The 121,896-nt window shown below is 49.7% G+C and overlaps 2 protein-coding genes and 1 pseudogene across 5 annotated transcripts; 1 reads left to right on the top strand and 2 right to left on the bottom strand.

The window, feature by feature from the left end:
- Positions 1–2,964: 2,964 nt before the first annotated feature.
- On the top strand, positions 2,965–17,301 carry BNIP3 (BCL2 interacting protein 3). Its single transcript, XM_014346627.4, has 6 exons — positions 2,965–3,251; positions 11,052–11,202; positions 11,871–11,955; positions 14,021–14,127; positions 14,205–14,354; positions 16,421–17,301. Exons 1-6 carry the CDS (start codon positions 3,011–3,013, stop codon positions 16,464–16,466), a joined length of 780 nt encoding a protein of 259 aa, XP_014202113.3. The 5' UTR covers positions 2,965–3,010; the 3' UTR covers positions 16,467–17,301.
- Positions 17,302–25,256: 7,955 nt separating this feature from the next.
- Positions 25,257–87,925, bottom strand: PPP2R2D (protein phosphatase 2 regulatory subunit Bdelta). Of its 4 annotated transcripts, XM_034931731.3 has the most exons (9): positions 87,474–87,925; positions 87,299–87,391; positions 56,495–56,592; positions 50,842–51,007; positions 50,344–50,456; positions 46,874–47,051; positions 45,551–45,715; positions 43,219–43,480; positions 25,257–28,706 (listed from the first exon to the last, which is right to left on the bottom strand). In XM_034931731.3, the coding sequence occupies exons 1-9, from the start codon at positions 87,478–87,480 to the stop codon at positions 28,427–28,429; spliced, it is 1,362 nt and encodes a 453-aa protein (XP_034787622.1). In that variant the 5' UTR covers positions 87,481–87,925; the 3' UTR covers positions 25,257–28,426. The 4 variants fall into 4 exon arrangements, with proteins under 4 accessions (XP_034787622.1, XP_063463667.1, XP_063463668.1 ...); XM_063607597.1 differs by lacking the exons at positions 87,299–87,391; positions 87,474–87,925 and adding an exon at positions 56,044–56,156; XM_063607598.1 differs by lacking the exons at positions 56,495–56,592; positions 87,474–87,925.
- Positions 87,926–92,970: 5,045 nt separating this feature from the next.
- Positions 92,971–94,216, bottom strand: LOC100969162 (large ribosomal subunit protein eL19-like; annotated as a pseudogene).
- Between the last annotated feature and the right edge of the window lie 27,680 nt (positions 94,217–121,896).

Raw genomic sequence — 121,896 nt, 5'->3', positions numbered from 1 at the left:
GCTGTTTGCTTCTACTGTAAAAAGCCTGGCCATTTCAAAAAAGATTGTAGAAAATTTAACAGCAGGACCAGTGAAAAAACAGGATCCCACATGATGAACAGGATTGCTCTGAGGATCGAAGGGAGGTGTTCCTATTTCTACTAATGCCTTAGGAGAAATGGACATTGCCATAAATGAAGAACAGACACATGCCCTCAAAGACACTGGTACCACTCTTTTCGTCCACTTTAAGTTGTCTCCTTCCTTGGAGTAATGGAACTGTACAAACGGTAGGGTTATCTCATCAGCCTATCACTGGATACAAGTCCAAGCCCGTAGAATCCCAGGGCCCTCATTCTTTTCTTCATTCCCCCACCTCCCAGACATCTCTTAGGCAGACATTTTGTGTTGGAACGTCACAATGCATGCTTTCCTTCTCCCAAAAGGAAGAAATGGATTTAGGTTTAGAATGGAAGGAGCAAATGGAAAAACTACAGAATGAGAAATTACTGAAATTATAAAAATACAGATCAAACAACTTTCTTCTCAACTGGCACTAATGACACGGATGGCTTAGGGCAAGCTTTGTCAGACTACTTATGGTCAGAGTCTTCCACCGACATTAGTAAAATATATTCAGCCACTTTCATTAAAGTGGAAGTAAACCCGATTAATCCTTTACCCAATATCAGACAATATCCTCTAAGGCCTGAAGCAAATGAAAGAATAAGATCCGTAACAAAAGACTATATTAAAAGGGGTCTAATTGTTCCTTGCGCCAGCATGTAAATACTCCAATCCTTCTTGTAAGGAAGCCAATTGGGAAGAGCTGGTATTCTGTACAAGATTTGAGAATCGTCATCAACACTGTGATCCCCAGACATCTGGTAGTACCAAAGCCCCATCCTCTTTCGGCAGCTGGAAGTGAGACACTGTGACTCATTTATGTAGTGCTTTCTTTAGTATTCCAGTGGACCTAGAGTCAGTATTTGTTTGCTTTTACTTGGGATGACTGCGAGCATATCTGGCCTATCAGGAAATATTGCTGATGAAACTGCTGCCTCCATCACAGCCCAACAAAAAGCTACTGACTCACTGGCTAAGGCTGCACTGGACGACTGCATTGCTTTCGATTATTAGCTGAGCAAGCAAGTCTATGTATGGTGGCAAATACCTCTTGATGTGCATAAACCCTTTCCACGAAGTAGAAACTCATATGGGGAAAATTACAAGCCACTAGGCTACACTATTCTGAACAATTCTCCATTTGATTTTCTTCGTAATACTTTTAGTTGACTCCCTAGAATAGTTTCCGTTTTTCATTCTGGCATACACATTCTCTTTTTCATTGTAATCCTTATGTGCACCGTACTTGGTAACATTTTTGTTTTAATAGAGATGGAGTCTTTGTGTGTTGCCAGGTTGGTCTTGAACTATCAGGCTCAAGTGACCCTCCTGCCTTGGGCTCCCCAAATGCTGGGATTACACACAAGAGCCACTGCCTGGCCAGCACTACAGTTCTACTATCGAAATTATTAATGCTATGCTATGTATCTCTGGCTGTTTTTTTTTTTTTTTTTTTTTTTGAGACAGGGTCTCACACTGTTGCCCAGGCTGGAGGGTAGTGGCCTGATCATGGCTCACTGTAGCCCCTACCTCCTGGGCTCAAGGAATCCTCCCACAGCAGGTGCCACCATACCCAGCTAAGTTTTTTGTATTTTTTTAGGGGAGAGAAAGCGTTTCGCCATATTGCCCAGACTGGTCTCCAACTCCTGGGCTCCAGCGATCCTCCTGCCTCGGCCTCCCAAAGTGCTGAGATGAAAGGCATGCGCCCCACACTGGCCTCTGGATGTTTGTTACTCCTGAGAAAACTAAAATCGTGGCACTCCAAAGACTAGAGACGATTCAACAGGCAAGAGCAGTGATGAAATGCACGCAGCGACTGAGGTCTGGCTTCGCGGCTCCGTGACCCCGGTTCAGCTTCTGAGCGCCTGGTTCCTTGGCGGGACGCCTCCTCCTTTCCCGCAAGACCAGACACGACTGTCTGGGAAGCAGCGTTTCTGGGGCGCACCTTGACACTTGGATTTGGATCAACAACGCTTTCAAGAAGAAAGACTTTTGATCAAAAGCGGCAAATGAGAAAGCGACTTTCCTCTGAAAAGTGCCTCCCAGTCCCGAGGCTGCGAGGCCCCCACGCCAGGCTGGCTCCCACGGAAGCCGGGCACCCACCCGGCCCGACCAAGCGCCACTCCGCCCCGTGACCCGCGGAGGCCCCGGCCCACCCCGGGGACGCCCGCCCCACACCGCGTTTGCACCGCGGAGGCCCCTTGCCGCAGAGGCGGACGGCGCGCCTCTCCCGGGCCCCTGGGGTCCGCGCCTCCCTCGGGCAGACTCTTTCGACTCTGCTCGAGCCTCCGCTTCTTCCTGCGGGCGGACGCCCCGGACACAACGGGCCCCGCTGTTCACGCAGGGGCGCCCCGGCGGGGCGGGCAGAGACCCGGGGACGCGGTCCCGTCCCGAGACGCTCAGCTCCGGCCCACCGCTCGCAGCTCCCGCCCCGGGCGCAGGTCCCGACCCCACGGGCCGTCTCGGAGCCGCAGCGGCCGCTTCCCTGCACGTCCTCACGCCCCCCGCACGGACGCCGCCAGCCCCGCGCCTCAGTTTCCCCACTAGCAGGATGGAAAGACGGGCCCCGCCCCGAAGCGTAGCGGCGTCTCCGTGGTAGCGAGTGCCCAGAGCGTCCGCCGGTCCCACCGCCCCTTTAAAAGAGAACCCGGCCCACCGCCTGCCGCGGCGGCGACCGCGCAGCCCACTCGTCACGCGGGCGGCGTCCAGCCCGGGCCGGCTCACCTCAGGCGGTCGCTGCCGCCCTCGCGCCTGCGCGCCCCTCGCCCCGCCCCTCTCCCCGCCCGCGTCCCGCGCACCGCAGGCCTCTGCCCCTCGCCCACCGCAGGACCCGCCCCGCGCACGCGCCGCACGTGCCACACGCACCCCACGCCCCTGCGCACGCGCAGGCCCCAAGTCGCGGCCAATGGGCGACGCGGCCGCAGATCCGCCCGGCCCCGCCCTGCCCTGTGAGTTCCTCCGGCCGGGCTGCGGGGCTCCGCTCAGTCCGGGAGCGCAGCTGGGCCGCGGCGCTCCTACCTCCGCCTTCCCACCGCCCGCAGCTGAAGCACATCCCGCAGCCCGGCGCGGACTCCGATCGCCGCAGTTGCCCTCCGGCGCCATGTCGCAGAACGGAGCGCCCGGGATGCAGGAGGAGAGTCTGCAGGGTGAGGCGGAGGAGGCGGCGCGGGAGCCGAGCGGGCGCGGGGGGGAAGCCTGGGGAAGGCCAGAGGGAGGCCAAGAGGGCGCCAAGGGGAGGTTGCCGGGGAGGCCTAGGGGGCATCGCGGGCCGGGCGAGGCTGTGCCATCCTCCCCTTCCGTACCCACCCCTCCTGCGGGCATGCGGAGCCCGGGGCGTGGGGACCCCGCGTACTGCCCGGGGTTCGCGGCCTCGCCACTCGGGCGGGGGTTGGCTTGGACCCGGGTCGGACCGCACGGGAAAGCCCCGATTCTCCAGCTCCGGCGCGAGCTAGAATTCCACCTGGAGGTGAATCTGCGTCTCGCAGTTGGACCGAACAGCCGCAAAGTCCACGTTGCCCTCCGCGGTCTGTAGTTCAGACCAGTATTGGTTTTAATGACCAAACACCAAGGCGTGGCAAGTGGCCTGTTATGTGCTTTAATTTTGTTATTAATGTTTATATCCATGGTGACTGTTAGGATTTCCTCAAGGGTGAACGCGGAGATGGGAGGGGGTTACAGCGTTTTTAAAATATGGCATTAAATGGGCATGTTCCAATTTCACTAGAGGGTCGTTCAAAACAAAGCTTTAAATGACTTACGGGTTAAGAAAACACAAGCAAAAGGACGCTGCCGGTGCAGCACTCAGTCGTTACAGCCTGCCTAATGCCCGAGTAGAGGCTCGCTGTGTGCCCTTGGCTAGATTCGCAAGACCATCCGTTCACGCAGCGGGAAACGCAGGCCCGGGGTGCAGGACTTGCCCCACGCACAGCCGGGTGGCGTGGAGACCCACCCCACCCGGTGGGTCCGCGTCAGAGTCCAGACGAGCCTTTGCTCAGGGAAGCGGGCACTGAAGCCGCCTTCCCAGGGTCCCTAGGGCCAAAGCCTCGGAGGAGGGACCTGGTGGCAGCTGACCTTTGTGTTCTTTGAAGCCAGAGTTTACTAAGCAAAATTAGCATGTAAATAAGCTTGGGAAAGGACTGCTGAAACCTCTGACAGTGAACTTTTAATCTTCATTGAGAGTTTTTAAATAAAACCATATATTCACATAAATTTAGTGAGTTGCTAATTTTATTACAAAAAAAAAGATTTTACTAGGCAGGACTTAGTTACCGTAATATATTGAATAATATATATATATACATATGAACACTACCTTTTTTTTTTTACCTTTTTTTTTTTTTTTTTTTAAGAGACGGGGTCTCACTGTGTTGCCCAGGTTGGTCTGAACTGGGCTCAAGCGATCCTCCCGCCTCGGCCTCCCAAAGTGCTGGGATTATAGGCCTGAGCCACCAGGCGCGCCTGGCCTAAAACCATATTCTTTAAAATCCTGTAATTCGGATTTTTCCTCTTGAAATTTAAACATTGGCTAATTACTATTTTGAAATAGATTAAGAGGTGTTTTCCTATCTTTTGTCATAAAATAAAGTCCAAGGGATGTTTTTATAAACTCTTTGCCATAAAATCACCCATTTTCCGGTTGTGAAGCCGCGTTACTCCTGACATTGTGCGTTTCACTGTCCGGCTGGGATCTGGGCGCTGGGAGGTGGAGGGGGCTCCGGGGGGCTCGGTCCTCTCTCCAATATGTAACTTACACAGGCTGCTGAGTCATTGGCAGTGCAAGACGGCCAGCGCCGGAGTTACGAGATTTTTGTTTTTCTGTTTTGTTTATTCTATAAAAAGATAGTTACCCGCGGGGTGGATCCCATGTAGGCGATTCCTTGGGCCGCCCTGAGTGTCCGCGCGGCAGGACGGGGCCACTGTGGGCTCGGCGTGGGCGGGGTTGGCCGGTCCCGCGGGCTCCAGCTGCCTGCAAATCCGGGACGGAGCGGTGGCTCAGGCAGCGCTCACCTCTGCCTGTCCGATTTCACTGCCTCTTGTTTACCTCGGAACAGAGAACTCTGGGAGCCTTGCAGCCAGACCCACGGATGGAAGCAGCAAGCACTCTCTCCTCTGAGTGTACCCTCTGGGGCCAACTGCTTTTCCTAAAGAGTTAATGGCAAAATGGGCTGATTCTGTTCCTTTCTATCTCTTGATCATTCTAGCTAAAGTTGTTGACTCGCAGGATGCTCATATTTGTCCTTTTCCTTTTTTTTACGAGCCCAGTCTTACTCCCCCAGGCTGGAGTGCAGTGGCACAATCGTTATAGCTCACTGCAGCCATGAACGTGGCCCTTTTCTCCTAGACATGTCACTGCTAACATGCAGGAGAGGTAGGATTCTGTGACGAGACCGTGTCACGGTGGCGGGGGCATCACTTCCTTGAAGGACCCACTGTCTTCACCAGGAGGGCATCAGTTCAGTAAAGTGCATGCCCATTTCCTCTGGAGGGCCGTGTCTAATAATCCAAGCCCTCACCTCTTCACCCACTGCTGTGTCTGCAACTGGCAGATGGTTCTCTCTCGTCAGAGGCAACTCACCATGGGCAAAGTTGTATGAGGGGAAAAGATGTTTTCTACTTATTTTGGAGTGGAGTTGTAGCATTGTGTGCTTTGAGACCTGAAGGGGTTGCAGACATCGAGATTCTCCTCCGAGACCTGCATTTCGTAGATGGTCACAATGAGGTTCTAGAGGTGGAGTGAAAGATAAGGCTGGCAACAACACTTAAGGAGAAGCCAAGGTCTCTGCATGAAGCAGCCGTGGGATACCTGGAGCCCAGATGCCTGAGGCTGCGTGCAATAGGCCCTGGAGGGTCCTGGAGGAGAGGAGGCCAGAGGTCCTGGAGGCAACAGGAAGGTGGAGGGAAACGAGCCCCGTTGGAAGCCAGGGACCTGATTTACCTACCCAGCTGACTTGATACTTGAAATCTTTTGTCAGGCGGGTCTCTTTTGTTCTCTCCCCACTAACCTGAGAAGCTTTTAAAGGTAAAACAGCAATTTCTTAGAGCCCACCTCCCCTGGGGAAGAAGCCCTTTGTATGGTTTTGGGGTGCTAGTTCCCTCGGGGGTTCACAGCTCCTCTGCTTCAGGCTTTTTTTCTGGGATGCTGCCTCCCTCTGTTCTGACATTTATCCCAGAGCTTTTTCAATCTATTTGCCTGGATTCCACCCCAGCATCCCAAATAGTCACTTTCAGAGTGGCTGAGGCTAGGCTTTTGGAGAACAATGAAAAAAACACCACAGGTGATTCTCCCTTCATAGCCAGAGTTAAGGTTGTCACCCCAGGTTAGGGCATAGGGTGGCCTTGAGAACTTGGCCCTATGTTTACTCCACGTGGGGCTCGTGGCTGTGGCCCGTGAATCCATGTTGAGGAATGGGACCCAGGGAGTTGCCCTGGGACACACAGAGGGCAGTGAATCGAAGGGATTCCCTGGAGTCTGTCACTGGAGGGAGAACTGCTTTGGGCACCTAGAAAAGCTGGATGTCAGATGATTTTTTTTTTTTTTTACACAAAGTGAGAATAAGAAATGGATTAAGAACTCTTGTTGGACTGTATTTTGTCTCTGAGGCAGACCTATCAGTTTTCTTTTTGTACTGTGATATAAATATTTAGTCTAGGCTTTTCAAAATCTCATCTGCCTTGATATAGGAGGGAGGTAAGATTTACTGGCTGTGTGTCTTGTTAGCAATGTAAATTATGAGTGAGTGAGGATGGGGAGGAACATGAGAGGGACGCGAAATGAGATTAGGAAGGAGGGCTTTTCTTGCAGCAGCAACAGCAGCACCTTTCCGTCTGGGGCCTAATTATACTACAGTGATTTGAAGTGTAAACTGCTTGTGATTATGAGCAAGTTTTCTAAGGTTATTAAGCAACCTTACTGTAAGCCCATCTTTCTTTGAAAAGGTGAACGATCCGAGTGGAGAACTGTAACACGTGAGTAGATACACAGCACGCTCCATTCTCCAGGAAGTGCCTTCCTTTCCTACCTGGTTGCTGTGGGTTAATAATAAAACTCCTGTCCCTTAGTAAATCATTCCTGGGAATACAGCTTTTGGGCCCAAAGTCATTAGCCATGGACAATCTGGAATGAGTTTTTTTTCCTTGTTTCCTGGATTTTTAGGTCCTTTCTGGGGTGATGTTTAAAAAGCACTGCTTTGGTTCGAATGTGTGCCTCCATGTTGCCAGTGGGATGGTAGTAAAAGGTGGGCCTTTAAGAGGTGGCTTGGCCATGGGGGCTCCTCTCTAGTGAATGGGATTAGTGCTCTAAGGGGCTGGATGGAGGGAGGTGGGTCCCTCTGAAGCCTCATTGAAGGGTTGAGGCAGGAAGGCCCTCACCCGACACCAGATGTTGGTGCCTGGATCTTGGACTTCCCAGCCTCCAGAACGGAGATCAGTTTCTGTTCGTAAATCACTAAGTCTGTGGGATTCTGTTACAGTAGCGCAGAGGATGACAGAGATACACTTGTGTCTACTTCATCTTCCTCTCCCTGTCATCTTCAGCCTGCCCCTTGTGTGACAGATTACAGTATGTGTTTGGTCTTGACCCTACCTACTTCCTGGTGCAGAGCACCTAAACCCCTGGGGTTTCCTGAGCAGTGTCTTTTTTTTTTTTGAGACACAGAGTTTCGCTCTTGTTGCCCAGGCTGGAGTGCAGTGGCATGATCTCGGCTCACTGCAACCTCCCCCTCTCAGGTTCAAGGGATTCTTCTGCCTCAGCTTCCCGAGTAGCTGGGATTACAGGCGCCCACCATGCCCAGCTAATTTTGTATTTTTAGTAGAGACGGGGTTTCACCATGTTGGTCAGGCTGGTCTCTGACTCCTGACCTCAGATGATCTGCCCGCCTCGGCCTCCCAAAGTGCTGGGATTACAGGCATGAACCGCTGTGCCAATAAGTGTCTTAAGCATGTTTATTAAAGAAAGTAAAACAGTAAAAAGATGGTGACTCCATAGGCAGAACAACCTGACCAGTGTGTGCATTATTCATAAAGTCACCCTATTAGCAGTGTACTCCAAAAGTGCTCCTTGGTTAACCATTTTTGGTGTAAGTTGTAAGGAGCCCCTTCAGAATACACTGCTAATACAGTGGCTCAAGGGTGGCCCCAGGATAGTTACTTGAGGTAGAAATTCCCAGGGCAGCCCCTCCTAGGAGGGGAGGGGACTGGAGATGGAGATGGGGGAGCCATGAGGTGCGGGTAGCATGGTTGGGGTTAGGGTTGGGACGTGTGGGGTAGGTGGGGGTCTGGTTGCAGTGTGTGTGGTTGGGGTTAGGGTTGGGACGTGTGGGGTAGGTGGGGATCTGGGCTGTATGTCATTTCCATTTGTCTGCTCTGGAATTGTTTCTGGTAAACTGATAAATGTAAGTAAAGAGTTTTTCTGAGTTCTGTGAATTGTAGTATATTACTGAACCTGAGGCAGGTGTGTGGGATCCCCTGAGTAGGTAGAGGCACTGGCAGAAATACGGGTAACCTGGACACCCCATTCTCTGCTTGCATCTGTGGGAACAGTCTTGTGGGCTCGACACTAAGTCTAGGTAGATAGAATGGAATTGAATCGTTGGACACCCCGGTGGTGGTGACTTGGTGTCCCACATTTGATGTTAAGAGTGGCATCAGAGAAGAGACACCACACCTTCAAGTTCCATATCGTTAGATATCTGAACAACACTTTAGTCAAGTAAATTGAAGCAGGCCCAGAATCTGAATACTGTAGATTCAGCGGAGAAAGACAGCTGGCCAAAACAGAGGCTGTGGTGCCGTTCTCTCAGGGGCAGGCCATGGCTAGCCGGCCGCATGGCATCTTGAACCGCAGAGAGGGAAGGAGGGCTAGTGAACATCAGAGTACTTGGCAATACTGTCTGGTCAGATGAGCGGCTTCAGGAATGGTGTGGTCTGTACATCCCAGAAGGCACCATGTAGCCTCTGCCAGAGTGTGGGGCAGACTGGCCTGGGCCTTTCTCCTCCATTGAGCTCCAGGCTCCGAGACAGACCCTGGCTTGCCTTTGTATTAGGGATGTGCTTCGTGTGGGCCAGGACATGAGGCAACGTGAGAGGCCAAAGAGAACAATCATGCATTCATTTGAAAATTTGTGTGATCATTTCATTAGCAGCTTACTGGGAGACTGTTGATGGCGTAAGTTGCAAATCCACTTTTCCTTCCTGGGCCTTCGGTTTGCTTTTTTCTGGTTAATATGAAATAGACTCTGCAACAAGTGGCATATGGAGCCTAGGCCAGCCCTCTTTCAGGAGAGATGCCTCGTGTGTGTGGAAAGCTGTGCACCTGCCTTTGCTTCCAGCGAACATGACGGATGAAGAGGCTGCTCCTTTCCCCCTAATTGCATGGTGTTATTAGTGCTGTGTTGGTTTAAGGACAGTCAGCAGCTCAGGGTGATTATTCTGCTTACTAAAATTATAGTGACTGCAAAAATGAGATAATTCCGTTGTTCTCGTCCATAAGTTTCTCTGTGTTTTGTGGCCTGCACTTTCCTCCCCCTGCACTCCATCCTCCATACGCTACCAGAGGAAGCTTTAAATAAATAAACCTGTGACACAAAGTAGAGAGATTATCTGGGGCCCAGAAATAGACGTGTGCCTATACGCACGCTTGATTTCTGACACAGGAAGCAGCCAGCGCAGAGTGAGGCGGGAGCTGTCTGCAGTAAATGGGGCATCCGTCTCACATCAATGGGAAAATTAATCCATGTAGATTTTGGATCTAAATGTGACTGTCATAACAGTAGAGCTGTGTGAAAATAATAGAATAGAATATCTCAGCTCAGGAAGGGATTGCTGCATTTGACTGAATTAAAATCAAGAACTTCTGTACATCAGAAAACATCAGAAGTGAAAAGAACAAGCTACCGAGGGAAAGTTACTTGCAACGTATTTAAATGCAGAAAAACATATATCTAGAATACAGAATTATCCCAGAATTGCACTTTTAGAAGTAAGGGAACGGGAGCAGCGTTCCAGCCTCAGTTTCTATTTATAATGGTGACATGGAAAAAATACTGCTGGATGCCCACAAATAAGAGAAAGACAGATAATAGAAAAGAATAAGAGATTCGAAGAACCAGTTCAAAAAAGATGCTATCCAGATGGCTAGCAAACTTGTAAAACCATCTTCAACCTCGTTAGAAATTATATAAATGCAAAGTAAGCCACACGATGCAAGTCATAGAGGCTGGGCATGGTGGCTCACGCCTGTAATCCCAGCACACTGGGAAGCTGAGGTGAGAGGACTGCTTGGGCCCAGAAGTTCGAGACTAGCCTGGGCAATATAGCGAGACCCCATCTCCTAAAAAAAATAGCCAGGAGTAGTGGTGCATGCCTGTAGTTCCAGTTATTCCGGAGGTGTCAGCTAGAGGATGGCCTGAACCCAGGAGTTTGAGATTATAGTGAGCCTTCATTGTGCCACTGCACCCCAGCCTGGGTGACAAAGCGAGACTCCGTTTCGAAAAGAAACAAAAAATAGAGCTTAAACCTTTTAAAGAAAACTTCAAATCCCTTAAGCTTACGTTGACATTAGTGTTGTTGTTGTTGTTTTTAAAGACCTCTTTTTCCAAATAATAGCCTTTTTCTTATAAAAGCTCACTGCAAGGAAGTATTCTAATTGGATTCTGGTGATCAGCAGAGTTATTGGACATTGGCTTGGTATAAAGGGACTGCAAGAGCTGGACAGATACATGGTCTCAGCCCCAGGGGGCTTCCTTCCTGTACCCAGGGAGTGTGTGCGTGGACGGTCACTGCCATGAGAGTGGGCAGAGGGATGTCTTCAAGTCGGGGTTGAGGGATGGTTCCTGGTGTGGCACCATTGCTACCTCTTGGAAATGGAAGGGCAGGCTGGTTAGATATTAAGAGCAGATTCCAGAGTGGGTAGAGAATTCCATCTGCGCCCCTTTTTTTGTCCCCATCAGGCTCCTGGGTAGAACTGCACTTCAGCAATAATGGGAACGGGGGCAGCGTTCCAGCCTCGGTGTCTATTTATAATGGTGACATGGAAAAAATACTGCTGGATGCACAGCATGAGTCTGGACGGAGTAGCTCCAAGAGTTCTCACTGTGACAGGTAGGCGCACGTCAACAAGTGTATGTGTTACAGTGCTGATGTCTTCAGTGGGTGACAGTCACAGCTGGAAGTGCCCGTGTCACCTCTAGGACAGTGGGCTGCTGTTCGCCTCGGGCCGCCTTCTGGACTGGCTCCTGCTGCAGTCCGTCCTTATATAGGAGCCTCGCCCTCTTTGGGGATGCAGTGACCTGGGACTTAGTCTGTGGGGAGCCACGTTCAAGTCATCAGTAGGCAGCGGAACAGCCACAGACCCCACTCTGAGAAACGCACTCACGCGCCTCAGCGGGGCTGTGGTCGCAGGAGGAGCGGTTCCTGGTTAGCAGTACTTCTGAGTGACTCCAAGGTAGAGTGGCTGACAGTGGTCAAAGGTCGCGTGCCCTTGAGAGCTGTGCAACAGACCGTGAAGGCGGCAGGTGACAAAGCCAGCTGCTTGCCGGTTGCCCCTGCGTCTTCTCTGGAAGACCGGCTAGCTAACTCCTGTCGTGCTCAGCCAAAAGGGCTGAGGAAGAGTTTGGCTCTGGCAGGTGCTGGGTGGAAGGGAAGACGCGTACGCTGACTGGCTAGAGCCCCTCATCACGGAGGCGGTTCACTGCCTTTGGGGTTTGAGCTTCTAATGATAGAATGTTCACATGATGTTCTGTTTTTCCCATTCTATTCACATCGCCAAGCCCACCTCGCTCACAGACACCACAAGATACCAACAGAGCTTCTGAAACAGATACCCATAGCATTGGAGAGAAAAACAGCTCACAGGTAAGCTGGAAGGAGAATGTGCAGTTGTAAAAGTATTTGTGATCTGTTTGTACAGGAAACGGTTTTAAATGTAATTGAGCACCTCAGAGAAAAGTCGGGCTTTAAGGGTGTTTCCTGCTTTTAAAAAAACAAAAAAGCGAAACAAAAAAACCAAGAAACTGTGGGTGGGAACATCCACAAGCACATGGGCTGGACACTCAGCTGAGCGGGGGAGGTGCCGAGTGGGACAGGCAGCGGGGGCCTCCTGTCCCTGCCTGCCATCAGGGATACACCGGAAAGGAGGAAGGGCTCCCTGGTGGCTGCAGCCTAGAGAGGAGGGAGGGACCATTGGAAGGGGTGGCAGTGAGCCAGCTACTGGCTGGTCTTTCCTCGTGGTTGCTGGTTGGACAGTGAGTGGGTTTTAATATTTGCATGCTGTGTGGGACTCAGGCGTTACCCACGGGGCCATCTGAGGCCATGTGGCCACTGTGGCTGTGACTCTGAGGTGTCTTCCTCATTAGACACTGTCACTGCCTGCCGGAAATTACACCCTGTGCCTTTCCTAGCATTAGTCCTGAGCTAACTGGTGCCTGAGCAGTGTAGCATTAGCAGCTGATCAGCCTGATAATTTAGTGTAAGATCACTTTTTCTTCTTTTTTAAAAAAGTTTTTTTTGTAGAGACGCGGTCTCCCTGTGTTGCCCAGGGTGGTCTTGAACTCCAGGGCTCAAGTGATCCTCCCAAAATACTGGGACTATAGGTGTGAGATACCGTGTCCAGCCTAAGATGACTTTTCTGTTAACAGCTATTGAATGGGCTTTACATAGCGGCCTTCAGCATTGTTGTGAAAGCGGAGTGAGTCTTAGAGGAAAAAGTGTACCTGGGGTTATTGCCTTGGTTTACTATCATTCTCCCTCCCTCCTCCGGCACAGATAGGCTTCGAGGCAGTGATCAGTACTGTCTTGCTCAGTTATACCTGGCAGTGCCTTACCTTGCTGCAGGTGAGATGCGCGATCAGTGTTTTCTTGGGTGTTTGTTGCTGGTGAGAACTTTAACGATGGACCGTGTTCTGTATTTTGGAAGCTCTGTGAGGAAGCGTGGCCTTCCAGGCAGGATGAGTAGCTGACCCTTCGGTGCTAGCGCTTCCCTCAAGGCTTTCTTCACCAAGGAAACAAGGAGTCCCTGTTACCCAGGCTTTCTCAGGGACACCCCCTGGCCCCACTCCGAGGGGCAGCATGATTTCGGGAGCCCCAGGAGCCCTGGCTGTGGGTGTGTGGGTGCATCCAGGGCGTGCGGCCTGCTCCTGGGCACTTGGGGCTGTACCCAGCTTGGGTGTACCCAGATGTTTGGTGGGTTTGGGGAGCTATATTCTTGAGTATTTTCAATTTTATTTCTTTTTTTTTGAGACAGGGTCTTGCCGTTTTCACTGTTTTAAACAAAACTTCCCCCTTAGTTTTAAAAGGAATTAGATGTTCAGGTACAGAATTTTGAAAATGCAAAAAAATAGAGAAAAGCACTTAGACTCTCAGATTTAAAACCCTCTTTAATGTTTCGTGCTGTTATATAATTCTGAGGATTTGGCCGCAGCTGTGGTTATGTGGACATTTCTGCCTTTTCCCTCCTGCTTATCCCGGAAGCATCTTGTAAACCTGCTCACTATACAGCGTCCGTTTCCTTCGTCATGTCCCTGTTTTGAGCCATTTTCGGCTGTTTTCATTTTCTTTTGTTATAACCAGTGCTGCAGTCACCATCTTTGCCCTCATGTCACGTGACTTCCCTAGGACAGTGTTTGCCGCTGTCAGTACCCCCAGAATCTCACAGTGAACCAAATGTATTTACGCCCTGAGTGGGGCTCCCCCAGAGGTGATCTGTCCCTGGAGGAGGCGAGCATGCTGTGAGCCGGGAGTGCGGCGCGGCCCGGGGAAGGCCCCCAGCCCCAGGACTCCCCTTGGGCCACAGTCCGAGGCACTGACATGTGCCTCTGGGCTCTTGAATTGAGCCTGCGGATCTGAAGCTCGGGTGGGAGCTGGGTGCTTCCCGTGTCACGTGTGGTACACTGATCTGCCTTTAACATTGACTTTATCTTAGTCTGAGGAAGATGATATTGAGAGAAGGAAAGAAGTTGAAAGCATCTTGAAGAAAAACTCAGATTGGATATGGGATTGGTCAAGTCGGCCGGAAAATATTCCCCCCAAGTGAGTGTGTTCTCAGTGTCACGGGGGCACCCCTTGACAGAGGACACATCAGCTGACAACGTTTCTTCCCGCCTCAGGGAGTTCCTCTTTAAACACCCGAAGCGCACGGCCACCCTCAGCATGAGGAACACGAGCGTCATGAAGAAAGGGGGCATATTCTCTGCAGAATTTCTGAAAGTTTTCCTTCCATCTCTGCTGCTCTCTCATTTGCTGGCCATCGGATTGGGGTAGGTGATGTGACTGTGTGACTCCTGTCATGGCATGTCGTGGGGCGATTCTGGGTCACGGTGATTTATTCAGAACCTGTTTCCTGAAGTCCAGATCATCAGTTACAGCTTGGTGCATTTTCACAAACACCCACGTAGTCACCGTTCGGGTCCAGAAACCACCAGCCTGCAGCCCCCAAAGGCCCCAGCACAGACGCCCTGTGGTGCTGCTGTCTGGCCTGACGAGTCTGCCTGTTGCTCACTGAATATAAACGGAGTCAAAGCAGGGCTTCTTAGGTCTGACCTCTTTGTCCTGTGTGCAGGTGAAAGCAGTCTCATTTCTGCGTAGTACTGTGGCGGGAATGCACCCGGCTGTCTGCTGTAGATGGAGGGTCTCAGTTACCTGCTGTACTTCCTCCAGACAGGACTGTTGTTCTAGTAACTCTCAGCAATGAAGGACCCAATGCAGTCTCCGACTTTACTGGCTTGAGTTTCGGTCTTGTTGCCCAGGCTGAGTGCAGGGGCGTGATCTCGGCTCACTGCAGCCTCTGCCTCCCGGGTTCAAGCGACTCTCCTGCCTCAGCCTCCTGGGTAGCTGGGATTACAGGTGCCCACCACCAGGCCTGGCTAATTTTTGTATTTTTAATAGAGACGGGGTTTTGCCACATTGCCCAGGCTGACCTCAAACTCAAGGGATGGCTCACCTCGGCCTCCAAAGTGCTGGGATTACAGGCGTGAGCCACCGCGCCTGGCCTTTCCTGGCTGCTTATACTCACTCACCCTGCAGAAAACAGAGACCAGGCAGGCGCCGCTGTGGGTTCTGAAGCGCTTTAGCCGCAGCAGTGGTGAAAAGCCAGAGCGGGAAGCCAAAACGGCTCCTCCTCGGGCTGGTCCCAGCCTCTCAGCGGGCAGGAGGGCTCTAGTCCTGGCGTGCAGACAGTGTTCTGTGGCTGCCGTGTGTTGGACAGACTGGAAAGACCGGAATGCCGCCGGGGGCAGGTGGGTTAGGTAGGTTGGCCAGAGGGCTCACATCTGGGGTTGAAGGAAACGGGATAAAAGCCACTGAGTTTCCTGGGCCGGGACCTGAGCGCTGCCCGCGTCTCCACCTCGCCCTCCCGTGTGCGTGGTTTTCTCCTCGCTCTTGGGCACATTCTCACGTCCACCCCGTCCCATCACCTTCATTTCCGCTGGTGCTTTTTGGAGTGAGACCCACAGACTGCATCAGCGTCACCAGGCAGTTTGCTTTCTGGAGCCTTTTCCAGAACTGTCAAGCAGACTCGGGGGGCAAGGCCTCGGGATCCTCATTTTAAATACAAGGTTTAAGCCCTTCGTTTCAGGATGGATTTCTGCAGCCACGACTTCCCAGCTACTGTCCTTCGTCCTGCCCGGGTTTTCAGAGCCCGATGCTGCCACTGGCGACCCACACCCCCTCAGCTGCTTTTCAGAACCACACGATAAAATCTGCCCCGAAAGCTGCTGCAGCACGGTCTGCGCTCACAGTGCCCACCACAGCACTGCCCACAGGCCAGGCCAGCCAGGCTTCCGATTCTGCCCTTTCCTGGAGACCCATCCTCCTCCCTCCGGGAGTGATGCCCGCTGGTCAGCTGGAGCGAGCCTCTCTATTGCCGAAAAGCCTTTTCTGACACTCCTGCATCTTTAGCTTGGGACATCTCTCCCACTACCAAACTTAAACCACATGAGGGCAGGGGCTTCATTTTTAAGCAGTTGGCTTTGGTGAGGCTGGTGGTGATGAACTAGCAACACCATCTTGCCCTGGTAGGTGACTTCCCCCAGCACTGAGTTGGAACAAAGCAGAAGCTTTCTGTGTGGAAACAGCATTCGGTTTGGTGATCCTTCTATGTAACAATACGATCTGATGTTTTCTAAGTTAATTAATACAAAATACATATTGATAAAACACTAGATAAAAGATTACAGATAGATTCAGTACAAAATTTTTATAATGGGTATAAAATCACCAGTCCCCTTGCATAAGCTCTAACCACAGTGAGCTACCCTGTTTCAGCTGTAACACAGTCTCCTGTGAATCACAAGATACATTAACTACTGATAATTTTTCTGTTAAGGATCTATATTGGAAGGCGTCTGACAACCTCCACCAGCACCTTTTGATGAAGAACTGGAGTCTGACTTGGTTCGTTAGTGGATTACTTCTGAGCTTGCAACATAGCTCACTGAAGAGCTGTTAGATCCTGGGGTGGCCACGTCACTTGTGTTTATTTGTTCTGTAAATGCTGCGTTCCTAATTTAGTAAAATAAAAGAATAGACACTAAAATCATGTTGATCTATAATTATACCTATGGGATCAATAAGCATGTCAGACTGATTAATGTCTACTGTAAAAAATTTGGTAGTAAATTTTCATTTGATATTAGATATAAATATCTGAATATAAATAATTTTAATATACTAGTCATGATGTGTGTTGTATTTTAAAAATTATCTGCAACCTTAATTCAGTTGAAGTACTTTATATTTCGAAAGAATGAATAACATTGATAATAAAATCGCTACTTTAAGGGGTCTGTCCAAAATATTGTGGCCTTATATATCACACTATTGTAGAAAGTATTATTTAATTTAAATGGATGCAGGTTGTCTACTAAAGAAAGATTATACATAACTATGCTAATTGTCCATAATCAACAGAAACCAAGATAGAGCTACAAACTCAGCTGTACAGTTCGTACACTAAACTCTTCTTGCTTTTGCATTATAAGGAATTAAGTCTCCGATTATTAGGTGATCACCCTGGATGATCAGTTTTCTGCTGAAGGCACCTGCTCAGTATCTTTTCCTCTTTATCACTCTGCATTGGTGAATTTAATCCTCTCCTTTGTGTTCAACTTTTGTGTGCTTTTAAAATCAGCTTTATTCTAAGCAAATCTGTGTCTACTTTAAAAAACTGGAAATGGAAAAAAAAATAAATCTTTGCCAAATCCTTCAGATTACTGTATTTACATATGGTTTAAAATCAGACGTCATAATAGCTTCTTAATGAAACCAGGACTGGTCCCTATTTTGACATTATCTTTCCTACAGCAAGCTTTTTAGAAAGGCTGCCTGCCGCCTTGATGTTTCACCTTTCCACGCTTAATTCGGGTGTTAAATCTAACGTTTTCATTTGTAAAAATCTTTGTTGATGCTACCTTGGAAGCAGTCATCTCTCAGTCTTACATTTGGAGAATGTGGATGGCATGACATCAGAATTCCTTTATATAATTTAACTTCAGAATAGTCTGAGATCATCGAAGCACGCTGGTCAAGGGAATTCCGTTTTTGTTTTAGAGCAAATATGTTTGCTGTTTGTCTTTCATTACAAACATCAGTGGAGTTTCAGCACCTTACAGAGCTCAGTGAACCCCCTGGTCACCATCAAAGTTAGCACACAACAAAGCCAACCACGTGTCCCCCTCACAGATGACAATGGCTGAACTCTGAGTGAAACCAGCTGTATGGCCGGGCACAGTGGCTCACGCCTGTAATCCCAGCACTTTGGGAGGTTGAGGTGGGCGGATCACCTGAGGTCAGAAGTTCAAGATTGACCTGGCCAACATGATGAAACCCCGTCTCTAATAAAAATGCAAAAATTAGCTGGGTGCAGTGGCACGTGCCTGTAATCCCAGCTACTTGGGAGGCTGAGGCAGGAGAACCGCTGGAACCCAGAAGGCAGAGGTTGCAGTGAGCGGAGATCATGCCACTGCACTCCAGCCTGGGAGGGAGAACGAGACTCCACCTCAAAAAAAAAAAAAAAAAAAAACCAGTTGGAGGTACTAAGCTCTGGGACTGGGCCAGTGTGATGGCTCCACACCTGTAACCTCAACACTTTGGGAGGCCCAGGTAGGAGGATCACGAATCCAGAAGTTCGAGACCAGCCTGGGGGAGCATAGCAAGACCCTGTCTCTACACAATACAAAAATTAGCCTCGTGTGGTGGCACACACCTATAGCCCCCAGCTACTTGGTAGACTGAGGCAGGAGGATCCCTTGAGCCCAGGAGTTCAAGGCTGCAGTGAGCCAGGATAGTGCACACGGCCTGAGCAAGAGCAAGACCCTGTTTCAGAAAAAACAACTCTGGGACTGGAGTGCTTTAGACAGATGGGAGACCAAGAATCAAGTTTTCTGGAGGGGTTTTTCGTTAGATTGTAACATTAGACATTCTATTAAAAATGAAACAAGTTTGATGTGTGTGCGGATCTGAATGTTTTTATCTTTGAGGTAGGATAATGGCAGTGTGCCTTCTGAATAGCTTTTGTAAATAACCCTTCTTTTCTACAGTGGTTAATACAAATAACTGCCCATAACACTCATTTTAATTAAGTTTATAAAATTAACATTATCTAAGTGATTTTGATATAAAAACATTGAACACTTGGCCACTATTTACCTAATATTTACTCTGATGCGGACATTTGCCCATACACATCTGCTTAGGGTGTGGAACGTGACGCCGACACGTTGCTTAGAAGGAATGCACATGGCTGCAAGAGAGAGGAGTCGGCAACACCTCAAAAAACTCCAGCCATGCATCTATGCTTTGGACGCACAAACCACTTCTAGGAATTCACTCTGGAGACAGACCTAGAAACTTCTACGTAGAAACTTCTACATGCACATGCACAAGGATATAACTAAATACGCAGTATTTATTATAACATGATTGTATTAAAATATATGAAGCAACCGAGGTGCCCACGCATAGAGACTCTAGAGAACGACAGTGCTGCCCTGCAGGGCCGGCGCTTTGCCACTCATGCACCAAGGGGAAGAGCTCGCGATGAGAAGGGTTTCCAGGGTATGTGAAGTAAAACACAGTGCAAAAATAGATGTCTCCCTAGCAGAAAGGAAAGAACATTTGGAAGCAGCTCCTTGAAACAGGAAACCTGTAGCAGTCTGAAGACAGCCCTCGGCCAGGCGCTGTGGCTCACGTCTGTAATCCCAGCACTTTGGGAGGCTGGGGCGGGTGGATTGCCTGGGCTCAGGAGTTCGCGACCAGCCTGGCTAACACGGTGAAACCCCGTCTCTACTAAAATACAAGAAAATTAGCTGGGTGTGGTGGCGTACCTGTAGTCCCAGCTACTTGGGAGGCTGAGGCAGAATTGCTTGAACCCGGGAGGTGGAGGTTGCAGTGAGCCAAAATCGTGCCACTGCACTCCAGCCTGGGCGACAGAGCGAGACTCTGTCTCAAAAAAAAAGGCCCCTAGTTTTTTTGACAGCCCTTAATGAGTGATGGGGGTCTGTGCCCCTTCAGCTCTGGACTGGCCAACAGGATAAGGAGGGAGTGATGCCAGTGGTGCAGCACCACTTTCTGGGCCCACCCAGCCTTAAGAAACTGGCAGCCGCCACTTCCTGTCTCTGCGGGTGCATGCTCTTGGCGCCCAGCCTCCGTGCTGGGAAGAAGCCACATTGCTCAGTAGAGAGGCCTGGTCAGATAGGATCCAGCAGCTAGCACCCCTGCCAGCCATGTGGCCCCCTCTGTGGATCCTCCAGTGCCAGGAGAGATGGCCTCGCTGACAGTCTGGAGCACAGATGAACTGAACCTGCTGAGCCCCGTCCAAACTGCAAATGGGAGGACAAAATACAGCATTATTTAAATATATATATAGTATACTTTATGTGAAAAAAGTAAGAAAAACACATAACTGCTCATTTGTGCAAAAAAATTAGGGTGAATAAGGCAGAATTAAATGAGATTGGTTACCCCGGGGTGGAAAGAGGTGGAGACGGAAAACGGAAGAGGGTGGAAGGAGTGCAGCTTTTTGTGTACCAGACTTAGAACCACACTAAATGCTTCAGATGCTGCCAAATTCAATGAATAACTGTTTTGGGGGGAATCCCAAATGGAATACCTACAGTAAGGGAACCTCACTGCTATAAATAATAAAGCCACACTGAAGGGGTGGGCTGGTGAGCGAAAGGACCAGAGAACACCATTCGGGGTGGATACTGCAAGGTTCAAGTGACAAAAAAAAAAAAAAAAAAAAAAGAACCTAGTACACTCTTGCTAGTGAATTTGCTTTCCATGGGCTGGCAATCCTGAAACCACAGGCATATTAACACTGCGTGATGTTACACGCAATGACAGCCTGATTTCCCACTGCTGGACAGTCACAAGGAAGGCTAGCACGAAGCCGTGGGCTTGCTGGGTTTGGGTTAGCAGTGAGTCGCGGTTTGAGCCGGAGCTGTGCGTGGGGGAGTGTGTCTTTCCAAGTGCCACTCAACAAAAGGGCCTGGAAGCAATGATCCTCCAACAGCCGTGTGCACGGCCAGCCCTGGGTCCCGGTGGTGGTGACGGTTATTTGTCTCAAAAACAAAACAAAAAACACGAAGTCACCATTAGGCAAATACCAATAACTGCTGATTCGTCGACGGAAACTAAAGTTAGTGGGTTCTTGAGAGGATATTCTTATTGTGTCCCCGCAAGATACTCATTACACCAAGGAAAACAGTAACTCTACAGTGAAGAGACCTGGTAGACACCACCTACATCCTGATTTGATGCAGAGGAGGCCAGATCTCTTCCGTGTTCTTGCCAGAATGCATAATTGCAGTTTAATCACGAGAAAATATCAGGCAAACCAAAATTGAGGGGGAGTCTACAAAATACCTGCCCACACTTCCCAAGTGCTCGGGTCCTGAAAGACTGCAGCAGAGACTGGAAGGCAGGGAGACAACGAAATACAACGTGGGCCCTTTGGGAGGGCCCTGGACAGGAAAAACCGACACTTGTGAGACAGCCAGGCAGGTGCCAAGGCAGGTGCAGGTGAGGCCACTAGCCCTGCACGGTGTGAGTCCCCATGAGGCTGCAGGACACACCATTCTTAGGGGGCTGGGTGAAGGCTGCAGGATTTCCAAAACCTGTTCAAAATTATTCAAAGTACAATGCTAAGAAGGAAAATAAATAGAAGATACCTTTTTACTAAAAAAGAAAAAAAAAGTGTGGTCCCTGGACTAGGGGTGTCAGCGCGCTGCCTGGGGGCTTGTTAGAAAGGCAGAGCCTCAGCGCACAGCCCTGTGGCGTCAGAAGCCGCGTCCGACGTGTGGCAATGCCACCGTGCAGCAGCCAGTGAGGCTCCACGGACGGTGTGGACAGCCCGCCCAGACGCGCGCAGTGAGGACAGCCAGGCGCCCCGCGGCATGCACAGGATGCTACCCGATGTGTAGAAACGGGAAACAGGAGTGAATCTTATTTGTGTTTGTATAAAAACTGGAAGTAACCCCCCAAGAAACAAGTATCCAAAATGATCCAGGGGGCCAGAGGCAAGGGCAAGACTTTGTCACCCTCCTCTGGGGACTTGTGAATGCTGTACGTATGACCAGTTCACAGCTTCTTTAAGAAAAAACACTTCTAGTAAGAACCAGGGTTACACTGTGTTCAGATATTTAGGTTTGGATAACAAATTTCCCCTGAAAGTTCTTGGAATCATAAATTAGCGTTTCCCATCCTCCTGGAACAGACACACTTAAAAAGACATCCCAACCTTTTTTTGAGATGGAGTCTCACTCTGTCGCCTAGGCTGGAGTACAGCGACACAATCTCGGCTCACTGCAACCTCCGCCTCCTGGGTTCAAGTGATTGTCCTGCCTCAGCCTCCCAAGTAGCCGGGATTACAAGCGTCCACCACCACGTCTGGCTAAATTTTTTGTATTTTTAGTAGAGACGGGGTTTCACTATGATGGCCAGGCTGGTCTTGAACTCCTGACCTCGTGATCCGCCCACCTCAGCTTCCCAAAGTGCTGGGATTACAGGCGTGAGCCACCATGCCTAGCCCCAAAGATAATTTTCTAACAACTCCAAGGCAAGCAAGTGAATTGTCTAAGGTCACACAGTCATCTTCAAAGGTATAATATTAATAAATGGAAAGTACCACTGATTATGAAACTCGGTCACGTAGTCGACCCCTCCAAGCAGACGGGGCTCTATCTGGACCTCTGATCGGTGGAAGTGCAGCCACCTCTCTGCCTTGGCTGGGCTGCGGTTGGGGGTGGAGCCCAGCAGGCAGTCACGTGGTCTGGGCCTGGCCATCTGCGGGGTTGGTGCCCAGTGCAGGCAGCCCCTGCCAGTTCTGACTGGGTGGTGCCAGTGTTTTGTTTTTGCATCTACACACCAGCGATGGACGGTCCCTGCAAATCTGCAAGGGACCCAGTCTCCAGCTGAGTTTCAGGTCCAGGAACACAGCCTGTTAGAAACGTCCAAGACACGTCCCAAGGATAAGAAGAAAATGGAGAGCTACAGAGCCTAAGACAATGGGAGTTGCAGAATCGAAAACTATTACTATCAGAAGCATTTCCCAGCCACCAAAAGGAAAATGAAAATGGAACGTGACTTTAACCACTCACCAGATGGAGACTGTGATTATTAAAGAAATCACAGGTTTCGCCTCTTTGCAATCTGCATCTGGTGAGTGAGTGAAGGTGACCGCATGCAGCTGGAGAGCTTTCTTAGGACGGGACCGCCCCTCACCCCAAACCTGTTTCCCGTGCGTGATGATGACTTCACGAAACGCGGTTTCAGTTCTAACCTCAGCATTCCACTGTCGGGGATCCTGGCCACTGCGAGCCCCGCTGCTCGATTTGGTGTCATCACCGGGCAGCTAGTCTTGTATTTTAAGACACCAGTTTCTGTTATATTAAGAAATACACTAAAAAGGTTCTGATTGGAGATATTTATACAAAATCATCGTACAGGCCAGCCTCAGAAGCAGAGTCCTGGGCACCGGTGCTCCCCGGAGGGCAGTGCCGCCCCCTGGCCAGCTGCCTTGCTGGGCTCTCACTTCCAAAACCCCCGCGGGTTCTGACTGGCACAGGGGTGTGTTTATTCAGGAAATGCGTGCAGGAACTCAGGCGGAGGCGCATGAAATTAGGGACAGATGGGAGCAGATGGGGTGGGAGTCTGTCAGTCCTTAAGATAATGTAAAAAAAAAAACCCTGGAGGACATCAAGTGTGGGTTCCCGTCCTGGGTATGACACCACCACCTGCCCTGGCCAGAGGCAAGTCGCAGCCGCCGTGCTCTTGGGACTGGGTGCTGGCGCCAGAGCACACAAGGCGGAAGGTGAGGCCCGGCCCAGGACGGCAGCGCCTCTGCACCTCTCACAGCTTCGGGGGTGCCGCAGTTCCTAAAAGATCAAGGAGCCCTGGGTGTCCTGTAGGCAGCCCCGCACTGTCACCAGAGATCTGAGGGGCGTATGGGGCACAGAGGCACGGAGCTCAAAGCCAAGCCCAGTATCACCCCAGTGCCCAGCCGGGTGCTGTGGTGTGTGTGTCTGTGACCCATGGCCAGGGTGGCTGTAGGGAAAGCCCTGGCCCAGCGCCCGCCTGCAGCAGGCACTCAGGAGGGGTTGCCACCCACACCAGCCAAACCCCACAGCTCTGCAGGGCCTGAGCTGTGACAGCCCTGTGGGGCTGGGGGTGCTGCCCTTACTCACATCTGGTCTACACTCCACCCACCCCTGCACACCACCTGTGCAGGGAAGCCCACTGTCGGGGACTGCTAAACTTGGCTTCGGCAGGCAGCCCCCTCGGAGGACGGGACCCAAGGGAAGAGCGCGGGGCCCGCCAGGCCCCCAGGCCCAGGCCTCTCCCAGGGGTTGGGGAAGCGTTGGCCGCGGGCAGCGTCTGAAGGTGGTCTGTGGGCCCTTGCAGCTCCACCAGTTTGAGCTGCATTGTCTCCCCACCTGTGGCTGGATTCCTGGCTTGCTGTCTCACCAGCTCACGGACAGCTTCCGTCCCTCTCCCTTGGCGATCCCAGCACAGCAACGACAGGACAGCTCGCCACAGAAGATGCGGCTCCAGCCCCACTCAGCACCCCTGGCCCAGCCCAGGGCGAGCAGAGCCACGCCCTCATACAGCAAGCCCATCCTGTCCCTTTGCCTGCAGCTCTGGGAAGATGCGACCTCTGCTACCCCACACAGCCCGGACTCCTGCTGGCTCTGACCTCACTCCCCGACTCCCTGGCTGATGCCAAAGCCGCTGGCCAAGGACGCACAGCACAGGTTTAGGAGAAAAGCAAGCTTAAGGCCACCCGGAGAGCCTCCGCAGCCCCAGACCCACTCTTCCTCCCAAGCAAGCAAAGGGGTGATGCAGAGCAGCCGGGCCAGGCGGATCCAGAGCCAGCTTCTTCCGGCCGGGAGCAGGACACACACCAATCCCATGGCACTGGGCTTTGGGAGGCTTCTGGCACTGATGGTGATGATTTGGCTCCACACAGGACAGACAGACACGCACATGCTGCAGTCTCCAGCCACACCTGCCAGTCGTGTGGCCTCCAAAATCAGACTGAGTCTGTCCACGAGGGCATCATAAACTGGTTCACAGGAGCTCCATTTTTCTTTCAAAAAAGGCATGTTAAATCCACTTACGAAGAAAGTGTGTTCATGGAATCCGGGTCATCAGCCCAGAGAGCAGCAAACCTCCACCTGAACCACGGGCCCAGAATCCTCATCAATGAAAACTGTGCTCAGCATTAACCTTCAGAAGCTGATGACACTGTTCTACTTTAAGCAGGAAAGAGAAGTCTTCTCCGCACCTGTTGAGGGCACTTCTTTCTCTAAAGTGAATGGATCCTGCTTTTTGCGGACATAGGTGCGTGCAATCGCCAGCGCCTCTCAGAACATCAAGACTGCACTGGGGAGAATCCACAGAAACGGACAGGACTGCTGGCCAGGTGGCTTCCCCCGCAGGCGCCCCAGAGCTAGGTGAGGACACCTCCAGGGAACGTGTGCCGCAGACCTCAAGGCAGTGGCAGTTCCACGGGAGCAGCAGTGCCATGTGGAGCCTCTACACACGGGACCCGCCTGGGCTGCACCTTCTGCTCTGCCCTGGAGGTGGAGGAGGTGGGCTATTTAGTGGGAAATACATTCTAGAGGAAAGATGGAAAAGGGTGTCCAAATACGCAGTGAAAATCCAGTTAAACATTTAAAATTTATTGAACTTTTTGGTCAAAATAGTTGAACAAATATATACAATCCCATTTTACTAGAACTGTCTTAAGGACCAGGGTTGACTAATGCTTAAATAACTCTGTTCCACACCTCAGACTTTGTAAATTGTGTCACAATCAATATACAGTATATAAATTATTTTTTAGTTAAAATAAAGATACCTTTAGATTCTCAATTTCTAACTTAATGTGAACTCAAGTGGCACTGTGTTAGCATTGATTCAGGGTAATGACGGACATCCTGTTCTTGCCCATGTGGATTAGTAACCAGCACACACCTTCATCTCCACAGGGGGATGGGGGATCAGCACACGCCTTCATCTCCACAGGGGGATGGGGGATCAGCACACACCTTCATCTCCACAGGGGGATGGGGGACCAGCACACGCCTTCATCTCCACAGGAGGACGGGGGATCAGCACACACCTTCATCTCCACAGGGGGATGGGGGATCAGCACACACCTTCATCTCCACAGGGGGATGGGGGACCAGCACACACCTTCATCTCCACAGGGGGATGGGGGATCAGCAGACGCCTTCATCCCCACAGGGGGATGGGGGATCAGCACACGCCTTCATCTCCACAGGGGGATGGGGGATCAGCACACGCCTTCATCTCCACAGGGGGATGGGGGATCAGCACACGCCTTCATCTCCACAGGGGGATGGGGGATCAGCACACGCCTTCATCTCCACAGGGGGATGGGGATCAGCACACACCTTCATCTCCACAGGGGGATGGGGGATCAGCACACGCCTCCATCTCCACAGGGGGATGGGGATCAGCACACACCTTCATCTCCACAGGGGGATGGCAGATCAGCACACGCCTTCATCTCCACAGTGGGATGGCGGATCAGCACACGCCTTCATCTCCACAGGGGGATGGGGGATCAGCACACGCCTTCATCTCCACAGGAGGACGGGGGATCAGCACACACCTTCATCCCCACAGGGGGATGGGGATCAGCACACACCTCCATCTCCACAGGGGGATGAGAGATCAGCACACGCCTTCATCCCCACAGGGGGATGGGGAATCGGCACACACCTTCATCTCCACAGGGGGACAGGGGATAAGCATACCCCTTCATCTCCACAGGGGGATGGGGGATCAGCACACACCTTCATCCCCACAGGGGGATGGGGGATCGGCACACACCTTCATCTCCACAGCGGGACAGGGGATCAGCACACGCCTCCATCTCCACAGGGGCGCGGGGGATCAGCACACCCCTTCATCTCCACAGGGAGATGGGGGATCAGCACACACCTTCATCTCCACAGGGGGACAGGGGATCAGCACACCCCTTCATCTCCACAGGGAGATGGGGGATCAGCACACACCTTCATCTCCACAGCGGGACAGGGGATCAGCACACGCCTCTATCTCCACAGGAAGATGGGGGATCAGCACACACCTTCATCTCCACAGGGGGACAGGGGATCAGCACACACCTTCATCTCCACAGGGAGATGGGGGATCAGCACACACCTTCATCTCCACAGGGAGATGGGGGATCAGCACACACCTTCATCTCCAAAGGGGCCGGGGGATCAGCACACACTTTCATCTAGACAGGGGGATGGGATGGGGGATCAGCACACACCTCCATCTCCACAGGGGCATGAGGGAGCAGCACACGCCTTCATCTCCACAGGGCACAGGGGATCAGCACACACCTCCTTCTCCACAGGGGCACAGGCAATCAGCACATACCTTCATCTAGACAGGGTGACGGGGGATCAGCACACACCTCCATCTCCACAGCAGCAGGAGGAATCAACACACACCTTCATCTCCCAGGCGGACGGGGGATCAGCACACGCCTCCATCTCCACAGCAGCAGGAGGAATCAACACACACCTTCATCTCCACAGGCGGACGGGGGATCAGCACACACCTCCATCTCCACAGGGGCACGGGAGTCCGACTCCCCACTCCTCTCGGGGACACGTAGTGGGCGTGTGTTAAATCCCACGGAAGCAAGCTCTGGTCACTCAGCATTGGTACAGCTCTGTATTATTTGTCTTGGAAAATCTTGATTTCTGGTATCAAAGATCCTACTTTGAAAATAAACCAAGGTACTGGTGGCATCGTGTAATTAAAATTGCTTAATTTTGCTGGCTTGAAATGCAGGATGAAATTTAGCATGCATGTAATTTTAGCAATGTTTAAAAAGTATACTTTCCCCAAAGTGCTTTTTCAAAAGCCTTAGAAAGAAAGCACATATTTCTTCAACTGTAGTGAATTTGAGGCTACTTTAAACCAGGCTTACTGGATGGCAGCAATTTTGGTTCTTCCTTGCAATTTTCTTTCTCAGAGGTGGCCTCGGTTCTGGCTTTTCCCAGACCTTACCTGGTGTATCCGATGGGCTACTTCTACAGAAACACAGCGGGCAGCAGCTTGGGGACAGAAATGCTGCACACATACCCCCACGCTGCCAAAGAAGGACACACATTTCTCAAACAGTTAGTTCCAAAGAAGAACCCTGCATAACTTCATTCTATGCAATTAAATTAAATAAAAAGACAATACTTCTGTTTGGATTTAAAAACACTTTATAGTGTGTTGTTTTTATTGAGCGCTCACACCCGAAGGGGTGGCGGCGGATGCTGTGGGTGAGTGGGGCCGCCTGAGCCTGCTCGGGCCACAACCACACATCCACGGAGTCCACCTGGACTCGGAGGAAGGCCGAGAGGACACGGACGGTGGCCACACCACGCTGCAGTGAAGGCCCAAGTGTGATGGCAGAGAAAGAGGGAAAGTTGGAGAAAGAGCGGTATCTGACAATAACTTTTCTCTTGGATGTTAATTTTTTGGTCTATAAATTGGAAAGGAAGGCTCGGACTGAAATAAATACATTTATTCTGAGTAATGACCTTTTGGGAGCAGTGTCCGCCAACTCTGCTTCGAGAGCGTCTCCACGTGAGCAGCAGCGCCTGTCTCGCGCCTCGCCGAGGCGGAACCACACCGGGCCTCAAGCAGAGGCGGCTTTCTCCTGTGTCTGTGAAGGGAAGGAGCAGGTGCGTCACTGTTCTTAATGGAGCGGACAATGATGCCTTTTCTCTGACAGAAAAATGTCCGGCTTAACTATGCAAGACAAGACTTGGTCCTCACGTTCGCGTCTCTAGTTGATTTTGTCCTGGAATATGTACAAGTTATTGGTGGCAGCCACGGCAATGACATTGTCCACGGGGTGCCAGGCTGTGTGCAGGATCTTCTTGTTGAAGTCCAGACTGTCCACACTGATCTCGTCTTTCCTCCGCTTACCCCCCGTACACACCTTCCGGGGTTTGAGGCTGGCGCGCGGTTTGCTGCTCTCTCTCGAGGCCTCCAGGGTCACATCCCTCCGCGTGTCTCTATCAAACATCCTGAAAAAGTTGTTGTAGGACCCGGTCATGATGGCGCTGTTGAAAACAAGAGCAGACAGCAGCACTCCTCAGTGGGGGGAGCGGCAGCAAGGACTCAGACCCCACCCCCGGGGTGCACAGCGCACGCCACCCTCCCCCACAACCCAGTTGCTTTCAGAAATCAGGAATGAACAATCACAATGGGCAGAAGAGAAATGCAGTGAAAATGGGTACCGAGCTTTATCTAGAATCATGTCAGTAAGAATCCATGTCACAGGAGAAACAAAATAATGGAGTCACACTTTCAACATTAGTGTATTTTTTGAAACAACCCCACCTATTTATCTCACTCATGAATAACAGCACAGTTTATTTTTAAGCCTTATGTTCTGCAATTTGTCAACGATCCATAATGACCTGAACATAATCCTTATCATGTTCAACAGTTACTAGTCATATCTGTCAATGTTTCTTTGGAGTTAAACTGCTTTTCTATATTAATTTCAAAAAGTTTCTTTCAAATGAGGCAACGGATAGAAATAGTAAAAATCCACTGGGCAAAGTGTGGCAGAATTTTAGAACAACTGCATTTCACACACATTCCAGACAATACAATACCGTCCATGCTTTTGTTTCTTCAAGATCAACTGTAATGGCTTTCAAATGTCTCTGCTGTCGAAAAATTCTACTACCGCACACATCCTCATGATATAACTTCATAATATTGGTAAAAACCTCTGCAATCTTACATTTTCTACAAAAATGACAGAAAAATAGCTGAATGATGCAAACGCTGCCATGATTTGACCCATGGCTTCATGAGTCCAGTTTCTGATGAAAGATGTGTTCAAACAATGCCCTTCTGGCTTCTCCAGCCGTCCTTGAAGCTCGCCTCCTCTTCCTATTTTGACACTAACCCGCGCCCTCACGTCCTGCCCCCATGGTCATGCGCGGTGAGAGGCCTTTCACGCTGGCGCGTCTTCAAGGTGCCATGAGAAAGAAGTGGGCCGCTTCCCTTCCATGGCCCAGCACTGACCCTGGCTGCTGGCAAATATCTAGTGTCTGACTGACCTTGTCTAAAACTTCAAAGCAGGGGAAAAAAAAAAAAAAAAAAAAAAGACGAACTCAGAGAAGAGAAACTGCATTCAGCGATCCATGTTTATTTCCCATCTCCTGCTTCCATCCAGGAGCCCACAGCGCCACAGAGGCGGGAGACACAAGGTGTGCCCAGCGCCCTCCAGCAATGCCAAGCTGTGCACGTGGTCTTGGAACAGGGGTATGCAGCCAAGTTGGCACGTGAGGGCCATTGACTGGGAGTTCCCCAAATTAGTTTCCACATAGAACACAATGTTTACGAAAGGGTAAGTAATAAGAATGTGTGAATCTGAAGCTTACATTTATGTTATTAAAACTCAACAGTAACCATTATTCAGAACACAGATGACAGAAGATGTATGGCCGACATTGACTGGAATTGCTGGTGCATGGTAATAACGAAAAGCACATCAGCTTTCATACAGATTTATGATCACTTTTAAATTCTCGACAGATAGTGCCAGCCCCAGAGTGGGCGTTTCCACACTGCAAACAAGGGCGCTGCCCAGCAGCCCGGTGCTGGCCCAGGAAGGGAACAGCACAGACACAGACACAGGCGTAAGCGCATAACTGGTTCTGTGGGGCGACCTAGAACACAAGAAGGCGCTGCCACACGGAGAATCAGGATTGGGCTGAGGCAGCACTGAAACGCCTCACTCCCCTTCATCGCATCCCTCAACAGAAGTTTCCAGGTAGGAAGACGGGCGTGTTTGTGAGAGCAAATGTTACTGGGAACCCTTTTAGATGTTCTGGGGATATGTAATCAAAGGGTATTTTGCAATATTTGAAATATATCAAGAGGAATAAAAAATACAGTGACTATCCATGTACCCGCAAGTCACTAAGACAGTGAACCCCCGCACACCCGCAAGTCACTAAGACAGTGAACCCCCGCACACCCGCAAGTCACTAAGACAGTGAAACCCTCGCACACCCGCAAGTCACTGCTAAGACAGTGAACCCCCGCACACCCGCAAGTCACTAAGACAGTGAACCCCCCGCACACTCGCAAGTCACTAAGACAGTGAACTCCCGCACACCCGCAAGTCACTAAGACAGTGAACCCCCGCACACCCGCAAGTCACTAAGACAGTGAACCCCCCGCACACCCGCAAGTCACTAAGACAGTGAACCCCCCGCACACCCGCAAGTCACTAAGACAGTGAACCCCCCGCACACTCGCAAGTCACTAAGACAGTGAACTCCCGCACACTCGCAAGTCACTAAGACAGTGAACCCCCGCACACCCGCAAGTCACTAAGACAGTGAACCCCCCGCACACCCACAAGTCACTAAGACAGTGAACCCCCCGCACACCCGCAAGTCACTAAGACAGTGAACCCCCGCACACCCGCAAGTCACTAAGACAGTGAACCCCCCGCACACCTGCAAGTCACTAAGACAGTGAACCCCCCGCACACCCGCAAGTCACTAAGACAGTGAACCCCCCGCACACCCGCAAGTCACTAAGACAGTGAACCCCCGCACACCCGCAAGTCACTAAGACAGTGAACCCCCGCACACCCGCAAGTCACTAAGACAGTGAACCCCCCGCACACCCGCAAGTCACTAAGACAGTGAACCCTCGCACACCCGCAAGTCACTAAGACAGTGAACCCCCGCACACTCGCAAGTCACTAAGACAGTGAACCCCCCGCACACCCGCAAGTCACTAAGACAGTGAACCCTCGCACACCCGCAAGTCACTAAGACAGTGAACCCCCGCACACTCGCAAGTCACTAAGACAGTGAACCCCCCGCACACCCGCAAGTCACTAAGACAGTGAACCCCCGCACACCCGCAAGTCACTAAGACAGTGAACCCCCCGCACACTCGCAAGTCACTAAGACAGTGAACTCCCGCACACTCGCAAGTCACTAAGACAGTGAACCCCCGCACACCCGCAAGTCACTAAGACAGTGAACCCCCCGCACACCCGCAAGTCACTAAGACAGTGAACCCCCCGCACACCCGCAAGTCACTAAGACAGTGAACCCCCCGCACACTCGCAAGTCACTAAGACAGTGAACCCCCGCACACTCGCAAGTCACTAAGACAGTGAACCCCCGCACACCCGCAAGTCACTAAGACAGTGAACCCCCCGCACACTCGCAAGTCACTAAGACAGTGAACCCCCGCACACCCGCAAGTCACTAAGACAGTGAACCCCCCGCACACCCGCAAGTCACTAAGACAGTGAACCCTCGCACACCCGCAAGTCACTAAGACAGTGAACCCCCGCACACCCGCAAGTCACTAAGACAGTGAAACCCTCGCACACCCGCAAGTCACTGCTAAGACAGTGAACCCCCGCACACCCGCAAGTCACTAAGACAGTGAACCCCCCGCACACTCGCAAGTCACTAAGACAGTGAACTCCCGCACACTCGCAAGTCACTAAGACAGTGAACCCCCGCACACCCGCAAGTCACTAAGACAGTGAACCCCCCGCACACTCGCAAGTCACTAAGACAGTGAACCCCCGCACACCCGCAAGTCACTAAGACAGTGAACCCCCCGCACACCCGCAAGTCACTAAGACAGTGAACCCCCCGCACACTCGCAAGTCACTAAGACAGTGAACCCCCGCACACCCGCAAGTCACTAAGACAGTGAACCCCCCGCACACCCGCAAGTCACTAAGACAGTGAACCCCCCGCACACTCGCAAGTCACTAAGACAGTGAACCCCCGCACACCCGCAAGTCACTAAGACAGTGAACCCCCCGCACACCCGCAAGTCACTAAGACAGTGAACCCCCCGCACACCCGCAAGTCACTAAGACAGTGAACCCCCCGCACACTCGCAAGTCACTAAGACAGTGAACCCCCGCACACCCGCAAGTCACTAAGACAGTGAACCCCCGCACACCCGCAAGTCACTAAGACAGTGAACCCCCCGCACACCCGCAAGTCACTAAGACAGTGAACCCTCGCACACCCGCAAGTCACTAAGACAGTGAACCCCCGCACACTCGCAAGTCACTAAGACAGTGAACCCCCCGCACACCCGCAAGTCACTAAGACAGTGAACCCCCGCACACCCGCAAGTCACTAAGACAGTGAACCCCCCGCACACTCGCAAGTCACTAAGACAGTGAACTCCCGCACACTCGCAAGTCACTAAGACAGTGAACCCCCGCACACCCGCAAGTCACTAAGACAGTGAACCCCCCGCACACCCGCAAGTCACTAAGACAGTGAACCCCCCGCACACCCGCAAGTCACTAAGACAGTGAACCCCCCGCACACTCGCAAGTCACTAAGACAGTGAACTCCCGCACACTCGCAAGTCACTAAGACAGTGAACCCCCGCACACCCGCAAGTCACTAAGACAGTGAACCCCCCGCACACTCGCAAGTCACTAAGACAGTGAACCCCCGCACACCCGCAAGTCACTAAGACAGTGAACCCCCCGCACAACCGCAAGTCACTAAGACAGTGAACCCTCGCACACCCGCAAGTCACTAAGACAGTGAACCCCCGCACACCCGCAAGTCACTAAGACAGTGAAACCCTCGCACACCCGCAAGTCACTGCTAAGACAGTGAACCCCCGCACACCCGCAAGTCACTAAGACAGTGAACCCCCCGCACACTCGCAAGTCACTAAGACAGTGAACTCCCGCACACTCGCAAGTCACTAAGACAGTGAACCCCCGCACACCCGCAAGTCACTAAGACAGTGAACCCCCCGCACACTCGCAAGTCACTAAGACAGTGAACCCCCGCACACCCGCAAGTCACTAAGACAGTGAACCCCCCGCACACCCGCAAGTCACTAAGACAGTGAACCCCCCGCACACTCGCAAGTCACTAAGACAGTGAACTCCCGCACACTCGCAAGTCACTAAGACAGTGAAACCCTCGCACACCCGCAAGTCACTGCTAAGACAGTGAACCCCCGCACACCCGCAAGTCACTAAGACAGTGAAACCCTCGCACACCCGCAAGTCACTGCTAAGACAGTGAACCCCCGCACACCCGCAAGTCACTAAGACAGTGAAACCCCCGCACACCCGCAAGTCACTAAGACAGTGAACCCCCGCACATCCGCAAGTCACTAAGACAGTGAACCCCCCGCACACTCGCAAGTCACTAAGACAGTGAACTCCCGCATACTCGCAAGTCACTAAGACAGTGAAACCCTCGCACACCCGCAAGTCACTGCTAAGACAGTGAACCCCCGCACACCCGCAAGTCACTAAGACAGTGAAACCCTCGCACACCCGCAAGTCACTGCTAAGACAGTGAACCCCCGCACACCCGCAAGTCACTAAGACAGTGAAACCCCCGCACACCCGCAAGTCACTAAGACAGTGAACCCCCCGCACACCCGCAAGTCACTAAGACAGTGAACCCCCGCACACTCGCAAGTCACTAAGACAGTGAAACCCTCGCACACCCGCAAGTCACTGCTAAGACAATGAACCCCCGCACACCCGCAAGTCACTGCTAAGACAGTGAACCCCCGCACACCCGCAAGTCACTAAGACAGTGAACCCCCGCACACCCGCAAGTCACTAAGACAGTGAACCCCCGCACATCCGCAAGTCACTAAGACAGTGAACCCCCGCACACCCGCAAGTCACTGCTAAGACAGTGAACCCCCGCACACCCGCAAGTCACTAAGACAGTGAACCCCCGCACACCCGCAAGTCACTAAGACAGTGAAACCCTCGCACACCCGCAAGTCACTAAGACAGTGAACCCCCGCACATCCGCAAGTCACTAAGACAGTGAACCCCCGCACACCCGCAAGTCACTGCTAAGACAGTGAACCCCCGCACACCCGCAAGTCACTAAGACAGTGAACCCCCGCACACCCGCAAGTCACTAAGACAGTGAAACCCTCGCACACCCGCAAGTCACTAAGACAGTGAACCCCCGCACATCCGCAAGTCACTAAGACAGTGAACCCCCGCACACTCGCAAGTCACTAAGACAGTGAACCCCCGCACATCCGCAAGTCACTAAGACAGTGAACCCCCGCACATCCGCAAGTCACTAAGACAGTGAACCCCCGCACACTCGCAAGTCACTAAGACAGTGAAACCCTCGCACACCCGTAAGTCACTGCTAAGACAGTGAACCCCCGCACACCCGCAAGTCACTAAGACAGTGAACCCCCGCACACCCGCAAGTCACTAAGACAGTGAACCCCCCGCACACCCGCAAGTCACTAAGACAGTGAACCCCCCGCACACTCGCAAGTCACTAAGACAGTGAAACCCTCGCACACCCGCAAGTCACTGCTAAGACAGTGAACCCCCGCACACCCGCAAGTCACTGCTAAGACAGTGAACCCCCGCACACCCGCAAGTCACTAAGACAGTGAACCCCCGCACACCCGCAAGTCACTAAGACAGTGAACCCCCGCACATCCGCAAGTCACTAAGACAGTGAACCCCAGCATACTCGCAAGTCACTAAGACAGTGAAACCCTCGCACACCCGCAAGTCACTGCTAAGACAGTGAACCCCCGCACACCCGCAAGTCACTGCTAAGACAGTGAACCCCCGCACACCCGCAAGTCACTAAGACAGTGAACCCCCGCACACCCGCAAGTCACTAAGACAGTGAACCCCCCGCACACCTGCAAGTCACTAAGACAGTGAACCCCCGCACATCCGCAAGTCACTAAGACAGTGAACCCTCGCACACCCGCAAGTCACTGCTAAGACAGTGAACCCCCACACACCCGCAAGTCACTAAGACAGTGAACCCCCGCACACCCGCAAGTCACTAAGACAGTGAACCCCCGCACACTCGCAAGTCACTAAGACAGTGAACCCCCGCACACTCGCAAGTCACTAAGACAGTGAACCCCCGCACACCCGCAAGTCACTAAGACAGTGAACCCCCGCACACCCGCAAGTCACTAAGACAGTGAACCCCCGCACATCCGCAAGTCACTAAGACAGTGAACCCCCGCACACTCGCAAGTCACTAAGACAGTGAAACCCTCGCACACCCGCAAGTCACTGCTAAGACAGTGAACCCCCGCACACCCGCAAGTCACTGCTAAGACAGTGAACCCCCGCACACCCGCAAGTCACTAAGACAGTGAACCCCCGCACACCCGCAAGTCACTAAGACAGTGAACCCCCCGCACACCTGCAAGTCACTAAGACAGTGAACCCCCGCACATCCGCAAGTCACTAAGACAGTGAACCCTCGCACACCCGCAAGTCACTGCTAAGACAGTGAACCCCCGCACACCCGCAAGTCACTAAGACAGTGAACCCCCGCACACCCGCAAGTCACTAAGACAGTGAACCCCCGCACACTCGCAAGTCACTAAGACAGTGAACCCCCGCACACTCGCAAGTCACTAAGACAGTGAACCCCCGCACACCCGCAAGTCACTAAGACAGTGAACCCCCGCACACCCGCAAGTCACTAAGACAGTGAACCCCCCGCACACCTGCAAGTCACTAAGACAGTGAACCCCCGCACATCCGCAAGTCACTAAGACAGTGAACCCTCGCACACCCGCAAGTCACTGCTAAGACAGTGAACCCCCGCACACCCGCAAGTCACTAAGACAGTGAACCCCCGCACACCCGCAAGTCACTAAGACAGTGAACCCCCGCACACTCGCAAGTCACTAAGACAGTGAACCCCCGCACACTCGCAAGTCACTAAGACAGTGAACCCCCGCACACCCGCAAGTCACTAAGACAGTGAACCCCCGCACACCCGCAAGTCACTAAGACAGTGAACCCCCGCACATCCGCAAGTCACTAAGACAGTGAACCCCCGCACACTCGCAAGTCACTAAGACAGTGAAACCCTCGCACACCCGCAAGTCACTGCTAAGACAGTGAACCCCCGCACACCCGCAAGTCACTGCTAAGACAGTGAACCCCCGCACACCCGCAAGTCACTAAGACAGTGAACCCCCGCACACCCGCAAGTCACTAAGACAGTGAACCCCCCGCACACCTGCAAGTCACTAAGACAGTGAACCCCCGCACATCCGCAAGTCACTAAGACAGTGAACCCTCGCACACCCGCAAGTCACTGCTAAGACAGTGAACCCCCGCACACCCGCAAGTCACTAAGACAGTGAACCCCCGCACACCCGCAAGTCACTAAGACAGTGAACCCCCGCACACTCGCAAGTCACTAAGACAGTGAACCCCCGCACACTCGCAAGTCACTAAGACAGTGAACCCCCGCACACCCGCAAGTCACTAAGACAGTGAACCCCCGCACACCCGCAAGTCACTAAGACAGTGAACCCCCGCACATCCGCAAGTCACTAAGACAGTGAACCCCCGCACACTCGCAAGTCACTAAGACAGTGAAACCCTCGCACACCCGCAAGTCACTGCTAAGACAGTGAACCCCCGCACACCCGCAAGTCACTAAGACAGTGAACCCCCCGCACACCCGCAAGTCACTAAGACAGTGAACCCCCGCACATCCGCAAGTCACTAAGACAGTGAACCCCCGCACACTCGCAAGTCACTAAGACAGTGAAACCCTCGCACACCCGCAAGTCACTGCTAAGACAGTGAAACCCTCGCACACCCGCAAGTCACTAAGACAGTGAACCCCCGCACACTCGCAAGTCACTAAGACAGTGAAACCCCGCACACCCGCAAGTCACTAAGACAGTGAAACCCGCGCACACCCGCAAGTCACTGACAGTGAACCCCCGCACACCCGCAAGTCACTAAGACAGTGAACCCCCGCACACCCGCAAGTCACTAAGACAGTGAACCCCCGCACACCCGCAAGTCACTAAGACAGTGAACCCCCGCACACCCGCAAGTCACTAAGACAGTGAACCCCCGCACACCCGCAAGTCACTAAGACAGTGAAACCCCGCACACCCGCAAGTCACTAAGACAGTGAAACCCCGCACACCCGCAAGTCACTAAGACAGTGAACCCCCGCACACCCGCAAGTCACTAAGACAGTGAAACCCCGCACACCCGCAAGTCACTAAGACAGTGAAACCCTCGCACACCCGCAAGTCACTAAGACAGTGAACCCCCGCACACTCGCAAGTCACTAAGACAGTGAACCCCCGCACACCCGCAAGTCACTAAGACAGTGAAACCCCGCACACCCGCAAGTCACTAAGACAGTGAACCCCCGCACACCCGCAAGTCACTAAGACAGTGAACCCCCGCACACCCGCAAGTCACTGACAGTGAACCCCCCGCACACCCGCAAGTCACTAAGACAGTGAAACCCCGCACACCCGCAAGTCACTAAGACAGTGAACCCCCGCACACCCGCAAGTCACTAAGACAGTGAACCCCCGCACACTCGCAAGTCACTAAGTGAACCCCCGCACACCCGCAAGTCACTGACAGTGAACCCCCCGCACACCCACAAGTCACTAAGACAGTGAACCCCCGCACACCCGGAAGTCACTAAGACAGTGAACCCCCGCACACCCGCAAGTCACTAACAGTGAACCCCCCGCACACCCGCAAGTCACTAAGACAGTGAACCCCCGCACACTCGCAAGTCACTAAGACAGTGAACCCCCGCACACTCGCAAGTCACTAAGACAGTGAACCCCCGCACACCCGCAAGTCACTGCTAAGACAGTGAACCCCCGCACACCCGCAAGTCACTAAGACAGTGAACCCCCCGCACACCCGCAAGTCACTAAGACAGTGAACCCCCGCACACTCGCAAGTCACTAAGACAGTGAAACCCCACACACCCGCAAGTCACTAAGACAGTGAACCCCCGCACACTCGCAAGTCACTAAGAGTGAAACCCCGCACATCCGCAAGTCACTGACAGTGAACCCCCGCACACCCGCAAGTCACTAAGACAGTGAAACCCTCGCACACCCGCAAGTCACTAAGACAGTGAACCCCCGCACACTCGCAAGTCACTAAGACAGTGAACCCCCGCACACTCGCAAGTCACTAAGACAGTGAAACCCCGCACACCCGCAAGTCACTAAGACAGTGAACCCCCGCACACTCGCAAGTCACTAAGACAGTGAAACCCCGCACACCCGCAAGTCACTAAGACAGTGAACCCCCGCACACCCGCAAGTCACTAAGTGAACCCGCGCACACCCGCAAGTCACTGACAGTGAACCCCCGCACACCCGCAAGTCACTAAGACAGTGAACCCCCGCACACCCGCAAGTCACTAAGACAGTGAACCCCTGCACACCCGCAAGTCACTAAGACAGTGAACCCCCCGCACACCCGCAAGTCACTAAGACAGTGAACCCCCCGCACACCCGCAAGTCACTAAGACAGTGAACCCCCGCACACCCGGAAGTCACTAAGACAGTGAACCCCCGCACACTCGCAAGTCACTAAGTGAACCCCCGCACACTCGCAAGTCACTAAGACAGTGAACCCCCCGCAGACCCGCAAGTCACTGTTAAGACAGGGACCCCCTGCAAGTCACTGGTAAGATGATGAACCCCCCTGCACACCTGCAAGTCACTGCTAAGAGAGTGACCCCCTCGCACACCCACAAGTCACTGCTAAGACAGGGACCCCCCTCGCACACCCGCAAGTCACTGCTAAGACAGGGACCCCCCTCGCACACCCGCAAGTCACTGCTAAGACAGGGGGGACCCCCCTGCACTGTGTTGCCACTCTGGAAAGAAAGATGGTCTCCTATCCCATCCCCAGTTGGGGTCCTCACTTGCTAGAGTACATATGTGTCATCCCCACACACATTTATATTTTGCATACAGATTTGTTTTTTTTTTTTTTTTTTGAGACAGAGTCTCACTCTGTCGCCCAGGCTGGAGTGCAGTGGCACAATCTCAGCTTACTGCAACCTCCACCTCCAAGGTTCAAGTGATTCTCCTGCCTCAGCCTCCTGAGTGGTGGGATTAAAGGCATGCACCACCATGTCTGGCTAATTTTTGTATTTCTAGTAGAGATGGGGTTTCACTATGTTGGTCAGGCTGGTCTCGAACTCCTGACCTCGTGATCCGCCCTCCTCAGCCTCCCAAAGTGCTGGGATTACAGGTGTGAGCCACTGCGCCTGGCCAGTAGTTACAGATTCTTAAAACAAAACCGTCTTGTATGTCTTAAACATGTTGTATGTCATTGCACCGTACGCATTCCTCCTGAATTTTCTTTGTGGATTATCTTTGTGAGATCCACCTAGGTGATCCATGTAGTTCTAATAATTGATTCTCACTGCTTTTCAGTATATGTTATGATAGAGAACAATTTACCTGTCCATTCCTCTAATGATGCACCTGTGGGCTGTCTCCAGTTGTTTGCTATTTCAGGTATCTGAGCACGTTTTCTTGTCTGAACATGCACGAAGCTCCCAACCGGACTGAATGTCACCAAGGAGGTCACAAGAAGGGTACTGGGTAAGACCACTGGTCTCCACCCTCTCCCCCAAACCATCATCATTCTGATGGGCATGAAAGGACGTCCCTTTGGCTTTACTTGCTGATCACTAAGAAGGATGAGCATTTCTATTTATTTTTCCATTTCTGCGAAACCCCATTCATGGTTTTTGCTCTTTTCTGAGTTGTTTGCCACCTTCTTGTTGACAACTAATTCTGCACCTATTCTGGATACTTAATCTCTGTTTGTTATCCTTTTGTGGATTTTGTTTTCACTTTTAATTTCAATATAAAGAAGTTTAAAATTTAATGTAGTTGAATTTCTTAATGTTTTCCTTGGGCTTTTGGGGCCTTCTTAAAGAAGCCCTTGTTTCCAGAGCTCACAAAGATGTCTTAGGCTTAGAAACACTCAGAGCTTATTTACTTATTGTGTGGGGCTGGTGAGGGCTCTAATTTTTCTCCCCCGAACACAGATAACTAAGGCCGCCCAGGTGGCAGAGCTTCAGAGTTTGCACTGCTCTTCCCTGCAGGCTGCGTTCCCCTGCCTATCTGTCTCAGCCCCTTTCCGCAGGGCCAGGCTCCCTTTACAGCTTGCTCTACTGAGTTTCCTGTTGTGATACATTGTTTCCCATTTGAAAATGCCTTTCTCACAAGCAGATTCTTGAACGAGCATCTACTTCAAGGCTTGATTCCAAGCTGGCGGTGGAGAGTAAGGAGTCACACTTGCTGGATCTGTCACACGGCTTCTGGCTCCCACGGTGGCCGTGGCAAAGCCGAGTCTCAGTCTCGGTGTCCGCTCTCAGAGGTAATTTGTGTTTTTTCCTTGGGTGCATTTAAGATATTCTCTTTGCGTTTGGTGTCCTGCAATTTCATCATTATGAGATGGATGGATGCTGTGCTCCCGATCCTGTGTATTCAGGCTTTCATAATTTAGAGAAAATTGCTGGCCACTGTCACTTTAAGCCTCACACCCCCAAACTTTGTTTAAACGTGTGCTGTGCCTCACCCTGGCCTCCACGGTTCCTAGTGTCTCTTGTTTTCTGTTTGGCTCTTTAGCCTGCATTTCTTCTGGTTTTCCTTTCCATCCACTAATACAAGATCTGTTTAGCCAAAAGGGACCTGCTGCTAAACCCACACAGGTTCATCTATCATACTTGTCATTTCTAGATGTTCCCTCTGATTCCTTTCCAGTCTCCAGGTCATGTTTGGCGGTCATGTATCATACCTGTCATTTCTAGATGTTCTCTGATTCCTTTCCAGTCTCCACGTCATGTTTGGCGGTCATGTGGCTCCTGGTTCAGGCTGTTTCCTTCCTCTAGTCTGTGAATATCTCAAGCATTCTTAGTTTATCTTCTTTAACTTAGGATCTCAACAGCTGCCTTCTTGGAGGTTCAGTTCTGCTGTGGTTCTGCTGACTTGCTCACGGTGGCTTTTCCTGTATGTGCTTGGTAATTTTCACCTGTGAGCTCATGTTTAGATGATTTTAATGTGAGGAAATCCAGAGAGACCTGGGTGTGCTGGCAGCAGCCACCCAGCACGCGTGTTCTCACGGAGTTTGCCAATGCCATTCTCTCCACCTGGGCCACTTCTCAGGGCTGTGCTTCCAGCAAGCGGCCTTGAGGAATGAGGTCATGTCTCTTCTAGTCAAAGTGCAGGTGTGTTTACTGCCCGCTGTGAAAGCAGTGGGGTTCTCCAAGCTCAGTGTGCATCAGCCACGGCCTCAAGTGTCCACCCGTGGGGAACCCAGGCCAACGAGAGGCTCATGCTGCCAGCTGTGCCACAAGAACCCGGGAACCTCATGTCTTCAGTCAACATCCGTGAGATGCTACAGGCTGGCAGGTCAGTCTGCAAACAGAGTAGAAGCCAGATCTGGAAACACGCCGGTCCCTCCCGATGCCCGCACACAGCCCTCGTGGAGGCAGGAGCTCCACAGTGTGAGATTTTACAGATCATGATGTAGCTGGCACAAACCCAAACTGCAAACCCTTGTGAGGGGAGGTTTTGCTTCCACTTCTCAGGGCAGTGCTGGCCACCCCCATGCAAGGCCTCAGACAGACAAACTGCCCTTTGGACCCTATCTGCCAGTGGAGGGAGACACCATCTTCAGGGGTCCCTGTTCCAACTCTACACCTCGTGTGGGCCAAGGCTTCAGCTCTTGAAAATTACCAAGCACATACAGGAAAAGCCACCGTGAGCAAGTCACCTCGTGTGGAACAAGGCTTCAGCTTTGCACCACAACCTGCTGTTCACAGGGGCAGTGGTTCCTGCTATGGGCTGATGCTCCTGAGGCCAGCCGGGGCTGCGAGGCTGCTCTCGGAATAGACGCCTTCAGAGGCTGCCATTCTGGTTTCAGCTCCCTCTTAGTTTCTGGCCGTTGTGAGATTTCCCTTGCTTATCTGTGAGCTCAACTATGCACCTGAAGAGACACCTGCTGTATCATATCCAGCATTTCTAGGTGTTTATGCCAGAGGGTTTTGCAGAATATCCAGTCAATCACTTATTGCCAATAGACTCCTCTGTTCTCTTGAATTCTGAACAAAAATTCTATATAAAAATGGTGCAAGACAATCTTCCATCATCTGAAACGTAACTTTTTGCATAATAAAAAAACATAACTCTCAACCACACTAATCATAGTTATCTTTAAAGAATGTATACAAAATAAATTATCAAGGTACTAGAACCATCACATTATAAATTACATCGGTGTTTCAGACCAGCCATGACCACGCTGTGTCTGGGCATGACAGGCAGTGGCTCTGGGGTGTTTTCATCTACTTCTCTCCAGAAGGAAAGGCAGACTGCAACGCGGTCATTCCAGTGAGGTGAATCACTTCCCCACTTCCTTCCTTTTCACTCATTATCAGCATAATAAAAAGTAATACACTATCATTCACTAAGCATTTAACACATAGCCGGCCTGTACCTAGTGCTATACTTCTTATCTAAATATAAATGGAATGACAAGCTAGGTGAGAAACTTGCTCAGAGATCCTATTTTCTCTACCTTGATACTATCATCCATCAATCAAAAGGTCTGGAAAACAACACCCTATGAGCGTCCTCCTCTGACGCTGGAGGACAGCTCGCCTCCCTCACTGACCTTGCACTCTCGGAAACCAGCAAGCTTGGGGCGACAGCTCATCTCCACGCAGGCCTTACCTATCCGAACCGTTCCAGCAACACTCAAACTTGTCAAAGATGCAGTCGTTCTCATAGAGAGAGCAGAGCTTGCTGCGCAGGTACTCGTGGACCTGGTGGGTCTCCACCGGCCTGCTCTCCATGTTGAGGTCCCACACCTTCACCGACAGGTAGTCTCTGGTCATCATGTACCGCCCACTATGACTGAATTTTACATCGGATATGGATGAAATTATTTCTGAGAAGAAGGACCTACTGCTGGGATCTTCAGGCTCTTCAAAAACTGAAAAACAAAATAAAATGTTTTCAGCTTCTGTTTAAAAATCAGAGAACAAATCATTTTCAAGTTCAAGTAGGAAGTGGCTCCTTCAGAGAGACTCTGGAAGGGCTTGGCCTCAACACTAGGTCTTCTGATCTTTCTGATTCTCTAGGTTTTCTGATCTTCTGTGACTTCCGTGGGCAAGAGCTTCGGATAAGACATTCTAGCACCAGCTATGGACAAGGGACGGGCATGAGAAGCGTAGACGCCCAAGTCTCACCCGGACCCTGAATGAGAATCTCTAGGCAAGGTCCTGGGCACTGCCATCTGTGGGAGCTCCGCGGGGCATCCTGATGTGTGCCCAGGTTCAGCACCACCGCATTCCTGTAGGAGTGTCTCCGCGTCCTCATGGCACCAGGCCCGAGCACATGAAATTCTATCGCATACACATCACAGGAAGACACAAACAGCATTATATGGTCATGCAGACACAGCAGTCTGTGCCTCTAAGAAACTGCCTGCTTTTTGGAGGGTCGACAGTTTGTGGGTCTGCAGGAGTGACCACCTTGACTGGCAACGCTGTGGTCCTGATTTTAACCATGAAGACGGTCCCGCCGGTCCAAGCCAGCCAGCCAAGGTTTGTCTCCAATACTGAATATACTCAAGCTCTACTGTGACAAAACTGGATTCCTATTTTCAGAAAGATCCTCCCGCCTCAACCTCCAGGGTAGCTGGGACCACAGGTAAGCACCACTGCACCTGGCTTGTGCTTCCTTGACCTGAAGCTGCTTTAGGTTTTTTCTCTTTTTTCTTGATGTAGGAGCCTGTGTTTGTCGGCTTAGCATCTGAAATTAACTTGAAGCCAGCTGTGCCGACACCAAGCATTTACTCAAATAAATCACTCTGATGACAAATAGAACTGGAATCTGAAATTATTTACTCAAGAATTTTATGCTTAAGATACAGGCCAAATGCTACGAAACACTCATCCTCATCACAGGAATTCTAGTAGAAATACAAATTCTTAAAAACACACTCAACCTCAGGAAAGAGAACAGGCGAAAAGGCTGCTGCACACGGTCCGTGGGCACATTCCACCGAGGCACTGGGGGCGCCGCTGCACATGAGCAGCGGCTCAGTCTGGTGGGATTGACTGGCGGCTTCCCCATCAGAGGAAGTCACTGGACATGTGTCTACCTGCTGGCACTGGAGGAAGGGTCAGCAATGTTTCAGGACACTGGGACACGCTGACTATAGTGCTCTATAAAGTCAAGCCCATTCTTTATGGCTAAAAATAAAAACAAAACCAGAACCTCCCTCACCTAAAAGGAGCTTGAAAGCTCACTGGATTGAAATGCTAGACTTTCAGCTAAGGGAAGTGGCTTCCAATCCAGCCAAGCTCAACATGAACAGGAGCTCATTCCAACAGCTGGGAATGGCCTCCTGTGTGCTGGCGGCCTCAGCCCAGGTCTCACGCACAGAGGCAGAGGCAACGGGTGGCTCTTGGCGGGACTCAGTGCTGGCAGCCTCTGAGGAGACACCCAGGCTCTGGGCAGAAGTGACCCCGCTTCTCGGTGGTGCCAAAAGCACACTCACCCTACAGCCATAAGCCTGTGGGAAGCATGACCTCGAGTTCCACTTATTAGCAGCAGCCTCTGACACAGCCACACTCGGACGGCCCCAGCAAAGGAGGGCTCCCCAGTTGTGCAAAGGCACTTGGGGAACAGGAAGAACTCTCTAAGTCTTTGGAGTGTCTGAAGAACAAGTGGCTCTAAATGAGATGCTTTAAAAGACGCCAGGCGTGACCGGGTGCAGTGACTCACACCTGTAATCCCAGCACTTTGGGAGGCCGAGGTAGGGGGATCACCTGAGGTCAGACCAGTCTGGTCAACATGGTGAAACCCTGTCTGTACTAAAAATACAAAAACTAGCTGGGCAGGGTGGCACCTGCCTGTGGTCCCAGCTACTCGGGAGGCCGAGGCAGAAGACTTGCTGGAACCCGGGAGGCGGAGCTTGCCGTGAGCCGAGACTGTGTCACTGCACCGCAGCCTGGGTGACAGAGCCAGACTCCATCTCAACAACAGACGCACTTACACTTGGAGTGTCTGTCGCACAGGGCCGAGGAGCGCATGTCACACAGGCGGATGGTCCCTTTGCTACTGCTGTAGACGAACACGTTGCACTGGTGCGGGTGGAACTCGGCTGCGGTGATGACTTCGGTCAGCTCCTCCATGTTAGCAGGCTTGATGTCCACGATGTCTGGGAGCGCATGGTTAAGGCACAGTGCTCAGCTCAGCTGGTTGTTAATTAGTCTACATTCAGTCACGCGAAATAGGACGCCAAATAATCCACGCAGTGAGGTTTAAGGGATTAGCTATTAAGAAGGCCGGTTACACATCCCGAATTCCAAAGGAGCGCCTGGTAAGGGGATTGGGATGAGCACACTCAGACTACAGCAACGCCCCGGCCCAGGGGGAGACACAGACAAGCGAACACCGCTTTCATCTTGCTGCTATTATTAATGTTATACAGAAAGCCCTTAATAGCAAGATAGTACATACTTAATCATATAAATAGGAAAACCAAGCTAGCACCATCTGTGCAAAATCCCACACTCCCATACAAAACTACAACACAAGAATGCCACCAAATTCCAAAAGATGCTGCTCTTCCTGACATGAAGAGCTTATTCTGTGTAGTTACAACAGATCCAACATAGCAGGCTGCCCTATACAGAAATCCTTCAACTGAAAAAAATAAGAAAGGGCAGAATTCAGCTGTGGGCCAATTCAGACTAGCAGGCCCAGTTTCACCCTTCAAGCTGAAACAACTAAGAAAACCAACATACGACATGGAACCCCAGCTCAAGCCGCTGGACAGCAGAGGGAGAATGGCAGGGACCCTGGAGAGGCTGCAGACGAAGCAAGCCCCATGCTCCCGGCTGCTGGCTGGAAAGGGGCCCATGTGAGGAGGGCTGGGGCCACCCAGACGGTGCACAGCCACGAAGAACACAGGTTCTCAATGGAAGCTGCTGCTCAGATGGGTGATTCAACACTGCTCTAACCTAAGCCAGTATTTTCTATTATTCATTAGCAAATTTAGAAAAAAAAAAAAAAAGAACACATAATGTGGGTTTTTCAAATGCAGCCTATTTAAAACTGCCTCTGATTAAACCAGGCAGGCAGTGGACTTCAGGTAATTCCCATTATACAGATAACTTTTTCCCAAAGGTAGAAAGAAATTTGTATTTTTAGGGACAAACATTTCAAATCACAGAGAACTTACATCACAGGCTGCTGTGCAGCGACGGTATTTACAAGACTAGACTCTGAGATACAGGTGTATAAAGGGACGAGAGAAATTACTATCTAAAGAGCACCCTCGGGAAGACGCCAGTGTCCCTCTGAGGAAGGATACTAAAGCTTCTATCTGTGATTTCTAAGTGCCATAAATTAATTCTCAGGTCATCTGCAGAAAGATATGTTTCATGATCACTATTTACTGAAATGGAATTTATATGATATGTGTGAGCATTTGCAAAAATTCGCCGTGGACTCGCTTCTACCATAAGATCCATGGGCTTCAATATTGGGACCTAAAAATGGAAGGAAATAGGAATTCAAAACAAAGATCACAGCAGCACATAATTAGAACACTTATAGTAGATAACGAAAGAGGACAAGTTTATATTCACGGCTAAGTAATAATTTTGTACAGGCAATACCCCCAAATAACCAATTAGCAGAGTTATGAAAATACGCTACAAAATGGAATACTGTCTATTCCAAGTCTTCCCCTTGCTTCCATTACCGATGTTGACATGTTCCTGCTGAAGAGAAGATCAGCTGGCAGGGTAACAAACTGCCCAGGCACCGAGGCCTGCGGCTCCCTCTCGGGTGTGTCCTCCAGTGGCCACACTGAGGCGCTGGACAGCAAAGTCCTCCTGGGTGGCTCAGCTGCGCCCCTCCCTTTGTCCTCTCCTTGCAGCTAGATGCACACACCTCTTCTCACTGCACTAGGACTATGCTTCTCGGTGCAAACCCCACAAACCTCCACTGGCTCCAGGTACTGGCAGGGTGCACAGCAGGGTGCTGGGGAGCTGAGGATATTCCATTTCTTGGTCTGGGGCTGGCTACATGGGCATGTGCACCCTACAAACATTCATGGAGCTGGTCACTTATAGGGCAGATGTCTTATCTGCAGGTATGTATTATATATTACACTTCACTTGAGGTTAAAACAAAAAGTAGAAGGTACCTCCCGCCCCCATCTCTGTGTTGAGTGCTGTGGTCAGGGAGGCTTCCTAGGGAAGCCCAATTCGCACAGAAATAGAAAGGACAGAGAGGAGTGGGCGCTGGCTGCAGGCCGCCTATGGTCAGAGGTGAGAGCTCAGGCGTGAGGAATAGCATCACACATGAAAAAAGGAAAAAGGCCTGTGTCTCACTAACATCCAGCTGGAAGAAAAACATAAGCTTTAAAATCAAAACAAAAAATTAATGATAGTATTTTTTGTTATTCTTGTAATTAGAAACCAAAAGGGAGAGCCTTGAAAGCTTAGGGGAAAAAGAAAATCTCTCAACTGAGTCTTGTCTGGCCGAATTCTGTAAAAAATCAACTTGGAAAAGTGTGTGTAGTGAGGCTTCCCTCATTTTAACCCAGTTAGTGCTGACCACACCCTTGGATTCTCTAGAGCAAGAAGAGTCAGTTCTACCAAGTTCAGGCTTAAAAACACACACCTACCCCAATCCTCTAACAAATTTCCCATTAATCAAAACATATGATAGCTGCAATACTTACAAAGATTCCTTCTTTTATTGAAAAAATTTTAATTTGCATATAAAATAATTTGCTTTCATTTTTAGAGATGGGGTCTGGCTATGTTGCCCAGGCTGGTCTTTGAACTCCTGGGCTCAAGTGATCCTCCCATCTCAGTCTCCCAAAGTGCTGGGATTACAGGTATGAGCCACCATACCTGGCCAAGATTTCTTCTTTTAATTATATCCCTTTTCTGGCACTAAAATAATTTAAGAGCAAAAATTTAAAAATAGCAACATTTCTGACTCTTACCCAGTTAGGCTCAGATACATAAATAGCCCACTCTGAACTGTTAGAGAAGTAAGATCTCAAATACCGACCTAAGTCAATGTACAGAATTACCTGTCTGTGGTCTCTTCCCCATGCAACAACTAATGAAATAACTAGACTTCTCAAACACCTTCGGTAGGGCCACCAATTATACCCGTTTTATTTAGGCTAAACCTACAAAAGCAGCCTTGAATAAAACCAAGACTGGGCCTAGTAAAGGCCTACTGTTCTCCCAAAAGGAGCACGTGAGCTGATGGGTTGTGGCAGGGTCTGATCAGGAGGAACAGGGGTTTCTGAGGGTGGGGTGTGCACAGGTAACTGGGTGGGAGGTGGTGTTGGCTGCAGAAGAGATGGACAAGGCTGGAGGGGGTCAAGTGCCCACCCTCGGGGGTCCCATCACACTTCTACTTTAGGATCAGCAGTTTCATGATGATGGAACTGCACAACTCGTGTTACTGTCACTAAAAGTGATTTACACTAATTCAGGGGTGCAAAGGCGGCAGCACTGTGTATCAGACATCACCAACATTTTGGATCAAAACATCTTGGTTCAAATTAGGACCCTATAAACTAGATTTTCAGCAAATGCCACAGCCTTTCTCGCTTTGATGAACTCATAGGAAATACGGTGATAACATCGATGTGAGAAGTCTGAGGACACTCCTCCTGAGGAATGCACGACCCCAGGTGTGGCCACCCCACACGGCAAAGCTGGAGAAATGGCATCAGAACAGACCCAACATCACTCCCAGAGGCACATGTGTTAGGGAAAGGCTTCTGCGGTACAGCGTCCTCTGTAGCACTCTCCAAGACTAATGTGGAATGGGCTCACTCAGTCTTCACTTGATAAACAATAGTGTAAAAGGGGCTGAAATCTCATTAAAAACCAACCAAACCACCCAACTCAACCACCCACCCCCCGCAACCAAACCACCCAACCACCCAAACAACCAACGGTTTTCAAATCTAGGAACGGCACCCCCTTGGGACCAGGCAGAGTTTCCTTCCAGGGGACACACCTCTGCACAGGTGCTGGTTTCTCACCAAGACACACCTGGGCTCGAGCCCAGTTTGCCGGACACCCTTCACCATGTTCCATCTAATTGAAGACAACATCAGTGGTGCGTAGCACCAGGCCAATTATAAGACATTGAGGTTTTGAGTTTTAGCCGGTTTCATAAATGTTAAAATATGAAAAAATTTAGGCATCAGAATTGATGAAATATGATCATTTCATACTGCATGATGAGGGGGTAAGGGGGTACCAACAATGGAGCAAATAATTTAACAATTAAAAAAGTAATGATGCTCATGGGTGGACAGGTGAAGAGTTCTGAACCATCAGCATCTGCCTAAGCCAACCCCAAAGAAATTCCACGAGAATATCCTGAATGTACCTTGTGGCCCACAGCTCATCTTTCGATCTGCAACCTGTGCTATTTCACCTGTGAAGTGTTCTGAATTTCATCTGAACTTCCACCTCCCAGGTGCTGCTCTGAACCTTCTGAGAGAAGGGTGGTTGGTATGTCCACAAAGATTTCTGCTGTAGAATTAAATATGAGTTTTCCCCTTAGTATTGCTGTGTTTCCTAAGGACCACATGTGACTTTCTGCCTTTGTGGAAACAGGAGAAAGACCTTGCTTTTAAACACACATACGAGTGCAAACGACTTTCAGGAATCACGAGGCAGACCTCACAGCAGACCTCACAGTACTCCACCGCGCAGCACTCTCCAGACAGCAGACTGAAACGTTTATTCTTAATTTCTGAACAGCATTGGATAAAGCAAAGGCAACGTGTACCCGTAGCGCCGTGATCCTAAATGGGTCTCGAAGTCTTCCATCTTCGTCTTTCAGGTTATAACCTTCTGCTCTTTTATCTCGTTCACTTATTTTCCATAATTTTATAGTTTTATCTGAAAATAAAAACCTCATTCTCCATATGAAAAGAAAAACTATAACATGCATCACTACTGTTTGAGTACTGGTATTAGAAAGCGGTGCGGTCCTATATCGGGTTATAAGCTATGGGGTCTCTGAACATGAATATTTCCAATTAGAGGTGTTTTGTACAATAAAGAAAGATGTGGAGACGTGCAGAGTAACAGCATCATAAAGTGCACGTGTGGTTTTTGTTGCATACTTTGAATTTTCAACCTATCACTTGCTACCCTAGATAACTTACCCTCCCCCCAAAATTTAAAGCAGGAATAACTTCTAAAATAAAAAGGAATCTACACACACACAGAAAATTAAAAATAAAAAACTAAATCAAACAGCCACTTAGAACACAATTCTTACCATTTGTAGACAGTAGAAAATGAGCAGCATTCTGTTGTGGTAACCACCTAATTTTATTAATTTTTTCCTCAATTTCTAGACTTTTCAAATAGTCAAACTCCGGTTCATGACTTTGAAAGGTGCTGTAAACATTATATTCTCCCCTAGAATGAGGACGGCTTTTATTCTGCAAGGAAACATGAGAGCTGTTTTAACGAACAAAGCACAGTGCAGAGAAAATTTCAGTACTATAAATTTGAATATCAAATGACCATACATATTTTTTAAAGCTAAAAAATCCTGGCTCAAAAAAATCTCAGATGAAACTCAGGGGAAAAAAACAAAAAAGAACCAACTTGATTTCCGACTCTTCGACTCCACTTCTAGGTATGCATCTGGAGCAGGTCTGCCGAATGCAGCCTGACGTATTTTCTGGAGCGGGTCTTCCAAATGCAGCCTGCCGTGTTTTCTGGAGCAGGTCTGCCGAATGCAGCCTGCCGTGTTTTCTGGAGCAGGTCTGCCGAATTCAGCCTGTCGAATGCAGCCTGCCGTATTTTCTGGAGCAGGTCTGCCGAATGCAGCCTGCCGTATTTTCTGGAGCGGGTCTGCCAAATGCAGCCTGCCGTATTTTCTGGAGCAGGTCTGCCGAATGCAGCCTGCCGTATTTTCTGGAGCAGGTCTGCCGAATTCAGCCTGTCGAATGTAGCCTGCCGTATTTTCTGGAGCAGGTCTGCCAAATGCAGCCTGCCGTGTTTTCTGGAGCAGGTCTGCCGAATGCAGCCTGCCGTATTTTCTGGAGCAGGTCTGCCGAATGCAGCCTGCCGTATTTTCTGGAGCAGGTCTGCCGAATGCAGCCTGCCGTATTTTCTGGAGCAGGACTGCCGAATGCAGCCTGCCGTATTTTCTGGAGCAGGTCTGCCGAATTCAGCCTGTCAAATGTAGCCTGCCGTGTTTTCTGGAGCAGGTCTGCCGAATGCAGCCTGCCGTATTTTCTGGAGCAGGTCTGCCGAATGCAGCCTGCCGTATTTTCTGGAGCAGGTCTGCCGAATTCAGCCTGTCGAATGCAGCCTGCCGTGTTTTCTGGAGCAGGTCTGCCGAATGCAGCCTGCCGTATTTTCTGGAGCAGGTCTGCTGAATGTAGCCTGCCGTATTTAAGGCAAGTGTTAGTGGAACACAGTCAGGCCCATGTGTGCACATACTGTCTCTGGCTGCTTCTGCACCATCTGGGTAGAGGTGAGTGGTTGTGAAAAGGCCGCATGAGCTACAGAGGCAAAAATGTTTGCAATCTGGCCCTGGAGAGAAAGTGTCTGCTGAGTCTGCTCTAGAGGAGAGCCAGCACGGGCCTGAGGAGCGTGACACAGCGATGTGGCAGCTCCAACACAGTGGTAGTGAACCAGACGCCACACATATGCTAACCAGAGGCGAAGGGCAACAGTAAGCCACAAGGCCATGCAGGGACCACCACGAAGCCGCTGAGATAAATGAGCCAGCACAGACAACCGCACAGTGCTGCGCAAGTGAAGCAGGCTGCACAGGTGCCCAGAGTGAGGTGCTGCTTACGTACGTACAGAACAAGTCTGTTACAGAAGTGGAGAAACATGCTTGGGAAAACATATGCCATCTTCAAAATCATGAGCAACTCTGGGAAGTTAGAGGGAGAGTGAAAAAGACCGGGAGGAAAGTAGCAGGCTGAAATGGGGAGGGGACAACAGGAGCTTCATCTGTATCCCGAGCATTCTCCTTCCTTTGATGAAGGGATAACCTCTGGGTGGTGGGTTTGCAGGTACATCTATATTAACCTCTGAATCTTCTGTATGCCCTAAGTGAAATTTTCTGTTAAGCATTAAATATTTCATAATTCAAAATCAAGGACGCCAGTACTTTCATTCTTGCTCTATAACCAATATCTAATCTCTTAGGTGTTGAACACTTTAGTACATATGCTAAAGGAATGGAACTAAGCGAACTTTCAAGTCTAAACAGATGTTCCTGGATATTTCCAATCTGATCAAGTATCAGGAGAAGACATCCCAAGAAGCTACCCACACCCGCACTGCTGCAGAGTCCGATGTGCAGGGCATTCCTTCCACCGAAGCCTCCACGGGCAGGAGCTGAGTGCCTCGCCTGCCCCGCGTCGCTGCACTGAGTCTGACGTGCAGGGCATTCCTTCCACCGAAGCCTCCATGGGCAGGAGCTGAGTGCCTTGCCTGCCCCTGTCCGCCGCACTGAGTCTGACGGGCAGGGCATTCCTGCATTCCTTCAACCGAAGCCTCCACGGGCAGGAGCTGAGCGCCTCGCCGCTGACTGCCCTGCGTGTGCTGCACGGGGCAGATGTTGAAACTGTTCTCCTTTGACCCTCTCCTACCACTCTACAAAAAAGCACAGCCCCTCAACAGACAGTTCTATTTCAAGGGAGAAAAGTGGAACCAAATTATTTAAAAAGAAAAATCTGTATAACTAAATTAGTCCTATGCCCAAGACATTCATCTACTAAAAAAAAACAGCGGAATAGAAGCAAAAAAATAAAATGTCCAAGTCAAAGTGCTGCCTGCACTGCCCTGGCCTTTCTCCTAAGAGCCAGAACAAGAATGGTCCCTAGGCTGCAGGCTTGTCTCTCTGCCATGAACGGGTTCCAACTCCCATCCCAGTCACCCCAAACCCAAGCAAACCCTCAGCCTTCTCCAACACTCCGAGATCTCCTGGAGTGCCGCTCTGCTAGGAGAGAATTCTAAAGGAAACCTCACGGGGACACGGGCAGGAGAGCAGGGGAGTAACACACGGGAAGAGGAGGAGGAAGCGAGCACCTTCTCTTTTGGGACGTGCTGATTTCTGATTTCACCCGATTCCTGGCGGCTAGAGCTGAGCCTGGAGGGCAGTGGACCGCACAGCCACACCCATACATTCTGTGGGCCTTAGTTTTATTGGCTGGGCTTTCCTGTAAGACTTAATCTGCACAGAAAAGTAAGAAAAGCTTGAAACTCAAGGTGCTGACTATGCTTCCTACCTCGTCTTCTGCACAGCCAGAGCTTCCCAACGGGCCTCTATGGACCTGACTCCTGAATCTCAGGCCCTGCACCTTCCACAATCTGGTGCTCACTCACTAGCCTTCCGAATCCTCCACGCTCCTTCGATACTAAGACGCACATGTGGACGCCTGTGAACCTTGCTGCAGCTTCTAACTGGGAGCTGGGGTCGCTTGATGGGCAGCAGCTTCACCCTCTTGGCGGCTGCAACACCATCCGCGGCCTCTGGCCATGGATGAACACGTGCACTGCCGCCCTTACCCACAGACACACTCAAGTCCACAGGGAAAGGCACATGGGGCAACCAGCCAAATGCTCTAAAAATGGATGGACCATGAAAGCCTTTCAGACGTTAACCGAAATATGAAGAAAAAGAAAAAAAGCTGCCTGGGGTTTATCAAGTTGCAGTTGGCTGAACAACTTTAGTAGGGATTTGCTCCTGTGTAAATCTGTCACTCACATAACAACTTCATACATCTTAAAAAAGCACTTAACACTCTATAATACCCAATATATTTTAGAACGAGATGCTTGACTTTTATCATGGTCTGTTTTATATTTGAGACTATTATTATTTAGGTTAAGCAACGATTCACAAAAACAAGAGAAATTCCATTTTCTAACCTAAAATCTGTTAGGCAGGGATGAGGCATCTTCCCTAAGGCTATCGCTACAATGACAGACTTTTTAAATAAGCTAAAAGTGAAGTCTTGCATTAAGATAGCCATGACTCAACAATTTGTTAAAAAATCCTCCTGCTGGCCAGGCGTGGTGGCCCATGCTTGTAATCCCAGCACTTTGGGAGGCCGAGGTGGGCGGATCACCTGAGGTCAGGAGTTCAAGACCAACCTGGCCAACGGTGAAACCCCATCGCTACTAAAATACAAAAATTAGCTGGGCGTGGTGGTGCATGCCTGTAATCCCAGCGACTTGGGAGGCTGAGGCAGGGAGAACCACTTAAACCCGGGAGACAGAGGTTGCAGTGAGCCAAGATCACGCCATTGCACTCCAGCCCGGGTGACAGAGCAGGACTCCGTCTCAAAAAAACGAAACTCCTCCTGCTTTAAAAGTAACATTTAAACACCACAACCCACTTTTACTTCTGTTGAGAAAGGTAAGGTGTATGGTTCTTTTTTTTTTTTTGAGATGAAGTCTCACTCTTGTTGCCCAGGCTGGAGTGCAATGGCACGATCTTGGCTCACTGCAACCTCCGCCTCCTGGGTTCAAGCGATTCTCCTGCCTCAGCCTCCCAAGTAGCTGGGATTACAGGCATGTGCCACCACACCCGGCTAATTTTGTATTTTTCGTAGAGACAGGGTTTCTCCATGTTGGTCAGGCTAGTCTTGAACTTCCAACCTCAGGTGATCAGCCCACCTCGGCCTCCCAAAGTGCTGGGATTACAGGCGTGAGCCACTGCGCCTGGCCAAGGTATATGGTTCTTAAGTAGCATTGTGTGATATTCTACTTCTGAGATAAAAATGCAAAATTATAAATGTATCCAACTGTGAAGAAATATTAACAATATACTTATTATTCACAAAAGGATTTCTTACCATCCCAAATCAGAGAAAACAGGATTTAAAAAAATCTTTAACTACCTGGACATAATCAAAATAAAGCTGCAACAGGTATGTTTTGATAATGAAATTGGTTAGCACCTGTCAATTTTCCTCATGTGGCCCAGGGACAGTCCTCCTCCAGGCTCCCCTTCCTGGGGGGCAGGGCCAGCACTTCCTGTGTACAGATCTGCAGAGAGGGGAACCAGGGCCCACCAACCTCTAAACCAAAGTTCGTCACACAAATTTAGAGACCAGACTTTGGAGATGATAAACTGTCCCTTTCATCTGTTAGGAAACTCAGAGACAGGAAGGGCAAGGGACTGTATTTATAAGGAAAAGGCAGGACAAATATTTCAGACCCCAGGCTTAGCTGCACAGAGCCAGGGTTCTTGCCAGGAATCCTTGACTACCAAATCATGATCTCGCTTCCTTTATCACTGCTCATTAGGACCTCTGAGGAGGCTCAACAGAAAGAAGAGGGAGGGGGCTGGCAAGGCATCAGTGAAAAGGAAGTGCCGTGACCGGGAAGCCAGTGCTTGCTTATGAGCTGTGGGCTCCTCCAAGGCCCACACTCTGAAGGTTCCCTTCCCTCCGGACAGGTGAAGCCTTCAAGGGGGCATGGAGGAGTGAGTGCTGCTCACCTCTCCCTGAAGGGAAGAGAGAATTCACACCCCTGCCAGACTTCTCTGCAGGAAGTGCTGAGAAAGCTGCTCACACCTCATGGCAGGGCAGGACGGCAGGGCTGGGCCAGTACCTGCATAGGCGTATAAAGGGATTTTCAGAGAGAGCCGCGTGAGTTCTTATGGAATGAAAGCACATAAATGCACCTCACCACCACCCTGCATCCTTCATGGGGTCCCCAGCGGAATCTCCTCCCTACTCTGAAGACAAAGGCCTTGGAGACTTCACCGGGGCTCAGCAGCTGAGGCCAGAACTTAGATAATTTCTGAAAGGAGATTCTGTATGGCTAATGTGATGGAACTGAATCTTAATGAAATGAGACAATGAGAAAATAATTTTGCTTCCTCCCTTCTAAGTTATATGTGAAAGGTTGAATAATTGCATTTGATTTGTGGACTGAAAATTACTGACCTCTTGTTCACGCTGAAAAATAACAACTCTGCCGCCCTTGTCTCCTGTTGCAAGAAGATCTCCAGAGTAATTAAACTCAACGGTGGAAATGATGTCCGCTGTCAACAAAATACAGAAGCAATTTACCGGATGCGGTTTTGGGGAGGAGTCACAATACCAAAAAATTAATAAAAAGGAGCAAAAGGACGATAAACATATACAACTTTCTCCGAGACTAAAGCAAAACTGTCTTGGCAAACTTGTAATTACCAAGTGGCCACTTATTGGTTCTGGTGCAGAGAACCTGCCGGCACAGGTGAATGGGCGAGTTTTACTCCACCCCCATGCCTGGGCCCCTGGAGCACCAGGATTTATCTAGACTAGGTTGTCTTGATAAAAGGATAAAGGGTAGAAATTTAGAAAATTCATCTGTAAAAGAAAAAAATAGAGGAAAAAAATGGGTCCTGAAGAATGTTGCCTAATTTTATAATGCATACCTAATGTTAACTTTTAAAATAAATCTGATTCTTATACAATAGTAATAAAAATGTTGTAATATTCTATGCAATAACTTTTGTTGGCTTCTGTACAATGTAATATTCTAGACAGTAGAAGTTCCATGTCATTGTCTGGATACAGTTACCACCACTGATAATGATGACATCATTGCCAAGTAAGACAACTGTCAGGGAGGCCTTGAGATCTCTGACAGCATAACAAAGACCCCAGACACCAGCTCAACAGAGGCCAAGACCCCGGGGCAGAAGGAACACCAACACTAAGCAGTGAGAAAGTCCTCAGGTGTCCTGAGGCTAACCCTTCGGGTTGGGAAGGGAGTGTCTGGATTTATGACCAACTATTAAATTAAAAAAAAAAAAAAATCTCAGGTCTGTGACTTGGACAAAGATTTTCTGTTTTCAGGGGGAGTTCCATGACAGACTCTGGAGGAGGCTGGCTTCTCCGCAGTGCTGCTGTGTCGCGTGGGGACTGAGGATAAGGCCTGGCGTGGCCTCCCGAGGGGCCATCAGAGCTTGTCCTATGGCCACAGTGGGACTCCTCGCCTTACCCTGCAGTGTGGGGGAGTCTCAGGAACAGCTAGATCACTACAAGCTCGCCTCCCTGCTGGGCACCAACTCAAGGGCTCGCAGTGACCTGGGCACACCCAGGGCCCACGGTATGTTTATAGTAGGAAGTAAAAAAACAACTAAATGGCTATTGTAAACAACCTACTTACTAAGAAGAAATGGGCCCTAAAGCTGAAGTGACTCAAACAGCTCCCTCCAAAAGTGGCTAGAATGCAATTCTGACAGGTCTGCAAAGGTGTTTTAATCGTGTTAGTGAAGGATTTCCACCAACATCTACACAGCAAGCTCCCGCGGCTGGCACTGTTTGCTGGCCTCACACGGGAATCCCTGGCCTGGGAGTTCTTTCTTTTCAAAATCTTCAGACTTTGGAAGAAGGATTAGGTTGTTTCTTCGAAGCGTCACTATTAAATTACTGAAAATAACCTAACTTGCTTAAATGAAACTAAAATATTATGTATTGGATTAAAAAGGTCTAAATCTATGTCATTTATACCCAGAGGGTGTATAAAATTACATAATTAATGGTATTCTAACTCTGTCAGTGATTTTCAAACTTAATTATAATGGACTGAGTCTTTTAAAAGAGAAACTCCTGTAACTGTCAGTGCTGGGAAGTTTCATTAAGCTACACAAACACGCGTGAACCGAAAATTAGAAACACTGCAGTGCTCAATCTCTAAACCCAAACTAAATACACAAAATTACAAAACCAACGTTTAAATTATCAACATCAAATTAATCTGATGGAGACAGTTTTTAAAAACCAGACTGATGCTGAAGGCATAAATATGGTACTAAAGGCACCAAGTTAGGTTTTTTTTTTTTTTTTTTTTGAGACAGGCTGGAGTACAGTGGCGCGATCTTGGCTCACCGCAACCTCCATCTCCAGGGTGCAAGTGATTCTCATGTCTCAGCCTCCTGAGTCGCCGGGATTACAGGCGTGCGCCACCACACCCAGCTAATTTTTGTATTTTTAGTAGAGACAGGGTTTTGCCATGTTGACCAGAATTGTCTCGAATTCCTGGCCTCACGTCATCAGCCCGCTTCAGTCTCAAGTGATCAACTTGCCTCAGCTTCCCAAAGTGAGTGAGGTATTTTAAACTACCATAAACTTCACCATGGCTGCGTTCTGCCTCCATTTCCCTGCTGGGGCAGGGGAGCGCTTCTGCCCATGGTACAGCCTGGCACCTCCTGGCCATCCCATGGAGACATCGGGTCTCTTCTCGGCCAGACAGGCCCCACTGCCATGTCACACTCCACCTGCCGTGGCACTGCTGCCAGCTGGCTGTCTGGCTGTGCAATCCTCATTCAACATCCGGGTCCCATCAAATCCGCAAAGTGTCCGCAGCCACCCCAAGTCCTCTCAGACCTCCCGCCGAACACGGTGGGCCATGCGTGTGTGTTCATCTCCTTTACCCTCCCACCCCCGCCCAGGTGTCAGAAGAAAGCAGAAAAAGCATCTATGTGAGCAGCTTTAACAAACGTGGGGGCAGCAAGGGGCTGGCACAGAGATGCAGAAAGTCTTCACAGAGCTGCTTGGTCCCCAGGTCGCCCCCCATTCACCCTGCCAGGTGGGAGCACACAGTTTCTTGTTCCTCAGACACTGGCTACCGGCCGCCATCCCCAGGGGTGCCCTCCGAAATACTCCAGCCCTGGGGAAAGGGCCTCAATATTCAAACATTTGGGTTTTACAAGGACATGGCCAACCACAGTGAAGCTGCCAGCTGAAAAGCCCACGCCCACAGAAACAGCAGCCTCGCTACACTCCGAAATAGAAACCAACAGCCACGACCTGCAGAGCCTCAAGAAGTCACCAAAACAAAGATGGGTGGGGCCAGGAGCAGTGGCTCATGCCTGTAATCCCAGCACTTTGGGAGGCCGAGGCGGGTGGATCACCTGAGGTCAGGAGTTCGAGACCAGCCTGGCCAACATGGCAAAGCCCCATCTCTACTAAAAATACAAAAATCAGCCAGGCATGGTGGTGTGTATCTATAATCACAGCTACTCGGGAGGCTGAGGCAGGAGAATCGCTTGAACCAGGGAGGTGGGGATTGCAGGGAGCTGAGATCACGCCACTGCACTCCAGCCTGGGCAACAAAGCAAGATTCCATCTCAGTAAAAAATAACAAAAAAACGAAAACAAGGATGGAATCTGAACAAAGAGAGACGGGAAAGCCTGATTCATGTTCTGGAAATCTGCTGACTACTACCAGCCGCTACAGTACCAGGGTTTGGCTGAGCGCTTACTAGGAGCCAGGTGCTATCCTAACCACGCACAAGCCCTGTACTAACGTAGCCAGGCCTCTAAGAGCCCCAGGAAGCAGGGCTATCATCATCCCCGCCTGATGGAGGGGAGAGGAGAGGGATGCTGGAAGTGGGACCCTGCGTGCTCGAGGTGGCAAGCCCCTGCGGGTGAGTGGGGCAGGACACCTGGGCTGGTCTCAGCCAGGACACCCAGTGGGGCCCCCAGGAGAGGAAGAATATACTAAAGGAGGAAAGAGGAGCAGAAAGTGCCATGTGAAATCCAAAGGGCAACAGTAATCTTCAAAACCTTCAGATCTCCTCCAAAGGGCAGAGTGGAAAGAAAGACATGGATGACAGGAAGGATAAGACAATCAGAGGATCAGTTTCGGTGGCCCACCTCCCAGCTGACGAGTTCTAGAAACACAACAGAGAAAGCAAGGGAGAAGCATCCAAGGCCCCGTTCCCAGGCTCAGAGGCCCCGCATGGCTGATGGCAGACCCAGGCCGCGCACATCTCAACACCAGGGATAAAAAGGAGATTCTAAAAATTTCCAGAGCAAATGAACAGGTCACATGCGGAGAGGAAGGGAGTCAGATGGCATCACACAGGTTGCAGGAAACATGGTGGATGAAACCTCAAACCACCCTCAAAATTCTGGGAGAAAACAATTTTCAACCTGAAATGCTAGACCTAGTCAAGTTTTCAATCAAATCTGAGGGAGGAGTAAAAATGTTTTCGAATATGCAAAGAGCCAAAACAAACAAATGCTTTCTCAGGAAACTGCTGCGAGAGGCAATTTGGCAAAATGAGAGAAAAAGCCAAGAGAAGGAAGATGATGGATCTGACTTCCAAAAAATGGTGAGGAGAATCTCAGGACATGAGCCAGGCGGCCAGCAGGCCTCAGAGTGGCCGTTCAGGCCAGAGAGACTGGTCTGGGGACAAGAAGAGCTGAGAGCTGATCTGATGTGTTGGTATTTGATAGACCTGTTGAAGTGTTTGCTAAAAAAAAAATGCACTAAAGACACAGATAACTAAGCATATGAGAAAATCAGGCAATTAGACCTAGGAAAGTGAAAACTTGTGTGAAAAAGAAAAGGCACAGTTCAGTAATACACAATATTTACCTGTTAACGGAATACTTATGTAACAAAAACTTGCAATAGATCTCTTTCAACCTCTTTTTTTGCGGGGAGTGGGGATACACGTGGGCTGAAGGTGGTATCAGTAAAAGGCGGAATCATCGGTTGCCATACAGGAGGTTGGCACTGACGGTTCGAAACCACGGAATGAAAAGTGAGCAGTCCCAGCACGGGAGTTACAACCGGGGCGGCCTCAGGTGGCAAGAGAGGAGGGGCAGGTGACGAGGAATGAGGTCCCAGGTTTAAAGGACATTCGGGTGCTATGAGGAAGCAGACTCAGGAGCTGTGGATGGGGAAGGGGAAACGGAGTCAGTGGGATCTGTAAAACATGCCCTAGAAGTCAGGACCATGTGCCCCAGGGAGAGTCAGCTGCCGGTGGTGGCGGGGAGGGAGGCACGGAGCACAGCCGGGAGCTGCTGTGAGAATGGAGAGGGCAGGTGTGGCGGGCAGAGCACAGCCCCTCAGGCTGCACTGTTTCCATGAGGCATGAGGGAGGGTCACCTGCTAGGAGTGAAAGAGAGGACACGGGCGATGTGGAGAGCCTATGGCGGAAGTCCCCTCAGAAGAGAGAAGAGTGACGAGTCTTGAGAAATGCAGGCCTGCCTCCCAGTACCCACGCCCACTTCACACCTGAGGCCAGCAGCTTATCTTTTTAAGCTGCTCCTACATCTGAGTGGCTCTAAACCAAGCACTGCGTGGGTGGCCTCAAGACAACACAAAGCCCGTCTTCACACGGCTTACGCTTTAGTGAACGAAACACTAAGGGCAACACCAGACCACCCAGCACAGTTCCCACGATGGCATTTCCAGCCTGCCCATTCCCATGATAACATTTCCAGCCTGCCCAGCGGCTGGGAGGAGGCAGAGGCTCAGAGGATCAGGAGGGGGCGCCTGAGCAGGGCCACTCTGCGGGAAGCACAGGAGACAGAAATCCAAGGGGGTGCCTGAAACCAAGATTTCCGAGGTAGTACAGGGGGCAATGACAAGGCCGTCTGGGGTCATCAGCCTTCAGGAGATCCAGAAACTGCATCTGGAGAGAAACACAACAAAGGCAGACAAACAACTCCAGGCGTGAGTTCTGGGGTTGAGGACAGAGGCGCCTGTTGTATTATTATTCTACTTTTCTTTTATACGTACATCATTTCTAACTACTTCCTTTAACTGGTATGTCAAATATGAATGCATCAGATCAGCTCTCAGCTCTTCTTGTCCCGAGAGACAATGTCTCCTGATCCGTCTGACCCGTCTCCCCTGCCTGGACGGCCATTTGGAGGCCTGCTGGCTGCATGGCTCATATCCTGAGACTTTTCCTAACTTAATAGTTTTTGAAAACCCACTAGGTTTTTCAAAACAAAATAAAAATGTGACTATTTCACTTCTCTACTTCTCTGGATCTTCACTGCCGCCAGCCTCCGCCCACGGCACCCACCACCTCTGCTGGAGGGTTGCCGCAGCCTTCAAGGGGTTCCCCCATTTCCTCTCCTAAGCCTCAGAGCCCAATGTCCAGAAAGCAGCAGGAGGAAGCTCTTGAAAAGCATAAAGATAACATTACCAGCCTGAAAAAACCCGGTCAATACCCAAGTACCACAATCAGTCTATTACCAAAAAAGATACAGTACTTAAAACGCATCACCTAAAATTACTGAGTCATTGTCAAAACAAAAGGGATCCCTGACAGACATGATGTGAAAGTTTCCCACAGGTCCTCTTCGGCTAGTTCTGGACTGGGTCATTTAAACACACTTCCTGGCACATAACCACAGACCAGGTGCTGCTCGCGAGACCACTGCCCCTTCCTGATGGTCTCCACCTGGCCACCAGGAACTGAGGTGGCCTAGCAGCCCAGGAGGTGGTTATAAGGAAAACTAGCGCCCTACCGGAGGCACTAGCAAATCGGACCCTAGGCTAGTAGGCAGATGAACTGGTGTCCACCCTCCCTAGCTGTCAGGGAAGGGTCAGTACAAGCCACCCTGCAATGTCACACTCACACACCAGCTGAAATGAGACTGACTTTTCCAGATATCCACGGCAGCTCTCGTAGACAGCTCCTGGAGCAAACATGGGTACAGCAACTCTGAAAACCATCGGACAATATCCAATAAAGGCGAAACATGCATATCCCGTGACCCAGAAACTCCACTCCAGACACAGAGCCCCCAGAACTACATATGTGCATCACTGAACCACTTACGAGAATGTTCACAGCACGTTCACAAAAGAATCAACTCAAATGTCCATCAAGAGTAGAAAAGATGCATAAACTGTGGCATATTCATACAACAGAACATCACACAGCAATGAAAACAAATGACCATCGCGTAACACCCCAGGTTAGTTACAGAAAGCCAAACACTGCAGAGGACTTAGGGTGCAATTCCACTTATACCACATTCAAGAACGGGGTGTCCGATGTGCGATGCCAGCTGGGGTAGGAGCTCCCCCGGAGGGAGGGAGGGCCTGGCGTCCTGGCAACGTGCTCCTAGTGGGGCTGGGTATTTACTGGGGGTCTTTGCTGGGCGACAGTCAGTACTGCATATCTGGGACCTGTGCCCTCTGCAGGTATTCCATTCTGCAGCAAACAACATCCCACTGACTTCAGGCCCAAGCAGCTATCCGTCTTCACTTGGACTCTCACCGCCGCCAAGCTCTGGGCCTCCTGTACTCCAACCCGCGCACCCGTCCGACCCGCGCACCCGCCCTCTCTGAAGGCTCCATTCATCCTCTTAGTCTGAAACTTGCAATCCCTGACAGCAGCTTCTCCCAGGCCCTCTCCATGGGGGCTCTCTGTTGTCTCACACCCCACTCCCTGGGGGGAGAGTTTCTCCTTCCTTCATTTGATGCTCCCAGACCACGGCTCCTCCCTCCTCAAAATGACTGTCTCACACCTCTCCTCTCCCCTCAAACTTCCAGCACCCCAGCCACTCACCCCACTTCCCATGAATGAATCTGCTTATTTCATGAAAAACAGAAGAACCCAAAAGAGAACAGCCATAATCTCCCCGTCAAAGACACCCCCTGCAGTGGAAGAAGCCACTGCTTCCAGCAGAGGCCACCTGGAGCGGGACGACACAAGCTAGGCAGCTCTTTGGACTCGTGGTCACCACACCCTCTCCTCCCAGTCCTTCATGCACTCGCTGTAGCCAGCGCTCTGCTACCCTGACTCGGCAAGTTCACCCATTTCAACGCACCCCTACTCTGGCAACGAGTTCGTTTCCTACCATTACCCACCCAATCACTTCTCTCCTCTACACGCTGGGCAGAGGCGAGGTGCCGGGCAAGGCCATTTGTTTCCTGCTCTGCGGCACCTGGCAGAGCTGTGTGCATACTGCAGGGACTCAAACGATGACACACAACAGTCAAAAAACACATCCAGCCAGAGAGTTTTCGGAAATCACAACTCCTTCACATAAAACTTCTCTGAGAAGAATTTAGTACATATGCAGAAAGAGGAGTAGAGCTGCTCTCCAAGGATGCAGAGTTTACCGAGGCTGCCAGGCGGTGAGCTCAGCAACAGGGCACTCTGGATACGACAAACTGACAGACAAGAAAAGTGGGAAATTGTCTACCTTTTTTAATGTTTTGTGGAGCCAGGGTCTCACTATGTTGTCCAGGCTGGTCACGAACTCCTGGGCTCAAGCGATCCTCCTGCCTCAGCCTCCCAGAGTACTGAATTACAGGCGTGAGCCACTGCGCTCAGCTGGAAGTAAGAAATTTTCTACAAGCAGACACAGACGCACACGCACACACATATACACACATTTATGTGTCTTTTCAAAGAAGCTCACCCAAAGGCAAAAAGTCCATTCTGTTCAAAAACCAGACATAAACTAATAGAAGTGAATTATAAGCCTCTACCATATATTAAAAAAATGGAAAACTATTTATGTCCGAGACCCAGTAAGACTCTAGAGACACTATAATCTAAAAGCATCCAAAATTGAGTTTATCCGAATTACTGATAGAGGCCAAATGCAATACATAGGCAAACAGGGAAAGGACCCAAGGGAATCTCTGCCCCGCCCAGGTCATTGTGCACAGGGTGGGGGAGGTCGCCTAACCATGCCCACATTGAAAAATCCCGTCCCTTAACACATGCCCAGTAAGGGAAATAAATCAACATGGAGTGGCTCAGACTAAGGGCCTGTGTGTGCGCTGAAGAACGGGGCGGAGCCACTAGGAATATGCACCTTATGCTGAGGAGGGGCCTGGCTTCTTCAACCTCTGTGTGGTGGCCTCATATTCAATTTGTGAGGGGGAAACCTGCTTGGAGAATCCCTCTCTTTGCTGAGAGCTTTCCTTTTGCTTAATAAATTCTGCCTCCTCACCCTTCAATGTATCCGCATGCCTAATTTTTCCTGGTTGCAAGACAAGAAGCTGAATTTAGCTGAACTAAGGAGCAAAAAAAATCTTGCATCATTATGACTAGACTGGATAAAATGTGACAAAATAGAAAATTCTGCATACTACTTTCTAGTCACTTAAGCACTAAAAAAAAGTTTGTGGCAAATTATTCTAAAATACAGAAGTCAGAAAGAACTAAAAATTTCTCTGCTACAGGAACAAACAATATTTTTGAAATATGAGAAGTATACCATATCCTAGGAATGCAAGGTTGGTTTAACATACAAAAACAAATCAATGTAATACACCATACTAATAACATTAAAGGACAAAGACCACATGGTCATCTCAATAAATGCAGATAAAGCATTTAACAAATCCAACACCTTTTCATGATAAAAACACTCAACCAACTAAGAATAAAATGCAACTTCCTCAACTTGACAAAGAGTACCTAAAAAACCACAGCTAACATCACACTTCACGATGAGTCTGAAGGCTTTTCCCCTAAAATCAGGAACAAGACAAGGATGTTTGATTTGCTAACTTCTAGTAAACATTCTACTGGAAATTCTAGCTGGGGCAGTTAAGCAAAGAAAATAAATAAAAGGCATCCAGATTAAAAAGGAATAACATATCTCTATTCACAGATGGCATTATATTGTATACAGGAAATCCTAAGGAATCCACAAACACAAAACCTATCAGAGCTAATAAACAGGTTCAGCAAGGACACAGGATGCAAGGCCAATAAAGTCAACTGCATTTCTACACCTAGCAATGAAAAATTCAGAAATAAAAGCAAGAAAACAACTCTGTTTACAATATCATCAAAAAGAATAAATACTTAGGAATAAATTTAATCAAAGAATGACAAGATTTGTACATTGAAAACTGCAAAATATTGTAAAAAAAAAATTAAAGACCTGAATATACAGAAAGTTATCCTCTGTCACGATTGGAAAACCTAAGAAAGTATCTCCAAAGTGTTCTACAATAGTCAAGGTATTAACCCTATTAAAATCCCAGCTGCATTTTTTTTTTTTTGCAAAAATTGCCAAACTAATTCTAGAATCATATGGAAGTGCAAGGGACTCAGAATAGCCAAAATGATCTTTAAAAAGAGCAGAGGAGGAAGACTGACACTTCCTGATTTCAAACCTTACCATAAAGCTATAGTAACCAAGACAGTATGGTATTGGCATGAGGACAGACATATAGACCAATGGATCAGAGGTCAGAGTCTAGAAGGACACATACGGTCAACTGATTTTTCAACAAGTGTACCAGGACAATTAATGGTAAAAGAATACTATTTCAACAATGATGCCAGGACATCTAAATATCCACATGCAAAAGAAAAAAGCTGAACCCTTAACACCACATATAAAAATTATATATAAATGTAATTAACTGCACATAAATTCTATATATAATTATATATCAACATGGATCAGAGACCTAAATGTAAGAGCTAAATGAATAAATCTTCACAATCTTGGATTAGACAGTGGTCTCTTACATGTAATACCAAAAGCACAAACTTCTGAAAGAAAAAAATAAGGTGGACACCATCAAAATTAAAAATTCTTGTGCATCTAAGGACACCATCAAGAGACTGAAAACACAACTCATGGAATGGGAGGAATTGTTTGCAAATTATGTATCTGATAAGGGACTTGTATCCAGAATACCTGAAGAACTCTTACAACAATAAAAAGACAGGCCCGGGCACGGTGGCTAACACTGTAACCCCAGGAATTCAAGACCAGCCTGGGCAACACAGCAAGACCCAATCTCTATCAAAAATTTTTTAAAAGTTAGCCGGCTGTGGTGGTGTGTATCTGCAGTCCCAGCTACTTGGGAGGCTGAGGCAGGAGAATCGCTTGAGCCCAGGAGTTAACAGTGAGCTATGACAGCACCACTGCACTCTAGCCTGGTTGACAGAGCAAGACCCTGTCTCTAAAATAAATAAAATAAAAAGACAAGCCAATTGAAAATGTAATTTTCCAAAAATATATATATATAAATGTCCAAATAAGCACAGGAAATGCTCAACACCATTAATCACTAGGGAAATACAAATCAAAACCACCAGATACCAGTTCACAACTATTAGGATGGCTAAAATTAGACAGACAATAACAAGCGTAGGTGAAGAAAAACTGTTCATACATTGACGGCGGGATTATAAAATGTTGCAGCCACCTTGGGAAACTGTTCGGCAGTTCCACAAAAACATTAAACACAGTTGCCATATGACCAAGCTCCATTCCCAGGAATATACCCAAGAGCACAGAAAACACATGTCTATACAAAAACATGTACAAGAATGTCCACAGGTGCATTTGAAAGAGCCAAAAACTAGGAACAACCCATCAACTAACATATAAACAAAAATGGAAAACTGACCAGGAAAGGAGGGAGGACTGACGCATGCTGCAGGATACACCTTGACGGCATCACGCTGGGGAGAAGCAGCCGGGGAGCAGAGGGACACGTGGGCCAAGACTCCATTTACATGACACGTGGAGAACAGGCAAATCCACAGAAACAAAGTAATCAGTGGTTACCAGAGGGCAGAGGGTGGAGGGAATGGGAGGGACTGCTAGTGGGTTTCTTTTAGGGGTGATGGAAAGGTTCTAGAATTATCCAATTCAGATGGCCACAAAACTGAATATTCATCCGCACACTTCACAAAGGATGAGCTCTGTGCTCAATGAATTACAGCTCAAAAGCTGTTGTAAGTAAAACTACCCCATAAAAACAAATGGATCAAGTCACTAAAAGGGCCTCACAACTTGTAACCATTCTCAAATACACTCTAAAAGTAGACTAAATTATTCCAAGTTTTAAAAATAACCAACAAAAATCTGATATAAATTTGTTTTCCACAAATTACTAAATTCATTTTCCTATTTAAACCTAAAGGGACTTTGTTTTCTTTTTGGCTACTTTCCAATTTTTTTAAGAAAAAAATTGACAGATAATGGCCGGGCGCAGTAGCTCATGCCTGTAATCCCAGCACTTTGAGAGGCCGAGGCGGGCGGATCACGAGGTCAGGAGTTCAAGACCAGCCTGGCCAACATAGTGAAACTCTACTAAAAATACAAAAAATTATCCAAGTGTGGTGGTGTGCACCTGTAATCCCAGCTACTCGGGGGACTGAGGCAGGAGAATCGTGTGCACCTGGGAGGCGGAGGCTGCAGTGAGCTGAGATCAAGCCACTGCACTCCAGCCCGGGTGACAGTGTGAGATTCTGTCTCAAAAAAAAAAAAAAAAAAAAAAAAAAAAATTGACAGATAAGTATGTATCATGTACAACATGATGTCTAAAGTATACATACATTGTGGAACAATTAAATTTAGCTAATTAACAAATGTATTAGCCCACATAACTCCTTTTTGTGATGAGGAATACTTAACATCCACTCTTTTTATTTCTCAAGAATACATCAGCATTAATAATAGTTACCTTACTGTAAATACAGCCACTTTAGTTCTCACAGTCATAGACATAAGTAAATGACATGAGAGAGAAACGGTCAATCTTTTATTGTGTTTTACTCGGAAAATTAGTATTTGCATCATGCTGTGATCGTAAGTCTTGCTTTGTCTAACAAATTTCAGAAGACTTCAGAATTTGGGAACCATATTAAACCACTGCCGTTGAAGTCTATGAGAGGTAGGACCACTCTTTTCAAGGAAAATCTGATTTACTAAGAATACTCCAGGCTATTTCCCCCATGCCATGCTGAAAAATGAGAACGCCTTTATCCAAAAAAAAAAAGGCTGTCTGTCTGACTGAATATATTAACCTTTCTCTCAAACATATTAAGCAACTTGAATTACTCCTAGGCAATTGTATGCTCAATTTCATGCTTAGAAGTTATTTTTGCAAATAACTGTGTGAGCCATGGTAGACTCTGATTTACAGGCAAATCAAAAGCGCTTTATAACCACCAACGACAGGCCAGGGGCTCTGACACAATCACCAACATAGTCACTTTGGAAAATTAAAAATACACTCTCCCCAACTGAGCAAAAATGGATTCCAGCCCACCTCCGCACACTGGTGAGTTCTATTTTTTAAACTCAAATCCGACCATGCTGTTTTGAATCCTCACTGCCCTTAGTAAAGACCAAAATGCTCATCTTACTCCCTTTGCTTTCACACCCCATTGCCCCAGCCTGTTCTTCTCCTGTGTCAAGTCCTCCCACCCTCTCTCCCCTTTGCAGGCTCCTCCCATCCCCCATCCCAGTCCAGGCCCATCCCTCATTTGCATCTGAGCTCAAGGGTTCCTTGTTCAGGGAAGTCTTTTGACTCCCAGAGCCCTCATCAAATGGCAACGGATGAACTCTTAACTGCCGAAGCCTTAGGACCCTGGGTGCGTGCGGCAGCGCCTTTACTCATGGTGCCTTCTCAACTGCACCTGCAAAGTGAGGCTGCGACATTCTCCTGGTCACTCCCTGCACGTCAGCAAAGCCTCTCTGGCCTCTCCCCCGTGGCAGATCTAGACATGCAACAACAAATACAACTATCTTTAAGTATTTCAGAGTCAGTCAAACTAGCAAGAAGGCAGTGACAAGTATTTCCCTTGCCTATAGAGAAAAGATCATCACTCTGAGAGCTGCTATCAAAAGGGGAAAAGCACATCTCAAACTTTAGGAAATGATCTTTGAACCTAGCCCATCATATTAGCAAAACAAAGCTGCTAATGTTTCTCTCCCAATAACTTGTTCCTGAAATTCATCTTCTATTAACATTTATTAGAAACACATACAACCCTGAGATTCCTGTTTTACTTTTTGTAAAGACAGGGTCTCGCTATGTTGCCCAGGCTGGAGCACAGTGGCGCAATCTTGGCTCACTGCAACCTCCTCCGCCTCCCGGGTTCAAGTGATTCTCCTGCCTCAGCCTACTGAGTAGCTGAGATTACAGGTATACACCACCGTGAGCAGCAAATTTTTGTATTTTTAGTAGCAACGGGGTTTCACCATGTTGGCCAGGCTGATCTCCAACTCCTGACCTCAGGTGATCCACTCACCTCAGCCTCCCAAAGTGCTGGGATTACAGGCGTGAGATACTGTGCCCAGCAATAATTTTCTAAATAAACAAAAGTAGGTTAGAAACGTACCTCCTACTTCAAAAATCCACATCTAACTCTGCCATAAAAAGGAATGAAATTCTGACATATGCTACAATATGGCTGAGCCTTTGAAACATCATGTGTAGTGAAATAAGCCAGACACAAGTGGACAAACACTATGTCATTATGTCCTTCCACCCGGGTGATGTCCCTACAAACACTGTGTCACTCCACCCGCGTGAGGTCCCTACACTGTGTCACTCCACCCACGTCAGGTCCCTACAAACACTGTGTCATTCCACCCACGTCAGGTCCCTACAAACACTGTGTCATTCCACCCACGTCAGGTCCCTACAAACACTGTGTCATTCCACCTGCCTGAGGTCCCTACACTGTGTCATTCCACCCACGTCAGGTCCCTACAAACACTGTGTCATTCCACCCACGTCAAGTCCCTACAAACACTGTGTCATTCCACCTGCCTGAGGTCCCTACACTGTGTCACTCCACCCACGTCAGGTCCCTACAAACACTGTGTCATTCCACCCACGTCAGGTCCCTACAAACACTGTGTCATTCCACCCACGTCAGGTCCCTACAAACACTGTGTCATTCCACCTGCCTGAGGTCCCTACACTGTGTCATTCCACCCACGTCAGGTCCCTACAAACACTGTGTCATTCCACCCACGTCAGGTCCCTACACTGTGTCACTCCACCCACGTCAGGTCCCTACAAACACTGTGTCATTCCACCCACGTCAGGTCCCTACAAACACTGTGTCATTCCACCTGCCTGAGGTCCCTACACTGTGTCACTCCACCCACGTCAGGTCCCTACAAACACTGTGTCACTCCACCCACGTCAGGTCCCTACAAACACTGTGTCATTCCACCGTCAGGTCCCTACAAACACTGTGTCACTCCACCCACGTCAGGTCCCTACACTGTGTCATTCCACCTGCCTGAGGTCCCTACACTGTGTCACTCCACCCACGTCAGGTCCCTACAAACACTGTGTCACTCCACCCACGTCAGGTCCCTACAAACACTGTGTCATTCCACCTGCCTGAGGTCCCTACACTGTGTCACTCCACCCACGTCAGGTCCCTACAAACACTGTGTCATTCCACCCACGTCAGGTCCCTACAAACACTGTGTCATTCCACCCACGTCAGGTCCCTACAAACACTGTGTCATTCCACCTGCCTGAGGTCCCTACACTGTGTCACTCCACCCACGTCAGGTCCCTACAAACACTGTGTCATTCCACCCACGTCAGGTCCCTACAAACACTGTGTCACTCCACCCACGTCAGGTCCCTACAAACACTGTGTCATTCCACCTGCCTGAGGTCCCTACACTGTGTCACTCCACCCACGTCAGGTCCCTACAAACACTGTGTCACTCCACCCACGTCAGGTCCCTACAAACACTGTGTCATTCCACCCACGTCAAGTCCCTACAAACACTGTGTCATTCCACCTGCCTGAGGTCCCTACACTGTGTCACTCCACCCACGTCAGGTCCCTACAAACACTGTATCATTCCACCCATGTGATGTCCCTACAAACACTGTGTCACTCCACCCGCCTGAGGTCCCTACAAACGCTGTGTCATTCCACCCGCCTGAGGTCCGTAGACTGGGCAAATTCAGAGACAGAAAGTAGAATGGTGGTCGCCAGAGGCTGGGGAAGGGGAGAAGGGGAGTTATTGTTTAATAGGACAAAGTTGTGTTGGTAATGAGGAAGTTGTTTTGGGAACAGGTAGTGGTGATAGCTACACAACACTGTAAGTGCATTTACCACCACGGAACTGTACACTTACGAACGGCTAAAATGATAAATATTATGCCATGTATATTTTACCACAATTAAAAAAATATTCCTAGACCTCAAAAAAAAAAAATCCCAATCTATGCCAACCTGGGTGTTACATTTCTCTCTGTAGGTCAAGTGAAACGCGGCCCAAACCACCCTAAGTTGCTGACATAGAGATGCGAACTCCACAGAGCCCGCCTCTGTGTGCTGTGTGTGCGCCTCCACCACAGCCTGTCCTGCGGGGAACAGGGAGGTTATCAGGTCGCATGGCCAGAGAAAGGTTCCATCTACTTTTTAAATAACCCAGCAGCAGACATTTAATGGATTTCTACGGTTACTATTTTACCTACGACATATTTGACTGTGATCAGTACTTTAGGGCGTACACAGAAAGCCCTATGCTGATACCTTCATAATCCAAATAGATTACGCCTTTTACTACTGAATTCTTTAATGAACAGTAAGCAAATTGAGAATGGTTAAAGTAAAAACTTTCTCATTCTCTCCATTTTAAGATCACTATTACACACCTGAACTTAACCGGGGCTCTATGGCAGAGGTGATTAATAATTTTGGTTAATACTACTTCAACGATTATCTAATATTTCAGATGCCTTTAACAACATCTATCTGTTACCATAAACGAAGTCAAAATCTAAGAAATGTGACCTGTGACACTGAACAGATCTCTAGGGTCTGACAAAATTGCAGGGAGCTGGAGAAGCGCGGCCACGGCAGAGCTGCAATTCCCCATCGGCCTCTGTCTGATAAAAGGCAACCCATGGATCTATTTGGATAAACACTCAAGAGCAGGGACAGACTATGAACCAGTTTCACAGACAGTGCCTCCAGGGAGGAAGGAGCACGGGCAACGGAGCTGGGGAGTTAAAACGGAGATGGACAGCCTCAACGTGACCATAGCCTTCATCTCTTCAAAAACCCAAAACAAGATGGACCGTTGTTAGGTGTGGAGTATGTGGGTGTTTATTTATTTTATGCTAATAATACATAATTATTTATTCTAAAAGCAACCTATCCAAATGTGAGGTGGCAAACAACGGAGCCTCCCGTACACAGGTTACTGCAAAGGACGGGAGCAAAGCTGAGCCGCAGCCTTCAATGCCTACGAAAGCCAGGAACGTTTACAAACGCACTGGTACACGTCAGGCACGAATCCCCCCTTTTCAATCATTATTACTAGCTGAGTTTTTGTTTTGCTTTCTTTTAAATCTAGTTATGTACTAGAGCTTTTGTAATGAATACTCTTTTAGGGATACTACTTTGCCATTCTAGATTCTGGAACAGAACTATTGAAATTAAAAAAAAAAAAAAAAGTTTAAGGTATTTTCAAACATGACAAAATGGCAGCCTAAAACCGTTAAAATTCCAGAAAACCGGAGCACAACAGAAGGTGGGGTGCTAAGCAGTGCTGAGTCACTATTAGGGGTGCACGGAGAGAAAAACCTTCCTCCTTCGAGTTGCTAGAACTCCCTCTTTACCTTTTCTTAAGGGCACTTTTCTCCTTATACCTACAAAACAATGCATTCTTGGTGTGGAACATAAAATAATACAGAAATGTGCAGAATAAAAGCCAAAGTCTCTGTTCAGTGAAGCGTGACCACCCTTTCCCCACACGCACCCCCGATGTTGCCCCTGGATATCTGCTTTCCAGAGCAGCATTTACAACCACACTCAGCTTCGCCTGGGGTCACCGTTCTTCTGCAAAAGCTGCTGTTTTCACCCAATGTGTCACAGACTGCTCTCCGAGGGGCCCAGAACACTCTTACTCCACAAAGTGTGTGTTCTAACACATGTAACCGCCTCACTACTTTTAGGCATTTAGTGTTTTCAACGTTGTATCACTGCAGTGCACATCTTTCTGAAATGCTGGCCTATTTCCTGTAGGATTCCTACAAGTGGAACCTTGGGGTCCTAACCCTTGTGTTAGGTTTGAGAGAGAAATGTCAAATTACCCTCCAAAAAATGAGTGTACAGACACTCCTTCCAGAAATGACTAGGAAAAATGGAACATTATTATTGCTTTAATTAGAATGTCTTTGCTTATTTGAGACAGGGTCCACTCTGTTCCCAGGCTGGAATGCAGTGGTGTGATCACAGCTCACAGCAGCCTTGACCTCCTGGGCTCAAGGGATCCTCCTGCCTTGGCCTCCCAAAGTGCTGGGATTACAGGTGTGAGGCCGGTCATATCTTTGCTCATTAATACCATTTCTATGATGATTAATGTTAACTCTTTTACTCACCACCCACTTAAAACAAATCAGCCATTAGATGCGGTTAAACATGCAGACCTATTGTCTGCGTTTTTTTTCACTCAAATGTTGCTAATTATCAGCAAACCTGCTGCCCCTTTCAGGCAGGTATGGTGACTCACCCAAGAATTCATAAAAGCCCTTCCTGTGTGCCGGTGCAGTGGTAGGTGTTGCGCACGATACAGAAAAAGATCAGCACAGCCTGCGTCTTCACATGGCTGCATTCCTATTTTAGTTGTGGTTTTATCATCTCTGGAGATCCAGATAAAATAAGCTCCAGTCTGTTTCATGCCCTGAGATATCTAACATCACTAGCAAGACTTCTGTGACTACTCCAGGATTGCCTGTTTTCATGGTTGCCCCTGCCTCTGAGCTCTAAACTCCTGACAGTCTACACCTGCCATGGCGCTCCCATGAGACAATAATGGAGGCCTGTAACGGAGTGAGCCCTACCACCTGGGCTTGGTAAGTGTACTCTCAGATGCTCGCATGCCAAAATCGCCTAACGACACATTGCTCAGAAAATATCCACCCCCATCATTAAGCCTCACATGATATTTCAGTTCAATTCACCAATCGCCTTTTGTCCCACACATTATTCCTCTTCCACCCCATTACTGACCCAAACATGGATCTCAGCCCTTTTTCTTCATTTCCAGAGTAGCAACAGCAATAAAAAAAATCTAGTCAAAGACACATGTATAATAAATTCAACTGTACTCGGAGAGGAGAGTGTGGAATGGGGGCAGAGGAATTAAAACTCAAGGTCAACAATTTTTTAAAAACTCAGGAGACTAATATTCATAATGTATAAAGAACTTTTACAAGCGGGGTGCGGTGGCTCACAACTGTAATCCCAGCACTTTGGGAGGCCGAGGTGGGCAGATCACTTGAGCTCAAGAGTTCAAGACCAGCCTGGCCAACGTGGTGAAACCCCAACTCTACTAAAAAAAAAAAAAAAAAAAAAAAAAAAATTAGCCAGGCATGGTGGCATGCCTGTAATCACACCTCGGGAGGCTGAGGCAGGAGAACTGTTTGAACCTGGGAAGCGGAGGTTGCAGTGAGCCGAGATAGCGCCACTGCACTCCAGCCTGGGTGACAGAGCGAGATTTCATCTCAAAAAAACAAACACACAAACAAAAAAAAACCACTTTTACAGACTGACTTTTTTAAGTTCAGCAGAAAAATGGACAAAAGATGTAATCAAAGCAATTCACAGAATAGAAACAAGAAATGTGCACAGCCTCTGACACCGTGTACCCACTCCTGGATGTCTGCCACCCAGGAAGGGCAAAAGGATGGACGAGACTCTCCTGCACTGTCATTAGAAACACTGGACTAAATAACTAAGGGAATACTATGCAGCCATCAAAAAGGATAAAATGAGCCACATAAAAAGGCAGCCTGGTTAAAAATTTAAGTATGGGCTCTGGAACTCAGAATGTCTGCATGCAAATAATGGGTATAGCACCTATTAGCTCTGAGACCTTCACCAAGTAACTTCATCTTCCTGATACTTGATCATCTCATGTGTATGATGAAGACAACACAGTAGTACTTACATCTCAAGGGGCTGTGGCCGGGGGTCAAATGAGCTCGAGTATGGCTGAGCAGAAAGCCCAGTTCCCTGTAAGATCTCCAATTATAGACTCTTAATGAAAAAAGGCAAGTGGCGGCCGCATGCCATGGCTCATGCTTGGATTCCCAGCATTTTGGGAGGCGGAGGTGGGAGGATCACTTGAGTCCAGGAGTTCAAGACCATCCTGGGCAACACAGCAAAACCTTGTCTCTACAAAAAACAGAAAAAAGGTGGGCATGGCAGCGCAAGCCTATAGTTCCAGCTACTTGGGAGGCTGAGCAGGGAGAGGATTGCTTGAGCCTGATCAGGCTGCAGTGAGCTCTGATCGCACCACTGCACTCCAGCCTGGGTGACAGAGGAGTAAGACCCTATTTCCAAAAAAGGAAAGGAAAGGAAAAGAAGTAGCAAAAAACAATATTGACTAATACAGAAAATCTTATTCAAAGTCTAGAATAAGATTCCACATTTGTGGATTAAAAAAGATTGCTTATACACAAACTAGGTTTTAAAATATAAATAAATAAACACATAGAAAATGATCTACAAAGATACAGTTAAGAGCAGTGGGTTCTGAGGAAGACTCCAGGACAGCAGTGGGATGAAGAGGAACTTCCGCTCTGTGCTCTTGATCCAGCTGTTCTCAGCTGTTCTATCATTTGATTTTCTTTACATAATAAACACTCTATTTTTGTATTTTGAGACAAAACCAGTACCATCTGGTAAAGATGAGAAGGAACAGTTAATCCTGAAGTCTGCCCTGTCCTTGACACTCCTACTGCTAATAGCTTGCATTCAAGCAGCAGTTCTCAAAGTGTGGTCTGTGGGCCCTTGAGGGTGCAACGGTCCTCAAGAACCTCTCAGAGGGTCCATGAGGTCAAGACTATTTTCATCATAATCCTTGTACATCATCTGCCGTTTTCACGCTGTTGTCATTTCCACGGATGAGCAAAGCCAAGGGCAGGTGGAGCTGCTGGCGGCTCAGCACGATCTGTGGCAGCAGCCCCGAGCTCTCCTCTCCACACCCTGCACAGGCAGGGAAAAAGGGAAAGAAAAAGGAAAAAGGCCAGTTTTGCTTAGCTTATTCCCTAATGAACAGTTAAAATAATTCACCACTTTATTCAATTCCAACCCTGTGATAAAATGTGCCACAAAAGAACTTTTGCTGCATCCCCAAGTACAACTGTCTCATGAAAAAGCACATGGTACAGTTGTTTGTGTTGAAAAACAAAAAACAAAATTCAGTTTCTCCCATCACATCCTCACAGCACACTTAGGACACCAGAGGTGTGGGGACCTCTCCCCATCAGCAAGGAAGCAGTCAGTTCTGCAGCCGGACACTGGCTGGGGTCCTGATTCCATTAAATCTTGATGCTGGGAGAAAGCATCAAATCCCATAGGTTGAGTGCTCTGTCCCACAAGACTGCCCCCCACTTCGAGAGCCAACGGCAAGCCTCAGGTTGTGTTACTTGTGCTTCTGACTGACTGGCTATCAATCAGAGTGTCCACAACCCTCACTGAGCACGCAGATCTCAGGGAAACACTTTACTTTAGCGGTTTATTATAAAGGAGACTACAAAGGACACAGAGGTGATGCATAGGGCGAGGGATGGGGGCTGAGACACAGAGCTCCCGTGTCCTCTCTGGGTGGGCCCCCCTCCAGAAACATCTGGAAGCTATCTTCAAACCCAGTCCATACACAGGCAAGACTGTTTAAATCACTGGCCACTGGTGATCAGCTTAATCTTCAGCTCCCCCGCCCCTCACCACTCCCCGAGGTTGGGGATCAGGGCTGAAAGTCCCAACCTTCTAATCCTGCCTAGGTCTTTCTGGTGACCAGCCCCTGTTCTGAAGCTACCCAGGGGTTGCCGGCCCTTAGCCAACGCATTACGAAGACATCACTGACGAGCCCGAGGATTTTAGGAGTTGTGTACTAGGGAAGACCAAATACATATTCCACAGTATCACACAAGCTGAACTAGCCCTTTTTTTCATGGAATGCCATTTTTATTTGAAAGAACAACTGACCAACTTTGGTTATTAAGAATTTGGTATCTGGCAGAAATTGACTTGAAAATGAACACACTGGGCCCCTCACTCCACAGAAAGTAACTGACAGTATTTGTTACCAATGATAAAATCCAAGCTTTCAAGAGAAAATTAGAATTTTGGAAAACTTTTCTCTACTACTGCTAATCTGACAGTTTCTCACTTTTTCTTCTGATGAGATCAGTGGTGACATTAAAAAATAGGATTTTCTTCAAGTTTCCATAATGGAATGTGTTAACATTTAGAAAAAAAAACAACTCCATGTAACAATATTGCCAAACAACCCCCGTGTGACGTTACCAAATCATGTCCATGAGCAAAAGACCCACTCTGAGCACAGGACAGACCTCAGGGTTCAGACGGAGGAGAGTGCAGAAACGCCACTGACTCCGAAGGGCCGGCACACTCAAACACGCTGCCACCTGGCGAGTTACGGTGCATCGCTAAGAGCCTCCGGGGTGACCCCTCCTCTGCCCACATGGAAGTGTGACGCCACATTTTCCTTACACATTTCAATAAAGCAACTGGAACACACGGAATGCAGAAGCAGGTCTGAGAATCCAGCCGTCACCTCTTAAACCTCGTATTTTAAAAGGATGTGCAAAAGTGTAAAACAGCACTGTTCTTCTTGCTTAATCTTTTTGTTTTTGAAAAGTTGTTTCTCATTTAAAAAGTTATGTTAACATGTAGATTCTTTTAAAGTAAAATAAATATTTTAAGTTGTTCTGTTTTAATTTCAAATATAGAAAACATCAACAGCGATAACCAGCACAAACAAAGGCTCTCTGGATCCTCAATATAACTATTGAGAGTATAAAATTATTCCAGCACCAAAAGACTTTGCGAACCAACTCTAGGTCAGGGTTTAGCAAACCACAACCTGGGCGACATCTGGCCAGCTGCCTGTTTTCTGTAGGCATGCTCCTGTGGAAGCAGGGCACAGAGCCACGCCCATCCATCTCTGCAGGGTCTATGGCTGTCTTCCTGCTAAAGGCAGAGTTGAATTCAGTCGTTGCAACAGGGACAGGATGGCCTGAAAGTCTAAGATACTTACCATTTGGCCCTTTACAAAAAAGCTTGGCCACCCCGAAACTAGAGTAAGCCCATTTTCCCAATCTTTATTATTGCAGTAACTTCCTATCTCCATTCTTACCCACCACCATCCATTCTCCAAAGGGCAGAGTGACCTTGTTAAAAACAAAGCTGATGTCGCTCCTCCGCTTAGGATCTGAAAAGCTCACAATCACTCAGAGTCCTGAGCACACGATTCAAGTCCTTTATTCATCATCCTGTGGCCCCAGCCAGCCTCCTGCTCATCACAGCCACTCCCTTTTCTGCCAGAGGACCATGCCAAGCACTGACCTCTCAGAACATACCATGCTCTGTCCAACCTCCACACCAAGCCCTCTCCACCTGGAACATTCTCCTCCCCTTCCCTTCCTCCCTCTTCTTATACCCTGATGTCCTCCCTTCCACTCCCTACCCAAGTCTGTGTACTGGGTACTTCTTCACATTGCCTCAGTGTGCTCTGGTCCAGCCATGGTGCAAGGACCCACCTGCTTGTCTGTGTCCGAACAGCGTTTCCTGAAGGCAAGAACTGCATTTCTATTTCCAACAGCCAGCACTAGCAGCCCCCCTTTGGTATGCTGTTGTGAACTTTTCAGATGTGCCAAGCTGAAAGCTGGCCCCTGCATTACCCTTCATTTTTCTTAAACTGGCTCCGTGAAGTGACAGAGTCAGCTATTTTCCTATGCAAGAGGGTCTCTTAAGACAACAGCCTCTGAACAGTTACCAGTTAACGTGTTTGTTTGTCAGAGCTTTCCATACATTTTCTGGAATCTTCACAGCAACCCTGTAATGGTCACAAGTAATAGTACCCGTTTAACAGATGAGAAAAGAGTAAGTAACTTGCCAAGTTAACACAAAGCCTGAAGAGGGGGAAAAAGGGATGTGTACCAAATTCCACGTGCACAATGCCTCTCTATCACCTGGTAATATCATGACATTCCATATGCTGACTGACATCCAGTGGGAGAGACGAGCCTAATAATACATGTGATAAAATAAGGGAACCACAAGCAGGACACAGCCAATTGCTAAACAACATGGAACACAGTGTGAAAGGGAAATCTGGAGTCTAAGACGACACTGAACGCTGAGGGGAGCTGGAGCAGGGACTCGCCAAGCGGGATTGGAGGTGGATTTAGAAGGATCAGCAGGGCTTAGGGAGTGGACAGGAAGCAAAATAAATACTCTAGGCGGAGAAAGAAACAGGAGCAAAGATCAAGGGATGGGAATAATCACTGAATAATAACGTAAACATTAAGAGGCCAGGCCCAGTGGAAGGGATCTGGGTAGATGGAGATGAAGCAGGTGAGGAAAAACAAGAAACTGCTATTTTTGTGTTTAAATATAGCTAAAACCAAGCCCCAATACTTTAAAATACAAGAGAATTAACAGTTGTATCTAACACTTGAAAAGCACTTTTCAAGTTGCAACAGCACTGCACATTGTTTGATCTTAACAAAAAGCTTCTGATTTAACTTCTAGATAAGTGAGCTGAAGCTCAGAAAGGGGCCCTCAGACTTGAAAACAGCAGACACAAACCTAACCTGGAACTTCCCATCAGAACAGCAGACTGCTTAAAATCAGGGAACATGGAAAATCACCAGGTATGATTCAATACCACCACGTATCTTGTAAACTTAACTTCACGATGTAACGATGACCAGGCCAGCCTCCTGAGCATTAAGATGTGGCTGTACTAAGCATGATGAGTCTGTGAATCTTTTTTTTTTTTTTTTTTGATATGGAGTCTCGCTCTGCTGCCCAGGCTGGAGGTGCAGTGGCGTGATCTCCGCTCACGGCAAGCTCCACCTCCCGGGTTCACGCCATTCTCCTGCCTCAGCCTCCCAAGTAGCTGGGACTACAGGTGCCCGCCACCACACCCAGCTGATTTTTTGTATTTTTTTTTAGTAGAGACGGGGTTTCACCCTGTTAGCCAGGATGGTCTCGATCTCCTGACCTCGTGATCCGCCCGCCTCGGCCTCCCAAAGTGCTGGGATTACAGGCATGAACCACTGCGCCCGGCGAGTCTGTGAATCTTAAGGCATACAACTGACTTCCTAAAGGCAGACGCTTCCTATGAAACTCTCATAAGTCAAACTGCAAAATATTACTAGACTGTTTGCTTGTTTGATGGCCTTCCCCAGAGGATGCTTTCCTGAAGGTTCTCTTCAATGGCACAGATATAAATATTAAGTAAATGAAAATTCTACAATGGAATATAGAAATCAGACCGGAAATAATTCAAATAAGGAGACACCATGTCCCATTAAGACCAAAAAAAAAATAAATGAATAAATACCAAACGCCCATTTTCTGTACACAGAAGAAATCAATAAATATGACTGACAAGTTTTGCATTCACCAACACCGTATTTCATTGATTCTAAGTACATTTCCCCACATCTTAGTATCTCTGAAATTAGATGTAGATTTTATATATACATATAAAAGACATTATAGGAGATCATATATAAAAGATACACCTAATTTCAAAGATTATATATATACATATATAATTATTATTATTTTTTCTTTTTTCTGAGACAAGGTCTCACTCTATTGCCCAGGCTGGAGTGCAGTGGTGCAATCATAGCTCATTGCAGCCTCAACCTCCCTGGCTCAAGCGATCCCCCCACCTCAGCCTCCTGAGTAGCTGGGACTACAGGTGTGTACTACCATACCTGGCAAACGTCCTGAATTTCTTTTTTTTTTTTTTTTTTTTTGGTAGAGACAAGATCTCACTATGTTGCCCAGGCTGGTCTCAAATTGCTGGGCTCAAGGGATCCTCCCGTCTTGGCCTCCTGAAGTGCTGAGACTACAGGCGTGAGCCACCGAGCCAGACATTATCTTACATTCAATGAAACAGTAACTTTCTGGTGCTGATGCTAGTTACCTTAATTTTTGTTACCTTTCTGCGACTTAAAATGTTTCTTTCAAAGTACCAATGTAAACTCCCTTGGAGAGGCTATCCTACCAGATTAACCAGATATCCACGTTACTTACATAACTCCCCAGACTCAAGCAAACAAACCTTTAGTTTTGTTTAGTGTATCTCTTTAGAAACAGGTTAATGTCTAATTCAAAGCAATAGATCATGGATTAAGAAACTGATTAAAGCAAAATCAACAAATAAAACCCCAATACACTTAAAACTACAAATTCTGAGAAGAAAGGAACCAGCTGTTATCAAGCTATAAAGCTATATAAAACCAGGTTCAATATAAGACCCTCCTCCCCCAACCCCTCCCCACGGTTTCTCCATAGGAGCAATTAGTGTAATATGTAAAGGAGCAAGACCCAAAGCTTCCCTGCAGGTAAGCAGGTTGCAGTCATGTGGAAAGTGACATCACAGGCAAAGGTGCTGCAGCACTTGCTTGACGTGCAGGTGTTTCACTTACTTACTGTCTCTGTGGTATCTACTCTTCAATAGTTTGAGAATTGGTTGGAAAGTGATGCTATTCTTGAATCCTTGTTACTAATCTTCTATCATTTTGACACACACTTCCTTTAAAGGCATTCCATTTTCATTTGCCTTCAAAAGCATTTTCACACGCCTCTTGGTAGTAGATTGTTACCGAGCTTTAGAAGAACAGCTCCATCCCAAGGCTGGACGGCCACATGCCACAGTGGGGCTTCATCAGTACTGTGCTGGCTGCAAATGGTCGCTGAAGCAATACAGCACTCCACGGCTCTGCGGCCAGTCGGCATGGCTCCAAACCCTGGCCCTGCCATATACTCGCTTTGTGACCCAAGTTAATTGCTCCCACACCTTGGATTCTGCATCTGAGACTGGGAAGAACAATATTTCCTTCCTTCTTGGGTTGTGTGAAGATTCACTGACATAGGAAAAGCACTGCGAGCAATCTCTAGCACAGAATGACCACTCAGCAACTGTTACCTATCATGACCTTCGTGCTGGGTCCTCTACAAGGGCTGGGGTGGGAAGGGGGACAGCCAGCCTTCAAGCTTGAGGAGCTCAGTCTACCAGAGAGAGAAGCAAAGGATGAAATACCATGTGACATTGCAAAACACATCACATGCTGAATGAAGTACGTTCCAGGAGAGGCAGCAGGGGCTGGGTGAAGGTGATTCCATAACATGCAGAAAAAATCTGCACAACAGTTAACAACTTCCAGAAAGGAGCCACCGTTTAGAACCGAAACATCGTGGAAGTAGAAGCTAACAACAACTTTTCTACTTGCTTCCTGCTGGAAGCCCCCTGGTTTTACTATTTTAACTCTTGGTCAACTCAGCATATAAACTCACCTAGTCCCACCTTCCAGCAAAGGGAGGAGAGGCAAGTCACCACTGACTGCTGCTTATACACCTGCTCATCAGCAGGACACTTAATAACTTCCTTGTGGGCTCAGCTCTACTCCTACCTGCAGGGGGATGGGAAGTCTGACGACCCAGTGGGATCACAACTCTTAGCAAAATGACCTGACCCATAGCTAAACCCAATTCTTTAAAAAAAAAAAAAAGGGGGGGGGGCATCAAATTTTACATAGGCCAGCACTTTCACCATAGGTTGATTCTGATCCCCAGCCCAAAACTATTGGTTTTAAAAACAAAACAGAAATCAAAACAAAAACCAAAGGCTTTTCTACGTTACTCACTTCATGACCTCCAAAGTCAGGAGTGCCTACTCTTAGCCCTGCACCACTTCCTGTGCACTGGGCATCACCCCACTGAAGTCAGGAGAGGACCCAGGCCTTAATCTCTAAGGCTCCCTCTCCTTACCCATTGCAGAGAGGGCAGAAAGACAGCCAGAGTGCAGGGCTGTAGTAAAGCTCTACAGAGCTGAAATTGGCCCAGAACAAAACCTTCAAGAACAAAATGCCTCACAAGCCACAAATCTAAACAAACAAAATCTGCTATACCTTAAGTTCTACAGCCTGAGCAGCAGTGCACGATAAAAACCCCTGTGAACTGCCCATCTCTCTTTTTTTTTGAGACAGAGTCTTGCTCTGTCGCCCAGGCTGGAGTGCAGTGGCACGATCTCGGCTCACTGCAAGCTCTGCCTCCCGGGTTCATGCCATTCTCCTGCCTCAGCCTCCCAAGTAGCTGGGACTGCAGGCGCCCGCCATCACACCCGGCTAATTTTTGTATTTTTAGTAGAAATGGGGTTTCACCGTGTTAGCCAGGATGGTCTCGATCTCCTGACCTTGTGATCTGCCTGCCTCGGCCTCCCAAAGTGCTGGGATTACAAGCGTGAGCCACTGCGCCCGGCCATCTCTCTCCTTTTTTTTTTTTTTTTTTTTGAGACGGAGTCTCGCTCTGACGCCCAGGCTGGAGTGCAACGGCACCATCTCGCCTCACTGCAACCTCCACCTCCCAGGTTTAAGCGATCCTCCTGTCTCAGCCTCCTGAGGAGCTGGAATTACAGGCCGGCCCTGCCACGCCTGGCTAATTTTTGTATTTTTAGTAGAGACGGGGTTTCGCCATATTGGCCAGGCTAGTCTCAAACTCCTGACCTCAAGTGATCCACCCGCCTCAGCCTCCCAGAGTGCTGGGGTTACAGGTGTGAGTCACCGTACCCAGCCACCCATCTCTTATCTCTCACCAACATCTCTCCCTCAAGGTTGCGTTTGGGCATGACCAGCTTCTTGATCCTTGCTGCTCAGCAATCCCTGGTGACTAACGACTACACTTCCCTTCATCATCACTGACTCTCTGGTGTTAATACAAACCAACGGTATCACAACTATGGGACAAATCGATGGTGACTTATAAATGTGTTAATCTGGATGGGTTACTATGGCCAAAGCATACATGGATTAAAATAGACAGCTCTGAATACATAGAATAACCAAAACACATGAGGATAATTACCACAAAGCAATGTTACAAAAGAAACCACGACAACTCGAAATACCAAACTTTTGGATTTACTCAAAATTTAACTTAAAATAGGGATTTAAAACTGCAAAAAGTTCCCATCAGTTTAATTCAGAGAACAAAGTATTTGTTAAGTTTTTTTTTTTTTTTTTTTTTTAAGATGGAGCCTTGTTCTATTGTCCAGGCTGGAGGGCAATGGCACGATCTCCACTCACTGCAACCTCCACCACCCGGGTTCAAGTGATTCTCCTGCCTCAGCCTCCCAGGTAGCTGGGATTACATGCATGTGCCACCACGCCCGGCTAACTTTTGTATTTTTAGCAGAGACGGGGTTTCACTGTGTTGGCCAGGCTGCTCTCAAACTCCTGACCTCAAGTGATCTGTCCACCTTGGCCTCCCAAAGTGCTGGAATTATAGGCATGAGCCACAACACCCGGCCCAAGATTTTTTTTAAAGAAAGAATACTATTTTCATATGTGTAAAGTCACATTTAAAATATACTACCTTAGTTATACTTAAATTTTAATTCATTCAGCTTATCAATAATTTTTTTTTTTTAAGTAAAGAAACCAGGCAGGTGCGGTGGCTCACGCCTATCATCTCAGCACCTTGGGAGACTGACGTGGGCAGACCACTTGAGCCCAGGAGTTCAAGACCAGCCTGGGCAACATGGCGAAATCCCCTACAACAATACAAAAATTAGCCTGGTGTGGTGGTGCACGCGTGTCTGTGGTCCTAGCTACTTCAGAGACTGAGGTGGGCGAATCGCTTGAGCCTAGGAGGCAGAGGTTGCAGTGAGCCCAGATCGCACCACGGCACTCCATCCAGCCTGGGCTACAAAGTGAGACCCTGTCTCCAAAAAAGAAAATAAAGAGTTAACAGAAATTAAGGCAAGCATTAAGCCCTCTCACCTTCCTACTCCCAAACAAGTTTTGCTTTACTTGCGACAGAAATCACACTTGAGTAAGGCTGAACTGTCACTTGCTTAGCATATGCAAAATCAAACAAAAAAAGTAATGCATTTTAAAGAAATAAAACCAACAACCTTTTTAGATCACATAAAATGCACCTAGTTTTAATCTCAAACCATATATATTACGCATTTCTTAGAGCCCAGTTTCACCTGCTTAATAATCTAGGCCCTGTTTGTCCCAGGGGGCGCAGAATCTCCAGATGTCCTCAGGGGTCATGTGCCAAACCAGACACTGCCAGGGAGAGGTACAGGGTAGGGAAGAGGGAGTAAAAGTTCACGGGGTTGGGGGGGCCGAGATGGAGGGAAGTGAACAGGACGTCTGACAAGGGGCTTTTAGTAACTTGAGGCAGGGAAGGTGTATTTGGTGCAAACACCAATCATTTTTAAGAAAAGGTTAAAGGTTTACAATGTTCAATAAGATGTATGAACAACAAAAAAGTCACTATGACTCTGAATCTGAAATATTAATCAAACTTCTAAGACTCGACCAAGTTCTCCATTCAACGGTGAAAAAGGAAAGCTACATAGCTTTTTAACTTTAAGGTGACAGGTAAGCTTCATGGGAAGCTGGGGCGGGAGGCACTCCCCAGTTCCCTCCCACCACCCTAAAACTTTGTGCCTGGGCCAATTTGAGAGTATGATTTAAGGAAAAGACCAGTGAACTTCAAGTAATACCATGAAGTTCAAGATTAAAATCCGGAATAGAGACCTTAAAATATATCAGTAGAGAAAGTAGCAATACTTCACAGTAAAATTCAAGGATTTTAGAACCGCAGAAAGCAGACCTTAAGAATCAGGGGGTCCAGCTCTCTTGTTAAGGGTGGACAAACCGAGGCAACCAGCTCGCTCAAGAGCGCACCGGCGATGAAACGCAGAGCCGGGTGGGGGCCGAGGCCCCGACCCAGCCCTAGGCGCGTTCCCAGCCTCTAGGCCATTGTGCCGCGCTGCCCGAGCGCAGGATATGGACTCCGTTCCCGTCCCCGGCTCCGCCGCGGTCTCCTCAGTTCCGCCCCAGGCAGAAGGCAGCCCCGGGCTTCGGTTCCGCCCCGGGCAGGAGGCAGCCCCAGGCACTGGGTTCGGAGGACCCGGCCGCCCGTGACCTTGGTGACTTACATAAGCCCCGCCGCGGGCCCGACGCCTCCGCCCGTGCCCCGCGGGCCGGGACAGCGGACAGAGGACGGCCGCCCCCCGATCACGGCCCCCAGCTCGGCCCCTGGCCCCTGCCCCGCCCGGCCCCCATCCTCCTGCCTGCCTTCCACGGATGCTTGGGGCCCGGAGGCCGCGGCCGGGCTGGGAACTGTCCGCGAGGGTCCCGGGGCGCGGCGCGGGCCTCACCTTCGGCCACGTCCTCGTCGATGGCCCCCTTGACCTGCGAGAAGCACCACTGGAAGTCGTTGCCGCCCGCGGGGCAGCCGCCGCCTCCGGCTCCTGCAAACACAACGGGGCGGTCAGGCCGGCCGCGGCCCCCGCCCGCCCCCGTGGTCCCCGCCGGCCCGCGCAGGCCCCTCACCTGCCATGGCAGCCGGCGGCGGGACGGGCGGGGACCGCGGCAGACCAGGGAGACGGCCTCCGCGCCGCTGCAGCCGAGCGCTCAGCCCCGGCTGCCGCCACCGCCGCCGCCGCCGCCGGGGAGGGATTTTTTTCTCTTTTCAAAATGGCGCCCAATGCCCGTCGCCCCGCTCGATGACGTCATCGCCCTCCGCCTCCTCGGACGGGCAGCGGATGGGGCGGGCCGCGGGGGCTGCCGGGGGCGCCCAATGCGCCTGCGCCCGTCGACCCCGGCCCCGGGCCCGGCGCCGTTCGGCTGTGGGGGGCAAGGGACGCCTGGGTGACTGCGGAGGGAAGCCGGGGTCGGCGGGCGCAGGCCAGCTCCTCGGCCCTCGGCCCTAGGCCTCCCGCAGTGGTCCGGTGTGCACCCGGCGCTCCCCAGAAGACTAGCGCCGCCGGCCGCCCCTACTCTCCGGGGACTCCCGGAGAGCCTAAGCTGCGGCCGGACACGCCTTCAGGGCGCCGCTTGGCCGGACACGCCCCCATCCCGCATCGGCCAATGGAAACGTGGGTTCTTCGCGGAACCGCCAATGGAGGACGCGCTTGGCGGCGGTGGGCGGGCATGTGGGCCGGCCTCACCTGAGCGCGCCGTACCTGAGCGCTGCCTCCCGCCCACTGCCCCCGACGCGGAGTCTCGCTCTGTTCCCCGGGCTGGAGTGCGGGGGCGCGATCTCGACTCCCTAAAAGCCTCGACCTCCTGGGCTCAATCCATCCTACTGCTTCAGCCTCGGAAGTAGCTGTGAGCACAGGCACGCGCCGCCAGGCTCCCTGATTTGTAAATTTTTTGTAGAGACGGGGGTCTATGTTGCTTAGGCTGGTCTCGAACTCCTGGGCTCGAGCCATCTGCCGGCCTCGGTCTCCCAATCCTGTCCACCTCCCTTTCGGAGCGCACCGTTGCTCACCAGATGGCTACCTTAGGGGTTCTTGGAGCTCCCAGTGCAGTCTTAGGGAAACAGGGCCGATCGTTTCATTTGCGGGTGGTTTTCTCTGGCATACTGAGCGATCATGGGTGCTCCTCGACTTACAGTGGGGCTACCCTCCCCGCAAATAAGCCCTTCCTAAGTCAAAAATGCATCTAATACCCAATCTACCCGTCGTAAAGTTGAAAAATCTGAAGTCGAGCTATCATCAGGGAGACTGTCCCTATGGGATTGATGTCCGGAATCAGAACTTCTTTCAGGGTAGCTGCGGTGGGCACTGATGGTATTGCACCACTAAAAGACAGTCGCTGCAAATCAGGAACATTCGTCCACTCCATTAATATTATTTATTGACAGCTCCTGCCACGTGCGGCACACTCCACAGCCCTGGGGGTGAGAGGTTAACAGAGCAGAGAAATCTCAGCCCTGGTGGAGCTTACCTTTCAGTGGGGGAGACAGACAATAAGGAAATAAATACATAATAAGTCGGAGCTGGAGAGAAAAATCAGGGAAGAAGGAAATGTGTATGGGGAGAGTTGGAGTCTTGCACGGGGTGACTGGAGAAGACTCAAGGATAAAGAGCAAACCATGCAGACATCCAGGAAAGCTTGGCCAGGAGGGGAGACCACCAAGTGCCAGGACAGGAAGGAGGGCCATGCCTGGCATGGGCAGGAGGCAGCCAGAAGCTGCGTGGGTGCAGAGTGAGTGGAGGGGAGGCCAGGGGTTGGAGTCAAGGCAGGGAGGTAAGTGGAGAAGGATGGACGGTGGGCAGGCCATTTAGGGGACTTGGACTCTGAATGAGACGGGCTCATGAACAGAAGACGATCGTGATGGACTTGGGCTTTTGGATGCTCTGCTGAGAATAGCTTGTGGGGACCCAAAGAGGGGAAGCAGGGAGACCAATCAGGTGGCCAGCTGGGCTGACCAGGCATGGGGATGAGGATAGAGTGGTGAACATGGGGTGGAGTGGTGAGAACCAGTCAGATTTCAGAGAAAAGTGCTTCGACAGCAGAGCCCCTGGGCTTTGCTGATGGAAAAGATGCGGTGTGAGAGGAAGCAGGGACTTAGGAATGCCTGCTCTCGGGTGGTCTGAGCACCTGGAAGGATGGAGTTTCTGCAGCAGAAGGCACAGCTGGGTGGGGGCGGTGCAGCCCGACCAGAGGTTCGCTGTCAACACATAGCGCTGTTGCACAGACAGGCTGGGAGCACACAGGGAAGTCAGAGCCAGAGCATCAAGGTGAGAGCATTTAGAGGTCATTTCAAGTCAGGAAACTGGGTGAGGTCACCTCAGGAGGGAGGACAGATGGGGGACAGGACCAAGGACAGAGCCCTGAAGGGGTGAGGACGTGGAGGATGAGTGAGCAGCCTGCGAGGTGGGCTCCTGGAGAACCCACCTCCAGGATCCATTGAAGACAGGAGGGAGTGGATGCTATGTGATGAGTATACAGGAGTGACCATTTGGTTGTAGGGACTGGGAGGCCATTACTGACTTGGACAGAGCAGTGGCTATGGAATGGACTCAGATCACAAGTTTGCAGAGGGCTCTGGGGACAGTGGCAGGAGAGGAACTAGAGGCAGTGAATACCTACTTCTCTGTTGAGGAAAAGAAGAGCAGAAAAATGGGGCTGTAATCTTCTTTTTAAAATGTAGACTTAGCCTATCTGCCCAGGAAGACACTTGAAAAACTGAGTTAATGACCAGATCTCTTTTATTTGTTAACTTAAAAACCTGACAATTTATAAATTTAGAAAAAGGGAAACTTTATTTCTTATAAATGGTTACAGCCAGCAAGGTGGCCATCCCCCAGGCCAAGATGGGAGATGGCTCTTCGTAGGAGGAGGGGTTGGGGCAGGAGCTCTATGCTGAACAGGTTGGCTAAACATACATAGACAACAGGCTTTGGGAGGAGCTATGAATACTCAGGAAGGGGGTCCTGACACGTGTATTATGTAACATAGGACCCAATCTCACTCTGTCGGGGAGACTAAACATTTGAATATATTACGACTGTAATCCCAGCACTTTGGGAGGCCAAGTCTGGCAGGTTACCTGAGGTCAGGAGTTCGAGATCAGCCTGGCCAACATGGCGAAACCCCCTGTCTACTAAAAATACAAAAATTAGCTGGGCGTGGTGGCACCTGTATGTCTGTAGTCCTAGCTACCTCCGAGGCTGAGACAGGAGAATCCCTCGAACCCGGGAAGCAGAGGTTGCAGTGAGCCGAGATCGTGCCATTACACTCCAGCCTGGGCGACAGAGCGAGACTCCGTCTCTAAATAAATAAATAAATAAGTAAATTAGGACTAGGCCCTGTACCTCAAGAGGTCTTTTCAGGACAGGAAGGCATGCAGATGTGCAACCTCTGTAAACCGGCCAGAACCAGTCCAAGGTCGGTGGTTTCTTATCAGGAGACAGTTACAGTCTTCTGTCCAATGAAAGCTGTAGTTACAGCTGCTGGAGCAGGGCTGGGGGTCACTTAGTGGCTGGTGGAGCTGCAGTTGCTTAATGTTGCTCCTCTCAAGGCCGGTGCTTATTTAGCTGCTGGAGGGAAGGAAAACCCAACAGCAGTGGGAACGACGTTTTCTCTGTAAGTGTGCGGTGCGTGGCTTCACCCTCCCCCGCACGGCCTTAGGCCCTGTTTATGATTTGGCATCTTACTGCCACAGAGTCCGTTCTGTCAGTCTTATGGTCTCTAGCTTGACGTTAACGCTGGTCTGTTGTGTCCAAACCACAAAAGGGCGGGGGTATCAGGAGGCCTGTCTGACCTCCCATCCCCCATTATAGCCTCAGTGTTGAGGTTTTCCTGGGGCCCCCCTGGCCACAGGGGGGTTCGTTCAGCCAGTGGGGGATGTAGGATTTTATTCTTAGTTCATATGTAATTGCTTTAATGTGTGTTAAATATGTCTTTTGAAGTGATGACAAGATAATTAGTTTTTGTTTAGAATGTATTTTCTGGTTCATTAGCTCCCATTAAATTAAACTAAAAACAAGATATAGCCACAAAAGTAACATATTCCTGAGACTGGGGGGCTGCCTTCCCTGCGTCCCACTGTGCATCAGCTGACCAGCAAGAGATTTTTAACTATTTTTTAAAAAGAGATTTTTAACTATTCTTCTTATGATGCTAAAATCTTAAAATATTTGGCTAAACCACAATGACTTTTGTGCCAACCTAATAGCTCAATGAATTTCTCTGTTTGGATTCTAATTGGTGTTTACAAGTTTCTGAGTATTGACAGCAATTTTATTTTTTAAAATAGTTTTTCAGATCTCACAGCTGAATTGAAAATGCCTGGTGTGTATTAGAATCTAGCCTATTGTAATCATAGAAGGCAGTACTGTTCAGTAGCTAAAAGGCATGAGCTACTACTCATACAAACAGCAGTCCCAAATGAGTCCCCGAAATATCACGAAAATGAAAGGAGCCAGACACGGAGGCGTGCAAGCTACATGCGCCCCTTTATGTTATCATACTTAGTCTCATGTGTCAACGTAGTGAGGGTATAGTATCTAGTTATTTCATCAGAACTAAGCCAAGTATTGCCACGAGGGTGTTTTGTGGATGTGGTTAACACCCACAGGCAGTTGACTTTGAGAAAAGGAGATTACCCTTGATAATATGAGTGAGCCTCATCCAATCAATCAAAGGCCTTCAGAACAAATACTGAGGTTTCTTGGAGAACAAATTCTGCCTCCAGGCTGCTGTATCAGCCCTTGCCTGAGCTAGCCTGCTGGCCTGCCCTGCTCACCCTGTGCACCCTCTGTTTTTGAACTTGTCAGCCTCCACAATTGTGTGAGTGAGTTCCTGAAAATAAAGCTCATTCCATACACGGTTTTTCTCTGAAGAATCCTGAAGTTCTAGAACAGGTGAGACTGCTCTACAGTGATTTTAAAAATGGCACAGGGGCTGGGCGTGGTGGCTCACGCCTGTAATCCCAGCACTTTGGGAGGCCGAGGTGGGCGGATCACAAGGTCAGGAGTTTGAGACCAGCCTGACCAACATGGTGAAACCCCATCTGTACTAAAAACACAAAAATTAGCCAGGTGTGGTGGCACACGCCTGTAATCCCAGCTACTCAGGAGGCTGAGGCAGGAGAATTGCTTTAACCTGGGAGGCGGAGATTGCAGTGAGCCGAGATCGCGCCACTGCACTCCAGCCTGGTGACAGAGCAAGACTCCATCTCAAAAAAAATGGCATGGGGCACGAGTGTGGGGATTGACTGGAGAGGGTGGGGGATGGACTGGAGAGAGCGGGGGATGGACTGGAGGGGGGGGATGGACTGGAGAGGGCGGGGGATTGACTGGAGAGAGTGGGAAAGAACTCCCTGAGTTGATGGAAGTGTTCTGCATCCTGATGGCCGCAGCTGTTAATGCAGCATGAACGGTTGTCAAGACTCATTGAAAAAGACACTTAAAGTGGACCCATTTTATTGTATGTGAATGATACCTCAATAAAACAGATTTTTTAAAAGGATTGTTTTATTTTAATGGCTGATCTATGTAATCACAGAGGCCAGTACGTACAGACAACGGGGGAGCTTTTATTTTTTGGTCTCTTCCTCCTTGGACAAAGTCTTGAAGATCTCCTCCTTCTTGACTTGGAGGCGCTCTTCACGGCCCTTGCGTGCTTCCTTGGTCTTAGACCTGCGAGCCTCAGCCTAGTCAGCCAGGAGCTTCTTGCAGGCCTTGTCTGCCTTCAGCCTGTGGCTGTTCCATGAGAATCCGCTTGTTCGTGAACATATTCCCCTTCACCTTGAGGTACAGGCTGTGATACATACGGCGATCAGTCTTCTTCGATTCCCGGTATCTTCTGAGCAGCCAGCACGGAATCCTCATTCTCCTCATCCACTTGACCTTCTCTGGCATTCGGGCATCGGCTGTACCCTTTTGCTTACCTATGCCTATGTGCCTGCCCTTCCGGCGGGCCAAGGTGCTTTTCCGCATCGAGCCGGAATGGACAGTCACTGGCTTGGGGATGATCAGCCCATCTTTGATCAGCTTCCAGATCTGCTGACGGGAGTTGGCATTGGCGAGTTCATTGGTCTCCTTGGGGTCCAACCAGACCTTCTTCCCACAGCGGAGGACACTAGCAGCGAGCCTCTTCTGAAGCCTGAGCGTGCTCATGGCTGCGGCCACAGCAGCAAAAGGAAAGAGCTCAGATGAATTATTTTAAAGTCTAACTTACCATAAATTTTCTTCAAGTCTATGAAGGACTTTATATCTTAAGAGTCTGCAAATCACACTTCCCCCAAATACCTTTATTTTAAAATATGTTTTATTTAATTTTCTTTTTTTAAATTATTATTATTTTACGGAGTCTCGCTCTGTTGCCAGGCTGGAGTGCAATGGCGTGATCTCAGCTCACTGCAACCTCCGACTCCCTGCTTTAAGCAATTCTCCTGCCTCAGCCTCCAGAGTAGCTGGGAACTACAGGTGTGCACCACTACGCTCAGCTGATTTTTGTATTTTTAGTAGAGACAGGGTTTCACCATGTTGGCCAGGATGGTCTCTATCTCCTGACCTCGTGATCCACCCTTCTCAGCCTCCCGAAGTGCTGGGATTACAGGCGTGAGCCACCGGCCCGGCCTTTAATTTTTATTTTTTTGAGACGAAGTCTCGCTCTGTCGCCCAGGCTGGAGTGCGGTGGCGCGATCTTGGCTCACTGCAACCTCTGCCTCTCAGGTTCAAGGGATTCTTCTGCCTCAGCCTCCCAAGCAGCTGGGATTACAGGTGTGTGTCACCACGCCCAGGTAATTTTTGTATTTTCATTAGAGACAGGGTTTTACCATGTTGGCCAGGCTGGTCTCAAACTCCTGATCTCAAGTGATCCATCTACCTCGGCCTCCCAAAGTGCTGGGATTACAGGCGTGAGCCACCGCACCTAGCCTAAAATAATTTTGATTTATTTAGATTTCAACTACTAAATATTATTTGAAAATACCAAATGTGGATTATTTTCAATTTCAGACTTAGTAACAATCTCAGTGTTATCATAGGTGTAGCCTGTTGGTAGGATGTGCAATCTTTCCATGGAAAACAAACCACATTTAGAAGCTTGCTAATAGGAGGCGGAGGCACCCTGTCTGCCCGGCTTGTGGGCTGGCTGGAAGAGCAACGGCAGGAGGACCTGCACTGAGACTCTGTGGTTAGAGGGGCACGTGCTGGTTTGTGTCTCTGACTTTTGACACATGGCTGCCTCGTACTGCTGGAGCCCGGCAAGGCGTTAGATGTCATCCCATCATTCTTCTTTCCTCCTGCCAGAAAGGATCCGATCCTCATATTTTTGTCACATGCTGAAGGAAGGGAAGAAAGATGAGAAGAAATGAAGGAACAGAAAAAAGAAAGGGAGGTAGGAAGAGAGGGACGGACGGAAGGATGTGACTAGCCCTGTGTTGTGAATTGAGAAGGAAAACCCCACAGTCACCTGCTCCTGTCTCCTGGGCCTTTCTTCTCCGGCCTGGGGGCATTTGCCTGTCCCCTCTCTTCCTCTGCACTCCTTCCTTGTTTCAAACAACAAAAAAAATCTCCACACGCTGTATTGAATGTGGTGGAGAGAACATCAGCGTTCCAGGAACAAGAGAGATGTGTGCATGTGTGTGGTCTGCAGAATAATGACCCTCCAAATGTCCATGCCCCAATCCCCAGAGCCAACTTGTGGCTATGTCACGTTGCATGGCTAAAGGGACTTTGCAGATGGGCTTAAAGTTCCAGGATTTAACCTCGGCAGATTATCCTGGATCATCCTTGCGGGTCCAATCTAATCGTGTGAGCATTTCAAAGCAGAGAACTTTCTCCAGCTGCAGTCAGAGATTCAGCACAAAGGAGAGTCAGAGCGCGTCAGAGCACGAGAGGGACCTGGCCGGCGGGTGGTGGAGGGGTGCGTGGAAGGCGTGAGCAGGAACCTGGGCCTCCTCGGGGAGCCAAGACTAGCCCCTGACTGAGAGCCGGCATGAAGATGGGAATCTGACCAAACGAACAGCATTCAGACCACAGCCTGGAAGATTCTGGGAGGAGATTCAGTCCGAGAGCCTCCAGAAAGGGGCGTGGGCCTGCTGTCACCTTGATTTCAGGCTCCCACCACCCTAAGCAGAAGACCAGTCAGGCAAAACTGCCCGGCCTTCTACCCTGAGGAACTGTGAGAGAATAAATAGGTGTTGTAAGCCGTTAAGATTGCGGTAATGTGTTACGGCAGGGAAAGAAAGCAAGTACGTGTACATGCAGAAATACGCGGGCTTTCATAGACTCACTCATCTTGCTGTCCCCTGCTGTCCTTGAGCCTCGGTGTCTTGTTCAGTCATTGATTCACGTTGACATGCTGACACCATAGCCATGTATGAGCAGTCCACTACTAATTGCCCCTGCTTTTATTCAGCAGGGGCCACCTTGTGAGCAGCTGGCAGGTGCAGGTATGAAGAGGGGTCGACTGTGCTCTTAGCGGCACCCTGGACGCAGCCCAAGTGTCCAGAACGGCACTGAGCACTTTACCTGCTCCTCATTCAACGCTTTCAAAGCTCTACGAGCTAAGTATTGTCATCCTGCTTTTTCAGATGATGAAACTGAGGCATAGAGGGATTTGATACTTTGCTTAAGGCTTCACAATCACCAAGAATCGAAGCCCAGTTTAAGGTAAGTTCTAACCTTGAGGCTGGGGCTTGTGACCTCGAGTCTGGATGTTATTAAACACGGCGCAGTCCTGGGGCTTTTATGCTTCCGACTCCACCGTCCATGGCGTGGGGAGGCTGCAGGGGAGCCTCAGCACTGGCTCTGCCTGGCAAGAAGGACACCCTCATGCAGTGACCTGGAAACTGAACCCTCTGGTCACTGCCTCCCGGGATCGTCGTGCGTGGGGACAAGAGGATGGTGGTGGGGCGGGATTTTCCACGCAGCTGCTGTGGCTGATTGCTTCGCCGGTGCTGCGGGGAACACACAGTGGATCCTGTGCCGTGGCTGGAGGGGCCGCTCCTGACGCCCCATCCTTGACCTTTGCAGATTGGCCAGGGGAGCACGTCATGCGAACTCCTTAGCCCTTCCTCCCAATAGCTCTCTCTTTCAAGGATTTCCTGTCTTCTTCTCCACATGTGTGGCTGCTGTAGGCTCTGCTCTGTCCCCTCGGATTTCTCCCAGTTGCCCTTGGAGCAGCCTTCCGGCAGTTTCTACCGAGGCCCTCTCTCTGGTTCCCAACTTCCCTCCAAGCCCAGCCACCAGGAAGGAATCCCACCTTCCTGGAGTTTGGTGTTCTTGTCTTCTATGCAGAAGGTTAAGCCCAGAGTGCCTGGCGGCGCGGACCTTGGACCTCACCTTGCAATGGCAGAGGCAGAGGCATGCATTCCTGAGGTCCTTTCCCAGATAGCTGGAGGGGAGTAGAATTGTGGGGACCCGAACCCTGTCCCCTTTTCTTTCCCTGGACTCCTCCCATTGGGTGCAGCAGCTCCTTTTCTTCTGGGCGTGGCCCTCCGCACGGAACCAGGGGACACACTCTCAAAGCCTTCACTGTTCAGTTTAAGATAACGAGCTGAAGTACAGGTGTAAGACAGAAAAATGTGGAAGGCTCCTTGCCCTGTATGCCAGCTCTCTGTCCCTGAGTCTCTGGGTTGGATGTCTGAGCAGATGTCTGAGAGGACAGCTAGAGGGGGGCCTCGGAGGAGGAGCCAGCCTGCCGCAAGCGGCCCCCGCCGCCGGGCTGGGGACACTGGCACCTGTGGTCGGCTGGAGAACGGCCCTCCAAGGACGTCCACGTCCCAATCCCTAGGACCTGTGACAGCAGCCTCTGGAGCACAGGGACTGTGCCGATGTGATTGAGTGAAGGATCCTGAGACGGAGAGGATCCTGGGAGACGCGGTGGCCAGGGGGAGTCACAGAGTGGGCAGGAGGGCTGGAGAGGGAGGAGAGGTGACTCAAGCAGAGGCTGGCGGGCTGGCCACCGTGAGGAGGCAGGCGGCCTCACGGTGGGAGAGGCGACGGCTGGCGGCTCCCCTGGATCCTCCAGAGGGCACCAGCCCTGATTTCAGCCCTGTGAGGCTGCTTTGAGATTTCTGACCTGCAGAATCTTACGAGGACATTTGTGCTGTTTTAAGCCACTAAATTTTGGTCACTAGGTAGAGCAGCCACAGAGAATGAATATGCGTCCCCAGGGAAGTTGGAGAATGTGGGGGCTGGGGGCCAAGCAGCCACTTTAGGAGCCTTGGAGCAGTGGCCTCAGCAGAGGCCCCGGGCCCTCCTCAGGAAGGGGACGCAGCTGAGGGCACCAGGTTGCCCCAGAGTGTCCCTGAAGGGCGTGGAGGAGCTCCTGCTCCACTGTATGGGTGAGGACTGAACTCAGCCTGCCTGTGTGTGTCTGTGTCCATATGTGTCCCTGTTGGGGCGTGCGCCTCTGTGAGTGTATCTGTCTCCGTGTGTGTCTATCTCTGTGAGTGTGTCTCTGTGTGTCTACTGTGTGTGTCTCTGTGTGTGTGTCTGTATGTCTCTGTGTCTGTGTGTGTGTATGTGTGTGTGTGTCTCTCTGTATATCTCTGTGTGTGTATCTCTGTGTGTCTGTCTCTGTGTGTCTGTCTCTGCGTCTCTGTCTCTGTATGTGTGTCTCTGTGTGTCCATCTCTGTGTATATCCCTGTGTGTGTCTCTGTGTGTGTCTGTCTCTGTGTGTCTGTGTCTGTGTGTGTGTCTCTGTGTGTGTCTGTCTCTGTGTGTCTGTGTCTGTGTGTGTGTCTCTGTGTGTCTGTCTCTGTGTGTCTGTGTCTCTGTGTGTGTGTCTCTGTGTGTGTGTCTGTGTGTGTGTCTGTATGTCTCTGTGTCTCTGTCTCTGTGTGTGTCTCTGTGTGTCTCTGTCTCTGTCTGTGTGTGTGTCTGTGTGTATATCTCTGTGTGTGTCTGTCTCTGTGTGTATCTATCTCTGTGTGTCTGTGTCTGTGTGTGTGTCTGTCTCTGAATCTCTGTCTCTGTGTGTCTCTGTCGCTACGTGTGTCTGTCTCTGTGTGTCTGTCTCTCTGTGTGTCTCTGTGTATGTGTGTGAGTGTGTAGGCCCTGAAGAGGTCTTGTGGTCACCATGAGGGGCCCCCACCTGAGGGTGAAGAAGGGTGTTGGCCGAGGGCTGGGAGGGTAGATGTGGGTCTGAGAGACGCCAGTGTGGACGCCTGCTAACGGAGAGCCAGAGCCCTCCCCTACGAGAGACCAACAGAGAGAAAGAGGGACGGGGACCCCAAACCAGTGTGTTTACACAGATTTGACAGAGCTCAGGCCTAATATGAACCCTGAACCCAGTTGTAGAATGGTGCCATGCTTGTCGCCTGATGTTTGCAGACTGAGAAAGACAAACCCCCTGGGTGTGTGTCTCACCAGCACACTTGCTTTGTTCAGTGGGGAGGCCACTTCAGCACCTGCTCCCTGAGGCCTCCCCAAGTGTCCTGGGCCCGGTAGTGAGCGCGGGAGTGACGCAGGGGCACAATGACCCCATGGACGGCTGCAGAAAGAATGGGAAAGACCTGCGTTTCACCCACCTCCATGCGTATGTGAGCCTTGAGGTACAATCATCCCACCATCAGAGATTTACTCATGTGGCCTCAAACAAAGGAGAAGGCAGTGATGGCTTCTGAGCAGATGGTGCTTTTCCCAAGAGGGAGTTGACAGGATCTTAGAGCATGTCTGAGATTTTAGTTACTCCAGGCAAGGGAACCCGCACGTGGATCTCAGAATTGTGAATATACTAGTGTAAATCTAGGGTAAAGGTTGTTGACATTTTTTAAACCAAGATGATACCCTAATTGTTTTTTAATTTTTCAAATAATTATTTTTATTTTGTTTTAGAGACGGAGTCTTGCTCTGTCACCCTGGCTGAAGTGCAGTGGGATGATCATAGCTTACTGCAGCTTTGAACTCCTGGCCTCAAGTTATCATCATCCCTCAGGCTCCCAAATAGCTCGGACTACAGGTGTATGCCACCATGTCCGGCTCCTAATTGCTTTTTAAAATTAATGGACTTTATTTTCTAGAGAAGCTTTAGGTTTACAGAAATTGAGCAGATGGTACAGAGAGTTTCCATATACCCCCTTCCTCCACACACAGATACAAATTCTGCTATTAGTCATGTTTTGTACTAGTGTAACTAGTAATTATTGACATTAACTACAATTGATGAACTGCTATTATTGATATCTTGTTATTAACTAAAGTTCATAGTGTACATAAGCGGCCACTCTTTGTGTTGTATAGTTTCATGAGTTTTCACAAATGCATCGTGTCATGTATTCACCATTATAGTATCATATAAAACCATTTCATGGCTGAGCATGGTGGTTCACACCTGTAATCCCAGCACTTTGGGAGGCTGAGGCAGGAGGATTGCTTGATCCCAGGAGTTTGAGACCAGCCTGGGCAGCATAAGAAAGGAAAACTTAGCTAGGTGTGGTGGTATGCACCTGTAGTCTTAGCTACCCAGGAGGCTGAGGTAAGAGGATTGCTTGAGCCTCTTAGCTACCCAGGAAGCTGAGGTGGGAGGATTGCTTGAGCCTGGGAGGTCAAAGCTGCAGTGAGCCATGACTGCATTACTGTGCTCCAGCCTGGATGACAGAATGAAACCCTGTCTCAAAAAAAAAAATCATTTTACTGTCCTAAAAATACCCTGTGCTCCACCCATTCGTCCCTCCCTGCCCCTAACAACCCCTGGCAACCATTGCTCTTTGTATTGTCTTTATAGTTTTGCCTGGAATGTCATGTAGTTGGCTTCATATAGCCTGTGGCCATTCCAGATTGGCTTCTTTTAATTAGTAATAGACGTTTAAGACTCCTCCAGGTCTTTTCACAGCTTGATGGAGCATTGCTTTTATTGTTGAATAATATCCCACTGTATGACGCACCACGGCTTTTTGATCCATTCACCTTTTGGAGGACACCTTCGTAATTTCGACTTTTGGCAATTGTAAGTGAAGTTGCTATAAACATTCATTTCAGGTTTTTGCATGGACATGTTTCCAACTCATTTGGAATAATTCCTAGGGGTGTGGGTGCTGGATCCTATGGAAAGAGTGTGTTTAGCATTGTAAGAAACTGACAAACTGTCTTTCAAATTGGCTGCACTATTTTACATCCCCACCAGCAATTAATGAGAGTTCCTGTTGCTCTTCATCCTTACTAGCATTTGATATTGTCAAATTTAAAGTTTAGCCATTCTAATAGGTATGCAGTGGTATCTCATTGTTGTTTTATTTTATTTTATTTTTTGAGACAGAGTATTGCTCTGTTTCCCAGGTTAGAGTGCAGTGGCATGATCTTGGCCCACTGCAACCTCCACCTCCGGGGTTCAAGTGATTCTCCTGCCTCAGCCTCCCAAGTAGCTGGGATTACAGGCGGGAGGCCACCACGCACAGCTAATTTTTGTATTTTTAGTGGAGACGGAGTTACACCATGTTGGCCAGGCTGATCTCGAACTCCTGGCCTCAAGTGATCCACCCGCCTTGGCTTCCCAAAGTGCTGGGATTACAGGTGTTAGCCACAGCACCCGGCCTATTGTTTTGATTTTCAATTACTTAATTATGTATGATGCTGAGTATCTTTTCATATGTTTATTTGCCATGTGTATATCTTCATTTGTGAGGTTCAGATCTGTTGCCCATTTCAAAATTGGGTTGTTTGTGTTCTTACGGTTACATTTTAAGAGTTCTTTGTATATTTTGGATACAATCTTTTATAAGGTATGTGTTTTGCCAGTTCTTTTCCAGTATGTGGCTTATCTTTTCATTCTCTTAACAATGTCTTTCATGGAGCAGAAATATTTAATTTTAATGAAGTCCAACTTATCATATTTTTCTTTTATGGCTTATGCCTTTGGTGTTGTATCTAAAAACTCGTCTCCAAATCAAAAGTCACTAAAATATTCTTCTATGTAATCTTGGGGGAGTTTTATAGTTTTGCATTTCACATACAGGTCTATGATCTATTTTACACTTACTATAGCCGAAAGGCCAAGAAGCAGTTAGGTCTATGATCCATTTTATTTATTTATTTATTTTTGAGACAGAGTCTGGCCCTGTTGCCCAGGCTGGAGAGCAGTGGCACGATCTTGGCTCACTGCAACCTCTGCCACCTGGGCTCAAGCGATTCGTGTGTCTCAGCCTCCTGAATAGCTGGGATTACAGGTGTGTGCCACCACACCCGGCTAATTTTTGTCTTGTTAGTAGAGATGGGTCTCACCATGTTGTCCAGGCTGGGCTTAAACTCCTGCCCTCAAGAGATCTGCCCACCTCGGCCTTCCAAAGTACTGGGATTACAGGCGTGAGCCATGGCGCCCAGCCTAAGAGGTTTTGTTTTTGTTTTTTTTTGTTTTAGAAATAATTCACAGGTGGGGATAACTTCATTTCAAAAATAAAAATATCAGCTTTATGATATTCCAAAACATGGTTTTGTTCTCTAGATTATACAAATCAGGCAGCTCTAAGGCAGTTCTGAGCCTAAATATCAGCAGAAGGCACAGAACGGAAGGCATAGACTCTGTTCAAAGTGTCTGGTAATTTCCCTTCACTGGGAGCCTATTTGAATTTAAATTATGCACAATAAGTGTCAAGTCTTCCCCCATTTATCTGAGTAACTTAAAAATCCTGTGCAGTGAAACAAGATCTCTGTACATCAAAGGCCCCTTAACCATGTGAATCTTCTCACGTTCTCGTGGGAGGAAGTGCCAAGTTGATTGATAAGATGACTTTCTGCTTGCTCCAGAAAGAAAGGCTCCTCCGCTCCCAGAAGACGCAGCGTGGGCCTTTGTCTCTTCCCTTCTCCCGCCACGGCTCGGATCCGCCTTCTCCCTGGGAAACCATCATGGCACTCAGCACTTTGCTGTCTGCCGAGTGGGTCACCTCCTGAGACGTGCCACTGTCAGGGCAGTACACCATTAAGAGGGGTGACTCTTTCTCAGGGGCCCGTTACTGAGTCTTCTGTCAATACATTCAAACAAAAGGCGTTATAAAACCAACTGAAAACAAGAAATTCTAGAATGTGCCCTTTCCAACTTGACCCACACATGCTGGTTCAGGGAGCACTTCAAGTCCTCTGAGCTCTAAAAATAAGCCTCAGTGAGTGTCCATGAGCCTGGGGGTGTAAGACCAAGACCCTGGCTCCTTGGGATCACGGTGGATGGGAGTATAACTGGAGATGCATTTGCCCCAGGCGGCCCACCAGAAGCAGGGTGGACAGATAGCTGGGTGGAGCTGGGGCAGGGCCACCACCCTCCTGGCCAGGCTGGGGCTGGGGCACTGGGAATCTAAGTCATGGTATTCCCAGCCCAGCTTTAATCCGAGGACCCCGCGTGCATTTCCAGCCTCTCCGGGTTTGTTTGCTCATCCTTGATGAGTCACAGTTCTTGCTCTGCTGACCTACCTGCCATAAAGAGTTATGAGGCCAAAAGAAAATAAATGAAAGCTCTCTGAACACTGGTGACGTGCTTCCTACCTGTGAAATGCTCTTACTGTGAATCTTTGCAGAGCTGGGAAATCATTTTCTGGGCCCAGCTCTTACTGTCGAAGTACAAACAACCTGAGAAACACTGCAGACCCGCAATCCTGCCAGCTGAGCCCAGGCCTGCAGATACACACCCTGCAGAGCGCAACCCTCCAGCCCTGGGCGCCTCCCAGCCAGGGTGCGGCTGCCCTCTGCTGCCTCCTGCTGGCCGAGTGTGAGCAGCCCCTCAGCGCAGACTTTCCTTCCAGTCTGGCAGGTTCAGCCCCAGCGGGAGGCAGCATCACCCCAGTTCCTACAAACGACCTCGGGAATGGAAAGCGCACCCGGGCCGAGGCCCGCGCTCCTGCCCGTGCTGACCATGTGGACACCCAGGGACTTGGGGCAGGGCGCGGAGGCTGCCTGGATGTGTGGCACAGGCGCCTGCGGTGGAAACACCAAGTCCAGAAACCCTGGCTCTGGCGTGGGCCACAGCAGGTGTCTGTGTCCCCCCCAGCAGGTGTCCGTCCCTCGCCAGCAGGTGTCTGTCCCTCCCCAGCAGGTGTCTGTCCCTCGCCAGCAGGTGTCTGTCCCTCCCCAGCAGGTGTCTGTCCCTCGCCAGCAGGTGTCTGTCCCTCCCCAGCAGGTGTCTGTGCCCCCCAGCAGGTGTCTGTGCCCCCCAGCAGGTGTCTGTCCCTCGCCAGCAGGTGTCTGTCCCTCCCCAGCAGGTGTCCGTCCCTCCCCAGCAGGTGTCTGTCCCTCTCCAGCAGGTGTCTGTGCCCCCCCAGCAGGTGTCTGTGCCTCCCTCCCAAGGCAGGTGTCTGTGACCCCAGAGCAAGTGGCCAGTGCCTCTCCTGGCAGGGCTCTCCAGGAATTCTTCTGTCCCTTTGGCCTTCTCCTTAAGAAGCCAGTGGCACTGCCTGACTTCTTTTCTGCCAGGACCACTGTTTCCTAAGGTGAGTGCCCTGGGGTGAGTTTTTCTGGGGTGAGATCTCCTAGCGTAGGTGCCTCTGGGGTGAGCATTCCTGGGATGAGTTCTCCTTGGGTCAACGCTTCTGAGGTGAATGCTCCTGGGGTGCGTGCCCCTGGTCCAGGAGCCCAGTGTTTGCCACACCCTTCCTCACCCCTTGGAGAAGGCTCTGAAGAAGCTGGGCGTTCAGTAGGAGAGACATGGGTGAACCAGGGAAGGGACAGGGAACCCAGCAGGTACATCACAGCCGGGTGAGCATGGTCACACTACACACACCACAAAACAACATAGACACCCTACACAACACACAACATGCCACACACACCACAAAACCACACACACACCCCACACAACACACACACACGCCACAAAACCACACACACCACACAACACACACACACGCCACACACACCACAAAACCACACACACACCCCACACAACACACACACACGCCACACACACAAAACCACACACACACGCCACACACACCACAAAGCCACACACACACCCCCCACACAACACACACACGCCACACACACCACAAAGCCACACACACACCCCCCACACAACACACACACGCCACACACACCACAAAACCACACACACACCCCACACAACAGACACACACACCAAACACACCACAAAACCACACACACACCCCATTCAACAGACGCACACACCACACACACCACAAAACCACACACACACCCCACACAATACACACACACCACAAAACCACACACTCACCCCTCCACACACATGCCACACACACCACAAAACCACACACACACCCGAGTGTCCCTGGTCATTCAGTCTCAGGATGTTTCCCCCCACCCTGTAACCAGGAAGCTCCCCAGTGCTTTAGAAGGTGGCTGCAAAGTTGCCCAGGGCAGGGCCGGCCTCTGCTCCACCAGAGCAGGGCTCAAAGGGGAGAAGAGGAGCCTGGACCCAGTGTGGCCTCCCAGGGGATGTGGGCAGCCTCAGGGAGCGAGCATGGGGCGGGGCTGCACGTCCAGGGAAAGCTGATTGGCCAGAGGCCTCCTGGTCCTCACTCTCTGCTGCCTCAGAGGGGAGGGAGATGATGGCCTTCTCTTCTCCTGTGCAGCCTCTCCCTGTTACTAGTACCCCCCCGAGTGATAGAAGCCCCCTGCAAACTAGCTGGGCCACTCTTGGGCAGAACCCACGTCAGCCTGATCTGACCTCTTCCCAGGATTTCTGACGGGACCTGGTAGGGAGGATTTGGGTCATGGGGCTGTTGAGACATAAAGCCCAGTGTTGCCTGGAGCTGTTTCCCGGCTCCAGGCAAAACGTTGACGGTGGGGGGGTCAGAGGGAAGCAGAGAGATGGGTCAGAGTGAGAAATGCCCTGAGCCCAGGCAGGGATGGAATCAGCTCAGCCAGTGGGGCCGGAGAGTGCCGGAGCCCCCAGGATCCTGAGAGGACAGCGATGGTGGTAGCGGTGGGGAGGACCTCACGGGCCTGGAGTGAGGACCTCGTGGGCCTGGAGTGGAGACCTTGGCTTCCAGGACTCTGCCTGTGTGGGGGAGGACTACACTTTGGTCATCTGTGTCTCAGCCTGGGATGCTCTGGGGCCTGCCCAGGCCACTCCCTCACCCCATGCCCATGCCTGAGGCCAGAAGGAGGGGTGTGGGATCCCTCAAGTGGACCCAGGCAGCCCCCACCCATCAGCACCTGGGTCAGCCCCTGGGCCCCACCGTGCCTGCCTCCAGGGCTTTGGCCACGTGGACCTATCCGAGGGTCCTGGCTGGGCTCCACCCACACCCCGGCCCTCCCTGCAGACCAGCCTCCGGGCTAGAGCTACCTGCATCCACCTCATTGTTTGTGACTTTTCCGATGAAAGTTTTCCACATGCAGGCACACCTCCTTCCCCTCCTCTTATCATGCTTCACTGTATTGCATTTTTCACACGCTGGCTGTTTCCGGCATCACCACACAGGACAAGTCCATAGGCACCATTGTTCCCAGAGCCCGTGCTCACTTCATTAGTGTTTTTTTGCAATGAATATTTCAAAATGAAGGTATGTACATTTTTTAGACATAATGCTATCACTATCACACTTTATTAGGCCGCAGTGTAGTGTAAACATACATTTGACATGCACTAGGAAACCAAAAACTGTGTTTGGCTGCATTTGTTGTGATCACCACTGTGCTGCGGCCTCTGGAACCGAGCCCACGATGCCCTGAGGTTTGCCTGTGCCGCCTCATCCTCCAGGCGTCTCTCTGAGCTCCACCTTGCACTTGGAAGAAATGCAGCGAGAGATGAGCTGACACCCAAAAGGAATAAAAAACCACGGAAAATCTTTGCTGTAGCCTCTCGAGAAGTGTCTTAGAGGAATGGTGCTGCATGAACAATGGATCCTGCCACTCCCCAAAACGTCTGTCCACCAAGCAGGGCGCTCTCTTCTCGGACTTCATCCAAACCCAGCAGTCCCCAGCCTCTCCCTGTGGGTGTCGATGTGCTGTCTTCTCTTCGGCGAGAACTCTTTCTTTTTTTTTTTTGAGATGGAGTTTTACTCTTGTTGCCCAGGTTGGAGTGCAATGGCACCATCTTGGCTCACTACAACCTCCACCTCCTGGGTTCAAGTGATTCTCCTGCCTCAGCCTCTCAAGTAGCTGGGATTACAGGCATGCACCACCACGCCCGGCTAATTCTGTATTTTTAGTAGAGATGGGGTTTCTCCATGTGGGTCAGGCTGGTCTTGAATTCCCGACCTCAGGTGATCAACCCGCCCCGGCCCCTCAAAGTGTTGGGATTACAGGTGTAAGCCACCTCGCCCAGCCAAGAGAACCCTTTCTAATGCTGATGTGGTTGGTCAATCATGGCTTCCACAGGTCAGTCCCCGTTGTGATTCTCAGAACCTGTGAATGTGACTTTACTTGGAAAAGGGGTTTTGTAATGTGATTAAGAGTCTTGGGATGGTGAGATCATCCTGGATCATCCTGGCAGGCCCTAAATGTCACTAATTAGAGAGAGGCGGGGGGAGACTTAACACACTCAGGGGAGGAGGCAGCGTGAAGACGGTGGGGAGAGTGGAGTGATGTGGCCAAAAGCCAACCACTGCTGGCAGCCCCTGCAGCGGGAGGAGGAAAGCAAGCCTCCTGAGGGGGCACAGCCCTGCTGACACCTTGATTTTGGCCCTGTGAAACTGGTTTTGGACTTCTGGCCTCTAGAACTGTGAGAGAATACAGTTCTGTTGTCTTAAGCTGTAAAATTGATGGTAGCTTGTTACAGCAGCTGTGGGAAACTGAGACACCCTCCAACTTGGTTTTGCTGGACTTCTCTGCGTATTTTGGATACAAGCCCTTTATCAGATGTGTGTTTTGAAAATATTTTCTCCCAGTCTGTGGCTTGTTTTTTCATTTACTTGACAGCATCTTTTACAGAGCAGAGGTTTGAACTTTTAATGAAATCAAACCTCAATTTGGAGTTGTATCTGAAAACCAAACCCAAGGTGACATACATTTTCTGTATGGCATATTCTGGAACTGTTCATTTTGCATTCTACATTTTGGTCTGTAATCCACTTTGAGTAAATTTTGTGAAGGGTAGAGGATCTGTGTCTAGACTGATTTTTTTTTTTTTTGCACGGGGTATGCACTTGTTCCAGCAGCGTTTGTTGAAAAGATCATCTCTGCGCTATTGTATTTGCTGGTGTGCCTTTGTCAAAGGTCAGTTGATACTTATGTGGGTCGATTTCTGCACTCTCTATTTTACTATGTTGTCTTGTTTGCTTGTTCTTTAGCCAATACCACACTGTCTTGATTACTGTCACTTTATAATAAGACTCGGAGTTGGGTGGTGTCAGTCCTCTGACTCTTTTCTCCTTTAATATTGTGTAGGCTATTTTAGGTCTTTGCCTTTCTGAATAAACTTTAAAATCAGTTTGTCAGTATCCATGAAATAACTCACTGGGATTTTGATTGGGAGTGCATTGAATCTATAGATGAAGTCGGGGAGAACTGACATCTTGACAATATCGAGTCTTCCTATCCATGAACACGGAGTGTCTCTCTATTTATTTAGCTCTTAGATTTTTTTCATTAGAGTTTTGTTGTTTTCTTCATATGGGTCTTATACATATTTTGTTGGATTTATACCTAAGTATTTCATTTTCTTGGAGCTTACATAAATGGTGTTGTGTTTTTAATCTCAAATTCCAATTGTCCAATGAATGCTATAGAGGAAAGAAATGGACTTTTGTATATTAACCTTGTGTCCTGGAGCCTTGCTATAATCACTTATTAATTCCAGGATTTTTTGGGGGGTGATTCTTTGAGATTTCCTACATAGAAAATCATGTCATCTGTGAACAGTTTTGTTTCTTCTTTCCCAATCTATACACGTGTTATTTCCTCTTCTTTTCTTACTGCACTAGCTATGACTTCCTATACGACGTTGAATAGGAGTGGCCAGAGGGGACATCCTTGCCTTCTTTCTGATCTTAGAAGAAAAGCATCTAGTTTTTCACCATCTAATGTTAACTGTAGCTTCTTTGTAGATGTTCCTTATCTACTTGGGGAAGGTCCATTATGTAAAAAGTTTATTAAGTTACTACAGCCAAGCGTGGTGGCTCACGCCTGTAATCCCAGCACTTTGGGAGGTGGAGGTGGGCAGATCACCTGACGTCAGGAGTTCAAAACCAGCCTGGCCAACATGGTGAAACCCCATCTCTACCAAAAATACAAAAATTGTCCAGGTATGGTGGCAGGCGCCTGTAATCTCAGCTACTCGGGAGGCTGAGACACAAGAATCGCTTGAACCCGGGAGCCAGAGGTTGCAGTGAGCCGAGATCCCATCACTGCACTCCAGCCTGGGCAAGACAGCAAGACTCTGTCTCAAAAAAAAAAAATAAATAAAGTTTACTAAGTTACTATAAGACGTTCTCTTCTTAAAAAACCTATTTAGAAAGTTAGTTTCCAGAATTAACAGTGGAAACGTGGCAGGGAGCATCTCTCTCCACATGGCTGCCTGTAGAGTCCCCTTTCCTCTTTGCTCCAGGACAGACCCCTCCTCCCTCCGGGCAGACCCTCCAGCTCCCACCCACTTGGGCCTCTCCTGTGCGTCTCCCGCAGCACCTAGGCCTCTGCCCTCCCCTTGCCCGCTGGTGTCTTCACTGTCAGAGTCTCCCGTGCTCCAGCCTTTCCTTCAGTCTGGAAAATGGCCAGATCACTGAAGTGACACCTTTGGATTTAATCAGCCTTTCTTAAAGGAAAAGTTGTTTTTCTAAAGCAGATTTGAAGAATGAGGTTTTATATGCTGGGTGTTGTAATACCTGATGAGGCTTTGTTCAATACCCTATTAGCACCTTCAAGGGGCAACTAGTGTGTTGGGCCAGGATTCAGGGTCACCGCCCCTCCCCTCCCAGGGAGTCCCGTGCCTACCGGGGGTGGGGGGTCTCGGGAGACAAAGGAAGGTGGAACCTAGGCAGAGTCCCAGTGACACTCCTGGCCGGGGGTGCAGCGACCTGGTGGGACGTGGCCTCCTATTATCTATCCCCTCTTACAGATGAGCAAACTGAGGCATAGCAGGAGGAAGTAACTTCCCAAAGTCACATGGCTAATTTGTGGCAATCCAGGCCTGGAGCCTGAAACCCGAGTCCAAGCAGGAGAAGGTGCTTCTCTATCTTCCGCTCCGATCCTGGCCCCCAGGCGAGGGAGGGCGGGCCAGCTGGGTGGGGAATGGTTCGGCGCCTGCAGTGACCACTGGCAGGGAATTGGCCATCTGTCCCCTCCCTCTCTGGGCCTGAAGAGACAAGAAGTCTGCCTCGAAAGACAGGAAGAGCTAAGAAGAGAGAAGTGGGCAGCGGGGCCTGTGGAGGGGAAGCAGGGACTGTGGGGTCTCCTCCGGCCACCAGAAGGAGAGCCTGAGCTCGACCCCTGAGCCTGTGCCCAGGATGCCAGCCTCCCTGCAAGGGAGGGGAGGGAGAAGCCTGGGTCCAGGTGGAAGCCCCTTCAGGCCCTGCGTGGCTCCTGGGGACTGTGCCCTAATGCCTGCTCTTGTCCACCCTCCCACACCTGGAGGATTGGGGCTGGGGCTCTAGGGGTCCTGCTGATGGCCTGGAATGGGGCCGCCTGCAGCCGCCCAATGGGAGACAAAGCCCTGCATGTGTCACGGGCCGGGGCCTGCCCCCAAAGACACAAACTGTGCAGAAACAGAGGGCAGCATCCCCCTTGAGGCAGAAGCAGCTGAAGGTGTTGGGGGGCAGTGGCCTGTGGCTCAGTTTCCCTTAAGATCCAGTTGGAGGGGAGGACCCAGGCCCCTCAGCGCCACTGCCGTGTCCTCTGGGGAGGGGCAGGAGGGGCCAAAACGCTCTTTGGTAGGTTGTGTAGACAAAGTCTAAATAATTTAGACTCGGGACACATTCCAAAGGCAAACATCCTCCCTGGCTGGGAGATCCTGACACCTGCCTCTTCCGAGGGAAAGTTCCCATGGAAACAAACCGCCACTCCCACCCGCCCCAGCTGAGAGCCCTCCACCCTTTGACTCCATTCTGGAGGGCTGGAGCTTTGAGAGGCACCTTCACACTCGCCCAGCTGGTGCTTCCCTGGCTGGGGAGGGCGGGCAGGGCTCGGGGCTTGGCCGGCAGCCCCTGGGGAGGTGCATACTCGCCTCCTGGCTCCTTCCTGGCATGGTCCCGGCAGCAGGAGGCAGCTGCACCAGGCCGGAGGAGGGGCTCAGAAAGCAAACGCAAGCAACAGCAATGAGAGGGACTTGCCGCGGGGTGGTGCTCTCGGACCTCATTTGAAAGGATCGGGAGCCGGCTCTTTCAGGCAACTTCCCTTTTCGTTGGACTTCTCCTAAATTGTCTGCAAAACCCACAGAAGGACATCTGAAATGAGACACAGCATTGCTGAAATTTATCACAGCTTTCATGTGCTGTTTCCCAAGACTACTCTCCCCTCCTGCTCGAGCTCCTCCTCGCTCTCCTCCACCTTTGTCATCCGTCATCACCTTTTAACTTTCATTGTTTTAGAGAGGAGGAAACTGAGGCATTTTCCTGTCAGTCTTTGAAAGAAAGAGAAAAATCAAACAAAGAAAATGCCCGTTTCATTCACCTCATAAGAAACAGGTAGGAAAAAAAAATGCTCATTTCTCCTGAGTTTGGACACAAAATCTTCCTCCTGGGTTGGCCACTAGGGAACAAAGTTCTGGTCTCTGAGAAATGCTATTAAAATATTCCGTGACTATTTCATTTTAAATGTTAATCTGGTTTCCACTCGAGTTGTGAAGAAGAAAGTGGGAGATTCTGTCGCGATTCAGTCTTCAAAAAGGTTTTGTGATGTTAGGTTTAGAGCTTTGCTTATTGATGTCACCAAATCCGGCCAGTAAAATTAAGAGAAAAGAAGTAGGTCTGCCAAATCACGGGTGCAATTGCAGATGTGTTGTTGGTTACACGGACACCGCCACCGTTTCCATGGGTCCCTCAACTTTGCATTTCTGGAGCAGGGCTGGGCATGTGTAGCATTGCTGAGCCTCCCAGGAAGAAGCCAGGAGGTGAGTGTGCACCTCCTCGGGGGCTGCCCTCCAAACCCTGGGCCCTCCCACTCCCAGCCAGGGAAGCATCGGCTGGGTGAGTGTGGAGATGCCTCTCAAAGCTCCAGCCCCCAGAATGGAGTCTAAGGGTGGAGGGGTCTCAGCTGGGGGGTGGGAGTTTCTTTCCGTGGAATCTTCCCCTTGGAAGAGCAGGTGTCAGGATGCAGGAATGAGGGTCTCCCAGATGGGCCATGGGGACCAGTTTCCTGGGAGAAGTTGCACGGGGTCCGGTTCCAGCGCCCTGAGGGAAACAAAGCCATTTTCTAGCACAGAGGAAAGAGACACTGAGGCATTTTCCTTCTGGGATGGGCGTGGTTGGGCCACTCTGCTTTCTCCTGGTGGATTTGGTCAGAGCCTCTGAGGTCTCCCTGCATGGCACTGGGCCTGGCCTGAGCACCATGTCCTTGGCCTCAGCCTGTCCTTCCCGGCCTCCCAGGAATTCCCCCCAAGCTCCGAGGTAGACCAGATACACGTTTGTTGAATTAAAGAATTAACGTTGGCCGGGCACGGTGGCTCACGCCTGTAATCCCAGCACTTTGGGAGGCCGAGGCCGGCAGATGGCCTGAGCTCAGGAGTTCGTGAACAGCTAGGGTAACGCGGTGAAACCCTGTCTCTACTAAAATACAAAAAATTAGCTGGGCATGGCAGCATGTGTCTGTAGTCCCAGCTATTCAGGAGGCTGAGGCAGGAGAATCGCTTGAACCCAGGAGGCGGAGATGGCAGTGAGCTGAGATTGCGCCACTGCACTTCAGCCTGGGTGACAGAGCAAGACTCTGCCTCAAAAAAAAAAAAAAAAAAAAAAAAAAAGTAGAATTAATGTCTGCTCTGAATTCCAGAGCTCCAGGAAGCTCTGATTATAGAAACAGGCCTCCTGGCCGGGCGCGGTGGCTCACGCCTGTAATCCCAGCACTTTGGGAGGCCGAGGCGGGCGGATCACGAGGTCAGGAGATCGAGACCATCCTGGCTAACACGGTGAAACCCCGTCTCTACTAAAAATACAAAAAATTAGCCGGGCGTGGTAGCGGGCGCCTGTAGTCCCAGCTACTCGGGAGGCTGAGGCAGGAGAATGGCGTGAACCCGGAAGGTGGAGCTTGCAGTGAGCCGAGATCGCGCCACTGCACTCCAGCCTGGGCGACAGAGCGAGACTCCGTCTCAAAAAAAAAAAAAAAAAAAAAGAAACAGGCCTCCTTGTTTATGGGGGTCCCCTACTGAGGAGACTCAAAGCCTGAGGCATCCTCTGACTTTGAAGGGGCTCCTGTAGGGAGTGGTTGCAGGGTGCAGGTGCGGACACGGCAGGCTGTGCAGGGGAAAGTGGCCAGGTGCTGTCCAGAACTAGCTCCAGCGCCTCAGGCCTCCGCTCAGTGCTGCTACAACCCGGGAATGAGGGCATCCCCACAGCGCCCAGGAGCAGAGTCCACCCCTTCCAAAGCCAGCGTCCAGGGTTGCTGCATCACCCGTGTTCCCCCCATGCCGGTCACACTCGGTACCACTGTTGACTCAGGAAACAGCTCCCTAGCAGGGGTGGAACCTGGAGTTGGGCTCCCTAGCCACAGCCACTTGGGGTTGTTCTGTGAGGGAGCTGGCAAGCCTGGGCTGCCCTGCTCCTGCCTGCTCGGAACCTCTCCCCCGTGTGGTTAGTGAGAGTGGATGTGCAGCTCCAGGGAGTGAGCAGCAGGCTCTTTGATTTCGTGGAATCACGGACCAGCGCTGCCTCACTGAGGTCTCCGGGAGGGCATGACAGCCTGGGAACCTCTGGAGGATGGGATCCAGTTAGAGATCTTTTCCTCGTGAGGCTCAGCATTCGGGCAGCTCCTCTGTTGGATTAGGAGGGCCCTGACTTAGATCCCAGGCAGGGCAGGACCCGGGGACATCACAGGGTGCTTGAGGGAAGGGAGAGCCTGGGGTCTGGCTGAGTAGGAGGGGGGCTCGGCAGGCATGGTGACGCCTGGGCCTGTGAGGCCACCCTGATGCACGGAGTGTTTGGGGCGGTGGCTGTGGCCATAGCACGAAGGAAGGAAGCACTAAGCCCAGAGCCCAGGGATGGGCGCCGCTGAGGACCTGCAGGGACCCCCGTCCTTGAGGGGACTTGTCCACAGCAGTGGCACCCGGTGGCAGCAAGAGCGACAGTGGTGGATTCAGAAACCCACGCGGGCTCCTGGCATTTTGAAGGTGGGGTGGAGGCGGCGAGAGGGATTTCCTGGGAAGACGTTATCTGGGAAACAAAAGGGAAGGGACCAGAATTATGTCCCAGGACACAGCACGCTGCCCTGTGTTCTCCTGGAGGGCCAGGGTGGGCCTCCACCTCTCTGGGGTGCACACCCTCAGAACGAGGGGTGCTCGTTCACAGAGGATCCCCTACGTAAGCCTCGGGTGAGTTGAGTTGGGGTCTGGCCAGGGCTCCCACTGATTGCCATTGTCTCCGCCTTCAGGGACCACAGAGACCCCCGGGCCTGCTCCGGGTTTGCCATGGGCTCTGGCTGCTGGGAATGGGGCCTGTGTGCCTGTGTCCCCGGCTCGGACTAAAGGCTCCCGCGTTGAAGTCAGGGGTTAATACCCTGCTCTTCATTCCAGAGCTGGAAAGACTCCACGTTCTCCTCTCTCTCGTGTCCCCTAGCTCCCTGTCATGGTGAGACCCCACTGGTCTGAGACAGCAGGGATTTCTGATTCTTCTGGTTACAGGTTGACGAACTCAGTTCCGACCTCCAGTCCCCAGGAGGACTTTCCAGAACCCTCTGTGCCACCAAGTTTCTCCTCCGGGTGTCCAGCATCCTGCCCTGAGGGTTGGCTCACGGCCCACTCCTGCTCCCGGCTGTGAGCCCTGGAGCCCCGGCGTCTCCCCAGAGCTTGGTACACCCAGCTGGTCAGAAAACCTTTGCAGGACCCAAGGGCAGGCCCTGCATGGACCCTGGGCCCAGGCTCCCGATTTCCTCTTGGTTGGACTCAGCCTGTGAGGGTGTCTGAAATCTGCAGCTGAGAATAGTGAGTGCCCCATGCTGTAGACACTCGAGACCCCTTGGTGCTGTGTAACCTCACAGTTCCTGCCACAAGGACGCTTCCAAGGAGCACGGAGTGTGACTCATTACATTTCACTGCGTCTCTCAGTCACCTGATATTCTAAGTACACAGATTTCAAATAGGCTTCCAGGAACTTCTATCACTAGACCTGAAGATTCATTTGTCTTTATCTGGGAGCTCATTTTGTGTTCACTGTTTTAATACTTGTCATTTCAAACTAATATATCAGAGTCAAGCAGAGAATAATTTACTTGGAAAAACGAGACTCCATAAATAATATAAATAACAGTAAAAGAGTAATTTGGGTGCATTTGCAGGATATTTGAGGACTTGAATGGTGGTCTAGAATGGTACATGTTGTTTATTGTCACTAGTTTGCCAGGAAGGACATGTGATTCCACGAGTTGGAGGCACGGATGCTCTGGGCCCCGGGCTGCACCCTGTGACTTGCGGGCAGTGTGCTTCATGGGAAGGCGTGTGAGTAAGGGTGCTCTCTCGTTGGAAGCATCCTTGTCTCATCCCTAATCCTGCCATCTAGGCTGATAAGAAGTTAATGCCAGGAAAAGAAAATGTGTGTCTTTCGCCAACTCCGTCTGCTGGGTGGAGCTCCCGTCTGTAATCCAGCCCCAGGCCAGATGGCTTCCCTCACCGCTGTATAACAGAAGCACACAATGTATACACAATGTATAATCTGCATAAAAACCATGCATCTTCCCGGAGCACCGATCTTACTCCATGACAACTCACGGAAGCATTGTTTTCTATATTAAAATGAATAAGTATGTTATACATAGTGAAATATTGGCATTAAAAAAGAGTTAATAAATTTCGTAGGACGTTTTCTTTGTGTGGCTGGCAGGTCCAGGCCACATTCCAGATCCCTGGTGCAGCAAGCTCACTTGCCCGGAATCTGGGGAAAGCCCCGGCAGGTGTCATCCTGCCCAGCTTGGCCAATGGGCCCCGTAGTTACTCCCTGGGTGAGCTTGGACGAGTTGCTCGGGTTGGAGAGCCTCCGTTTCCAGGCCGTGTTCCCTGGTGTGATCCCAGCAGGTGAGGGTGAAGGGACCTGGTCCTGGGCAGGCTTGCCCCTGCCTGGCCCCTCAATCTCCCCTGGCTGGAGGGTGGCTTCAGCTTCAGCCATTCAGACCTTTTGATTTAAACCAACTTCTGTTGTTTATTCAAGACATGACAATCCGAAGGTTTTGAAGCTTTTGCCTGGGAATTGATCTGGGTTTTAGTCTTTGGGCTCATTTTTACCCTTTAAAGATGACAGCATGTGCCATGTCGGGGGAAGAAAGGGGGATATTGTTGGTGAGTTGAGCTGTGGAAAGTATTTGGCAAGACAGGTCCTGGGGACCCAAGGACCCCCACAGAGCTCACCTGCACTTGCCTCCGCTAGACATGTGCTTATTCAAGGGGAAGGCAGTGCTTTGAAAATGCTGCTTCTCAGATGAGTGAGAAACCATGGACAGGCGTGTGGGAAGGCCCCGCAGCCTGGCCCCGCCAAAGGCACTTTGTTGCCTGCCCCCCGTTCTTGTGTCCTCCCCACCTTCCCGCCGAAGGATTGGTGGGTGATGGCCTCATGTTTATCACCACAAATTAAATACACTTATTTTGGACAACATTAACATGTTCATCAACTCTGATTTTTAAAATATTTGTTAAATTAGCAGGAGTTCAATTTTACTCCTTAAATGGGCTGAAAGTCAGTATCGATTTATTTAGCTGGCTCAACATAATTGCAAAGTAAGGTCTTAAACACAGCTTATTAACACTTTTAATAGGATGCAAAAACCCCAACATTTCAACAGAGATAACATTCTAGCATAAAAATAAGAGCAATTATGAAGGCTTTAGGAGGTGAAAAGTCAACTCTACCTTATATGGATGATGCTGGAGATTTTATTAGTAAATGTGGGTTTACGTCATCTGAGATTACTCACCAACAACGTCATTCTTCCGAGCCCGGCTGAAGCTGCCCTCCATTTTCCTGGGAGACCAGCACCGCTGCGGCTTCATTTTTGACTTCCACACTGTAGAGTATTTGGGGAGCGTCCACCCCGCATCTGGGCAGGAAGGCGGAGTCCTCTCAAGTTTCTCCTCTTGCTGCTGGGATTGTGCAATCCTTGAAGTAGATTTGAAACAACCAATCCTCCAGATCTGGGACCTTCATTCCCAGGCTGGGAGAATGTGGCCCTGAGGTCAGAATCCGAGTTTTACCCCCAGGAGAGCTCTGTGAATAGAACTTCCCACCAAGATGAAAGGTCAGAATCCGAGTTTTACCCCCAGGAGAGCTCTGTGAATAGAACCTTCTAGAACTTCCCACCAAGATGAAGTGTTCTAGGTCTCTACTGCCCAGTGCAGCAGCCACTAGACACACAGAGCTGCCGAGCACTGGCAATGTGGCTGGTGTGGCTGAAGAAGTGATTTTCAGATTTCATTTCTTTATAATTAATTTGAGTTTAGGCCAGGCATGGTGACTCATGCCTGTAATTCCAGCACTTTGGGAGACTGAGGCGGGTGGATTACCTGAGGTCAGGAGTTTGAGACCAGCTTGGCCAACGTGGTGAAACCCTGTCTCTACTAAAAACACAAAAAATTAGCCAGATGTGGTGGTGGGCACCTGTAATCTCAGCCACTTGTGAGGCTAAGGCAGGAGAATTGCTTGAACCTGGGAAGTGGAGGTTGTAGTGAGCCGAGATCGTGCCATTGCACTCCAACCTGGGCAGCAAGAGGAAAACTCTGTCTCAAAAAAAAGAAATTTAAATGCAATAGGCCTGTGTGCTTGGGAAAGTGCAGCTCTAGCAGATGGCTTAGAGCTCATCTCTCTCTCTTTGTAGGGATGGGGCCTCTCTATGTTGCCAGGCTGGTCTTGAATTCCTGGCCTCAAGTGATCTTCCCACCTCGGCCTCTCAGAGTGCTGGGATTATAGGCATGAACCACCATGCCCGGCCATCTCTCTCTCCCTACAGCTGGCCTACCCTTCTCTCTGCAGCAGTGGTCCAGGTCACGGTGGTGCATGCTGGGAGAACCCTCGAATCTGGGGAGGGGAGATCCAGCCACCCCTGTGCATGCTGGGAGCATTGGGCTGCCTTGAAGGGCAGCGGGAGGCAGGTGGCTAGGTACGACCACCACCTCCACGTTGGCGAGACCACCTTTCCTCAAACCCTCCCTTTGATTCTTCTTCACGTGAATCAGTTTCCCCTCATCTCCATTTAAGTAGATTTAGGATGAAATTTACGACGACTCTTATTATGAACCACTGGTGAATCATGACCCCGTTTGCCCTCAGCTTTTCAACAAACCTCTGCAATCTCTTCCCAAGGCCTGGACAGAGCAGTGGCAGCTCTCCCTCAGCAAGGACAAGACTTTCAACTCCTCCATGGGGAGTAAAACCCACCTACCAGGTTTTAAGACTCAAAGGCTGCTCCAAAGTCCTTTTGCTTGTATCAGTCTATTTTTTGCAAAAAAGTCCTTAGTTGAAGAGTCCACATAGGTTTCCCATGGGTAAAGAACCCTATTAATATGGTCAAATAGAGAGTTTTCTTTTTTATTTTCTTTTCTTTTTTTTTTGAGACAGAGTCTTGCTCTGTCTCCCAGGCTGGAGTGCAGTGGCATGATCACGGCTCACTGCAACTTCTGCCTCCCAGGATCAGGCGATTCTCCTGCCTCAGCCACCTGAGCAGCTGGGATTGCAGGTGCCTACCATCACACCCAGCTAATTTTTGTGTTTTTAGTAGAGATGGGTTTTTGCCATGTTGGCCAGGCTGGTCTTGAACTGCTGACCTCAAGTGATCCACCTGCCTCAGCCTCTCAATGTGCTGGGATTACAGGAGTAAGCCACTGTGCCTGGCCAAATAGAGACTTTTCTAGAACAGGACCACAAACCACTCTGCTCTCCCTGGGCCTAGCTCCCCATCTCCCCACCCCCAGCCACTGGAAACCACCACTGTGCTTTCTTTCGCTATGAATTTGAGTACTCCAGTTTCCTTCCATGAGTAGCATAATGCGGTATTTGTCCTTCCGTGACTGGCTTATTTCACGCACCACAATGTCTTCAGGTTCGTGCAGGTCGTAGCATGTGTCAGGATCTCCTTCTTTTTAAGGCTGAATGATATTCCATTGTCTGGAGAGACCACATTTGGTTCATCCAGTCACATCCGTCAATGGACTCGGTGGCTTCCACCTTCCAGCTGTTGTGAATGGTGCTGCAGTAAGCATGGGTGTGCAAAGATCTGTGTGAGACCCTCTGCTTTCAGTTCTTTCAGGTGTATACCCAGCAGCGGACTTTTTTTTCTCTTTGAGATGGAGTTTTGCTCTTGTTGCTCAGGCTGGAGTGCAATGGCACAATCTTGGCTCACTGCAACCTCCGCCTTCCAGGTTAAAGTGATTCTCCTGTCTCAGCCTCCTGAGTAGCTGGGACTACAGGTGCATGCCACCGCACCTGGCTGAGCCAGGAGTGGATTTACTGGATCATATGGAAATTCTGTTTTTAATTTTGTGAGGAACAGCCCCACTATTTTCCACAGCAGCAGCACCATCTTGCACCCCCACCGGCAGTGCGCAGGGCTCCAATTACTCTACATCCCTTCCAACACTCGAGGACAGAAAAGGCAAGAATGAATGCGAGGGTCAGCAAATCGTGTGGAGTCGCTTGGAATTTTTAATGAGCGTGGCTGTCTTGATCTGCTCTGCCCAGAAGCACTTTGCAATTACGGAATATGGGTAGTTAATTTGCTAATTTCTGTCTTCTTGGTAGTGGCCATCAAGATGTGAGGTGTATCTCAGCGTCGTTTTGATTTGCATTTCCCGGATGATTAGTGATGTTGAGCATCTTTCCACGGGCTTATTGGCCGTCTCTATGCCTTCTTTGATGAAATGTCCATTCAAGTCTTTCACCCATATTTGAATTGCATTTTTTTTGATCGATCCTTCTTGAACTTCAAACCCACTGTAAAACTTACTCTGCAGCATGTGCACCTGCAGGAAATCAGAGCCAGGATTTCTTTCTTTCTTTCTTTTTTTTTTTTTTTTTGAGGTGGAGTCTCGCTCTGTCGCCCAGGCTGGAGTGCAGTGGCGCCATCTCGGCTCACTGCAAGCCCCGCCTCCCGGGTTCACGCCATTCTCCTGCCTCAGCCTCCCAAGTAGCTGGGACTATAGGCGCCCGCCACCACACCCGGCTAATTTTTTGCATTTTTAGTAGAGACGGGGTTTCACCGTGTTATCCAGGATGGTCTCGACCTCCTGACCTTGTGATCCTCCCGCCTCGGCCTCCCAAAGTGCTGGGATTACAGGTGTGAGCCACACACCAGGCCAGAGCCCGTATTTCTAATTTAAGTCAGTAAATGTTTGAGAAAACATGGGCCGGGGCTGTAGGGAATCGGCGTTTCTTTGGGACATCTTAAAGACTTGTTTTGATGCTCAGGTGCTGGCTAACAAGGTGGCCTCGGTTCCATTCAAAAGAAGAAATTGTGCTAAGGCCTTCCTCTCTGCTGTCAGCAGGAAGAACTCTTTGTACCATCCCAACCTTCAAGATAAGAATTTGGACAGAATGGGAGTCATTAGTGTCCTTTCACTGCAGGGAAGATCGAATCCCAACCTAATTATTTGTAAATGTGAAGTCCCCGCACCCCCCGAAAATTGCAAGCTTTTAATAATTGGTGTGAGAGGCACACTCTGTGCATAGGAGTCTGGGTGATTTAGTGATGTTCGCCTAATCAGCCAACATCGGCCACAAGTGCAACCGCATCCAGGGTGGGGGCGCCTGGGGCTGGAGCTGCAGTGAAAACGGGAAACACCTAAGCGAGTGATCCTGGGTCATTATTTAATCAGGGGAGAGGCTGGGGAGCTAATAACAGCTCCAGGAATAGGATTTAATGAGGAGAGAAAAGGCAAGAATGAATGCAAAGGTCAGCAAATCATGTGGAGTCGCTTGGAATTTTTAATGAGTGTTGCTGTCCTGATCTGCTTAGCTCAGAAGCACTTTGCAATTATGTAATATGGGTAGTTAATTTGCTAAGAAATAATAATAATAACAGTCCCGGCATTTATTTAGTTCTTGGCGATTGGCAAAGCCCTCTTGCACACACTGTGTTTGGTCCTTGCCAACACCGTTGTGGTGGGTGTCATGGGCCAGCCTGGCCCAGAGAGACCTGCCCAGGATGCTGAGCCTGAGGGCCAGTGATCAGGCTTCAGCTACCTGCCTGTCCCATCACTCCCTGGTGTGGCCACCGCCAGCCCCTCCAGCCTCCTTGGCCTTGTGGAGCCGCACAGTCTGGAATCACCTTCAAGGGCACACCCAGCAATAATAGTTCGTGTGGGCATCCCATGCCACAGCCAAGTAGACACGTTAAAATCGACGATCACAAAGTTCTTGATCACATATTTGTTTTGCAAATATTTCCCTCCAGTCAGTGGCTTGTTTTTTTCATTTTCTTAACGTCTTTCATAGAGCAGAAAAATTAATTTTAATAAAGTCCAACTTATCAATTTTTTTTCTTTCATGAATTGTGCTCTTGGTGTTGTATCTGAAAACTCATCAGTAAACCCAGGGTCACAGAGATTTTCTCTTATGTTTTCCTCTAGAAGTTTTATAGTTGTGCACATTACATTTATGTGTATTAACTATTTTGGGTTAATTTTATTTTATTGCCATATAATATAAAACTCATTGCAATACAATATAAAACTCACTTTGTTAAAATGTACAATTCAGTGTTTTTTTTTTAGTGTATCCACAAGTTTGTGCCTCTATCATCACTAATTTCAAAACATTTCAATCACCCCCTAAAGAAACCCTGGAACTATTAGAAGTAATTCATGGCCGGGTACGGTGGCTCATGCCTGTAATCCCAACAATTTGGGAGGCTGAGGTGGGTGAATCACCTGAGGTCAGGAGTTCGAGACCAGCCTGACCAACATGGTGAAACCCCGTCTCTGCTAAAAATACAAAAATCAGCTGGGCGTGGTGGCGCATGCTTGTAGTCCCAGCTACTCGGGAGGCTGGGGCAGGAGAATCGCTTGAACCAGGAAGGTGGAGGCTTTACTGAGCCAAGATCGCGCCATTGCACTCCAGCCCGGGTGACAAGAGTGAGACTCTGTCTCATTAAAAAAAAAAAAAAAAAGAAAAAAAAGAAAAAAAAAGTAATTCATTTTGAACTCTTTACTTATTCATTTTTTTGTGAAAGGTGTGAGGCCCGTGTGTAGGTTCTGCTTTTTGCATGTGGGCATCCGGTTGTTTCAGCACCATTTGCTGAGAGGACTATCCTTTTCCCTTTGACTTGCCTTTGCGATTTTGTTAAATATCAGTTGGCTACATTTATGTCAGTCTATAACGGGGCTCTGTATTCCGTTCCATTGACCCATGTGTCTATTATTTTGCCGGTATTCAGCTGTCTTGATTACTGTAGCTTTATCCTAACTCATGAAATTGGGTAGAGTGAGTCCTCCACATTTGTCCTTTTTTAGAATGGGTTATTCTAGGTCTTTTGCTTTTCTACATAAACTTTA

Source organism: Pan paniscus, chromosome 8 (genome assembly GCF_029289425.2).
Source record: "Pan paniscus chromosome 8, NHGRI_mPanPan1-v2.0_pri, whole genome shotgun sequence".
Taxonomy (NCBI): Eukaryota; Metazoa; Chordata; class Mammalia; order Primates; family Hominidae; genus Pan; species Pan paniscus.
This window is presented reverse-complemented; position numbering and strand designations above follow the sequence as displayed.

Excerpts from the sequence above, each read along its gene's own strand:
- BNIP3 (XM_014346627.4), top strand. The coding sequence starts at position 3,011 with ATGGGCGACGCGGCCGCAGATCCGCCCGGCCCCGCCCTGCCCTGTGAG. Across the intron at positions 14,128-14,204 it reads CCGGAAAATATTCCCCCCAA|GGAGTTCCTCTTTAAACACC; the intron begins GTGAGTGTGTTC and ends TTCCCGCCTCAG. Across the intron at positions 14,355-16,420 it reads TTGCTGGCCATCGGATTGGG|GATCTATATTGGAAGGCGTC; the intron begins GTAGGTGATGTG and ends TTTTCTGTTAAG.
- PPP2R2D (XM_034931731.3), bottom strand. Across the intron at positions 51,008-56,494 it reads TTTTTCAGCGTGAACAAGAG|AATAAAAGCCGTCCTCATTC; the intron begins GTCAGTAATTTT and ends GTTTCCTTGCAG. Across the intron at positions 28,707-43,218 it reads TGCTGGAACGGTTCGGATAG|CGCCATCATGACCGGGTCCT; the intron begins GTAAGGCCTGCG and ends TGTTTTCAACAG.